At 44.2% G+C, this 144,179-nt stretch overlaps 3 protein-coding genes and 1 non-coding gene across 4 annotated transcripts; 2 read left to right on the top strand and 2 right to left on the bottom strand.

Annotated features, from left to right (window-relative positions):
• The first annotated feature begins 9,782 nt into the window (after positions 1 to 9,782).
• On the top strand, positions 9,783 to 13,997 carry Exosc3 (exosome component 3). Its single transcript, XM_051187717.1, has 4 exons — positions 9,783 to 10,135; positions 10,693 to 10,842; positions 12,849 to 13,000; positions 13,628 to 13,997. Exons 1-4 carry the CDS (start codon positions 9,815 to 9,817, stop codon positions 13,827 to 13,829), a joined length of 825 nt encoding a protein of 274 aa, XP_051043674.1. The 5' UTR covers positions 9,783 to 9,814; the 3' UTR covers positions 13,830 to 13,997.
• On the bottom strand, positions 13,845 to 30,647 carry Trmt10b (tRNA methyltransferase 10B). Its single transcript, XM_051187716.1, has 9 exons — positions 30,633 to 30,647; positions 26,369 to 26,584; positions 25,653 to 25,761; positions 22,888 to 23,012; positions 21,153 to 21,305; positions 19,534 to 19,612; positions 18,883 to 18,950; positions 16,523 to 16,646; positions 13,845 to 15,985 (listed from the first exon to the last, which is right to left on the bottom strand). Exons 2-9 carry the CDS (start codon positions 26,552 to 26,554, stop codon positions 15,879 to 15,881), a joined length of 951 nt encoding a protein of 316 aa, XP_051043673.1. The 5' UTR covers positions 26,555 to 26,584; positions 30,633 to 30,647; the 3' UTR covers positions 13,845 to 15,878.
• Positions 30,648 to 34,508: 3,861 nt separating this feature from the next.
• On the bottom strand, positions 34,509 to 125,701 carry Frmpd1 (FERM and PDZ domain containing 1). The gene is made up of 16 exons (XM_051187715.1): positions 125,561 to 125,701; positions 84,318 to 84,422; positions 71,758 to 71,915; positions 70,833 to 70,935; positions 67,891 to 67,936; positions 59,598 to 59,705; positions 55,357 to 55,452; positions 50,143 to 50,268; positions 48,690 to 48,809; positions 47,374 to 47,510; positions 45,905 to 46,031; positions 45,682 to 45,777; positions 43,748 to 43,930; positions 42,945 to 43,092; positions 39,793 to 40,605; positions 34,509 to 36,915 (listed from the first exon to the last, which is right to left on the bottom strand). The coding sequence occupies exons 2-16, from the start codon at positions 84,416 to 84,418 to the stop codon at positions 34,616 to 34,618; spliced, it is 4,662 nt and encodes a 1,553-aa protein (XP_051043672.1). The 5' UTR covers positions 84,419 to 84,422; positions 125,561 to 125,701; the 3' UTR covers positions 34,509 to 34,615.
• Positions 125,702 to 132,539: 6,838 nt separating this feature from the next.
• Positions 132,540 to 132,646, top strand: LOC127224649 (U6 spliceosomal RNA). The gene has a single exon (XR_007834733.1). It is a non-coding gene; the product is annotated as a U6 spliceosomal RNA (small nuclear RNA).
• The last annotated feature ends 11,533 nt before the right edge of the window (positions 132,647 to 144,179 follow it).

The raw sequence follows: 144,179 nt of genomic DNA, 5'->3' as shown, positions 1-144,179 counted from the left end.
GGGTCTCTCCCGAGAGAAGACACTCCTTGAGGGTCTTTCACAAACACAGATTTTTACCTCAGAGTGAAGGGTTGGGAAAATATTTTCTAATCAAATGGACCTAAGAAACAAGCTGGTGTAGTTATCCTAATTAGATATTAGATTTCAAACTAAAATTAGTCAAAAGAGATGAAAAGGCTGATTTCATATTCATCACAGGAAAAATCTGTCAAGATGAAGTCTCAATTCTGAACATCTATGCCCCAAATACAAGGGTACCCTCATTTCTAAAAGAAACATTACTAACACTCAAATCACACATAAAACCCCACAGACTAATAGTGGGAGACTTCAACACTCCATTCTCACCACTGGACAGGTCTTCCAGACAGAAACTTAACAGTGAAATAAAGGAACTAACAGATGTTGTGACTAATATGGGCCTAGAAGACATCTATAGAACATTCCACTGAAACACAAAACAAAATACCTTCTTCTCAGCACCCCATGGAACCTTCTCTAAAATTGACGACATACTTGGTAACAAAGCAAACCTCAACAGATACAAAAAATTTGAAATAACCCCCTGTATCTCATCAGATCACCATGGCCTAAAGTTAGAATTCAACAACACTAACTGCAGAAAGCCCATAAACTCAAGGAAATGGAACAATGCTCAACTGAGTCACCATTGGGTCAAGGAGAAATTAAAAAATTAAAGACTTCCTAAAATTCTACGAAAATAACAGCACAACATATCCAAACTTATAGGACAGGGACACAATGAAAAAGCAGTAATAAGGGGAAAGTTCATAGCACTAAATGCCTACATGAAGAAGCTAGAGAAATCCCACACTAGTGAATTAAGAGGACAACTGAAAGCTCTAGAACAACAACAAAAAAGCAAACTCACAGGAGTAGATGGCTAGAAATAATCAAATTGAGGGCTGAAATCAATAAAATAGAAACAAAGAAAACAATATAAAGAATTAATGAGACAAAGGGTTGGTTCTTTGAGAAAAATCAACAAGATAGACAAATCTTCATCCAAACTAACCAAAAGATACAGAGAGAACATCCAAATTAACAAAATAAGAAATGAAAATGGAGACTAACAGACAAGGAGGAAATCCAAAGAATCATCATCTCATACTTTAAATACCTATACTCCACAAAACTGAAACATTAAAAGGAAATGAAATATTTTCTGGATAAGTACCACATGCCAAAATTAAATCAACACCAGATAAACAAATTAAATAGGCTTCTAACCCCTATATAGAGAAAAATAATAATCAAGAGTCTCAAAACCAATGCAAGACCAGGGCCAGATGGTTTCAGCGCAGAATTCTACCAGAACTTCAAAGATGAGCTAATACCAATACTCATCAAATTGTTCCACACAATAGAAACAGAAGGAATATTGTGAAACTCTTTTTATGAGTTTATGAGAAATCTGACCAAAAGCAATCTACAGATTCAATGCAATCCCCAGCAAAATTCTTCACAGACCTCAAAAGGACAATATTAAACTTTATATGGAAAAACAAAAACCCAGGATAGCCAAAACAATCCTGTACAATAAAGTAACTTCTGGAGGTATCACTATCCCTGACTTCAAACTCTCCTATAGAGCTACAGTAATGACAACAGCTTGGTACTGGCATAAAAACAGACAGGTGGACCAATGGAATTAAATCAAAAGCCCTGATATCAACCCACACACCTATGAACATCTAATTTTTGACAAAAAGATAAAATTTAAAATGGAAAAAAGAAAACATATTCAACAAATGATGCTGTGTAACTGTCAACATGTAGAAGAATGCAAATAGATCCATATCTACCACCAAAAATCAAGTACAATGGATCAAAGACCTCACTATAAATCCATCCACACTGAACCTCATAGAAGGGAAAGTGGGAAATACATTTGAACACATAGGCACGGAGGGGGAGGTGAGTGGGGACAATGTATAGCTCAATTAAAAAAAAAAAAAAAGATTCTAAGCCCACAAAAATAGAGCTGAGCTGGGTGGTGGTGGCTCATGCTTCTTTAATCCCAACCCTTGGGAGCCAAAGACAGGCAGATCTCAGTGAGTTCAAGGCCAGCTTGGTCTACAAAGTGAGTTCCAGGGCAGTCAGGACACAAACAAACAAAAAATGGAGCCAAACAAGGCTTCTGATAACTGCCTTTTCTTGGCTAGGCTCAATCCTAACCACAGAGACAAGGCTCCTTGAAGAGGCAACTTCCTTGGTACAGCTCTTTTAAGAGGCCCCGCAAATCAACACTTAAATGGGGTTTTTTGAGCAGCTGGTGGCATGCTACTTGGTGGCAGAGTGAACCCCAAAACTCCCCAAAGTTGGGTTGGTAAAATGTGGCTCCTATTGGTACCTTTACCATAAAGCTAAGCTTTCAGGGAACCAAGGGTGTGGGGGGTGGGGGTGGGGGGTGAAGGAGGGCAGCTGCCAATGCCATGCACTAAGCTGAGCCATGCTGGGAACTAATATAGCAGTTTAAGTTTCATTTCATGTGATTAAAAACAACACAGATGCTCAGCAAAGATAGATCCAGATGGAAAAAACCAAAACAAAACAAACTTATAAATGAGTTACAGGGTGTTTAAAAATATACATATGTTTGTAATATGAAAGAGAAAGAATCGAGATAGTCATAGATTAAAAAATAGTTTAAAAATAATAGGGGAAAGTTCTTAAAAAAGGAATAGAGTAAAAAAATAATAAGCCATGCAAAGATGGGAAATACACTGAATTCTGTGTGCTTTTGTGTTGTCCTTCAATCTTCTATTTCTAATGAAGGGATGACATATTGAAATATGAAAACTGCTGAATTAAACTAACCTATGTGTTTTAAAAATGCCTTAAATTCAAAATGGAAGTCGAAAGATATGTTACTTTAGAGAAGAGGTTGTGCTTTTATTTCCACAGGAGATGAGAGACTGTGAATTTATTCCAGGTTAATATGGATCAGGTTTGATTGAGGAAGACTCCCTGAAAATCCTGACTACAAACATAGACATAAACATAAAAAAACCTACAAGTCATGTAATGTATACTTAACCTGCTTAAACATAAAACAACAAACCATCTTTAACTGACTTGTGCACACCATATATTCCATACTTGTAATGTACATTACCTTTAAAAGTTTATGTATAGTCAGAGCAAGGGAACCAGACATCAATGAAAACAAATGGTCCAGGTGTTCCAGCATCTCAGAATGCCTCTGTTGTAGTTTCCTTGGAGTTCTACATCCAAAACAGCTGCAAGGCTTCTGGCTGAAATGCTCCAGCCTCACAGAATTCTCCAGTCAAGACTTAACAATTATCCTGATTTTCTCAAGGTTCCCCAAGGATGCCAGCATCCCCAGACAACAGGAAACAGTCTAGAGAAAACAACACCCACATTCCCAAAAGATGGGTTATGGATGTTTGCCTTTCTTTAGGGGGGTTGGTTGCAAATTATTATTGGTCATGGTAATGAAAAAAAAAAAAACTAAGCAAAGGAGTTAAATTCAAAGTTCTCTTTCTGAAACAAAAAAGGATATAATATAGAAATGATGAGATAAAAGGGCAGATTATATGTTTAATAACTTAAGGGTTTTCATAACAGTGAGACATGTCTGCACCTGTCAGCACCAATTTATTTCAAAAGGAATTGATGCGGGGTGGGGGGGAAGAATGATGGGCATCAAAGAACTTTCACATGGAGTTTGCTTTCTTTATGGCAAAAATTAGCCATTTGGGGAAAGAAACTGCTGTTGCCACAAATGTTGACAGAACACTGTCCAAACTGGACCAACAGGATGCAAAAACAACTTTGCCAAGACAAGGTAGGACAGTTCTTCTAAATTCCCTGTTTATCAGAAATGCTTGTCAGATATAGTAGGCCTGTAGGCCAAAGTTGGATGCCCCAACATTACAGAAGAACTCTGGGTGACTGTCTAGGCCATCAGATGTCCCTGTCATTAGGTAACATTACACCCTTCTAGGGTCTTTGATGAACTAAATAATTAGACTTACAAGTTTTCCTTAGTTATGATAAAAGATAAATTAGGTATAAAAGTTTAGACTCACAAAGATTGATGAGAGTATTTTCTCTACTTTTGCCAAATATAAATGGATTGAATAGTGTAACTGTAATTCTTACTTGATAACTGTTTTTTGTTATATATAATTTTACCTTCCTTTTTAATTAGACAAAAAAGGGGAAATGCTGTGGAATAATCCTTTGGAATAATTCTTTACACTGTGAAGATGTGCTGCTCTCATTGTTAGTAGAAAGCTGATTGGCCAATAGCTAGGTAGGATTTTGGCAGCAAAGAGAATGTGGGGATGAAGAAGAGCAGAGTCAGAGTCGCCAGTCAGACAGAAAGGAAGCAGGACATGCAAGAGAGGCAAAAGCCATGAGCCAGCACATAGCTTAACAGAAATAGATTAATTAAGTTGTAAGAGGTAGTAATAATCCTGGGCTATTGGGAGAGCATTTATAATTAAAAGTAAGCCTCTGTGTGGTTACTTGGGAGCAACTGCCAAAACAGAGAAAAACTGCTTACATAGCAACTAATTCTGTTTGTGGTGTGATAACTGTGGGCAATTACAGATTAAATCCTATACTTGAAATAAAGATATCAATAATACCTTCATGTGCTTTTTTTTTTTTTTTTTTTTTTTTTTTTTTTTTGCTGTTGTTGTGAACTTCATTTGTAATTTTAGAAGCCAGCAAACTAAAGACATAAAAGATCAACTGTAAAAGTTACCTCTTGTAGAACACATATCTTGACCTGACTCCTACCTTCCTCCCTGTATTAGGAAAGGAGACACAGAGGATACCTGTATTATGGAATCAATGAATTCTTCAAAGACAGAGACCCGGGTTCAGCTTGCCTGCCTTACTCAGAACAAATCTTCATACAGTTGTTACATCTCAAACCCCTGGGGAAACAGCTGAAATGCCTATTTAACATATCAAAGCTGGACCTGGTTCTTCTAGCATCAGTCCCTATCTGTTACAGGGTATGGTTAGCATACCCTGCCCTCTACCCTGAACTCTCCAGCCCAAGGGCTGGGTTACACTTCCCCCAGAGGTTCTTTCCTATATAACCCAGACATTTTGGTTACCAGCCCCTTTGGAATTGGGCCTTCTGGCAGCTGCATGTTTTTCTCCTCCCCCTCCCTTCTTCCTCTCTCTACGTGGCCCAGCTCAGTCTGGCCATTCTGGACTCCCTCAGATGCCCTGCCTCTGACTATGCTCTCTCACATATCTACAATAAATTTTCTCCTCCACCACATCTAGGAGCAGACATGTCCTTTCCTTTCCTTTTAATTTCTTGTTTTCATTGACTAGTAGTGTCAGACCAGAGAGAGAAAAAAATGTGGGGGTGGGGAAGAGAAAGCCTGATCTCATTAATGCAGCATAGAGAGCTGGGAGATACAGGGTGTAAGACAGGAAAGCCTCCTATCCTCTTGCTATGTTCTTTCTCCAGGTGACACCAAAAAAAAAAAAAAAAAAAAAAAAAAAAAAAAAATCTTCAATATAACTGACCTGATCACCTTTAAAAAGAACTCTACCTTTTAAGAAATACCATAAATGAGATTGTTAACAACGGCTAATAAGGGGCTTGAGGATGGCTTGGTAGTAAAAAGTGCTTGCAGTCCTTGCAAAAAGACCTGAGGTTGATTCCCAGCTCCCACTCTTGTCAGCTCACAACCACCTGTAACTCCAGCTCCAAGGAATCCAGATGCCCCATTATGGTCTCCACAGGCACTTGCACCCACATACATGTACAGGCATAAGTATACACATTAAAAATGTAAAAAGCAATTACAAGATTGCAAATGCACTGTCGAGTCCAATCTTTTGGGACCTATGTCTAAGTAAAGCTAGTTTTGGTTGTTTTATCCCTAATAGTTCAGCCACAATTCTGCAGAATATATATTTAAAAAGCATCTTCTTCGAAGGCAGGAAAAAGAATATGCCAGCACACACTTTCCTAAGATCTAAACTTTAAAGACCCCCCAAATCGCTTATACTACTCCCATCTGCTCATATTCTCGCTTGACTCTTTTCAAGTGGATCCTGTATTTCTGCTTAATATATATAATAAACTTACTTTGTGTCGCCTGACTTGTCCTGAAATTCTTTTCTGTGGTGCTATAATCGATAAGGGTGAGGCCCCTTGAGGATCAGAGGTGGGGGGGGGGATGCTGCATGTAGTTCCTTTTACTCCAGACATTACAAGTAAGCAATGGAAAAGAAAGCAGCAGCCCCCTCCTTCCAACTTTGTCTTTGGCCGCCACACCTGATAACCTGAGTTCTACTCATGAACTAATGTGATAGGAGAGAAATGACACCTGCAAGTAGTCCTCCGACAATCATGAATGCGCACTCTCCACCCCTACACAAATAAATGTAAAAAGAGACAGAGATAAAAACTTCTAGGATAAAGTCTGGAAGACTTGGGTTGAGGTAACTCTTGGTTGGCTGAGCAGAGATGAAGGCCTGTGGTACCCGAACACCAAAATGGCCTCCACTACAAACTCTCAATACAGAATCAGCCTCGTGTACTCCGGCGATTCAGAGGGAAGGCACACGTGCCAGGTCGAGAGCCAGACACCCACGTGGCCTGCACTATTTTCTAGTGTCCTCTTTATTCCCCCTTTAAGGGACTATCGCCCCCCACTCGACTCCAGACTGTCCCGAGGAAGTTGTGAGCCAGTTGGCTTAGAGTCAGGCTTCCTGCTGCACGCGGGAGAACTAACACTCACCGGCTGACGCAGAACCCCGAGCAGTTGAAGCACAGACATGGTATGGCAAGTTTTCCAGCGCGAGGCCCACTGGGCATGTCCGGTGGGCGGTCCTTGAAAAGACCCGCCTCTTCCGGCCTCAGGCTTTGGGGCTCCAATGGCTCATTCTCCATTGTTTGGTTTGAGTTCATCCAGGAGCATGATGGACGCTACATTCCCCTTTCTTCCCCCCCCCCCAAAAGTGCACCCAGTATAGTTCTTGGGTTAGGTTTTGTACTCTTATTTCCTCGGGAGACTCCAATCTGCCTAGGGTAGGTGCTGAGGGCCAGTTAACATTATTCACTCTCCCTCTCTGCCTTTAAGAGGTATGAAAGCATCGAATGCCCTAAAAGACAGTGTTGAGCCATTTTGGGCTCGGTTACTTAGTCACAGAAAGCCTTTTGGACAGCTGAGTTGTAGAGGAAGAAAGAAGCACAATTTACCACTGCCCAAGAAGAAGTTAACCAAATGATACAGTTTACAGGTCCTGATTGGGTTAATTTTCTCTGACAGCTAAAGAATAAATAGACAAGAGAAGTCTGGAACTCAACAAGTGGTAGCAGAAATATCTCAACATGGAAGACAGAATCAACAGAGGCAGAAAGGTGTTTATTGGGAATGAGGAAACACACACATGCAAACAGACACACAAGAGAAAGACCCTCTTGCAAAGTAGAGCGGGAAGGGACGCAGAGAGCCTAAAAATCCAGTCTCTTTTGGAGGGTTGGGGTTTCATAGTCTCTAAGGGGTCTTCCTCCCCTGATTTAGGATTAGCCAGTTTGAAGAAAGCTTGGATTGTTGATTGGCCCAGAACTGACATGTCCTGGGCAGGCCTTGAAATGAACCAGGGATCTTCTGGTGGGAGACAAACTGTGGGGGTCCCTGCAAGTTCTGCTGCCAACAGAGAAAGAACCCTGTGAGGTAAGAAGGAAACTGAGTTCCAAATGACTTAGCCAGTGTTGGTTCAAACTTCTGTAATCTGACCCTGAGCAGTTTATTTTATTACATATTTAAGCCGTAAAACTTTTGAAAAAGGTTTCCTTCTGACAATTATCAGAATGAAGCTGAAGGTCTGACTACTTTGAAACTCCTTTGCAAAGCATCTGCAACCTCTTCCACAAGAATAGGTTCTGTTGACTGAGAAGCAATGTTTAGGATAAGGGGGAATTGGGTGAGAGCTGGCTATAAAGAATAGCAGAATCACCAGTTACTAAACAACATCCACTTCTGTCGGTGTCTTCTATTGAAGAAAAAAGTCTGCATGTTTAACAATTCTAGTGCTATCTGTGAGCACATGGCTCTCATGCCCTCTATGTAAAAGCCTACATAGCCCTTGTTTTAAGCTGCTGGGCTTATATCAAGTTAGGAGGTTGAAGAAGTCAACCATTTTGAAAATTCACTACTTGTTTCCTAGACATGGCCTGCTCCCTAACTGTCTAACAACCTGACTAGTTGTCCTTCAGTTGGCCCTTCTACACCCAGGGCTTGCCAGCATCTTTCCAAATTTGGAGGAAGTGTGGTCTGTTAACTGTCCTGTCCCCCAAATGTAAACATTGGAATTGGCAGCAAAGACATGAACTGACATAGGTCAAGGACCCCCATTCTGCTGGAGAATTGAATCAAATACTGAAGACACCAAGAGAAATGCTTGTTTCAGATAACTCCAAAGCCAGAAAACTGGAAGTTCTTAAGTTCCTGCATTGTGGGTTTGGGATTTAAGTTTCTTATCTAGCTATTAGTGAAGGGACTCTGGCCAGCTCAAGTATGGCAAGCATGGCTCTGGCAGGCTTTATTCTTTCCCCCTATTCTTTCTGCCTTGCTAAAAGCCATTAGATCACAACCCTAAAGCTAACCCCCAAAGTCTATTTCCTTATTTGGCTACTTCCTCCTTCTGAGGCTGACTACCAAAGTGCAGCTATCAAAATCCCCCTTTGGTTCACCTAGTTAACATGCCCAATCTAAATATACCCCCATTCTGACAGAGACCTCCTTTTTATCCCTTTCTTAAAAACTACACCTTCAAAGTCATTTGCTGTTTTTTCTGCCTGAGTCAGAGAGCAGCCCACTTTAATTTTTCTTCCCTGATTAAAGAAGCATCTCTCTGAGGAGTGTGATTTGTCCCTAATACAGTCTGGGAGGAAACCACTCCCCCACCATCTCCTTCAATTAGTGTGCTCCAAAAGAAGTAGGGGCAAGAATTGTTCTGAGTTAATGATTTTCCTAAGCCATGTAGGGATATCTCAAATAGGTGAAAAGGTGTGATATGTGTTGTGAGGGGGTGGGGGGGAGACCTAGGGAGTAATACACATAAAAGTGTTACATCTATTAGGTACAGTGAGCTACAAATGACCTGAACTACAGCTGAAAACTCAGCAGAGTCAAATGGACACGACTTCCGTTCTTTCTCTTTTTAAAATAATTTTTATTTTATATGCATTGCCATTTTGCCTGCATGTGTATCTGTGTGAGAGTGTTTGATCCCCTGAAATTGGAGTTATAGACAGTTGTGAGCTGCCATGTGGGTGTTGGGTTCTGTGGAATAACAGCCAGTGCTCTTAAACCATTGAGCCAACTCTCCAGCCCCTACTGTTGTTCTTTCTTCTATTCTTTATATTTTACAGAATAACTGGTAGCAACTACCAAACACGTTACATTTTGCAAAACCCTTTTTCCCAGTTAAAAGTTCAGCCACCTTTCTGTAGGCAGAATAGAAAGTTAAGCCTCCAAACCTAATTCCCAGCAGCCCTCAGTTCAGCATCTGTAGAGTCTAAGCCGAAAGACCATGCACGGGATGAGAGGGCTGCAAATGAACTCCAGTGGGTGGGCTGCTAGCACAGGCACGGCTGTTTAGGGGTGGGGAGGAATATCGAAGAGAGGAAGCGACTGGTTCGCTGGCTGAAAGTCTAATTCAGAAATTCACAAAAAAAAAAAAAAAAAAAAAAAAAAAACCGGAAAGGAATACCCCTAGTGGGCGGGCTCTTGGGTACGGAAGCGGAAACAGAATACCGGAAGCTGCGGTGACTCCTGCTATGGCCGAAGTACTGTCGGTTGCGACGCAATCGGTAGCCGGCTGCCGGGCGCGGCCAGCGCACATCGTGCTGAATCAGGTGGTTCTCCCTGGGGAGGAGCTGGTGCTGCCGGAGCACGAGGATGTAAACGGCCTTGGCGGCGCCGGGGAGCAGCCGTTACGTCTGAACTCGGGGGCGCGCCCGCGGCTGCGTGTGGTGTGTGGCCCGGGTTTGCGACGCTGCGGGGACCGCCTGCTGGTCACCAAGTGTGGCCGCCTGCGGCACAAGGAGCCCGGAGGAGGCGGCGGTGGCGTTTACTGGGTGGATTCGCAACAGAAGCGGGTGAGCGGACGTCGGAGAGGCGGTGCTGCAGGAAGAGGGATCCAAGTTCTGGGAAGACAGCAAGTGGGAGGGGAGGATAAGCCAGCCTAGAGCCGCGGTAGCCTCCAGGCCCTCTCTGCGTGTTCTTTAGAGGAACCACAATAGAAACACATCCTGAGAACGGGGAAAGGAGGAAAGGGTTACAGACTAGGAAGCAGCAGGCTTGCCATTTGGAGTCCCCGTTGCAATGAGTCTAAATAACAGGGAGTAAATTTCTCGTAGAGTAAGAAAGAGCTTTCACATACAAGTGTCTGATGGATGGGCTTCCTTAACTGTGAGGGTTCTTGTGCCACCAGATGTATAAAAGATGCTGAAGTATAAAACCTGACCAGGTCAACTCCGAATTAGAGACTACAAAATTGCACTGGTGCGGGCAGGTTTTGTAGTTCCAGATACCAGAGGAGTTCATGAGTTGGGAGGATTGTTTGAGATCTACCCTGAGCAACCTTGATAACACTTGCTGAATGTATTTCCTAGCAGTATTCGTGTTTTTTATGGTTGTTCATTGTGTTTTGTAGTACGTACCGGTGAAAGGAGACCATGTGATTGGTATAGTGATCGCTAAATCTGGAGATATATTCAAAGTTGACGTTGGAGGAAGTGAGCCAGCTTCTTTGTCTTACCTGGCATTTGAAGGAGCGACTAAAAGAAATAGACCCAATGTACAGGTAATGATGGGAGTATTTGGTTTCAACAATAAGAAAAAATAGCCACTCCCCAGAAATTTAACTGTCCAGAGGGCTTCCTGAATTGTCTCCAAAGCTTAAACTATCATTCTCCAAGATGGTTCCTTAAGTGCTGCTGCTCCAGAACCCGGGCTGTGTTCTTGGTTCTTTCCCAGGTTGAAGGGTTATGTTTGCTTTCCTTGTTACCTGTCAGGTCCATATCCATCTCACAAGGAAAGTGGCCTTAGCTGAAGGGACACTGGTACTCTCAGTCATCTGTTCATTTGGGCTCTAAATGCTTGGAGCCGACAGAGGAGTGATCTTGTTACTACAGGATTTCTGCTTGGGCTTTCTGCGTAGTCTAGCTGTATCCTTCCTGAGGATGCATCTGAGCCAGAAATTTGATGGTGTCTATGCTACTTTTTTTCCAACTGTCACAGGTCTTGTTCACTTGACCTTATTTGTTCCATCTCTTCTCTTTTGCATGCTGATCCCTTTGTCTCCACGAGTTCTAACATTTGCTCCCTTTGAACAAAACTGGACAGCAATCTCATTAACATTCCAGCTTCCATCTGTTGACAGCCTCTTGGTGATAGCCCTCTTTTAAAATTTATATGTATGGATTTCTTTTTAAAGATTTAAGTATATGAATGCTTTATCGACTTTATGCCAAAAGAGGGTATCAGATCTCATTGTAGATGGTTGTGAGCCACCAAGTGGTTGCTGGGAATTGAACCCAGGTCCTCTGGAAGAGCAGTCAGTGCTCTTAACCACTGAGGCATCTCTCCAGCTCCCATATTCCCTTTCTTAACAGGGGGGAAAAAAGTTGGAATCATACAGAATTCATTGGCCTTGTACCCCAAGGGTCTTCCCCTCATGCTAATGTACTTCACGTAACCATGGTTAAGCTTCACGACACCACTGAACTTTGTTTCCTTGGGTCTATTAATGGTGCTCCTGTCTGTCTGGGTTGCAATTTCTCTTCGGCCTATGAGAAAGACATCCATCCTTTGAGGTCCAGGCTATGTAAAGTCATTCATCATCATCACTTTTCCTATATCTTTACCATGGTACTGGATATATTCTTGAATTTGTTCATGAGTTTATTCATTCTCAATGCCCTGTGGAAGACCATGTGTTCCTGAAAGGCATAAAGTGTGTTATGGTTCATTCCATCTAGGTTTTGTAGTCACCCAAAATGGTGGGTACTTAAATATTTTTAATATATGCATATCGAGAGTATTTTGGCTCCATGTTTGTATTTACTTTCTGTATGACTGCTGCTTATGGAAGTCAAACAGGAAGGTCAGGCCTCCTGAAACTTGGGTGGTTGTGAGTTGCTAGGAAACAAACCTGGGTCCTCTTCAAGAGCATCAAGTACTCTTAACCCATGAGCCATCTCTCCAGCTCTCAACAGTGGAGATTTTAATGTTGAAGAGAACAAATTCATTCTGTTTCCTCAGCTTCATCATTTTAAAGTACAGTTTTATAACATTTTAAAGCAAATCTTCCATGTAGTAACATCCGAATTACCATTGTCCCCTTTTCATGTGAATATGGATATCCTGACTTTTTCCTTCCTCTGGTCAAGTATATCATTTCTTCTAAGTAAGTACTGATAGAACATTTTCCAATCATGTTTTTTTGTTGTTGTTAGATTTTGTTTTTGTATCTGCACTGACTGATAGAGCTACCATTAGTTACATGTGGCTGTTGAGCAGTTGAAAAGTAGCTAGTACAATGGGAAACTCAATTTTATATATTAACTAGATATAAGGTTAAGTATAAATTTAAATTAAACCATATATAAGTTGGACAGGGCAATTTTGAAGAGTGTTCTTAACTTTGAAGTGGTTCTTGTTGGAGGATTTCATGGTGTAAGGAGTACTCAGCTCCAAAGTAGTGTTGCCTGAGAACTGTGGGTTGCTGGCATTCCTGCCCACAGAACAGAACCAGAAGCTTTAGAATATCTGGGTGAAAGGAAGTGAACTTTTCTTTTAATCTTACAGGTTGGAGATCTCATCTATGGCCAGTGTGTGGTTGCTAATAAAGACATGGAACCGGAAATGGTCTGTATTGACAGCTGTGGACGGGCCAATGGAATGGGTGTGATTGGACAGGATGGTCTGCTCTTCAAAGTGACTTTGGGCCTAATTAGAAAGTAAGTTAACTTACATAACTGCTCTGCTTTAATGAAAATTTAAGCTGGGTGGTGGTGTAGGTCTTTAATCCTAGCACAGAGATTTCTATGAATTCCAGGACAGCGTGTTCTACACAACAAGTTCCAGGGCTAACAAAAGTCCTGTCTCACAAACCCAAATAATGATGATGATAACAATAATATTAATAATAATAATAAGCTATGATCCTCAAGTCTTAGAATTAAGGGAAGTCTTCAGGGGAAGGAGACTTTATAAATTTATGTTACACATAACTGGTGACATGATTGTAAACTCTGGCATGGTAGAAGGTTCTTGGAAGAAAGGGGGCATTGAGCTGGGCACAGTGGCACATTCCTGTAGTCCAGCTACTTGGAAAAGCAGGACAGTTTGCAGATCTGAGACTAGTTAAGTGACCTAGTTATGCTTCATCTCCAAATAAAAAAGGGCTGGGGGAGGAGCTGGTACAAGAAAAGGGGCAGCAGATAGCATCATGTGCCTTGTTTTGAGAACGATGCTGAGGGGACTTTGGATAGCCACGGAGAACTACTCAGAAAAGGAATCTCCTTAAGAGAGCCACACATATCCTACTGCTCTATTAAATTTTCTTTTCTTATTTTTCCTACCAGGCTATTAGCTCCAGATTGTGAAATCATACAAGAACTGGGAAAACTCTATCCATTGGAGATTGTATTTGGGATGAATGGAAGAATATGGGTCAAGGCAAAAACCATTCAGCAGACTTTAATTTTGGCAAATGTCTTAGAAGCTTGTGAACACATGACAACAGATCAAAGAAAACAAATCTTTGCCAGATTGGCAGAAAGTTGACATGAACATCTCTACTTTTTTTTTTTTGGACATGAACACTTTTAATGGCTCATTTTAGTCAAGACTGAGTTTCCTGGGGAGATCTTTTTTTCAGATGAACCTCTTCCTATCACATCTTCAGAAGATGCATATTGTCTTACTAGAATCCAATAAAATATTTTTATAAGAGTTACTGGTCTTCACTCACACATAGATAAGAAAATTGTAAATTTTTTATATAAATTTTGTATATAGTGTTATTTGAAGTTCTGCTATTGTACAGTTTCTATAATGGGCTGTAGCTCAATATTAAAATTGTTTTCTTGTTATAATAGTAAGACTTGTTTGCAGAGCCCATCTGTCATCCCATAAGCCAGTGGAAGAGTATGTCCAGCTCATACTCCTATGCTTACCATGTTGAAGAGTATTGTCCCAGGTGTTTTACACCATTAGCTCACACCCAGTAACTGCAAAGACACTACTCCTCATAAAGATACTACTGCAGAGTGTGACAGGCCTAAGGCTTAACCACCGCATATTTATGTCTTTCAAATTGAAGTTATAGGGTATTATAACTTAACATACTGTGTACTTCATGTCTTTAATCCCCCCCCCCAGGATATATTATAAAAAACTCTGTAATTATAGGTATTTCACTTGGTAATACAAGATATTTTTAAATTTTTTATGTCTTTAGTTTTTTTTTGTTTTGGTTTGGTTTTTTGGGACAGGGTTTCTCTGTACTGCTTTGGAGCCTTATCCTGGTACTCGCTCTGTAGACCAGGCTGGCCTCAAACTCAGAGATCCCCTTGCCTCTGCCTCCCGAGTGCTGGGATTAAAAACATGCACCACTACTGCCTGGCCTTCAGTTTTTTCCTAAGTAACAGGATGATGATTCCTGATTCTAGTCTGGCCAAATGTTATTTAGCTAACATCATTCCCATAATCTTAAAATAAGTTTTAGATAAAGAGAGGTTTGGACTTGAGTTGGAAAGAAAATTCTATGCTACTTATGTTAAAGCCTCCAGAGATAGAAACATAGACTGGCAAGTGATAAAAGTTCAGTGGTTCTGGGTTTATAGATCTCTGAGAATGAGTTATGTACCCCTGAAGCCTATGTATTTAATCCCATCCAGTATGAGAACCATCCAGTATGCTGAAAACCTTAAGTGGTTTTCTGAGATATAGCCTATTTTCAATAATAACATAGAATGTATCAAGTGATAGCTCCCATGGGATTCAATGGGAAAGGAGAAGGAAGTAGGCTGAGAGGTCCTTTCGGTTCTTCTGAGTTACAGAAAACGAACTTGAAAATAGCTTGACCTTCAAGTCAACCCAAAATGGGAGTAACAGACAGTTCTATCTGAATGTGAGGAGACTTCTGTCTTGTAACGTGTGCTTGTGTGTCAGAATGCAGCATCTTTATCCTGTATTTGTTAGTAACGACGTGGGCTTTTTAAATTAGGTCTGGGGGGGGGGGGGTGTACGTGTGCACAGCACTTGGTTTGTATAAGGCCCAGAAGGCTACACAAAGCTATTTGTACAGACAGAAGAGAGGAGCCCTCCATGACCATAATCAGAATGAGAAAGAGTGAGAGCACAGGAGAGAACAAAGTGCTCTAAAGGCTTTAGTAGGCCAGGCCAGGCTGGGCTAAGAGAGGACAGCAAAGCTTATGTGCAGCGTGTGCCCGAGCTGGTGAAGAATCAGCACACTTACAGGTGTTGAAAAGTACTTTCATGCAAGTTCAATGAAAAACTGACAAACATCTCTAAAACAGACCTTTCACAAATAGAGACTAATGTACAAAACATAAATTAACATCCAAAATGCTCTGTATTTGGACAATTCCTTAACACATAAACTTTTTAAAACCATAATATTGTTTTATCAGAACATTTCCAGTGAGCCAGGCATGTAGGTGACACAAAGCATAAAATATGGTCCTTGACAATAATTGCTTTCAAAGATCCATGATAAGTAAAGGCAAGTGTGTGTCACTGCCACCCTTTGCCTTGTCCATTGGTCAAGACACCTCTGGTGTTTCACTCACTACAGCTGAAGGCTGCCCATCATTCCATTGAATTCCGAAGAATGTAGCCTTTTCCTGGAGAAACTCCTTTCTTCAATGCTTCAGGCCAGTTGTGAGTCTCAAAGTAAGTGGACAGGATATCAAACACTGTTGGAGGGTAAACAAAAGTTGGTTACCATTGAGGAGAAAAGATCAGTGAAGGACTAATGAAGAAAAGGGTATTGTGGAATGTTTCATTGACCAAATGTGCTCTGAGTTACATGGTAGTAGATCATGGGAAGATCATGAGAAGAGAGAAGTAGGGACTCAGCTTACACAGGGAGGAGAGGCTTGTGAATAGATAACACTGCACCGGGTCTGCAGTGAGAGGCAAGGCAGCTAAGATGCTCCTGAACTGAAGCCTAGAGGAATACTGGCCAGTGGAAGTAGACGGCAGGGCATTCTAGGCAAAGGGACCCGTTCAGCCAGGAACAAAAAGAAAATGAGGAATACCCCTCAGTGGTCAGCAGCCTACCAGCAAGTACATGAAGGAAAGTCTAGGTATATGAGTCATAGGAGACAAGAGCATTGCTAAAAACTAAGCAGCCATCTGAGTAAACAGAAAACATTGTGGTCATTAAAGAAATATGACTAATAAATGTCCAGGAAGGAAAAACATGTCGGGTTGGGCCATGTGAGCAGTACCTTGATTGATGGCCAGTATTTTTGAATGGTAGTTTTTCTCATTCTGGCGCCTGACCATGTATTCCTGGATTGGCAAACGGGCTGTCTTCACAGAGTATTCTCGAGCTTTTTGAAATGTCACCTTCTATAAATCAGATTGTCTTGTTATAAAAATTACATGTGAAGATATTCATGGTGTAACAGACACTGCCAATTTTGAGAATTCCTACACATTACTACTTTTAGTTGGTAGAACAGCACACTCTATTCACCTCCACCTCCCCCCCCCCCCCCCCCCCCCCGAGGCCATCCACCTGTCTCAGGAGACTATGACAAGGGAGAAGTAAGTAGTGACCCTGCTTCTGCAATAAAGCTCTTTCCCATTCCCAGTTACTGATGTTAAAATATCTCAAATCTAAGAAAACTGAAAAAACCATTAATTCTTATTCCTTTCATCTATGTTCACCAGCTAACATTATCAAGTTTGTCTGAAAGTAAGCTACAGATATCTAACATTCCATCACTTAATATTTAACCTTTCACTGGAGAACAACAGCATTCTCCTCCATTGACAAAGTACTTTTTTTTTTCATTTCTGAAAATTCTGTAAGATTATTTAATGCCCAACCATTATCGAAGTCCCCCAAATGCCTCTTCAAAAGCATCCCCCAATCTGAAATCCAATCATCCATAGTACACTTGACAGGTTTTTGTTTATAAGAAGGGCTCACATACTTCTGCCTGAGCCTCCCAGGCAGATGGGGCCACAGATATGTCACTGTATTTAATATGCTTTAATTTGTTACATTCCTTTAAAACATCCCCCATTTGTTTGTTTGTTTCTATTACAGTGGCTTTTGTTTTGCAGAATGTCCTAAACTTCTTGTTTTCTCATAAATTTTTATTTTTCAAAATTTGAGCAAGAATACTTGACAGGAAAGAGTATCACCTCATCAAATTTGGGGATGATAACCAACAATGGCTTCACTGTAATGGTACATTTTGCCTTGGTACTCTGCCAGGGGACACTCTGAGAGCATGAACTTCAGATAGCTAGTAATGGCTTCACTTAGTCAGCCGCCTGAATCAGTTATTACTTTCTAATTACTTTCTAATTTCTATTAGCAGACTTCTTATTTAGGAGACCCCTTTGCCCATTTTTAGATTATTATTATGACAGCATGGAACACTTAGTTTTTTATTTTGTTTTCAGGACAGGGTTTCTCCATGTAGCCCTGACTGTCCTGGAACTCATTCTATAGACCAGCCTAGCCTCAACTCACAGAGACCTGCCTGCCTTTGCCTCCCTAATGCTGGGATTAAATGCCAAGTCTAGCAGGACACTTAGCTTTAAACAGTTAGTTGTACTTAGGTTTTTGTTGTTGTTTCTTCAAGAGAACACGTTTCTCTGTGTAATATCCCTGGCTGTCCGGGAACTAGTCCTGTAGACTAGTAGAGGCTGGCCTCTACCCTCCCTAGTGCTGGGATTAAAGGCATGTGTCATCACTGCCCAACTTATACTTAGTTTTAAAACTAAGTATCATCTGTGTTAAACGTGCTTCATATGTGTGTCTCACACAAAATACTTCTATATACATGATAAACACATGTAAAATACACCAACAAATATACCTAAGAAAAGTGAGCCATGGTGCCTTGAGGATTGAGGGGTCTAAAGTGGGAAATATACTTATTTCTCACTATGTTTCTTTTTGAAAATGTATACTATTATATCATTATTCAACTTAAAAACTATGCAATGTATGTTAATTATTAAATATAAGAAAAAAATTAATATTTGTATAACAAAAGTTAAAACTTCAGTAAAAGCTTAATTACTCCAATGAAACTCCAATTCAACAAGACGCCTGAGCAAGGGGCTGGAGAGATGGCTCAGCGGTTAACAGCATTTGTTGTTACAGAGAACTCGATTTGATTCCCAGTACCTACAGTTCCAGAGGATCTAATGCCCTCTTCTGAACAGGCATATGCACATAGTACACAGACATATGTGAGCAAAACATTCCTATATATATATAAAAAAAAATCTAAAGAAGAAGCCTGAACAATCCAACTGATTTGAGGTCCTATGGGAATAAGACTCACACCAGCAAAAGAGTTAGCCTAGAAGAAGCTGACTAATCCCTCACAGAGAACAAAGTGTGGGGGGAAAATGCTGAGCCGAGATCAGAGTTATCCTGACAGAAAGAAGGGAAGAGAGAGGAAGCAGAAAAAACGGCTGTGTCTAAGTCACCAGGCAGGAGAGGCGCTCCACAAACAACAAGCTCTTCTTCTTGTTCCCATGCAGCTGCTAGGCCTTCTGGGTAAGACCATAACTGGGAAAATGCCTCCACTATGAATGGGCTAAAATGTATACTTACCTTCTGAATGCTTTCATCTACAAGTCCACCAATGATGTAAACCGTGTTTTGATCAATGTCTTCAAGGGCTAATGAAAAAATGAAGGTCACTGAGATCAAATTGGTTTTATAATTTCTAAATCCAAAGAAAGCAAAAGGAAATAAATATCATCAATATTAATACAACTAATATAACACAATAAAAAGCTAATCCTCTGAAGACAAAGCAGGCAGGCAGATCTGAAAAATGAGTGGTATGTTCAAAGTGACAGACACTATGTTAGAAAATAAACAAAACCACAGAGAAATGTGAGATGAATATGACAGCACTATGACCAACCTAATAGAAGTGAGAAAATTATGTGAAACAGGATATTCTGTCTGTGTAATATAATATGTATACATGGATAGAATACAGTGATTTTATATATATATTTCACTGATATAAACACTGACCCAAGCTGGTCAGGAAACCGATTGCCAGGCAGCATACAGAGTCCAACTGAAGATGGAAATAATCTCTGCAGCATTGGATATCTGCCCACAAGAGACGTCAGTTCATCCCCCCACTCTTGGATGGAGTGACAAATGTGCCACAGGGAATAATGAGACAAAAGATGAGGAACAAAGTACCACATGAACACTCATTGAAAGGAAAGGAAAGGTACCTACCCTGTTCTGAGTCGGGAGTCAGGTATACAAGGGTTTCCAGAGGAAATAAACTAAAGCAGTCTTCTTCTGTTACATCAAGCTAGAAATACAGAGATTATCGCACAGGTGGACAAGGTTAAAATAGCACAGCGCACAACTCACACTAGTTCCTGGGCATCTAGTGTCTGTCAGGCACAGCTCTGCTGTCCTGAGGAGCTGTAGGTCTGAGGGCTTTTTGCAAAGTGCTTAGTTGAACCAAACAAAAGCACAGATGTTTAATCCACAGAAAGGAGACATAAAGTGACCAGGAGCTCCCAGAGGGACGGTGAGCATACACCAGTACTACATGTGAGGGAGTACCACACTAGGGATGGCAGGGACACAGGACACAGGAGAGACTGGTGAGCAGTAACGGGAGGCAGCTAGCTGTGCAGCGCCACACAGCACATCTCACATCTATGGCCTCCGTAACTTCCCCAGGGAAGGCTGCTACAAAGCAGCACAGAGGGGCATTTTTAGTGCCATTCCTTGAGAAAGATTTGGATTCTCACTTGCATATCTGCTGCTACCTTTACGAGATCCTCAGCAAAGAGCTGGACAGTCCTGTAAGTTCTTCCTAAAAGACACTGTAAAGCCACACTGCTTCTAAAAACGACATTTCTCTTCCTCTAACAACCATGTTCCCTACCTCTGCCTCTCCTTGACTGTTTCCCAAAAAAATTACTGGAGGATATGGGTTAGCCTGAACTAGACAGGTTATAAAACATATTCCTAGACACTGGGAATATCCGTTTGCCAATGCAGGGCAAGAATGAGAACAAAAAAAAAAAAAAAAAAAAAAAAAAAAAGTAATACAAGAACATTAATGCAAGATTCTGAGACTTTTAAGAGTGCAACAGTGAAAACATCATTTATATTCAGACACTATACTTGTCCTCAGACCAAGATGGTCCCACAGACACCAAAAGCTAAGCATGCTCAAGTCTCTTACATAAAATGCCAGTGCTTACATTTAAGTTACACACTCCTGAAGACTTTAAATCCTCTCTAGACTATTTTGATGCCCAGTAAACATAGACAGCTCTAATGCTGGAGTTTCAGTTTCCTCTTGTGTTTGCAGACAGGGTCTCACAATGGCCTAGGGCTCACTGTACAGTTCAAGCCAACCTCAAACTTGACCATCCTTCTTTCTGCCTCAGCCTCTGAAGTGCTGGGATTACAGGCATGAGCCACCACACCCAGCCATATTGTATTGCAGAGGGAATAAATGACAAGAACAAAAAGTATCGATTCAATCTTTTCCAAATATTTTTTTAAAACTATGGTTAAGCCAGGGGTAAGACATCTCAGTGGGTACAAAGACCCTAGCCACCAAGCCTGACTTGAGTCTTATCCCAGGATCCATATGGTGGGAAGAGAGAACCAACTCTCATTGTCCTCTGACCTCTATATTCATGCCATGATTGATTTATATATATATATATATATAAAATAAATGCAATACAGACACAGTTAAATGTATGGATGTGGAAGCCATAGGCAGAGAGCAAGCTCTATGCTAAAGAATGAAAGAGTAAAGCCTCTCTATTAGGACATGAGCACTTTTAGATAATTCAGGTAACGTGTCAGAGGATTCTTACCAAGTATGCAGAAAATCCATCATTCATCCTCAAACACTCTTCATAGAGAGGACTGTCAGTTGAGAATCCAGTGAGGCAGATCCAAAAGGGCCTGCTGGCTTTTTTGTTAGAACCATACATCCTTCGAATCTGTCCCGCCAACCTACTCAATTCCTGCAAAGCGATGAGGACGACACAGCAGAACAACCATAAGGACAGCTCCTGCCAGCCCTACCAGCTCTAGTCACACAGCAGTCATTCACCAACCACTGCTGCACAAGATTCTCATAACTAGCCCGCCCCCCTTTACTGCAGAGAAGTGCTAAATCCTAAGGCATCACACATACAGACCAAGGCTAGGACAATGATGCTATTCTGGAAATACTCATGAATGCAAAAACAGTGGCCGTCTCTGCCACTGTGTATTTAATGATATTTGGAGAGATTACTTCCGCTTTTAGCTAAAGCTTTGTGTTATGTGATGTTCAGTATTTAAATTGAAAAAGGTTAGAGTAGCAACACTTTCATGCTCCATTAGGTACATTTGGTACCATCACCCTAACATTAAGAGATGCCACAGCATTAGAAGTTTCAACTTTCCTCCCTAATCCTGGAAAGTTCTTTCATACCTTAGCTTGATTTGTAGCTCTACTGAATAAATAGCAGGGTTTGATTTAATCTGCTCTCCCAGTTAATATAAAGGGAGACTTGCCTTGTTCACTTTTCGTATGTTTGTGTATGGCTGCTGCTTCTGCCTCCACAGTGTTGGGATTAAAGTGCACCACCACATCCTGCCTCCTTGTTCACTTTTTAGAAGGCCAGAGTCAGAGAGTCTGTTGAGAACCTTAGAGATGCAGTATTCCCAGTTTCTCTGAGAAACATGGCACATTAGCACACATAACAGAGATGTCTGAAGTAAGATTCACTATGGTGTAAGGCCTCAAATTCAGGCCCAGTATTATGTGCTGGTCTGACTTCTGGCACAACTCAGATGACCTCAAAAGCCAAATTCAAGCTCCCCATGCAGCTCTGCCTTTCCAGATGAAACAAGTGCTCCTAGCCAAAAAGCCTTTTTACCAAGTGAATGAGGCACAGTTGCTGCTTACTCCTATTTGGCCCCAGCAGCCCATGAAGGCATCCAAATAAGCCAACCATTTTGTCCTGTGGGACCCCGGGGACATCTTATCCTTGATACTACAAAGCCAAACCATTGCTCTCTCTTTGCAAGTATAACCCCATGTGGCTCTAAGTAGCATGTCATAGCCTCCTCCCTAGCCTGTGAGTCCATAAGACTAATTGACATCTCATCTTTCCAGGATCATGTGACATGTGTTCGGCCATCTGCAGAACCCTTCAGGGCAAATCCCTCAATCACTAAAGGAAATAGTGGGAAGTAACTAAATTGTAAACACTGCAAGGAGACCTCCCACCAGGAACCCTCCCCACAGAATGCTGTCAAGCTAGTATTTCTGTTCCAAGCAGAAGGACAAAGATTTAGTGTCTAGAGAACTAAACCAGCAAGGATCCACCCAGACTGAAAACATCAAGGCCACAGTCGTAGACTCAAAAGAGAAGACAAACTGCAAATAAGCCAAAGAATACATGTTCCTTCCCAACAGCCACTGTGGAACTTGGTAGCCTAGAGTAGAAAACCAGACACGTCTAAATTACTAGAGTGCCACAGAAGCTGGAGATGGTCACCCACTTCACAAACGCTGCTCCCTTCCATGCCTCCCTTAGGATCTGAGTATGCTACCTTCTTGGACATGTGGTGGGTCATGCTTAAGTCAACACATAGTCTTGGTCCTGAGTGTTTGGCTTCCAAAAGTTTCTCTTTGGTTAAGGCTTTCAAAAAACGTTTGCTGTGCTGGGGGCAGGTGCCTGCGACAGAAATACCAGAGAGGATTAAGCGTGGACTAGCACAGACACTATGATCAACAATTAATAAATGGGACCTCATGAAACTGAGAAGCTTCTGCACGGCAAAGGACATCATCATTTGAACAAAGCAGCAACTGCAGAATGGGAAAAGATTATTATACACTTACACATCTGATAAAGAGCTAATATTCAAAGTAGATAAAGAATTTAAAAAAAAAAGAAAAGCTAGGTATCAAGAAACCAAATAACCTGATTTAAAAAATGGGATGCAGATCTAAACAGAGAATTCTTAAAAGAGGAAACTCAAATGACTGAGAAACAAAGAAATGTTCAACATCCTTAGCCATCAGGCAAATACAAATCAACAGAGATTTCATCTGCACCATCAGAATAGCTAACATAAATAAATAAAACAAGTGACAACTCATGTTGGCGAGGATGGGGAGTAAAGGGAACACCCACCCATTTCTGGTGGAGTGCAAACTTGTAGGGCCACTATGGAAATCAGTGTGGAGGTTCCTTAGGAATATGAAAATCAATATACCCCAAGATCTAGCTATACCACTCAAGCATATACCCAAAGAATGCTTTCATCCACAGAGACACTTGCTCAACCATTTTCACTGGTGCTCGTTATTACTCATAATAACTAGAAATTGGAAACAATCTAGGCCCTTAACAGAAGAATGAATAAAGAAAATGTGGCACATTTACACAGTGCAGTACTACTCAGCAGTTAAAAACAATGACATCATGAAATTTTCAGATAAATGGATGGAAGTAGAAAAAGTCATCCTGGGTGAAGTATCCTAGACCCAGAAAGATAAATATGTTATGTGTTTACCTATATATGGATATCAACTGTCAGGTCAATGATAACCAAGCTACAATACACAGAACCACAGAGATTGGGTATATAGAGTAAGGGACTAGAGGGAGACAGATCTTCCTAGGAAAGGGAAATGGAATAGACAGCTATGGAAGGATGGATGGGTAGAGGGGCTGTAACAGGAGGATCAAGTGGGGAGGGGAAGGAAAGGGGTATGAAAGGAGGAATACAGGGAGGTATAGCTAAAGTTAAGGGCCATTTGAGGGTTAGTATGGAAACCTAATACAGCAGAAGCTTCCTAAAATATCTCCGTGAAGATGATCTAAATAATGGGGAGACAGAGTTCCAATTGGCCATCTCTTGTTACCAAGTGGATCTTCCAGCACTGGGATTAGGTATCATCTAATTGAGCTGTTGGCCAAAAGGGCCCATAGGAATCCCCAAACAACCTAGGCTGTGGTGGAATATTTGTACACTGTGTGAAGATGTGTTGCTGTGATTGGTATAATAAAATGCTGAACAGCCAATAGCTAGGCAGGACTTCTGGGTAGAGAGAGGACTCGGAAGAAGAAAGGCAAAGTTGTCAACAAGACAGAAAGAAAATAGGAGGTGCAAAATGGAAGAGAGGTAATGCCACAGGACAGAACACAGATTAATATGTATGGGTTAATTTAAGTTATAAGAGCTAGTTTAGACAACCCTAAACTAAGGCCAAGCTTTTATAATTAATGAGTCTCCGGTTTGTTATTTGTGAGCTGGCGGTTTAAAGATAGTCTGACAGGAAAGCTTGCTACACCAGGCTGTTGCTAAAACTGTAAGTTGCTCTCCACAAACTGACAACAAGGCCCCATTGCTGAAGACAATACATATGCAACTCATTGAACGTGGAGAAGTTGAGCTGGTGCCTAAATAGAGTCTTCACCCCTACAGCCCAGTATCTTTGGTATAGGAAGGTACTCTGCATGCTACCAAAAGAGAAATGTAAATACCAAGATAGTCACAACCCTTTGATGTACAATGGCGTCCTGACTGCACCATGCTAGGGCAATGATGGCTCAGAGCTTGTGGGAGTAACTAACAAACATCTGACTTAAGGCCCATGAGATGGAACCCATACCAACACTGCTTGGATGGCCAAGAACCAGAGACTAGGTATCCCAGGGACCTGGGGTAAAACGAAGTTCTACTGGTCTAAAACAAAGAAAAAAAGCACAACAACACCCCCACCCCCGTCAAAAAACCAACCCTGAATATGCAGCAATAAAATAACTCCTAATGACATTCTGCTATACTCATAGATCAGTGCCTTGCTCAGCCATCAGCAGAGAAGCTTCTTCCTGCAGCAGATGGGAACAAATAGAGACTCACAGCCAGACATAATGCAGAGTAAGAGACCTTGGAACACTCAACTTAAGTGGGATATCTCTATCAAATCTCTCCCCGCAGGACTCAGGGATCCCTTGGGAAGAGGAGGCAAGGAGAACTAAGAGCCTAAGGAGATGGAGGACACCAAGAAAACAAGGTCCTCTAACTCAGCATGACCATAGCTCATACGAAATCACAGAGACAGAGTTAGCATGCACAGGGCCTGGACAGATCTGCACCGGAACCTCTGAACATATATCTTCCAGTTTAGTGTTTTTATGGGATTCCTGAGTGGGTCTTTGACTCCTGTGCCTTCTCTTGGGCTCCTTCTCTTTTGTTTGTTTTTTTCCAGCTCCAATGTGATACTTTTTGTTTTATCTTATTATATTTTATAGTATAATATTTATGGTATAATTTATAAATTATGAAATCACAGTTACCGGTACCTGGGTGTTCTGCATGCTTGGCTTTTCTTCTTTCTTTTTCCTGCTTCCTTTTGCTCTTCTTTGAGGAGACTATCCTTTCCCAGTGTCTCTGTTTTCTCTGCACATTTTTCTTCCATTATCCAGAAAACAAAATTGTTTGAGAACTCCATAAATTTCAGAAAGGAAAATGGACATCAGAGTCACTTTCCTTCATTTATATATGGGGGGGGGGGAAGGATTTTTGTCTTAAAAACAAACCTATTGGCTTGTGTTTATTTTTAACTTTATCCCCATGACTTCTTTGTTATTTTATTTTCATTGGTGAATATTCAATGTACACAGTGCTGAGTTATTACTATTGTATGCACTGCTTGGTATCTGACTCAAGGCCTGCAAGGTAACAGTTCTCACTGAATAATATCCCTACCCAGGTCATAATTAGAGAGAACATTACCCCCACCCCACCATAACAATAGTGACTTTTCCAGGTTATAGAAAATTCATTGGGACAAAGTGTAAAGGACAGAGTTTGGAGTCCCTGATCCTTTTAGATGCATATCAAAATTTCTTTTAAATTTTTATTTGAGTCCTACATTCTTAGGACTCAAATGAAACCTCAATGAATGGATTCAACACTTAGAACACACAAAATTAATCCTCAACTCTTTTCATCTCCCGATTGACCCTTAGAACAGGGGCCTCTGGGCCACTCATCACGGCGAGCTCACAGCACACACCGAGCCCCACGTCGCACTGTTTGCAGGGCAGGCTTCTTCCTCTTGGTGTTCATATTCCACATCCACCTGCAGAAGCTGGAGGATCTCAGAGAGTCCATCTTCACCTCCATCCTCCGGGAAACCTTCTTGTCCCTGCAGCACCAGTGACTCTGCTCTCCAGGCACTCTCTTCCAACTTACAGTCCATGCACTCTCGTCACTTACACAGGTAAACTCCCTACATCCAAAAGAAAACAGTGTTACTGTGTCAGTGAGGGGCAGGGCTACAGTACTGACTGAACAAAGAAAAGCATGCTGCAGAGTATTCCAGCAAAGAGTGGTCAGCAGTAAAGAAGCCAACACATTTCCTGGACAAGGACTGGATACTTCCAAGCGATCAACACATACCCACAGAGAGCCAAGTTTTTGTTGTGTTCTTTGGAATATACTGTGTCATTACCATTCAGTTTACTTTCAAATCAGTCCTTCAGCAAATACTTCTTAAGCATCTACCATGTACAAGGTCCTGAGCCAGTAAAAAAAGAACGGCAGACTCCTGGGATTTGGTGACAAGGTCAGAATTACTTGTGTCAAGTCTCGCGCCCACCCTATATCTGAGCAGCATTATAGCAGAAGGCCAGTCACCACTGAGAATGTGTAATGTCCCTTGTAGGGCTGAGGTTGAAAAAAACATAGAGAAGCACCATAACTGTGGTGTTCAACCTCCCAAAACAGAAGCCAGTGATGCTTGTACAAGCTGTCCTGGGACTCACAGATCCACCTGACCCTGCCTGAGTGCTGGCACTGGAAGTGTTCACTACCATGCCCTGCTAGTTCAGGGCCTCTTATACTTTGTCTTCTTGTAACCCCCTTTCACCCAAGAACACATTTACATTATCTTAATTATTATATTATTATTGCATTTGTTAATTATTTATTATTGTTCATAACATGTATACATTTGATAGTGGGGTATCCATGTACAGAGTGTATCTGAACATCAAAGGAAAATTGAGTGGAGTCGGCTCTCTCATCTCTGTACGTGGAATCAGGTTATCAGGCTTGTGCAGCAAGTGCCTTGGCCTCCTGGGACATCTTGCTGGCTCTCACCCAAGGAATTTTTATGCAAGTCTAGTATACAGTATATACAAGCATATAATATATACAAAATCAAACAACTGATAATAAATCACAAATTAATTTTAAAACAACTCTGGTGTACAAATATTTTTATCATTTACTAGAGATGAGAGCAAGTTTGCATCCCAATGAGATGGTTGTGTGATTTTATTTTCATATAAAACATTCAATCTTGGCTGAATATCTGATACTGTAGGATGGAATGCTTCAGTGTGTTTTAGAGTTGAATGATATTTTGATTCTGTAATTGTTAAAGCTGAGAATACTACTTCACATAAATATGTGGTACAAAGTGGCAGAAATATATATTTCAGGAATTGTTGGAAATTCTGTCCTAATCCCAACCCCAAATTCAATGAATAGTTCTAGCCACAGGAGTCTTATGACCTGATCTGATAAGAAGACCCAAGTTTAACCCCTTGGACCCATGTAAACGTGGAAGGAAAGAACTGACTGCACAAAGCTGTCCTCTGACCTCTACACATGTGCCACGGCACATGCACCAACACATAACACACACACACACACAAATAAAAATAAAAATATTCTTCCCAATAAAACATCTCAGGTCTAAGCCTAAAACATGGCACTTGCCTTCTACTCACAAACTCCTGAGTTTGAGCCCCAGAAACACCAAATAAATGAAGGAAACTAAAAGTATTTTTTAACAGCCAAATTTCATGGCATTTTGTGTTCTTATCTGTATATAACTATTTATTTGGACAATAAGCATGCAGGCCTTATTGGGAAATGAAGTTATAATGTCTCTTTCGAAGTCTCTCTGTTTTTTGTCCCTCATGCCTTCCTAAGTTCTATCATCCATGAACATGCTTTTTATGCCAGGGGTCAAATAAAGACAACACCAACCACTGCCTTGAGTCTATATTATATCTGCCTGCAGTCCTGGAGGCAGAGAGCACCTTTCTTGAGCTTTGCACCTTTGGTGGCCCACATGAATGCTGGCACACAATGGAAATTCAGTAAATGCTGAATAGAGGTTATCATCTAAGAGCCCTCAAAAGGCAAAGGTGCCGCAGAGCATCAAAACGCATAGACCTGGGAGCTGGAGAGGTGGCTCAGTGGTTCAGAGAATTTGCTGCCCTTAAAGGACTCCAGTTCTAGCACCAGTACTCCTATCAGGTGGTTCACAACTGCCTGTAGCTGCTCTCTAGCAGATCAGATACTCTCTTCTAGATTGTGATGGCAATTGCACCCACCACACTTGTGTGTGCATGTATGAGTGTACACACACACACACACACACACTGTTAAAGATAAGTCTTAAGAAACATACAGATCTGATTAACCTGCACAAAACATTATCTATGCCCAGATTTGGCATTTTACCTCTTAATTAAAAGATCTTTTCTCAAGGAGGAGATATAATCCCAGCAGCTATAATCCCAGCCTGTAATCCCAGCAGCTGGGAGGCTGAGGCAGGGAGTGTACGAGTTCTAGGCCCATCTAGTCTATACAGTGATTATACCCCATCTCTGACCAACAACAAAAAATATTTCTGAGCCTTAGTCATTCAACAGAGTTGCTAAGTACCTGACCCAACAATGGTATATCTTGGGGATTTGGAAGTGACACTCATTCCATATTTATGAGGTTCCAATTTTCAATTGCTTTGAGTTCAACTCAAACTGGTCCTCCTGTTTCCCTATTCTACAACAAATCCTTCTAGGGAGAAACATTTACCTCCGCACCCCAGAACTTGTACTGAACCTCACATGGTAAGAACATCCTAGGAGCTGGGCAGTGGTGGTGCACACCTCTAATTCCAGCACTCAGGAAGCAGAGGCAGGTGAATCTCTGTGAGTTTAAGGCCAGCCTGGTGTAGAAGTGAGATCCAGGACAGCCAGGGATATACAGAGAAACCCTGTCTCAAAAATAAATAAGTAAAATACCAGGATGGGGAAATAACACAGAAGAGTGCTTGTCTACCATGCACAAAGCCCTGTATTCAACCCTTGGTATTGCATAAACCAGTGTGACAGCTCAGGTTACACTAGTACTAGAAAGGTAGAAAACAGGAAGGTCAGAAATTTAAGGTCATCCTTGGCCAGTCTGGACTACCGGAGACCCTGTCTCAAACAGGTAAATAAAGTCATGAAATATATATTCATAAATAGCAATAGCTATATAAATAAGAGTATCTAAATGTTTGAAAATTATACCACCCTTCTGCATAGGATCAGCAACATTTTCCATTTCACTTACAGTAGTTCAGCCTTCCGTCAATTTTCCCTTTTCTAAAACATTCCATTTATTTGGTTTTTTATTTTTATTTGGTTGATTGATAGGGTCTCACTACGAAGCCCTGGTAGACTAGGCTGGCTTCCCTTCCAAATGCTGGGGTTAAAGGCCTAACATTTATTATTACTGTATGTATGTATGTATGTATGTATGTATGTATGTATGTGGCTATGTGCACGTGAGTACAGGTGCTCATGCAAGTCGGAGGCATCAGATCCCCTGGATCTTAAGTTATAGGCAGTCATGTGTCACCCAGACAGGGATGCTGAGACCCAAATTCCGATCCTCTGCAGGAGCAATCTTTCCTGCTAGCCCCGCCTCCACTGATTTTTCTTTAGCTCTCTGGTCTACCCATTCCCCAAACATACTAAATACCCCGATGTCTCTTCATAAACTCTTCTTTTTTTCCCCACGATGCTCTTTCCTTAATCTCATACATACTCAGGTCACGAATATTTTCACTATCCAACACTACCTATTTTTTGTCTGATTTTCTCACACCCTCACAAGTAAATTCTGTTTACTCTCTCAATAAATACTTTCTGCATTAACTCCACCATCCCCGCTTCAGAACTTTGATAGCCCAAGTCCCACCGGATGAGCACAAACGCCATCACTAAGTATCCAATCTTCTGCTCGCTCAGGTCTCCCATGTTCTCATTCTGGGCAGTGGGGCACCAAAGCACTAGACCTATCTAGACCCCAGGCCGCAGAGATCGCGGGTCCCGCTGGCCTGCGGGCTGAGAACGAGGGGAGGCAAGACTCAGAAGCTCAAGGCTGTGGGTGCCGCGGCCTCTGGGTGGGACCCAGTCAATCCAACCCACAAAACCAGCAACTTCTCCCCGCCTGCGCCCCTTCCCTTCGCCCCCGCCCCCCCATCCGCTTACCTGACAATCACACCTGGCTCGAAAGAGACCAAACCAGTGGCCCCGCCTCCGAACCACTTCCGGTTCCTGATCAGCTTCCCTGTGGCATTCTGGGAGTTATAGTTTTCAATGTGGCAACTCAATAGAGGACGCCAGTAGGCTAGAGGGAATTCTCTACTCTGGGTTACCCATAAGTTAGTTGAGGGTGGCAATTCCACCTCCTCGCAGACCTTACACAGCTCAAGCAGGTGACCAGTCGCTTTCTGGCTAGCTGGACACTGCAAAACTGGGGTAAGGAAAGCTTCAAACCATCTGCTTTGTCTTGTGTTAGTATGGGGCCCTTAAAGTTTCCTTGGTTTCCCCTCAACTAGAAGGGCGGTCAGCTAACACAGCCCTTTCCTGAGCACACAGTGCTCTGCTGCCAGGCTGTTCAAGTTCAAAACCCAGACAAGATTTAGCAGGCGTAAGTCTAGCGGCTGTCTATATCCTTCGTGTATCTCCCTTCACATAATAACCCAGAAATAGGCTCAGACACACGAAATGATCTTTCCTAGCCTTGTCTTTTTTTAAGATTGATTTTTTGTATCCGTGTATGGATGTTTTGCCTGCATATGTATATATGCTCACCTCTTGCGTGCCTGGTACTTTGGGAAGCCAGAAGAGGGTGTTGGATTCCCTGGGAACTGGAGTTACAGAGACTTATGAGCAGCCATGTGGGTGCTTGGAACCAAGTCCAGGTTGTCTGCAAGAGCAGCCAATGCTGTTAACTGCTGACCCCTAGCCTTGTGTTGATATAAACTATCTGCTACTTTGTGATTAACTCATGTGGCCCTAGAAGTTGCATTTTTAGAGAGATCCTACAAGTGTATCCGAATTTTCTCCCTCTCATGAACCCAAAACCTGGTTACATTCCTTCTGGTTTTTTCTTTACATAATTCCTCCCAATTCATGCTTCAATCTGATAAAAAACAAAAACAAAAACACAAACAAAAATCTTATTATGTAACCCAAATTGACCTCAAATTCGAGATCTTCCTGCCTCAGTCTTACAAATGCTAGAGTATAGTTGTGCTCAATATTTTGATTTATTTTTTTTAAAGTTTCTTTATTATGTATACAGTGGTCTGCCTGCATGTATCTTTGCAGGCCAGAAGAGGGCGCCACATCTACAGATGGTTGTGAACCAAGATTTTTAAATGCTAAGACAAACATCTCTTTCTCCGATGTGACCCTGCTCTACCAAGTCTTCTCTGTTCACTGCTGGCTCTGGCTTCCTACTGCCTGTGGGCCTGCTTTGGTGCAGCTTGAAAAGTGGGTCAAAGGAACAGATCTCACAACCAGCAGTCCCTTTGCTCATAGTCAGCCATACTGAAAGCCTCCCCATCCTCAGGCTCCCATGTCACTCCACTTCTCCCACGAATAAAAATGACCTCCTAGCCGGTCTTGCTGCTTTTCCTGCTGCCTTCACTTTCAAATTTGCCACCACCAAAGATGCCTCAGCAGTTTCCAGTGGTACCTGGGTGTAGTAAAATTCAACCCTATCCCTAATGCACCATGTGATCCTGGAGCTGATCAGTACTAACTGCTCTGGTTTCCCATGGCTTGGAACACACCAATGGCATCTGCACACTCTATTTCCTCTCCACTCTTTCCTATTAATTAGAAGTCCCTTGAGAGCTGAGTGTAGTGGCAAATGCCTTTAATCACAGCACTTGGGAGGCACAGGCAGGTACATCTCTATAAATTTGATGTCAACCTGGTCTACATATCTACATAGTGAGTTCTAAGAAAACCAGAGCTACATGGTGAAGCCAATAAAATATAATAATGATAATAGAAAAAAGGGGACCCATGCTCACTGTGCTAATGAGTGTTTTACCTACTATCCCTGCATAGTAGATTCTGGTTAACAGAATTTTTTTCTTTCTTGACATCTAAACCTTGCAAAACGGCCTGACATGTGGTGTCACTCCCATCCTAATTAGTGCTGCCTCTTATGGAGAGCCTTCCCTGATGACTCCTCATGGCCAATGATGCCTTTCTCCTTACATGTCTCATGCTTCTCTTTGGTGACCCAGAACTTTGTCATTCTCCATCTCTAGGAGTCATCCAACCTCCATCAGGAACTCTTGAAAATAGAACTCTCACCTCGCCTCATGTACGGAGTATATCAAACAAAGAAAGTACCAGACTGAATGCCTTCCCTGAGCTTCAGCTTCTCAGTGAGCACCAAGAGCTTCCTACCCTTTCCCGGCCTTACTCTTCCTCATGGGAACCACAGAGGGAAAGAGTAGCAAACCAAAAAGATGTGGAGAAACACGGTGCTGAATGTCTCAGCTGCAGGCCTCCATCTTCTTCCATAACTATTTCTCACAAAACGGTTAAATGTATAACAATGTAAAGTGTTAAAAAGTATTCACACTATGTACATAAGGCTTCTGGAATACTGTAGGTTCTAGTTAATTGGACACAAGTACGGTTTAGGTCAGTCAGGATCCAGCCCCTACTGAAGTCTCATGGGTGATCATGAAGAGCCTGTTCACAGAAAAAAGCTATTTTGATTTTTTTTTTTTTTTTTTTTTTTTTTTTAAGCAAAGGCTCCAAGTCCTGTTTCACACCATGCAAGTTGCTTTCCTGCCCTGTTACTTTTCAGTCACAAAATCACTTCAAAGTTGCCTTCAGGAGTTTAAAGTTTATTTGAAGCTTCATAAGAAACACTATTCTAAGGAAACCAATCCTTTCCGGACACACACACTAATTCTCACTAATGACAAGTGTCTGGTAGTGGGATGGAAGGGACATGTGTTCCTCTCATTGCCCAAGTATGGCTTCCCTTCTGCCTGGAGAGAGCTTGGTGTGACTGACTCATCCCTGATCCTGCTTTTTGCTGGACAAAGCCAGGAATTAGGAGTAGAACATTGGCCTCACGAGTGTCAGTAACAGGAAGAAAACAGGACCTCTTTGATGTTCTCTGACAGCCCAAGTGAGCCACCAAACTACACCAAACAAGAAAAGCCAGAACAAACGGTGTCCCAAAGAACTCTTGAAGTGGGTGTGTCTGGCTTGAGAAAGCAGTTTGTGTGTGAGACTTTCAGACTAGGAGAAACACAGAGCATTGTTACCAATACTTACAATTTACTATATTGTTCCTAGATTTCTGCTCTATCATGTGGACAACATGAGCCTCCTCATGTACAAAACCCAAAACAAGAAGAGTTTAGCAGCTTGTCCATGACCATGATGGCTAAGTAGGATTAACTTGATCAGCAGGGGCCAGTGAGGAAAGAATTGATTATATTTCTTCTGCCCTAATATTAGTCCAATAATGGCAATTTTGATTCCTGGATTTAATGCTTGCCTTATATAAAAAACAGAAACGGTGCAAGAGGCAGGGGTACAGTTTCAGATAAAGCAGGGAATACCCCTGCACATGGGTCACTCAAGCAGCTAGGGAATTTACTGCCACCTAGTGGCAATCTGTGCTTGCAGCAGAGAGGCATTTGCATTTACCAATAACATGCATATATGCATCTATTTGTGGAGGTTACTGCCAAATTAATGTAACAAGGGAATCAAGACTGTTCTTCAGCAATTCCTGAGTTCTTGGGATAAAATATGAGACTTTTTTTTTTTTTTTGCCTGTTACCTGCTGGTTGGATGGACATCTACTTATCTATACCCCAGCATGTTCTCAACAGAGAAGAAAATTCTTGTGTCATACAGTCTGTTATTTCTCAATTTCTTAGTACAGTCCTGACTCTCTGTTAAATGAAAATGAAATTTTGTTTTGTGTAGCCCGTGCTGCCCTGGAACTCACTCTATAGTCCAGGCTGGCCTGAAACTAGCTCGAGTAAACATTTTCAATTCAAATTTATCACCACTCAGAACAAGACAGGCCAAGATTAAGCAGCAGTTTATTCGAATACTCTACATAGTAAACATTTGAAGGGGGTTGTTGGAGAACTTCCAAGGCAGGGTAAAGGGGCCCTGGGAGGGTGACCTGTTCACAGAGCAGTGGATGCCCGGAACTTCTGGGTCAAACAGAATACAGCAGCTGTGAGGGCTGTGCATTGGCGAGCCAAGAGTTTCACACTGAGGTCATGGTAGCCTCTCTCACAGGTCAGTTTTGCAGCCTCCACAAATTGGTGATAGGTATATACCACGTCCCTCAGGTTCCCGGCCACCTCCTTGTGCCGGGTGGAGCAGCGGCTACAGTCTGTGAACTGGAAGCAGAGGCCAGCCAGCTGCACCAGGTGCTGGAAAGTGACACGCACAGCACCCTGCATTTCCTCGGGGGACTGGTCCATTCTGATCACATGTTGACAGCTGGATAGGAGCTTCTGGGAGCCCATGCATAGGCGGCTCCGGCTTTCTGAAAAATGCCAGCTGCACTTCTCAGTGGGGTGTTTATTTCCAATTCCCCAGGAAGCTTCTAGAATGTCCTGCAGCTCCAGCAGGCTCTCAGTGAGTTGGACAAAGCCCTCAGGGGCACTTGCAGGGGCAGTTTTCAGCTGTCTCAGAGCTCTGGAGCAGTACTCTGGCCAAATGTGGCTTTTCCTGGGTAGGGGTGCAGTGCAGCTGTAGGCACGGGCTGGCCTCCAGGGCAGAGTCACCTGACTTCCTGCAGAGGGTGGTGAGGTAAGGGGGGCAACAGGATGTGTCTGTGGGTCCTCGTCGTCTTCTTCTGTCTCGGGTTGCAGGCCTCGGAAGCACGTGGCATAGGAGAGCTGACATCTGCAATGCTCTATGCCAATCCCGGCAGGCACCGCTTCATTCACACTGGCAAAACCAAAGGTGGTGTCCTTGCTGAGTCTGGTGGAGCCTTCAGGATGGCTCTCTGGGGCAAAGCACAGGAAAGATCTCTCAGGTGGAAGGCAAATGATAGGACTGTCATCTTTGCTTTCTGCCGGTGAGCCATGGCCTGAATCTACTGAGCGGGGCTCCTCTTGACCCGGTGAAAGCTTTGGCAGGGAAGGTACTGTCTGGACACAGACTTGCTGAGGAGTATCCACAGGGGCTGTGTTTTCCCCTATCACATGATTAAGCTGCTCTGTCTTGGCCCTCTCGGGAGGGAAGGCTGATGGAATCGTCTGTTCCCCAAGTAAGAAATCAGGGCCCAAGTCCAATTCCGCCAAAAGTTCTTGTTCCTGGCAGGCTTGGCCTATGGCTTCTCTCTCTTTTCCCTGGGATTCTCTGAGGGAGTAGGACTGGGTCCGGTCTGTCCATGAACCAGGAGCCTCAGAGGGGAGGGAGCGGGTTATTTCACCCGCTGGAGCACTAACATCAAGAGCCTGTGGAATATTATCCGAATCCTTCCCGAGTTCTTCCGGAAATAAGTTGGCACCATTTCGGAGTGTAACTTCACTGTCATTTTCCAAAGACAGCTCTCCTGGTTGCCCCTCTTCCGAACTCACTCCACATTTACCAAGTGTAGTCCCATCTCCAGGCAACAAGGACCCTGTGAATCTGGGGGTAACTTCCTGTATATGATTTATTAAAAAAGATCCCGATTCCATTTCTGCTTGGACTCCTTCCAGCTCTGATGTGTCTTTTTGAAGGACATAATGTGGCCCTGGGCTGTCTGGATTAGGGTTAGCACTGGAGAGAGGGAAAGTGCTGTCCTCAGGCTCTGGGACAAGTTCTTTGGGGGCCGTATCATCTACATCTTGAAAGGGAGATAAGATTTGGAAAGGCCTGATCTGAGCAGCCTGTGGGCTACAAGAACGTGGGTTCGAAGACTGACTGTTGTGAGGGATGCTTGCTGAGGAGCTGTCAACGGTGACAGCTACAGGGGTAGCCTCAAGATTCTCTGTATTGCTGGGATCAATTCGGAGGCGAATGGCAGAGATGGAAGACACTCGGGAGTCAATGACTGACTTGGTTTCCATGGTCTCTGGCTCCATCTCCATGATTCTGGAGGCTGGATTTTTGCTCTTTGTCTCCCTCAGGGAAGCCAGCAACCCCAAGGCTTTGGTCTCTAGGAGGCCTGGCTCACCTTGCATGTCCTGTAGGGAGGACACAGTTGGGGAGGGGGCAGTGAGTGTCAGGTAGGGCTCTCGGTCATAGTAGCACACATCATCCATATTCTCTTGGGAGGCTGAAGGCTCCAGGGGGAAGGAGACCTGAGAGGTGTGGTCCGTCTGTAGGAAGGACCTTCTTTTTCTCATGGTCTTGGCATACTTCTTTGCCCCTCCCCGCCTGCATGGCCCTACTCCCTCTGGTCCCGGACGCAGGCTTTCCTCGGAGCTACAGGTTCTAGGCTGACTCTGCAATTTCTCGGCACTAAGACAGACAGCTCTGGGCCCTGCAAGGCAAAACAAGGAAAGTCACATTAAGCACAGAGAAGCAGAGAGGTTGTCCATACTTGGGCAAGCATGTAAAATTGCCTGGACTCAAGTTCTAAATCTTGGGCAAGTTAAAGTTTCAATCCCTCAGTCTCCTTATGTGGAAGTGGGAATAATGATTACAGTAAACAGTTTTTATGTTGCTCGTCCAAGACCCATTTACTACCTTAGTCATTGTACCTCGAGCTTCTTTTCAGGAGATGACATCTCCTCATTCACTCTGGGGGAGACTGATGGTGCTAGAGATCAAACCCAGACCTCATGCATGCTGGGCAAGTACTCTAACACTCAGGTGCTCAAACCATAGACTATTAATCTACAACACCAAAGTGATGCGATTCATAGCCCAGGAAGTCAGCTACAAATGCTCCACAATTTCAAACACACACACATACACACTTTACAAGGGTATTAGAGAACACACACACATATTTTAAAGGGCTGTTAGAGAGATGGTTCAGCAGCTAACAGTCTCAGAGGACCTGGGTTTAATTCCCAGAATTCCCATGACTTCTCACAACCATCTGTAACTCCAGTTCCAGGGGATTTGACACCCTTTTCTGGCCCCTGTGGGCACTGCACACACACAGTGAACAGACATATATGCAGGGAACACACACACACACACACACACACACACACACCTCATTTAAAAATTAAGAAAAAAGTAAAACAATACATGACAGTACACGTCTATAATCTCATCATTCAGGAGGCCCTACAAGTTTAAGCCCAGCCTGAGATATACATTTGAGTTTCTAACCAGTCTGGGCTACACATTAAGACTGTAACTCAATAACTGTTAATAATAATAGTAATGAGAAGTCATTTTTGAAGCCACAATAACCCGACAATACAGTTGAGAAATTCTTCTGCCTAGACTCCTGGCCTGGCTGCCAGCATGTCTGAACCCAGTTCTTCAGGCTTGCTGGAAATCTCAAGGGTCTTTGCTCTTCGAGCTTTTCTGCATGATGTGGACTCATTTCCGTAGCTGCTGCTGCTTGTGTTGCTACTTTTATTTTGCATGTGAAGGGGGTGAGGGTGCTTTCTCTGGACAAACAGGGACCCTGACCCTCAGTCAGTCATGAGGGGTTTGCACACATTGGGATAACCTTTCCCAGGAGAAGCAGTGTGTGAAAAGGTCTTGGAATTCGGGCAGAAGGAATCAGGATTGCACATTAGCAGGGACTCCGAGTCATGTTAGACACTCAGACCAAACATTCCTAACCTACTTTCATGGCACTGAAAATCTTACCGAATTCTAGGCCACCCCTCAGAACTCCAAAGTCAGAAGAGCTGAGATTAACTCGGAGGAGCTGGCAGACTTTAAACAAGGTTTCTCGGTCGATTCTGACTGGGAGGTGCTGCCCTGGCTAACAACACCCTACGATAGCGAGAATTTGTGGCACTAACAGTGAGACAGCAACTGCACTGAAACCAGGTATGAGGGTCTCTGTTCTAGGCTCTGTGCTTAGCACATCGAGCCCCTCCCTGTGAAAAGGTGCCTCACGTGAATAAGTTTGGACTGGGTCCCCATAAAAGAGTTCATCTGCCAGTCTCAGCCACACCCCTCATCCCGCTCCTAGTATACGGGCTAGCTTAGCAGGGCAGGATTGGGGTAGGGAGCGCCCAGGAGGATGTTAGTCAGGTTCTTGTGGGGTGTAGTGCAGCATACCCATTGCTCTTCCCTTCCCACGGTCTACACAGCCAGCTCCAGTACAGCCAAGGTTACATAGTGAGACAACAACACGGAAAACAAAACAAAAACCACCTCCCAACAAACAAACAAAAACAATTAAATCAAGTCAACATAGATGGTGGTGAGTTCGCTCATTCATTTAGTGATGGTACCCAGGTGCTGTGCGCATTCAAGGAGCCTTCACACAACCGTACATGCATAACACACATAACAGGCACAAGGCCGTCACTGCTAAAGAGCCAGTGACTGAGATGGCTCTGGTCTGCTAAACCTGGGACATGTTCCCTACAGAATGGAACCCTCGGCTGACACTAAACCATTGATGGGCACCAGCAGCAGATGCAAAGGCCTGGTGAGATGCAAGGAGAGGGTGGAGCAGGGGGAGGGGCAAGCAGGAAGAGGCTCTCACAGAGTCTCACAGGGTGCCCTCAGGAGCTGAGCTGGCTTTTCTGTCAAGAGCAATGGGAACCACAAGGGGGCAGTGTCAGAGAGGCACAGGAGAGGGTTGGGGCTGAGGCTGCCCTCAGAGCAGGGAGACGGGGTATAAGAGAGTATATGTGAGTGAGTGAATGTACATATGTATGTCTGGCAAGATTTTCTGGTTAGCTCCGCAAGTCTTTCTGTGTGGAAAGACTTTACATTGGAGTTTCATTTGTTTGAGATGGTATATCATGGATTAATAGGTTACATTTTTTACAATCTTTTTTTTTTTTTGGGGGGGGGAGATACATGAGGAACCCAGCCAACAGATCCCCAACCTTCTGATGTCAGAGACCCTTGGACTCCCAGAGGCCATCAAACACCATTGCTGGCTTGTCTTGTGACTCCCAGAATCCACATAGCTACTCTTTCTACTGGGCACTCCATTCCTGTTTTGCATGTCTACCCGACGAGGCCCAGTCCATTTGACATCTCTTCTGGGAAGCCTTCCTGTCATCATCCCCTGCACACAATTCTCCAAACCTTCCTTGCAGTCATAACTCAAGGTCATGAGGCTTGTAATTTGGTCCATGGAATCTAGCCCGGCCTCCTCAAGAGCAGACAAGGCGTTTGCATCTTGCTCTCAAACTGACCCTGGGATCTTGGAAGCTAGCTAAGGGTAGAGGTCTGCTGGGATGGAGGGTGGGTAGGGGCTCACCTGAGAGTGTGTCTGGGGGTGTGAGTTTGTCAGCTGCGTCATAATATTCCTCATCTGAGCTGCCATCCTCAAAGGCCAGTGGTGGCAGTGGGTGCAGGGCCAGGGTCTCCAGCATGGAGCCAGGCTGAGCCTCCATCCAGCCCTGCTGGCACCATGGTGGTGGTACAGCTCCCTGCCGGGAAGCTGTACTCTCTGAGCTGTCACTCAGGTGGCTGCCTGGGGAGATGCTGGAACACAGGCTATAATAGTCAGTCCGGCTGCCCTCATACAGCCTGGGGTCCAGCCTGCCCATGCTCAGTTCTGGTCCCCAGCTGCAGGCCTCCGAAGCTAGCCCTTGGGGACACTCTATCTTCTGGCACTGAGGGTTGGCATTCTGGGCCAGGTCCAGCAAACACAGGAAACCACTGGTCTCGATCCTGTTTTTTTCCTCTTGACTGTTGGTATCAAGACCCTTTGAGAAGCCTGGTGGGCCAAAGTGGAAGAAGCTGGATCCGCTGGAGGAGCAGGCATCTAAGTCATCCTCTTCCAGGGCATCCATGGACTCACTGGAGCCGCTGGTCCTGCAGCCTCGACTCTCAGTGTTGGCCGAATCAGATGCCTCGGATTCAGCGCTGTCCGTCATGCTGCTGACCCCGCAGGTGCTTGGGCCTCTCCTGGTCACCTCAGGTGTGGGGCTGTCTCCAGGGGGATGCTCCTCTCTAACATATGGTCTGCAGAGGCTCAGCTTCACCAGGCGTCGGTCGGACAGGGGCTCTAGGACACAATCCACTTCAGAGGACTCCTCCGAGTCACTGCAGGCCCTAGATTCGTAGCCTAGGATAAATGGGACACTGAAAGTTACAAACCGACATCCAGGTCTGACAGATACCTGTGTGTCCTGCTTCCTGTCATCCTGCTAGAGGGAAAATACAGAAAGTGACTCACCCAAATCACACTAGATTGACTGATACAAGAACTAAGGATACCACACCACCAGGTTACCTGTCCCTCATCTGCCTGAGCCACCTAAGGAGACTGGGTCTCTTCTAAGGAGATCTATCTGTCTGTTGAGAAGTGGTGAATATTCACTTGGGTCTCTCTTGTGTGCTTAGTTTTTTTCTCAAATATCTCCCTTGCTCTGTCTGAACATCAAAATCATATGGGGAATAAAATGTAAAGCATAAAATAGATCCTTGATTGGTTTAATAAAGAGCTAAACAGCCAATAGCTAGCAGGATCTTCGAGGCAGAGAGGATGCTGATGGAGAAGCCAAACAAACACGGAAAGAACTGGACACACAAAATAGGACAGAGGTAAAAGCCATGTGTTAGAATGTAGATTAATAAGAATATGGGTTAGTTTAAGTTTTAAGAGCTAATTAGGAACAAGCTTAAACTGTCAGCCAAACTTTCAGAATTAATAAGAAGTCTCCATGCATTTATTTGGGAGCTGGCTGGTGAGGCAGGCTTGTTGCTAGAAAGTACACAAAGCACATCAATTCCTAACTACAGTTGCCCTTCCAAATCTATAGGTTTCATACACATGGATTCATCTATTTATAGTCTCATAATATCTAGCGTAAAATGTATCTGTGTTGAACATGGATAAGCCTTCTTGTTATGGTTTCTTCAATAATACAGGATAATACTGGCACACTATAATATAAATTATAGGGGTATAGCTCAGTGGTAGAACACTTGACTGTAATATAAACTATATCAGGAAACTGTCATGTGCTGACTCAGGAAACACGAGATGGTCCCACTCAAACGTTTTTATTTCTAATTTCCCCCAAAACTACTTTCCTTGGGTCAGGCTGGCCCCACGCTCAGTCACAGGGAGAAAGGAGAACAGCAAAGTGCCAAGGAGAAAAAACTGTGATCTTGAGGACATCTAGAAGGCAGACTATTTCAAAACAAGACAATTATTGTTTATCCCACAGCATAAAAACAAGGGCAGTGGGAACAAGAAACCAGAAGCTCATCCATGAAGACGACACTGTCTGTCACACTCTTTATTGATCAGGGTCCATCTGACTTTGTTTATGTTTTTCAAGACAGGCTTTCTCTGTGTGACCACCCTGACTGTCCTCAAACTCACAGGGATCCGCCTGTCTCTGCATCAGCCTCTAGAGTGCTAGGATTGCAAGTGTGTGCCACCACACCCAGTCCCAGAAGGAACTGCATTTCCAGTCATTCCTGCTAGGTGATGTTAGCACCAAATCTGATGTCCTACTGTATATTGTTGCTTACTATTTTATTCTTTTACTTTTGCTTGCAATAGACTAATAAACTCGCTCATTCAAAATGGAAAGCATGGCTATCATGGTCCATTCCCTATATAAAGCACACACATGGCACTGACAGTAGGGTAGGTAGTTCAGAGTTTTATTGAAGTATATGCAGGTCATGTATGAATTATATACCGTTTCATAGAAAGGTCTGGACATGTGTGCATTTTAGTAAGCACCAAGTGTTGCAGAATCCATCCCTTGTGGTTACTGCAGATGACATGGGTGGCTGCATCTCACTTTCCAACCATCTGTCCTGCTGGGATGATCCTCGCCTGTACTGCCCGTGTGGAGGAAGCACTACACACTGACACTGAGCGCTTCTGTCTACCTCTGTCTAACATCGTGTTGGCAGTTTGAAATAGTTGTGATGGGAGGGATGCTAGGCAACTGTTGCAGGCCAGGGGTTTCCCCCTGCAGAGGCAGTTATTAAACATTTATCAGGACACCCCTGGAAAAGCCACATCAATAGAACAGCTGAAGGCGAAGCTGCCTGGGAACCTGTTTTTCTTCCCTGCTCTTTAATCCCTCCCTTTCATTCTTTGGTATAATTTCATGGTATAATTTCAAATCCCTTTTGTCCCCAGGTGCCCCTTCTAAACATGTAAGGCTGTGAATTTCTATCACAATCCAAGAGGACGAGAAAGAGCACAAAGGCACCGACGAAAGCAAGTCATCCATGTTCTGAAAAAGTGGCATCTCCTTTTGCTGAGAAATAAGATACAATGGAACTTATAGGCGATTCTGGGAAACTGAAGGGAATCAGAGAGCTTCTGGAATTCCTGTGCATTTAGAAGAATTCCAAAGGAAAAAAAATCTCTAATATTTAAGAAAAGCCAACTGTTTGGTTGGAAATAAACTGGAGAAAGACCCGACACCTCACCTTCCTCAGCAGACACTCGGTGCATCTGCTTTCTGTTTCCAGACCAGAGGAAAACAGAGCTGGCTGGGTCCACAAACAGCCGGTAGTACCCGGCAATCAAGCATGCCAGGTCTTTTGCACTGTTGGATTCCAGCAACAAAGTCAGAACCTGTAGAGGCAAAAGGAACTTTCTGTTTATAGAGGGTCAAGATACAACAAGGCCTATGGGGTCCAAAGAGAGATACTAAGTATACTCAACCATGGTGCACAGACTGGCCCCAAGTGACCCATATTTTCACTATATCACATCTAGGAGCTAAATCTAAATGACCAAGCATGTGTGTGCACATAAACACATATACACACCCTGACATACTGTGAGTCCCTCATCCCTAATATAAAAATTGTCTCCTTTCTATCCTCGATGCCACCATATCCTACCTGCCCACCCACCCTACTCATTCATACAACCCACCTCTTAAGGAGCCGACCTCACAGGAAAAGGAGGAAGAAGGAGTAGAAAATGAAGAATGGGTGCTAAAAACACAGGGCAACTGTTGAGCTCATTGGGTGAAATAAAAAGGGGTAGTGCATATAGAACCTCCCAGAAGGGCACAGGAGGTGCCCTGAACTATTTATCCATTTAAACATCCACCAACAAACAGAACAAACCCTTCTTGGGAGCTTCTCAGGATAACATAGCCAGTTTGCCAGTGCTCCATTTGAGGTAGCTCCTTTAACAGCGGACTTTGTTATCACTCAAAGCACATATAAACTAACCTAGAATAATTTCACGGCAAATTCTGAATCTCTTCCTGTGTTACCTTAATGTCCTGAAGATACACCTTGACCACGCTCACTTTCTCAGATTCTTCTGTCAGTTCTACGCGGCTGATGTTGGCAAACTCCGCCAGTGTGGACATGATGTTGAGTTTGCTATTGATGATCTGACTAATGCCATACTTGGCTCCAACTAGAAGGGCAATGTAGGATTCTCTATCCTGTAACTGCAGAAGAGTGGAAGGCAAATTAGTTTCCATTCACAAATACACCACATGATCTCTCTTCCTACAAATTCTTTTTGTTATTTTTGGATATGATTTTGCTGTGTAGCTACCGAATTCCTGACCCTTCCTTAAATGCTCCCACCAAAACCCACTGCCATCTGGCATTAGTAGCACTACCTGTAAACCCAACCCTCAGAAGACAGAGGCAGGAGGAAGGGTTCCAGGCCATCCTTAGGTATACAGCAAATCTGAGGCCAGCTTAGGCTACATGAGACCCTGTTTCAACAAAACAAAACAAAACAAAACAAAACAAACAATGTCATATATCTAAGGAAAGCCTCAGTCTCCTTAGCCTGAACAGCCCTTCTCATCTACATGGACCCCACGCCAATTCTGTATGTCTCTGGGTGCATCTTATTTATTTCAATTACTTATACTCAGATTTCATATTACAATTATTACAATTTGAGTTCTATGTCAGTAGAGTCTGTATTAGTCTATATTTGTATTCAAGCCCTGAGCCAGTCCTGTATAGTTGGTTGCACTTTCCTGGGACCAATTCTTTCCTGACACAGGAAAAGTAAAGGCAGGCTAGAACCTGTGAGAACACTAGAAGCTTTCCTAGTTGCTATAATTAAAAAAAAAAAAAAAAAAAAAACGCTACAAAGAGAAAAGTCACACCATACAACAAGGCTCACATGGGAGGTTTATTGGAAGGAGAAGGAGGAAGATTGGGGTGGGGGGGGCAAGAGGACAAGAGTGGCAGGAAGGAGGGAGGGGGGAAGGAGGGAGAGAAAAAGAGAGAGGAGGTGAGCAAGGACCACCTTTTACAAGGGAATGTAGCAAATGTGCCCAGAGGGTGCTCATAGTGAGTGACTGCAGCTGAGGACGTAACCTGTCAGAACTCCAAGGGCAGGCCAGCACAGGTACTGGGACACTAACACCAGTCCCTTCAAATCCCTGTGTCTGAGATCTAGTATCTTTCCCCCTTTGGGGCCTTGTTCTTATCCATAGATTCTGTCCATTTTTTTCCATTCTTCTAACTACCCACTTCTCTTCTGATGTGCTGTGAGGGCAGCAGTCTCATTGGATGGGCCCATCACTGAAAATAATAAAATACATAAAACCTCTAGATTCTCTCCTTACTATCCTTGAACAAACTGTACTGGTCAGTTGGCTCTGAGCTAGAAGGTTCTGGGGCTGGTAGCATGACAGAGTAGAGTCCCTTAACCCACACCGGGAGCACTGGCGGCTGCGAAGCTCATGTGCTGGGCTGGGGTTCCATGAAGGAAACAGGAGGGAGGGGCTCAGGGAGAGGGCTCTTATCCTCTTGTCTCAAGTTCACGCCTCAGTTCATTTTTCTGTATCAGGGCCCAGCCTGGCAGCCAGTCCAATATTCTCATCTATTGCTCCCCATTTCCCCTGCAGCCTTTATGTACCAAAGCTCACAAGCTGCTTACAGTAGACTTCAGCCCGGTGCTTTTCTCCCATTTTCCAGCCAGGCCTCATCCAACCATCTGAAAGCCTTCTTGGACCCAACGCAATGGCGGCATCTATCTTCCCATCCACACCAGTGCCCACAGCCAGTCTCATGGTCTTGTCTTGTAAAGTAGCTTACTTAATCCTTGATGGCAGAAATTATAATGAATCCAGTTCTGCCTTCTCTGGCATCTTCTGTGGGACTAACATCAACCCAGGGCCTGATAAGTATCTGCCAATCTGTAAATATTCAAGGTCCCTCTGGTACGTACCATCAGAGTAGCATTAAAGACTTTCCCGCCATATGTCTTGAGTTCCCCAAGGATCTGAAGATAATTTAAGCGTAGCTGAGCAGCAGAAATAAGTTGCTTTAATAGAAAAAAAAAAGTATTGAAGTTATTCACTTGCCTAAAATTCCAGGCAAAGTTGAGAATTTCCCCCCAAGTCTTCACGACAGACAACTGGGTGGGTTGACAGAGGCCATGGTTGCCTTACCTTCTGTCGGGGTTCTAGCAAATTCTGGTTCCTCTTCATGTGGAAACTAATGGCTTTCTTGATGTCTTTGCCTTTCATATTTCGGAGTAAAGTTGGAGATATGAAATTCTCTATTCCCCAGTCTTTCCTGCCGTGAGACATTGGAGACAAGGGGGCCCATGTTTACAGTGCACTTGGTTCTAACAAAGAGCAAATGACACATGATTCAGATCTAGAGTTCTGAACACACACCAGTTATGAGCAGCTTTCTCTAGTGGCAGGATACAGATAGGCAGAGACAGAGGTCAGAGGTATAGATACAGAAGGACAAAGAAAGAGAAAGGGCATCTGTCTATATCTATGCATATCTGCATATGTATATTTCTCTACAAAAGAGAGTGGGGTCCCCCCCATAGACACACATGATACACATCATACATATTCAAAATTTAGGACCTCCCGACTAACCTGGAAATAGACTGATCTTGCTGTTGTGTGTGATAGATAGTTCATGAATCAAAGCAGAAGTTTTCAATATTTTTAATTTGTGTGTGTGTGTGTGTGTGTGTGTGTGTGTGTGTATACTGAGTCAAACTTCCAGTGAGACTCTGAGATGTTTTATTTTAGCAAGTGTATTCATGTATAGTGATCAGAGGACAACTTGTGGGAATCAGATCTCTCCTTCCTCCACATGGGTCCTGGGGATCGAACTCAGGTTGTCAGGCTTGGCAGCAGGTGCCTCTGCCTGCTAAGCCATCCCACAGGCCTGTTCTCAATCCTTTTAATATCAAAGTATGTGACACAATCATCCACACATAAGAACAACTTTCCCACCTTCTGCTAGGGAATAAACCCAGGGTTTTGCATATGCTAGGCAAGCTCTCTACCACTAGCTGTGTTCACTGCCCAAACACTCCTGCAACAGAGAGCACCTGTCAACCCCCAAGGCCAAGCTTTACAATGTTATTAGCCTAGGAACCTCATAATACACCTAAAGTTGCTCCTTGACTCATTATACTAGGGGTAGAACCAGGAATCTGCTTTGTTCTTAAAATCTGATTTCTCCACATGATTTTGCTACCTAGACAAGCTAGCATTACAGGGTGTTAGCTCTCAGAGCTAAGAATAAAGAGGTACAAGGATCTCAGGTCTTGAAACCTCCTCCATTTGGGGGAGGGAGACACAATGCAATAGCAACTGATTCAAACCTGTTAGAAGAATTTATTTCCAAGACATCCCTGCCCTTAGAAGTTGTCAGCTGACTGCCTCGACTTTCCTTTTAGGGACTGGAAATTTGCAAAGGGACCCTGTGGAAGTGGCTTGTATGTGGAAGTGGCTTCTACCCAGATGGGGGAGCCAGGCTGGGTAAAGGGAAATGGATGGACAGACAAAGGCAGATGGGTGAGTATCAGCTTTCTGTGGAGTCTGGCCATCCTGGCTAGGAGCCAGCAGTCACAAATGTGACACAGCTGCTGCCCCCTGCCACTCACTCTATATACTTCAGTGAGATCTTCTGTGGCTGGGCACAAGCATAAATCCGCTCCTGGATGTGCAGGGCTGCAAGCCGGAGAGCAGAGTTGCACTTCATCTCCACAGCAAAGCGCTCCTGGAGTACATCACTGCAACTCTGCAAGAGATTACACAGAGCGGCTGGGCAACAAGGGAATGCACACTGTTTCCTCAGGTCAAAGACAGCAGGACCAGCAGTCAGCGCTGAGGTCTGGCTCTATGACCTTAGTTACACTATTAAGAATCTCTCAGCATGGTGCCTTCCACTGTTAAATTAATGCTAACTATCTGATCTACATTGTTTGATTTCTATGGCATTCAGAAAAGACAATATGGGCTGGAGAAATGGCTCTGTGCTCTTCCTGAGGACCCAGGTTTAACTGCCAGCACCCACAGAGCAGCTCACAACTGTCTGTAACTCCAGTTCCAGGAGATCCAACACCCTCACACCAATGCACATTGAACAGAGAAGACAATGGCAGGAATGCAAGCATAAAGCACTCAGTATTGTATAAATGCAAATATAACGCATTGGTGGTATTGCAGCTGCTGTTGCTATTATTTCCTGGTACCATTTCTGTAAGATCTGGGCCAGTCAACCCACCACATTGAACTGCCTCTTCTGTAAACTGGTGATACCTCCTGAATGGCTCTTTCCATCCAAATAAACATAAAATTAATCTCACCCCAGGCAATAGAGGGCAGGACCAGGCTGGGAGTCAGGGAACCAGGTTTCTAGCTGGGCATGGTGGTGTATGCCTTTAATCTCAGCACACAGGAGGCAGAGGCAAGTGGATCTATGAGTTTGAGGCCAGCCTGGTCTACAGAGCTAGTTCTAGAATAAGCTAGGGATACACAGAAGAAACACTGCCTCAAAAAACAAAGAAAGAAAGGAAAGAAGAAAGAAGCAAAGGAAGGAAGAAAAAAAGAAAGAAGGAACAAATAAACTACTATGTGGGGATCTCAGACACATGCCCTAAGATCCAGTTACATCATCTCTAACATGAGTTTCTGAAGCACTAAAACCCCATTCCGCAATGGGGTTTCCGCAAATGGAAACGATAACAATGCTTAATACTAATAGAGAAATGTATCATCCACATTGGGGACTAAACCTAAATTTGATTACTCTACTGCAAATCTCCCATTACAGCAACTCAGAGGGATAATGGGACCCAGAAAAAGTCCTCCAGAAAAAGACAATACCTCAGGAGAGTTGTTTAGAGGTCACCAACCCAGAATAACCCAGCGTGCATCTTTGAGGACACTGTCATGGCAAGTAGCCCAGCCCAGTCACCTGCAGGTAGAGATACTCAAAAGCCACTGGGTCTTCTTTCAGCAGGTCCAGGGGGTCCTTGGGAACGAAGCACACCCTGAAGAGACATCGCGAGTCCTGGGATTCTTCCCTTTCCACCACCTGCCCAGGGGAAAGAAGACACTGTGACCTCAGGGCTCTCCATAAAGAGGCCTCACAAGGGAAAAGAGAAAGGGAGGCCCCTGTTCTTTTTCTCTCTTTCCTCAGACAGCACAGCCTTCTCTCTAAGCATGGTTTCTTTCCCATAGTATAAAATGTATGATTCAAAAGGAAGATGTCTCTTCCGTCAGAGGAACCTCTGTCCATCTCAATACCCTCCCAGAGACAGTCTAGGACTCCTCGCTTTGTGGTCCGAATGTGAATCCCTCGCTCCCGCCCCAGCACGTTTAAACACTTGGTCTTTCAGTTGGCAGGGGTTGTTCTGGGAGCTTTTAGGGGGTGGGGCCTGGTTGGAGGAAGTGGGTCTCTGAGGCAGGGGTGCAAAACCCTGGGTTATATCTTGGGTCTGCTCTGTCTACAGTCAGTTTCCTATCTGTCACCACAATGTGACCAGCTGCCACATGCTCCCGCCCTGGACAAGCACTGCTCCTGCTGCCAAGCCTTCTCCTACGATGAAGTGTTGCAACTGCTAAACTCCGAGGTTCAAGACACCTCTCTTTCCTCCTAATTGCTTCTGCTGGGAATTTGTCACAGCCAGGAGGAAAGGAATGCGGGAGTGTCAATTTCCACAAGCAAAGATGCAGTTCATATCATTCTGCACCCTATTCTCCCCTCCCCCCACTTAAACTATTCTTGGGATTTAGTTTGATTTTCTTCCTCAGTACAAATGCAAATATATATATGAACACACATACACACTTTGCAGTAGTGGGTCATAACTCACTTGCAATGAGGAAGGCTGAGTGCCTTACAAGGTCAAGGCTTCCCCATTCCATTCCCCTGCTGAAGAAGCCCTTCCCTTTCCCAACCATAGAGTGTCTCCTGATCTTTTCACAGTATACACCCTACAGTGATTTGTTGGCCTGGCCTGTGTTTGACCTTAAAGAGTCTGTACAACAACTTTTTTTTTGCATGGCCAAAGGATTGGGTAGCACAGATGGACTGGCTGTGTGGCTTGTGGGGCAAGTGTCATGAAAACAGTCGTGGGCATAGCAAGGGACTTTCCCTAATGGTTCTGAGACAGCGGGTGCCAGGAAAGGTCGTCAGAGTCGGAAGCGAAAGACTTTATCAGAGGTGACTGAGGAAAGCCACCTATCCATGTAAGCCTCTATCTCCACATCTGTAAGCTGGGTGTCCTGGACTTTGCCCTGCCTACCTCATAGGAGCAGATGCAAACCATGCCTGAGTCTTGCCCTGCTATCCCCAGGCTGAGTGAGTGCAGCAGACCTGAACCTTGAGGAGCTTGGCCTTACTGGAGAAGGATGGCTCTTCCTACCTGCTGGATGAGCTCCTCCTCATGGAGTAGGTGTAGATGGGAGATGCTGTGCTGCTCCTCCAGGGCCAGTGCAAAGTACTCGATACTTCGGATGGACAGCTTCTCCTTGACTGTGAGGATGATATCCTGGGGACAGGGGAAGAGGAACAGGATCATCTGATGAGCAGGAAGACTTCCTGGGTCTTCTTATAGCTCCCCCAGAACACCCAGGAGAGAGAAGTCGGTGCTGCTGTGTCCCCTGCTAACACAGGCAGGGCCCCAGTTGCCACGTTGGACCTTTATGCCCTGCACCACACAGCACCAGTCTATCTTGCCTTTCTGCAGAGGATGCAGCCAGCAAGGGAAGGTCAACAGCTTTCTGGACAGAGTCCTACCAACTACCTCATGTGACTATGAGAAACTGGCTTCAGTTTCTTCTGAGATGGAGGAAATGATGCCTACAGACTGCCAGGGAGGCTGTCAAGATGTAATGGCAGATAATGCTGGCGTGAGAACAAAAATTGTCAAAACTCTGTTATCTCTCAAAAATCCTAATTTCCCCTCATACCTATTTTCATCCTTATCGTTACCTTTTCCAGTATGCATACCTATAAAAGTTAAACTTTCTGTACTGTCTGTCTAAGTCTTCCACACTGAACAACAAAATTTCCTAACAGCAATCATTGAAATCTCCTGAAAGACGATGGGGCCCCACTTCATCAATTCCACTTGATTCAACTTGATGTCTTTGAACCAGTAAACACCACTCAAGGACCAGTTTGGGATTAATACTGCTCTAGACAATTCCAGATTAACTAGCTGAGAAGGTGCACCTTCTTATAACACTCTGGGCAGAACTTCAGACAAGCATCACCTGCCACTCAGAGACTAGATACAAATGTTACAGCTAGTCTTCCTGAGACTTAACCATTGCTTTAGGTTTTAGTTCACATTTCACCTCTTCAGAGAGGGACTGTGTGGCTATTGTATTTAAATGACACTGTCTAGTATTAGTTCCAGGGCCATCTTTGTTTGCTTTCCACTCTGGGGATTGAACCTATGGCCTCATACATACTAGGCAAGAGCTAGGTCCCCAGCTCCTGGGGCATGTTTAGACGCCCCCATCATTATTTAATTTCCATTTCTTTAACAAATTATGTTCTTTTTTGCAAAAGACAATGTAACAGGTACCAGAAAGGGTTCCAGATTGAAACCGCTCTCCCTCACTTCACTGTGTGTCCACAGACACACCACTTGATCTCTTTGTGGCTTGGTGCTTTATATAAAGGCCCTGAGAAGTATTGGTAGACATCAACACCTATCAACCGGGCTGCTGCGTGCGTTCATTTCCCCATAGAAGGCACTTAGGACACTCCCTGGTGGGCCGTGTTCTATACATGCTCACTTCTAGCATTTGTTTTCTTGTTCGTTACCTTTTACCCCAATAGACAGCAACTCAATGACAGTGTAAATCTCACCTATGTTGCAGTCTCAGTCAGGGTTTCTATTATGATAAATACCATGACCAAAAGCAATCTGGGGAACAACGGGTTTATTTGCCTTACACTTCCATATCACAGTTCATCATCAAAGGAAGTCAAGACAGGAACTCAAACAGGGCAGGAATCTGGAGGCAGGACCTGATGCAGAGGCCATGAAGGAATACTGCCTACTGGCTTGCTCCTCATGGCTTTGTCAGATTGCTTTCTTATAGAACCCAGGACCACCAGCCCAGGGATGGTCCTATCCACAATGGGCTGGGCCCTTCCCCACCAATCACTAATTAAGAAAATGCCTTAGAGTTGGCTCTTATGGAGGCAGTCTCTCAATTGAGGTTCCCTCCTTTAGGACGACTCTAGCCTGTATCAAGCTGACATAAATAGCCAGCACAGTTGGGATCTGTTAAATGCCAATGCTTGGGGCCTAGGAGATGCTCAGCAAAGTACCACCTGATGAGTGACAACCATGGATGATGCACTATAGAAGAACTATACCAGAACCTCAGATTTATTAAGCCCCAAACCTTCTCCCCATGACTTCTGATTCCCAGTTCCCTCACTACCAGTTCCATTACCCTCCACAACCAAACCAGTGACTAAGTCTTGAAGAGGTATCTGCAATTCCACAGCATTCATTCATTACCTACTGTGTGCCAGGCATTGTGCTTACCACAACAGAAAGCCACATCATTCTTTCTTAACTTTATGGATATAACATACTTTTAGCACTGCAGACTGACTGCTCAATTTATGATTTTTTTTTTATTTTGTTACATTTTATTCACTCATTTTCTGTGCATGTCTGTGGTTGTGCACATGCCACAGTGTGCCTGTGGAGGTCAGAGGACAATTTACAGGTATCTGTTCTCTCCTTCCACCATTGTGGGTTCTGAGGTTCACACTCAGTTTGTCAGGTTTGGTGGCAAATGCTTGTATTGGCTGAGGCATTTCACTGGTCTGTCTGATTGCTTTTTGACTGGTTGGCAAGCCTGCCTCTTGACTCTGTTTGTCCCCTTTCCCATCTTTCCCTTGCCTCAAAAACCCACACACATTTTGGTAACGTGCTGTCCAATGGACCCTCCTGCCACCCCAGTCTTCCACCTTCCATCCAGAGAGAGATGTCAAACTATAGCCACGAACCAATCCAGCTCACTGCTAATTTTGTCATTAAAATTCATGAGAACAAAGCCATGCCAGTCACTATGATAGGAAAGTTGAGTAAGTGACCCAATGGCCTTCAAAGCCTAAAACATTTATTGCTTGACCTTTTATCTTGTAGATCTAGGTAGTGCTTCTCAGCCCTCCTAATGCTGCGACCCTTTCATATAGTTCCTCATGCTGTGGTGACTCTCAATCATAAAAACATTTCCATTGCCACTTCATAACTATACTTTTTCAACTGTTAAAAATCATATTATAGCTGGGCATTGGTGGCACACGGCTTTAATCCCAGCACTCAGGAGGCAGAGACAGGCGGATCTCTGTGAGTTCGAGGCCAGCCTGGTCTATTGAGTGAGTTCCAGGGCAGGCTCCAAAGCTACAGAGAAACCCTGTCTTGGGGGGAAATCATAATATAAGTATCTGATATGCAGGATATCTAATATTTGACTCTTGTGAAAGGATGGTTCAACCCCCACAAGGGTTGTGGCCCACAGGCTGGGAATAGCTGTTCTAACTGACATCGTTATGATTGACATCAAACTGGCTCTGTTGCTAAGCTCTGGGCTGGGATTCATGTCGGCTTAGGCAAAAACTCTACCAACTGAGCTGTTATCTCTGGCCCCACCAGAGATATTTTCTTCCCTTGGTGAGAGTGGGCAGAAGAGGTCCCCAATGAGCTCACCAGGTTTTCTTTTTTTCACTGATAGAATTTGACTATACCCACCACTAAAAGACTTGCTTTATCAAATTTGGCTACTGCAGATAAGATTAGCCAGTATTATACTGGCTAAGCCTTTGTTCACTGTCATAACTCTATCTTCTTAATTCCTCTGTGATAGGAGCCTTTATTGTGGATCCCCTTGAGGTATTTCTGGCTGCCACTGAAGGCTTACTTGCCCTCATCCACACTGCTTTGATCGAAGATGACAGAAGTAGAACCCTGCCTAATTCACTCACAAAACTTCCCTTCTGAAGCAGAATAATTGGGGACAGGCATGCCCAGCCCAGAGCTCAGCAACAGAGCCAGCTTGATGTCAATCATAAGCCAGTGGATCATGACAAGCTGGGGACCTATGGGGCCTGTTTCCCTACCAACAAAGTGGGGGTAGTGCTAGTCAGTAGCTTCCCACAGTCAGCCAGACGTTAAATTAGAGAGTACAGAGTAAGTGCAGAGTGGCTGGCATAAATGAAACACATCCATTTCTTCCTCTTGTTCCTCCAATGGCTTGGAGTTCCCTGGGTTCCAAATGGCTTCCTCTATCTAAGGTACACTAAGGTAGAAACAGGTGGGAATTTGGAGTATCTTGGAAAATTGCCAAATTACCAGAGTGAAGTATTAGGTATGTGTCTAGGTGCATGCCCACGCGTGCACACGTGTGTGCACGTGTGTATATGCCTGCACAAGTGTGTGTGTCTTGGTTGCTGTCTATAATCTACAACCATATCATCCCACCTTTACCTACTCTTCAGCCCCTAAAGAGCTAGGCTCCTTATTTAATCTCATGTGTGTGTGTGTGTGTGTGTGTGTGTGTGTGTGTGTATTTGTTTGTGTAAGATGTCTATGTAATCCTGGATGTCCTGGAACTCACCATATAGACCAAGTTGGTCTTGAACTCATAGAGATGCTTCTGCCTCTGTTTCCTGAGTATTGGAATTAAAGGCAGGCATCACCACATTCAGCTCTTGTGGGTTTTAATGTTTTAAAAACAATTCAAATAATTTGCTTCCTCTCTGCAGCCTCTGACACCTCTTCCTTTCGTGCCCAAGAACAACCGGAGCTATTTCTCCTATGTCTGAACAGTGCTGTCTGGCAGTGGAGGCCGCCATGGCTGCACCCCCTCCCTTGCCTAAGAGAACAGCCTGTGCTCCCACTGCGTGCTTCGCTTGATAGTGCGCACTGTCCTGGTGTGCACCCCGCCCGCCCTCCATCCGCCCTTGTGCGAGTCTGGGTTGCCCTTCATAGCTGCTCAGCCGCACTCCCTTTCCCCTGCCTGGGCTGACATGGTGCCGGCACGGGAAAGATGCATGCTATGTGGCACAAGCACGACTTCCTTATCCCATCTCTTGCAGCCTCACTGTTGCTCTGAATGACTGGCCTTTCTGGGACGCCCACCCTCTCTAAACTTGATTGAAGGCTCCTGCTGTCCTTTGCCAGGCTCAATCACCCCTCTCAGAGAATCTCAGGTGGAGAGTTTATTATGTATAAGAGCATGCAAGGGCCTGGGCTTGTTCTCACATCTGCACTTGGTGTTTGGCTAACTTGGTTTTTGGGTAGCATGTGGAGGCAGTTGGCCGGAAAGCCTGGTGGTTAAGGCTGAGGGCATAGGAGGTGTAATATGACCTTGGACAAGCTACTTTGCCTCTCAGAATCCCGAGAGGCTCCCCTGCAGGAAATGGCAAAAGCTCCATGTTACTGGGTGGCTCTGGAACCAAGTGAGATAGCACAGTACATATCTTGTCACGGGCACTCAGACTGCAGTGGGCACACCACCAAGGCAACAGAGGGCAAGCTGCCTGGCAGTCCATAGACTAGCAATTTCTCTAAGGAAGAAAGGTCCAGGTTTACTGCTAATACCTTCACAGTTGTGTTTGCCTCAAACTTGAAAGCTTTGGTCTGTCCATTCTCCAGGTACACCTTGAGCACATTGGGCATGCACAGCAGAGAGTTCCCCTGGAAAACACAAGAGTGGTGTTATGTCACTGACACACTCTTCTGGCTCATGGCTGCCCGGCATTTCCGGTTTTGGAGAGCAGATTGCTGCTTGTTAGCATTCGGGAATTTCTGCAGGGAGGATAGATTTGCTTTGTCCAGGAACATGCATGAGCTGCTCAATGCAATGGGTAATGGGGAAGCAAGGGTGAGGTTTGCCCTGTCAGAGCACTGCAGGAACCTGTCAGCGGCTCACAACCATTCATTGATGGGTATCTATTGGTTGTCAACTTTGGGGGGCACAATTTGAAAAATGATGACTGATATTCATCATCTTCGGTGCGCTTCACATAGGGTCTTTCTGAGATTCTCAGACCCTTATGTGTAGAATGAGGTGGCAGTTGAAGTGGAGTGCTTCCTTGGCACCTCCCTCCCAACTCTAAGGCTGGAGCTCTGCAGGGAAGCATCAGCAGCAGAGGGCAGAGAGAGAAACCCTGCACCGCCACTGGCCTCAACTATCACCTCCCCAAGGGACTCTGCCCCTCTTGCAAGGCTCTAGGAGTGGAGGTATAGGGCGTCTTTAGTAACGCCATGCCAGTCAGGATTCCTGGGAGCAGGGGCGCAGGGCAGCATTTGGGGGGTATCCAAATGACCTCTGAGTTGAGCTGAAACTGAGAACCAGTGAGAAATTCCCAAGTTCCTAGAATTTGAACCAAGACTATTAGGGCTATCTATGTATCTCTATAGATAATCTGGATAGAAATCCCAACTGGGCAAGGCAGTTCCTCACCCCCACCCCCAACCCTGCCACACCACCACAAAAACAAACAAACAACAAACAAACAACAAAAACAAAACCCCCACCAACAACCAAAAAACTAAACAAACAAACAAAAAATCAAAACACACATGACAGCATTCCCCCCTTGAGAATCTAGAGTCTTCTAGTATGAAATATCACAGCTCAGTTATTAGTATTTTTGGATATAGCGTTTTTATTTATGGAGATAAGGGATAGTGTCATATTCTGTCTTGGTTGGTTTTTTGTCAACTTGACACAAGCTAGAGTTATCTGGGAAGAGGAACCTCAACTGAGAAAATGCCTCCCTCAGAATGACAGTAGACAAGTCCTTAGTACATTTTCTGGACTAATGATGGATGCGGGAGGGCTCAGCCTGTTCCTCCTGTGGGCAGGTGATCCTGCAGTGTTTAAGAAAGCAGGCTCAGCAAACTGGGGGAAGGAACTTGACAGTAAGCAGCTGTCCCTCCTCACAGCCTCTGCTTCAGTTCCTGTCTCCACGTTCCTGCCCCGGCTTTCTGCCTTGACTTCCCTCAGTGACAGAGTTGTAGGCTGAAGTAAACCCTTGCCCCTCCAAGCTGCTTTTGGTCATGGTGTTTAATCACAGCAACAGAAACCCTAACTAAGACACGCCCCAATACCAAATCACACTTGGCCAAGGTGTGGGACTTCAAGCAGCACCCTCTGCTGCCATTTTGCATTTCTGGCTCTGGGTTTGGAAAGCTCATTTTGGATTTCCCTCCTGTGGGTCTTCTCCTTGGTATGTTACAATGTGTGATTTACAAGGCTGACAAAAAAATACAGCCCTGACATCATATCGCTCCCGCCATTTGTCCTTCTTTAATGCTTCTTTCAAATCTTATCTAAATTTATACATAGAGAACTGAAAAAAACCCGACTCTGCCCAATTCTACATTCTTTTGTTCTTATTCAACATTTTAGATATAATTTTTATGTAGGCCTTCTATTTATTATTGCAAAGGCTTTAAAATATTCTAAGGAACTGAAATATCGGAATTGAAATAACCATCTCTTCACTCTACACACACAGCATCTTTCTGGTTTTGGCTATTTAAAATACTGACACGACAGCTATCTTTTAGTATTTGCATTTCTTGCATTTGAATTTCCTTATATTCTAAATTTATGGAAGTGAGATGTCTTGGCCATATTTCACAGCAGACACTGAGTTGTGTCTTATTCCACCTCCCCCATACGTTTATAAACTATTTCACAAAGACCCCGTGGGTGTACCATTGTAGCTCTTTCCTCAGCATCTAGGCTGGCATTATTTTTCTGATTTGTGCTCATTTACTAATGAGCTGGCTGCTTACCACCCTTATCACTTTGTAACAGTTTCCTTTGTATCTCTTTAACTGTGTGCCAAGCCTGACCCAACTCCAAGGCTTGGTTTAACTACTCTAGAACAATCTAGAACATGCTTCTCAACCTGTGGGTTGAGACCCCGCCCTTTCACAGGAGTCAAATATCAGATATCTGCATGTCAGATATTTACATTATGATTCATAACAGTAAAAAATTAGTTGTGATATATCAATGAGATGATTTGTGGTTGGGAGTCACCACAACATGAGGAACTGTATTAAAGGGTCAGTGTTAGAAAGGTTGAGATCCACTGCTCTAGAATGATGTGCACCCTTACAGCTGCCTTCTCATTTTCCAAGGGAAGTTGAACCAGTGTCATCAGCTTCTACATGCTTGTGAGGAAAGACAGGCAGATCACAATGATGATCACAATAAACTCACTGGTTCACTGCCTTGTCCGTGGACAAATGGACAGATACCTATAAATGGCTCTTGGATCCCAGCCCACAAGCTTCCCAGAAACACTTTTGGGGGATCCCTGTTCCTCTAAACTGCCCACACCACCAAAACCCTTAACCAGTTCAGTCTCAAAACTTGGCCTTCTCTTGTGTTTTTAGGACAGACACCAGGGGATTAGGGATGATGGCCATTTTAAAGTGAGAGTTCAGATCACCTGGTCCGCGTCTGTGGTGCCCTCATTCTTTCTGTCCTGGGCTGTTTCTTACCCCACTGTTCATTAGATATACTACTCTGAAATGTGCAAGTACGTTGCTTTTTGGCCTTTTGGCTGAGATTAAGTGAATGTACATGTTGAATCTAAATTTAATCTTCAGAGAGGCTCAATCCATTTTCACAAGTGTCGACACACTGAGACGCAAATCATTGTCTGCAGGCAGCTACCCAGGGTTCCTGGTTGATGTTTTAGGCCTCCATTGGCTCCTTCCTGAACAAGTGTACCTTTTTCTCTCAGGTTTAACTGAAGATATCTGTCATATAGCAGGGCAGAGAGAAAACAAATAGATATACGTGGAGCAGGTCAACTGGATCCCTTGTTTAAATGGTCATGTACCCTGTTCCTTCCATTTCTCTGGATGACAAAAGTTTAGACTTGAAAGTGCTGAAAGTCATAATGGCAAGAGTTACCAGGCATTTTATAAATTATGAGTAAATGTGTCTTTAATCAATAAATCCATATAAAAAACATCAACCTCAGGCTGGGAAGTGGCTCTGTGGTCAAGAACATTTGTTGCTCTTTGCAGAGGACTTAAGCTCAGTTCTCAGTACCCCCAGGGTGCTCACCACTGTAACTCCAGCTTCAGAGGATCCAATGCCCTTTCCTGGCTTCTGTGAGCACATGTACACACACACACACACACACACACACACACACACACACACACACACTGTATACATACACATAAATAAAAATAAATCTTAAAACAATCAATCTGAAGGCCCAAATTTCCCTTAACACATGTCTTCTGAAGCCACATGGACCCAGCCTTTTTTTTTTTTTTTTTTTTTTTTTTTTACTGTGTGATTTAACAGTGAAGTCTGTTAATTTAAACCTGTTTCTTCTTTTGTTACAATTTCTCCTTTGCAGGGTATGGTGATGATTAGGAGTAGACACAGAAAGATTTAGTTTATAATAGATGTTCAGTAAGATGCTGGACTCTTATCAACAGATGTTGAGCTCTTAAAAATCAAAGCAGCAATCCTAGATACCACCATCATTATTAGCAATATATTACTATTTCCATTCAAGTATACGTTCATTGATAATGAGAACTGGAATTGGTAGGAATGTCACAGCAGGAGAGTGGATTTGGTGAATACCAGGGCTTGTTCCTCATCCCACACATAACCCAGGGTCCACCAGCTTCCCTTGTCCAGGGGCTGCTGCAGGCACCTCCTGGAGGAAGTACACTAAGCCTCCAGCAAATGCATTCTTTTGGAAGATTCTAGAGTTTCGGGGAGGAACATGATAGAAGACAGCTTGTCCACTTGAGCAAACATTCCTGTCCCTGACCAGTGACCTCACCTGGCTGTGCCCACTGACCAGCACTTCCTCAGCAAAGTGCACCTTCACAGGGTTGGTCTTCAGCCGGGCCCTCTTCTCTTCGGTCAAGAAGGATGACTTGGGAACTCCCTGGAAGATGTTAACATGACACATTTTGGAACAGCACATTCACAAAATCATTTTCATCTCCTCGTTTTTTGTTTTATATTTTTTAAAACCAGCTTCATGCTTCTACAGATTCATTTAAGCCCACACAAAAGGAGGGCACCCTGTTTAAAGATTTCTTTTCCTAGAATCTAAGGAATCCAACCTAGACAATGTTCTTGTGTGTTTGAACATATGGAAGTTCCAAATGGCAGAATACTAGTGGTGATACAGTGAAGACAAAGGGGAAGACCTGAAATCCCACCCATGTGCTACCTCAGGAGTTGTCAAAACATCAAACACAAATTCCTGAGTGGAAGTGTGTGTGTGTGTGTGTGTGTGTGTGTGTGTAGATGTGCTGTGATAAAAGTGTTTGTTGTAAAATCATGAAATCATTAGGACTGGAGTTTAGGTCCTAGTTCTTAGGTAACAAAGCCTGAACCCAAGCCCTTCTGGTCTCCATGTGTACACATGCACACACACGCACACACACACACACACACACACACACACACACACACACACACAAGATAGACAGACACATACATGTAAATAAACCTTAAAAATAAGCAGATGACTTTGCCTGCCTTGGACCTTCTCTGAATTTCAGTCTTCCCATTCATGCATACATATGGGAGGTAGAAAGAGCTCCCTGATGCTCTGGCCTCTGTGACATGTGACTGGCCCTCTCTTCCTCCAGAAGTAGAAAGACTCACATTAGTTGGTATGATTAAATGACAAACTCTTCTTATAGAGATCATATCAGGTCAAACTGTGACACTTGAGCAGTGTCTTATATGAATCAGACCAATGGGACATGCTCTTCATGCTCAATAGAGTATTTCCCATCTAGCATCCCACATCCCCTTCAACACTATAGATGGTCTTTAAGACCAACCTTTAGGGTGTCTGTGGTATATAAGAATCCCAAAGGCACTCTGGGCTATGTTCTGTGTAGCTGAGGTAAGAGATATGTAACAGCAATGGAGAATTTTCTGGAAGCAAAGTTCATGGCCTTAGATATCAACACACCAATGCATGAAGTACATGAAATGAACAACCGACTCTGAAACTTTAATGAGGTAATCTTGATGTTACTTGGTGTGACAGGACATACAACTGTGATTCAGCATCTCAGAGACATAGCTTGCTTTCAAACCACAACAGTAACAAAAACTCTAGCACAAGAAGGAAGAATAGCTCTGCTCTCAGGGGGAAAGAATAAATGAAACAGGAAAAGAAAAAGTTAAACTCCAAAGCTAGTGATGAGATGATTAGACTGCCTGATTAAGTTTAAGACTGGTATCCAGGTGAATCTAGGTGCTCATGGAACCAGAATATGCCACAGTTGGCACTGTCCAATGTCAGAGAAAGGAAGCGATCCTTAAAGACTACAGATGGCCATTATCAAGTTCTCTACAACAAACAACGAAGACTCAGAAAAGCACACACTGGAAAGCCTGTTGTCAATTCTTAGTAAAAATCTAAGAGAAATGCAGGGAGCTTTGGACACTGATCACTGATAACTAAAGAGTTACCAAGGACAAGTCAGAGCCAATTGAGTCCATTTCTCTTTAGAAGAGAGCATTCTAGATCGATGGCCAGGGTCCTGTGGATATGGCAGAATTTCTTCATCCTTGCAAAGCATTTAATAATCTCTCCCACAACCCTGCCGAAGAGAAGTCCAGATGCAGAGCCATTAGGTGGATTCAGCATTCTAATCTGCATTCTAAATAGTTTTGACTTCTTTTTTGCTTTCCGTTCCTTTTCTGTGTTGGGGAATCAAACCTTGTTCCTGTTAAACAAGGATCTAAAACTGAGCTATAAGTCCTGATCTCTATCTAAGCAACTGAGGCTCCCCTTGGTTTAACCCTTCTAGTTAATGCTTAGCAATGCCTTGGATGAAGGCAGAGACAGAATTTATGGATGTAGAACCGTAACAGGTCATCAACAAAAATTGAGTGAGATCCATGGAAATCAGGAGAAGCTATAAGTCAAAGGCCAGGAAAACCCAAGAGCAGGAGTAAGAGGGCATAGAGGGACAGGGCTGTCAATAGTGAGTGTTCAAAGCATCAGGGAAATGGCACCACTAAAGACTCAGAAGACAGAGCAACCAGGGAAGAGCAGAAGAGGGGCAGAGAGAGAGAGAGAGCAAGAGCAATCACTGTCCCTCACACTAGGGAAGGCAACCGCCTAAGAGTTAGGCGTAGAGCTGGAATACGTTAAAGAAAATTAGCTGGCTGAGAACTAGAAGTGGAGGAGACCTGAGAAGAGGAGGCTTTTTGAGAAGAAAGAACGATGATTATAGCTGGCAACTGTACAAATAAGCCTTTTAAGTCTCAGGACTACAAAAGCACAGCCAAAACACTGTCCAAGGCAACATGACCTGACAGGGATTAATAGGAAGAGTGACTCCGAGTGGGGGGAAATCAATTGGACAAGCACGGGATGGTGGACTTGGCTTAGAAGCTATTCATTTGAAAACCAGCTCAGTGTTTCACTGACCACAAACCTCTCCCTAGCCAACAGCGTGATTGGCCTTGCCAAGTGTTAATTCATTCCTGAGCTCCACTAGCATCCTTGGTGCATACCAGAAGTGACCCTTCATTCCCAGGGGCACTCTTATGCTGTTGGTGGAACCAGGGACCTTTCTGGATGACACCATTTGCAAATGTCTTAGTTAGGGTTTGCATTGCTGTGGAGAGACGCCATGACCACGGCAACTCTTATAAAAGAAGGACGTTTAATTGGGGTGGCTTATTTTTTCAGAGGTTTAATTCAGGATCATGGTGTGACATGGTGCTAGAGAAGGAGCTGAGAGTCCTACATCTTGATCTGCAGGCAACAGGAAGTGAACTGAATGTCACACTAAGTGAAGCTTGAGCAAAGGAGACCTCAAAGCTCACCCCTACTATGACCCACACCTACTCCAACAAAGCCATACCTCCTAACAGTACCACTCTCTGTGAGCTTATTGGGGCCAATTGCATTCAAACTAACACAGCAAGGGTCACCACAAAGTTGTAATCCATCCAGAAACCCATCTGCCTCGTGAAAAGTCACAAAAACACACCTATGAGAAGTAATGGTTGTATCCGAAGATACGAAAGCCATGCTGCCAAATCTCAGAAGAGTTATCTCAGACAAAATAGACTGTTTTGAACTAGCATCGTCAGTGGGAGTTACAAGGAAACCAGGCCTGCCATGCCTGGAACCATGAAACTGGCTGCACTGAGAAAGACTGCATCATCATCTGTCATGGAGAAGCTCAACACGGGCCATGTGGCGGCTCCTGTGTTCTCACATTTGCAAGTCACCACTGCAAACCAGGTACCCGGCATTAGTTATACCCTGCAAACCACCCGTGCAAGTGCACTGATATTTTAAAGGACCAATCTGAAGGATGTGAACTACCATTTTTCCTAGGACTTCTGAACTCTTCCTAGGTTCACTGATAAAATGTGTTTTTGTTGCAGAGTTAATGCTTAGAAGTGTTAGACTAGAAAAACATCATCAGCCATATGGGGCGGTGCACTCCCCCTGCTTTTTTTTTTTTTTTTTTGACAGGGTTTCTCTGTGTAGCACTGGCTGCCCTGGACTTGCAACTTGCTCTGTAGACCAGGCTGGCCGCTGGCCATGAACTTACAGAGATCTGCCTGCCTCTGCCTCTCCCCTGCATGGTGCACTCCTTTTTATCCCAGCACTCAGGAGGCAGAGACAGGAGGACTTCTGTGAGTTTCAGGACAGCCTGATCTACAGAGCAAGTTCCAGGACAGCCAAGGCTACACAGAGAAACCCTGTCTCAAACAAAACAAGACATGAAAGTGCTGGTCAAGAGAATGGACTCTCTGGGCTGGGTAGACTCGAGTTCCAGTTGGGTTGGATCAATCACTCTGGCCAAGGGACCACCTAGGGAAGGGATGCACACTCAAGCCATACTAGCCAGCTAGTATAAGCTCTTTAATGAGATACCCATTCTTTTTCCCCTCCCTGAATCCTGCCCCTAGTGCAGCAGCTCACTGGAGGCAAGCTTGTGAGGGGTGTAGATCTGTCCTTAGGAAGAACATTGCTTCCTTTTCCTTTTCTCTTTTCCAAGCATGCTTTCTTTAACACTTTGCAATGTTTAGGTTTCCTTACTCTTTCTCCAAAGCCTCCCTCCCTGCATTAGCTGCTTGCCTGCCCTGTGTCTAACCATGCTTCAATAGTATGGCTTTTCCCCTTCTCTCCTCCACACTTCTCCTCTAGGTGGCTCTGAGGTTTGCAGAGGACTTTTCTTTTAAACCCTAATAAAATTGTTATTGTGCTTCCATTAGAGTCCATTCTTAAATTCTTCCTTTAATGAGACTAAGAGCTCAGCTTTCCCTTTATGAAAAGAATCTTAAAAATGACTAGTTGAGAAGTCATGTCATACTCTTGAAGCACCCTTGCCAAGGGTGATAAAATGACACTCAGTATTATTTTATGAAAACAGCAGAGTGTATGAAGACCAAATAGCATCATCTTAGTAAGTACATGTGGGCTCTAGGTGTTACACAGTAATTTGTATGGCCACGCATTCGTATCTGCAAAGTGCTGGATAATGAGTGTAATCTGTTTTGTAGGATTTCCTTCTGGTGAAAATCATGTAACATGTTAACTGTTAGTATTAATACTAAAATAATTAATGTGATTGATATAAGAATTCAGACTTGGGCCTGAGGAGATGACTCAGTGTTTGAGCATCCAGGCCACCATTAGTCTCTGTGTTGCACACCCTTAATCCCAACACTTAGAAGACAGAGGTAGTCAGACAGAGAAGACAGAGGCAGTCTGGTCTACATAGAGAGTTCCTGGCCAGCCACATAGTGAGACCCTGTCTCAGAAACAACAAAAGAATTTGTGCTACTCTGCCAGAGAGCCTGAGTTCAACTCCTAGCACCCACATCAGGTGGCTCATAATTGCTCATAACTCCAGCTCTCAAGAACCCAATATACTCTTACAGCTTCCTTGGGCACACATTTATGTACAGACACACACACACACACACACACACACACCCATACACATAATTTAAGAAAATTAAAAATGATAATTTTTTAAAATGCAAATTTTAAGCCAGAATATATTTTCTCATAAATTCTGTGTCCTAGCTGTGAGAAGTAGAAATTAATGTTCTATTTGGATTTTATAATTCCTAACCCATTTAAATCATTTGAGGATCCCAAGAATCTACCATGACCACAGCAATGCCAGGCCTCCTTGTTGAAGCAAGTCATGTCTGCTTCTGTTGCAACGTCTGTGAAATGCTTTGGATCACTTCTGATAGAGGCCTGGGAGGTCAGCCTATGGTCAGGGCATTTCTCAGGGGGTCCTGGTGGCCAGAATTCAGATGCCCCTCAGTGTGCACTCACTCACATTTTACCTGGAAAGTCTGGTACTGGAACATAGGCTTCTTTTCCTTCTCTACTTTTAATTTTTAAGGAACACAGCTGTGTACCATTCTCTGCCTCATGGAACCTTCATTTTGTCCATTTCAAGGGATTGCTGTGGGAAACCCCCACATAATTAAGATTAAGACGCTTCCCATTGAGATGATAATAAGCTAGATAAAAAGAATGGCTTGCCACCTGCACTGTGATTTACACTGATTAGCCATCCCACTTTTGTATTGGGTTCACATTATTTCATAGACGGACTCTGGTCAGAATAGAAAAGTGTCTATTTAGTGTGCATGGAACATTCAGCTTGTCATATTTATAGCAAACATTTTCATCCTAATTGCGTGACTTCTCCCCCCTACCCACATTGTTCCCAAGAAATAAAAAGAAAACACTGGTTGAACAGGAAGAGGAGACTAGTTCTTTGTTTATGGAATGTTTGGACTACAAAAAAATGTTACATTTTCAATTTTCACACAACTAAAGGGCCATTTCTTCCACTGTATTTCTTCCTATCCCCATATGCACAGGAAATTCTTCAACAGCCAATGGCCTGACCATCAACCATCCATATTGTTTACCTATTTTTATTTAAAATTACATTTATTTTATTTACTGTCTGCACACACACACACACTCGCGTGCGTGCATGTGTGTGTGTGTTGATAATCATATGTCATGTCAGAAGACAATTTGGAGGAGTTAGCTTTTTTTTTTTTCTTCACTATCTAGAACCCAGGCATTGAACTCAGGTCATCAGGCATGACAGCAATATATATTCTATAACACCATATGGCATGTGATAAGGTTGCCTGTATCCCAACTATTTAAAAAACGTTAAGGGTAGTTATACACACTTATAATACCAGCACTCAGGAAGCTGAGGCAGGAGGATTCTGATTTTTATTATTTTCTTTAATCATTTAAGTTGGTTTATTGAGGCAGGATCTCACAAGACCAAGCCCTGCTTGGTCTTCATTTGAGTATGTAGCCAAGGTGGGCCTTGAACTTCAGACCTGTCTGCCTCTGCCTGACAATTTCGTGCACCACCACACTTAGTTTTATTTTTTTTTCTCCAACTTCTTTTCACCAAATACTTGATTGATGTTTTTTCCCCCTTTTTTAAATAGTAAAAATAGTTAAGGTTATGAATTTTACCCTGGTCACAGCTTCAACACATAGAAATTTTGTTATTGTTTTGAGACATGGCCTTTTCCGTGTAGCCTTGGTTGTCCTAGAGCTCATTATGGAGACCAGGCTGGCCTTGAACTCACAAATCCTCCTTCCTTTTCTTCTGAGGGCTGGGATTAAATGTGTGTGCCACCACACTCAGCTTAATTTTTATTTTAAATTATATTCAGGGAAAGGAACCTTTATAGACTTAAAATTTTTGTTCTGTGTATTTCTTAATAGGGTCTCATATATAACCTAAGATAGTCTGGAGTTTGCTCTGAAGCCCAGGTTGGCCTCAAACATTTGGTCCTCTTGTCTCGGTCTCCTGAGAGCTGGCATTTTAAGTGTAAGCCTCCACACCCGCACATAAATGCTTTTTTTCTTTTTAGTTGGGGATGGGTGTGGTTTTTTGTGTGTTTGTTTGTTTTTGGTTTCTTTACTCCTTTGGCTCTTTGGGAGCCCACCACCCAACTCCCAAATAAAGCACAGAGACTTATTCTTTTTTATGAATGTCTGGTCTTAGCTTGGCTTATTTCTAGCCAGCTTTTCTTAAATTATCCTGTCTATCATTTGGCTCTGGGCTTTTACCTTTCTATATTCTATATTCCTTTCTTTCCTTCTTACTCTGGCTGGCTGTGTAGCTGGGTGGCTGGACCCTGGCATCCTCTCTACGTCTTTTCTTGTTCTTCAATCTTCTCCTTCCACACTTCTCCTCCTATGTATCCTCTCTTCCTGCCAGACCCTCTTATTCTTTCCACTGCCTTGCTATTGGCTGTTCAGCATTTCATTAGACCAATCAGGTGTTTTAGACAGGCAGAGTAACACAGTTTCACATAGTTAAACAAATGTAACATAAAAGAGTGCAACACATCTTTGCATCACTAAACAAATGTTTCACAGCATAGGGAGGGGAGGGAGGGGGGGAGTTACTGCATTTTCTTGTTAATCTAATGTATGGTCAATTGGGTTAGGTTATTAAATACATTATTAAAATTGCCTTCTCCTTTTTTGATCTAAGTGTAGCCAAATTCTCAAAAGGTGAACTTTTTGTCAGTGTTTCCTCCCTGGTCAGTTTGCTCTTACAACCTCATCCCAGGCATTTCCCAGCACCTGTGTCAAGGGCCCCTTTGGTGATCAGGACTGCCATTTTCTGACTCATCACAATCACATCCTACCTTATGGGGGCCCCGGCTGATAACACTATCACACACGGCACATCATTTGGTGCTTTGGATGATGCATTAGACAGACAAGACAGTTACTGTCACCCACCATTTTACCCAGTGGAAACTGGAAGGAGGAACCTGTCCAAACAATCCCATCCAAGCCTGTCTTGGAGCTCTAGTTTGCTGTCCCCTCATCAGCCCTGAATTACAGGTCCCCAAGGTCTGTGCCACATCTGTTCCCTCCATAGCACCTGTGGCCAGGAGATCTTCAGGTCACATGGGTTGATTAGCCATCTACTGCCTGGCAGCTGCCACCCTCTGCCCTATTTTTATAAGGAAAATCTTCAAGAAGCAGCAGAGTCTTTGGGTCAGGGAGAGTGAAACTAACATATAGGACAAAAAAAGAGATTTACCGATGTGCAGCGAACAACTGTAATTGAAAGAGCATCTTCAGTTTCCCTGAAAAACAGAAAAGGACAAAAGAAAAACATTCAATCATTCGTGTGTGTGTGTGTGTGTGTGTGGTGCATGGAGTGTGCATGCGTGTGATATGTGTATGTGTGTGTTGTGTGTGGCATGTGGTATATGTGTGTGGTTTGTGTGTATGAACGTGTGTGGTATGTGTGTATGTGTGTGGTGTGTGTATGTATGTGTGGTGTGCTATGTGTGTGTGGAGTATATTTTTGTTTGTGCTGTGGTGTGTGTGTGGCACACTATGATAAAGCTGCCTCTTTAAAAAGACTTTTTTGGACTCAGCAAAGCTAAAGAGAACCCGAGAGCGCTCCTTCTGCCTGGACGCCCACCTCTGCCATGTGGACACTCCACAGCCACTACCTTAAGGCTCTTCGTTTAGTCTCATATGGTAGAGAACTCACGCGGTTGATACTGGCTAGTTTTATGTCCAAGGATAATTTTTTTTTTTTTTACAGCATGGTGACAACACAGGTGATTTAATTATTTCAAAACACACAGACAAAACATTCCTCTGTCGATAACATCTGGCTGCTAAAAGCCAACTTTTTTGTGGTGTTTAGACACATGCAGTCACTGTAGTGAGCCCAAAGCATATAATCAAGATACCGAATAGACATTGTTGTCTCAGATTTATCTTGGAGATTCAAAAGCAAACTGTCACACCTCCACTTTCTTTAACAAAGAACCAAGGAGGGGGCAGATCTTCACCTGCTTTGCCATGCCTATCCACAAAAAGAAGCAGTGTGCAAACTTTCATTTGACTTCTTTGCAATGCAAACATTTAGGCCACTGGAGGGGTGGGTAGGTACATCATTCCCTTCCTTGGTTAAGCTCAACCTGAGGGTTCCCACTGTCTGGGGTTGCCTCTGCTCCAGTTCAGGTGAGCTCAGGGCCTTTCCAGAGGCAAATCACAAAAATCCAAGGTCTTGGTGCCCAACAAACAATATTTGGGCCTCAAAGATCTTTGGAGAATTACAGAGATTTTGTTGGTATTATTGTCTGGTTACTTTAGTTTTGTTTGTTTACCCTTTATAATGAAAATGAGTGGAAAAAATATACACTGCTTTCAGACGCAGGACCCCAAGATACAACAGCAATCCATGCTGGGGCTCCCACAAAATTACAACACACCTCAGTCAGAAGGCCACAGTGGTGGCCCTTCTTGAGGAAAATGATATGGATCTTGCTGAGTTGGTACCCAGGAACCTCCATAATCTGGGCTTCTCCTTCCAGAACATTTCTTGAGGCAAGGGGTAATGTTCAGTACTCCTTGCCCCCATCCTGTTGTCCCAGCTTATTATTTCACCTAGGCCACCCAAGTTCTACCCAGGAAGTCCTGCAGTACAGGCTGGCACAGGGCTTGCATGCATAAAGCCCCGGAATCGATCCTCAGCTTCCCATAAACTGGATGTGGTAACACACACCTGTCTCCTAGCACTGGAGAGGTGGGGGCAGGAAGATGTAAAGTTCAAGGACACGTGAGTTTGAGGCCCGCCTGGGCTACATGAGACTTGGTCTCTAATAAATAGATAAGTAAAATGAAAAAAGTACAGCTGAAATATTTCTGGACTCTTCTCTGCTTTGTCAAATTGCAGCTTCCTCCTAAGTTGGGAGTCTCCTTTGCTTGTAGTCTTGATTCCCATACCCGCTCATCCTCCTCATCACAGAAGGATGTACACACAGGGACCCGCACAGGCTTATAAGTGGCTGGGGAGCAGATTGCCTCTGCCCCCCCCCATGGTCCTTTGCCCAGACTAGATGCTCAGTGAGCAGATAGGGGCCAGCTGTTACCTAAACACCCAGTTCTACACTGTGGCTTAAAGTTATAAATACATTGATTGGCCCTGTGGAATTTAAGACTCACAGAGCACTGGCGGCATGGAAAAGTCTGTGGGGAATGGTGCTCCTTGGGCAGAGAGCCCAGGAACTTGGAAAGCAAACTTCCAAGTTTCTATATTTACTTAAAATCATCGAACCCTTTCCCGCCTGCTTCGCAGACTCAGTTAAGCCCCTGGCATCCCTGAAGCAATGCTGTGAGGTTTGGCTTCTTAGATTCGCTGTGAGTCTTAACTTGAACTCTGTCTGTCTGACTGCACTTCCTGAGGGCGGACGTGGGGTTCGGCGTCTTCAGTTCCTTCTCTGGCTGTGGGTGTTACTATCACCTGGACATGCTCTCTGAAGAGCATGCCCCAGAGCCAGGCCAGCCAGCTCACACAGAACAATGCTACTCTCACTTTACTCTGCTTCTTATTCCTATTAATATGAAGATCACAAAGCAGGGTTGAGGAGCAAATTGAAAGGCCAAGGCCTGCATGTCCTGGCGTGATGTCTCTCAGCACTTCCCCATCACTGTCATCTGTCCACCTTTAAATCTGGTGACAGTCTCGCATCTTACTGAGTGTCTTCTGCACATCTCTCTTGCCCTTGGGAAGGTCCAGGCAGCAAAGGAAGCATTCGTGTAAATCACAGCGACGCAAGAGAGAGAGATGTGGGTGTCACATCAATGAAATCACACATACGCCAGCCAGGCTGTAACAGAAAGAACTCTCGAGAAGACAGTGGCAGAATTAAAGACAAGCAAGCATACGGGCATCTATTTAGTTCAGGCTTTGGCATATGCTACCTTAGAGGACAAGGCCAATGTACTATCCACCAGTACACGGCCCACAGTGCTTAGCCTGGAGTCCTGGCGTAGTAACAGTTTGATAAATATGCATTCTAAGCCTGTCAAAGGTCTGTGGGCAGGTGGAAGACAGCAGTCCATACTACAACCATAGCCTAAACACTATTGCTGGTGCTTGAAAGGGGACAGGGCCTGCCTCGGGACAGCTCTGCGCTTCCATCACTGTGCAGCTCTGGATGCTGGGAGACAGATGGGTACCTGAGAATGTCGACCGCCCGCTCACAGGACAGGGCTTCAGCAGACTCGTCGTTCATTTGGAGAATCTGATCGCCAGGGAACAGCTTGCCGTGAGCGGAGCCTCCTGTTGGACAGAAAATAGGTAACTGCTCAGGCTAGAGAGGCTGAGACCCCACAAGTCACAGTGTACTTCGGAGGAGCAGCCTAGGTCCCTTGGGCACTGGCTCCTGTGGAGTGTCCTTTTCCTCATTATAAGCCACAGGAAAGGCACCTATACTCCAGCAGTTTCAAGAGATGGTAGAGACTGCCCACAGAAAGAAAACGAACAGAAGCATCCAAACCATCACAGCCGGCCAAGGGACTGTTCTATTCTCCCAAGGAACTGAGTGTGTGTACATTCCTACATATATAAATGGAAATTAATATATTTCAACCAGCCTCAAATCTAACACCAACACAAAGCTCAAACATGAAAGCAAGCACCGGGCTGTCCAGCCCACTCTGCTCCTTCTGGCACTACATACATACTACAGCCATATTTCACACAGTCTATATTTCAGAGACCCAAGTGAAAACAAATCTCTCCCTCCCTCCCTCCATCCCTCCCTCTCCCCCCCCCCCCCGAGGCTATGCAGGATTCAAAGAGGAGGGCCAGCTTATCCAAATACCTTCCCTGCCCCTGACATTGGCCTGGAAGCCACAGGAGTACAGAAGCCAGGCCAAGGCCAGTGGGAGTCTAGGGCTCAAGAGCAGTGAATGCTCCCAGGGCCACTTCATTCTGGCACAAAAATCAGGTGAAAAGCCAGACAGAATGAGGTCAGAATTTTCCAGCTTCCCAGGTAGCTGTTTCTGCCTTTTTTTTTTTTTTTACCAGCCAGAGAGAGGGAGAAGCTACTACTTTCCCTAAGAGGCCAAGATCCTTTCATATTTCCCCATCAGCCCCTACCTGCTGTGACAGCCACCACTGTGAGAGGAAGTGTCTCAGAAACGTGAAATCCATAGTTCTGGAGGAGGGCATCTTTGTCTAGAGTTACTGTGTGCCTCACTGTCGTGAGAGCCTGGGCTGGGTTCGCGGGTGGTCCATCAGCTGCAGTGACTTTAGCCCTGGAAGAGAAGGAGTAGGTTAAAAAGGGGCGGGGGGGGGGGGGAGAAGAAAAGGCACAACTCCAAAAGGTGGCTCCCAACTGGGTCAGCCCCAGGGGTGTCAGAGAAAGATGCTGTGCCAAGAAGACACCAGGCCTCCTTTTTTTTCAGCCCTGAGGCTCAAGCCAGGGCCTTGCCCATGGTAGGCAAGGGCTTGGCCACCAAGCTAAATCTTCAGCACTAGGCATCGGGATATAAGGTATGGTTTACAGTCCAGACTGGCCTCAAAGTTGACACCTTTCTCCCTCTGCCTTCCAAGTGTTGAGAGAGATGAGACACAATGCTGGTGGCAATTCCAAACAGGACGTAGCAGCACACTCTGGAAGAGAGGTCATGAGATTCTGTGGAAGAGCAGTTTCTGTTTCACAGGGATGGGGACAGGAACCCAGCCTGGAAGAGGGAGGGTCTAGGCTGCGCCTAGAGAAACACAGCCCAGGTTCTAGACTACAGAGAATCAATGGCCAGGACAGATGGCTGGCAGGCATTGCAGTAGAGAGGGAAAAACACAGGGAATGCAGGAGCAAGAGTTACTCTGTTTAATGGCTTCATTTTGATTTTTTGATGTGTGTCTGTACATGTCCATGTGTGTTTGCACACATGTGTGGGACTCTTGGAGGCCAGAAGAGGGCACTGGATTCCCTGGAGCTGGAATTACAGGGGGTTGTGAGCTACACAACATGGGTATTGGGAGCTGAATTTTGGTCCTCTGCAAGAGTAGCCAGTGCTTTAACCTCAGAGCCGTCTCCTCAGCCTCAGAGGGGCTTTGCTTAGATGTTTGGTGATGGATTATTTTATAGATAGATGGTGGTCTGTCTATTTTGCTTTATAATGCATTTTTTTCTGCTAAACTTTGTAACTGTGAGGATTTCTATATGAAATACCAGATATCAAGGACTGCCTGAGTATTAATCTCTTAAAAAAATACATATTCTTTTTACATCTAAAAGCAGGGAAGTTGAAAGCTGTGTTTTCTACCCCTTAAAACTACAAAGCAAATCCCAAAACTATGTTTCATCTGACTGCAGCAAACGTTTTTTTTTTTTTTTTCCGCCCTAACATTCAGCGGTTCATTCTGAGGAAGGGCAAAGAGCGATGAGCGATGAGCAGAGGTGTTTATCATTGCTATAAACAAGAGGACTGTGGAGAAATAGCAGCTCCCTCAGGTCTCTGCAGACTGTAATTGATTCTCCTCTATTTACTAAACACCGTCAGAACGCTGCCTGATGCAACAGGACCTTACCTATCGGACTCTCATTTATAATGACTGCACAGTCCCACCAAGAATCAAGAAGGATTAAACACTCTCCCAGAGCCAGTTTTCTGGACCCCATGCATTTTCTGTTGAGGAGCCCACTGTTGGATGGGCACAGCAAGACTCTGGAGAGATGACCCAAGCCCCACTGCTCAGAGGCAGAGGCCTTCCTCCTTGAAGTGCATGTGTTACCATGAGGGAGGATTGACAGAGGGACCTAACACAAGGGAAACATAAGACAGGAAATCACAAGTGTGGGTGGCTTAAATCCATAGCTGATCTGGATTTAAAAACCCAAACTTTAAGCCAAGCATATTGAGTACACCTATAATCTCAGCTCTCAGGAGGCTGAGGCAGGAGGGGCTCAAGGTAACATACAGCTTGAGTTACATATGACCACTCAACTTCAAAACAAAAACAAAAAACGCCAGGCCCATACCTGCAATGCCAGCATCTGAGAGGCAGGGGCGGGAGGATCAGGAGTTTGAGATCACGATGGCCTACTAGCGACCCCGTCTCAGAAAAACAGCACAAAACAATATAAAAGTTGACAATTATGTGTCATGTGTGCATATCTGTGTGTACATACACACCTCCATGTACCTGTGGGGTCAGAAGAGGAAGCGGAAGCTCTTGGAGTTACATTTTCAGGTAGCTGTGAGCCACCCAAGTGTGGGCACTGGGAACCAAACTCCAGTCTCCTGCAAGAGCAGCAAGTGCTTTTAAACACTGAGCGGTCTCTCCAGGCATTAACACTATAAAGTGGCCACAGAACACATTCATCATTCTCTGCTGGAAGCCTGAGACAGGAAGATAGTGGAACCTAGGAGTTCAAGGCCAGTCTGAGCCACACACACACACACACACACACACACACACACACACACACACACCCAGACTATAAAATGTCTTTCTAAAATAAGTAATATCCTTTAAACTGAAAATAAACATTCACTAATGAGGGCTGGAGAGAAGAATGGGGACCTGAGTTCAGCTCCCCAGGATGCATATAAAGCCAGACAGCACAAACCCTGATAAACCCTTCAATTCAAGAACTGGAGAGGTGGGATGAACAGATCTCTGGGACTTGCTAGCCAGACAGTCTAGCCAAAGGTTCAGTGAGAGACACTGCATCAAAAATTAAGATTAATCATGAAGGCAATAACAGATGTCAACTTCTGGTTCCACACACACCATGCAAACACACACGTGCATGTGCATGAAAACACACACATACACATAAACACACAGACAGAGAAAGCTCTCAACATTTGGAGCAGAACAGATGGCTCAGCAGTTAAGAGCACTGGCTACTTTTGCAGAAAAGGACCCAGGTTCAGTTCCCAGCATCCATATGGCAGTTCACAGCTGTCTGTGACTTCAGTCATTTCCAGGGAATGTGATGCCCTCTGGCCTTTGCTGACCTTAGTTCCATACAGTGAACATATATACACACATGCAGGTAAAACATTCATACACATAAAATAACCTTAAAAAATCTGTGTTTTCTAAAAAGCAAAGGATAATTATGCCTATTTAATATATCAAAAGAAAGTTAGGAACATTTAATCTTAATGATGGTAAGAGAAGATGATAAGAGAAATAAGCATAGAAAATGGGCAAGTAGCACCTTTCTTCATTTTCATTTAAGAGTTGTGTGTGCGCGCGTGCGCGTGCGTGTGCGTGTGTGTGTGTGTGTGTGTGTGTGTGTGTGTATGTGTGTGTTCATTCACTGCATACATATGGAGGTAAGAAGACAGCTTTGTGAGTTGGTTCTCTTCAATCTTTACTCAGTTCTGAGGCTTGACCCAAGCAGGAAGGCATGCATGACACTTTTATACACTGGGCCATCTCTCTGGTCCCCAGCTTTTCCAGGGCTACAAAAGAAATCACTGGAGCTGCAGTATAAAAGAAAACAGCCGTAGAAAGACTCCAACAACTCATTAAAAACAGATTAGTTGAAGGTATATTCGGTGCCAGGCATTACTAATGAACTAATGCTAGGCAGTCAGAAAACAGCACCAGAGGATTCAACTAACAAAATTAGTGGTGTATACTCATTAACTTAGGGTCAGAGAGGGTTACTTAAGGCGGAAGAAGAAAATGTCATTGAAGCCATAAAGGGAGGCAAATCAGGTATGGGTCAGACTGGGTTCCTGGGGTGGGGAGATTAAATATAGAAAAATAAAAGTGCCAGGTTAAAACATAGATTTAATGTTATATGGATTAGGATTTCTCTCAGATTAAAAAGTAAATTTAGAAACTTAAATCCAGGCATGGTGGCACATGCCTGTAATTCCAGCACTTGGGAGGTAGAGGAAGATAGATCAAGAGTTCAAGGTCAGCCTTGGCTACATGGTGAATTTGGGGCTGGCTTGGGCTACCTGAGTTGTCTCAAAACTCCAAAAGAAGAAAACAAAATTTAATCATTCATGGGAACAATAATAGCAGTAATAGTAAAACAGGAGGATAGCTAGCAAACAAGGAGTGCTGAATTTATTTTTATATGTAACTTATTCACTTAGCCCTCATGATAAACACATGAGGCATTTCTGCTTTTATAAAGAGAACAATCTCTAAGCTATGACTGGGACTCCCTAAGGATGAGCTAGTGTATGTTTTGTAGGCATGTGCATGTGCGTGCACACACACACACACACACCACATCACATCTCACAACTACTCACAGAACAGAAGCAAACTCTGTTCTATGTCCCCCATCCCCAGCCTTCAAGTGCTGGCAGGATCTATTGGCCTATGTCCCTTCCCAGACCTTCACTCTAAACTGAGCATCCCACCTACACTAGCTTTACCCTTTAGCTTTCAACTCTTCCAGCTAAGCCCTGCACAAAGTCATCAGGACAAGCCAAGTCCAGTTGAAATGTCTTCTCCTCCTCAGAGTCCTGGCTTCGTGACTGCAGAGCACCTGAACCTTTGAAAGCCATTTAACCCAAATAATCATGAATTATAGTAGACTCTACTTCCATGGAAGCAGAAACCAACCTGTGTATTTCTCATATCACTGTGTGAAGAAACTAATTCACAGGAAGCATCATATGTCTTTAGTATGTAGCCAACAGGGTGTGTAAATGAGCAAAATACTATAGATATATAGCATGATACTGCTCATTAGTTAGTTGTGACATTCCTTAAGGTAATGGTCTGATAAAGCCAATGAATTAGCAAGAAGTGTAAATGTATATACAATCACCAGTAACTAGCAATATGAATATGATAACTCAATGCTGTTCATTTCCCTTTACGTTTGCTTGATTTGGGTGTCACTCAACTCTATGACTACTGTCCTAGCCAGAACTCATTTTTGCCATGTCCCAGAGCTCAGTAAATGGTACCCTGGGGTGACAGCAATTTCCTAGGCTGATTACCAGAAATCCTGTCTGATATTCTCCTGCTCTCACGCCTGACACCAATAGGATCTCAAAAGAGTCCATTTCTTCCCATCTCCACGGCGACCCTTCTATTTCAGTCCTGTGGCAGACTTCCACCACAGGCTCTTAACCAGTTGCTCCACTTTTCTTCCTTCTCTGTCTTGTTCCTGTGTCTCCCCTGATGGGCCTAATTCAGACTTGTAAATATGACTCAATACAGCCCCTCCCCATCACTCCAGCCTCCAAGACCAAGTCATCCACTCCCTGTTATTTTGGTTCTATCCAAACTGGTCTCCTTTGAGTTCTCCAAACATGCTAGCCTTTAGTCAAGCTCTTTCTTCTGCCTGGAAACATCACACACACACACACACACACACACACACACACACACACACACACACACACACACACAGTGCTCTCTTTATCAACATATCCAACCATGCACTGTACCTGTCCAACTCCTATTCAGTCTTATGATTTGGGTAGTAATATCCCCATCTGTTGAATGTGGCCAAAACCCAGAACTCTCCCCCACCCCTTATTTTTCATAGTGTGTATATGCAGGTCACAGGACAATTGGGTTCTATCTTCTTGTTTCTGTCACCCAGCTGGCTCTCAAGCTTCCAGCTTGTTCTGCTGCCTCTGCCTGCCATTTCACAATAGGCATTCTGGGATAACAGGTATGTGTCCTGCATTAGGCTTCTTCACACAGTTTCCAGGGATCGAGTTCAGTGTGGCAGGCACTTTTACCCACTGAGCCATCTCCCTGGTACCTCTGTGTTTTTTTCTGAGCATGCCTTATGAAATTTGAACCCAGATTAGATTCAAACTCCCTATGTGACTGAGGATGGTCTTGAACTCATGATCCTCTTGCTTTTTTCTACCCTCCAAGTGCTGGGATTACAGGCCTGCACCATCACACCCAGCTACTATCCCTATTTCAAACAGACCACATATGCATAATAGAAAGGACTATAGTTTGCATTGCTGGAGCTGAACCTTTCTTAATCCACATGAGGACCTAAGAGCCAGCTGGAGTCTCAGTAACAGTCTGCAAAATAAAAAAGAGCATACACTCCTACCATGGAGTTTCAACAGAATCCATTTCCAAATGAGTGGGCTTCAGTTATCTCACACTTTCCCTTTGGAAGGCGTACTCTTTAACAATGGTGGACAAACAAGGCCCCACTGTGTTCATTAATCCCTGGATAGCGTCAGCGACTTTGGCTCAAAGTCTGGAGTTGACATTTTCCTCAAAGGCCACGTCTAGCTTTTGCTTGGAAAGGGATTATCTAAGTACACGACCAAACTGGCCTCTCTTGCAGAGAACATTTAATATTTGACAGTGGCTGAAAGAAATGGCTTCCACAACGAAATGTCCTCTTCTGAGACATCTTTTAAATAGTAAACTAAATGGTAATCTGAAAATATCTGTCAACCACGGTGGTAATGCCTGGTACACTCCAACCATAAATCTAAGGTCATTTCTGTGAGCTTACACTCAAAGAGCCGAAGATGCATCGCTATATTAATGAAATTCCCATCAGATAACTGGATTTACCCCTAAGGTAGGAGCAGACAAAATACATTCAATTGATCACAAACAGTTTGTAGAGCGAATGCTAAATCTTATGGGTCATAAGTTCATGCTGAGCTGATCAATAACACTGAAAAGAAAAATGCCAGGTAGAGACAGATTATACTTCAGATACCCTCTGGCCTTCTCTCTGTTCTCTGAAACCTGGGGAAGCATATTTTACCTCTATGCGGACTCACTCTAGCGTTCCAGCGGCTCTTGGAGAAGCTGTTTAAATCTATGTTTAAACATTTTATTATGTTTAGCTTCAGTGATTTTAAAAGCTGAATCTGGTATAAACCAGATTTTGTAATTTGAAATGTATTCAGAAAAAGCTGGAATAGAGGCAAGTCTGGATCAGAAAGGGAGTTAGCATGCTGTCAAGTCAGGGGAATATTCCTATGCTATGACAGTATGGGGGGCAGTCAATATAGATATCATGAGAATAACACCCCTACTATTGAGGGGATAACTTCCATTATTAATATTTATTATTTTTGTGGTGATGAAATGGAACCCAGGGCCTTATACACTCTGGAAAAGTGATCTATTACTATATTACATCTGCTGGCCTGTTATTACTTTAAACACATGATCCAGAGGTAGACATGGTGGTACAAGCTTGCAATCCCAACACTTGGGAGGCTGGGGCAGAAGATCCCAAGTTTTCAGCCCATCTGGACAACACAATGAGTTCACAGACAGCCTGATATTGTGTCACAAAAAACTCAAGCAGACAGTTTTGGAAATAGTGTAGATAAAATGTAATTTGTAGATTTATCCAGGAGCCTTCCAGACTGATCTCAAACTTTTCAACTATTGCTCACAGGTCAAGAAGCAATTTAAAAAAAGGTATCTGGTACCTGAAAGCATATTTGTCACTAGGAATGTCATAAAGGACAAACAGGCTGCCTCTATTATATATATATCATATATAATGGGATGAACACATAAATCTAGAAAGTGTGTAAAAAGTGTAGAAAGGTCTTGTGGCTACTGAAATGCCACGTGTTTATGTGTGTGCACATAGGTTCTAGGAGTCAAGCTAGGTTGAAAGAAGTCTTTTTTAAGCTTAAAGATAAGGCTAATCTTGTTCTCCAAAAATTAGGAAATTCCGTCAATTTCATGCTTGTTTTAATAACCAAGTGAAATTATTCTGCATGGCAGAAATGGCAACTGAGCGTGAGAGCACTGAGAACGGAGCCCAAGCAACGCCTAGCAGGAAATGAGATGTGTGACACAATTAATCTAAGTAATTCTAACACAGCCATATGAAGCAAGCAGTAAGGTCAACATCCCAGGAATGGATCCCATCTCCCACTCCAGGATGTAGCAAGAGGTCAGTCATTTAAGTGGGGAAAGACACAGTGAGGGTGACTCACAACTGCTTACTGTCTTAGGAAAAAGGAATTAAGCTATTATCTTTATATCCTAGAGTATATTAACACAAGCTCCACATTGAAGAACTAAATATAGAATAATAGATTGTCTTAAACTATAATGAATTAAAAAGAAACTAAACTTTCATTAGGTCAAGATTTTTAAAAATTTTCTTTGCATGTGTGTCTGAGGATCATATTCTACCTTAGCTTTTTCATTTTGAAATAATGAAGTTTTGCATATATATGATACATAATTATACACATTTATGGCATATCAATACTCCTATATACATCATGTGATCAAATCAAGGTAATTTATCTTTCTTTCTTCTCCATGAGAATGTTCAGAATCCTTTGTTTCCTTTTTAGAGACAGTCTTTTTAATTTTTTTTTTAAATGGGATCTCTCACTGAACCTGGAGCTCACCGATTGGGTAAACTGGTGGCCATGAGCTCTGGGGACCCACGATTGATGGACTTATGAACACATCCAGGTGCACCCTGTTTTTACATGGGTGCTGGGGACCTGAACTGTGGTCCTTGCACTTGCACAGCAGGCACTTTATTGACTAAGCCAACCCTCTAGCCCCAGCTCAAGATTACTTTAAATTTAGAGGCAATAAAGAGACTCATCCAGGAAAAGAAGTGCATTTAACTATATAAAAATAGTAACATTTGTTGGAAAAAAAAGAAGTGTAATGACAGCTTCTAAGGCAGCAAAGCCTTACTTCTATAGTCCTACAAAGATATATATATATACATATATATATATGTATATATATATATACACATATATATACATATACATACATACATACATACATACATACATACATACATACATACATATAGTGGCCAGGCATGGTGGAACGTGACTTAATCCCAGCATAGGAGGAGAAGCATGTGGATCTCTGTGAGTTCAAAGCCAGCCTGATCTACATAATGAGCCCTAGGCCAGACTACATAGTGAGACCCTATCTTCAAACAAATAAGTTTTTTTGTTTTGTTTTGTTTTTTTCAAGACAAGGTTTCTCTGTATTGCTTTGGAGCCTGTCCTGGAACTAGCTCTATAGACTAGGCTGACCTAAAACTCATAGCGATTCGCCTGCCTCTGCCTCCTGAATGCTATAGCTAAAGGCATGCACCACCAACACCCAGCTTTAGCAGGGTTTCTATTGCTACAATAAACTACCATGATCAAAAGCAACTTGGCGAGGAAAGGGTTTATATTTCAGCTTACAGTTTCACATTATAGCCCAGGAAGTCAGCATGGGGACTAAAGGCAGGAACCTAGAGGCAACTGCTTTGTTCCTCATGGCTCAGTTTGCTTTCTTGTACCACCCAGGACTACCTGCTCAGCGATGGCACCATCCACAGCAGGGTAAACCTTTGCACATCAACCATCAATCAAGGAAATGCCCAACAGGCCTGCACTCAGGCCAGTCCAGTGTGTACCTTTTTACAACTGAGATTTCCTCTTTACAAATGACTCGAGCCCACATCAGGATGAAAAAAGTAACCAAGACAAAAATCATATCAAGGGACCATTTGAGGGGTTAGCTATATCTTAAAAAAAAAAGACTTGTGTTTATCATTTTTAAATTATATGTATATGTGTGGGTATGTGTACCCGAGTGCAGGTACCTGCAGAGCCAAGAATAGGGCCCTGGATCTCCTGGAGCTGGATTTACAGATGGATACAAATGAGCTGATGTGGGCGCCAGGAACTGTCCTCTGCAAGAGCCATACACACCCTTAACCTCTGAGCCATCGCTCCAGCCCTATGGGTTAGCTATCTCTAAAAGAACACTGATACTGAACATGTTATTGTCATAATGGAATGTGAACTCAAGTGGTCAGTGTATTTGCATACTCTCCCATCCCTGGAATTTCAAGCACCCTGGGCTTCCCTCAGTCTAAGTATGTGCATCCAAATCTAATACTACTGCTGATTTGAAGAATGATGGTAGCAATAACAGCTGGCAAGAATTCATTTCAAACTCAGAAACTCTGAGAGGCTTTGAGAGTTGACACTCCTATAGTAAAATACTGGTTGAAGGCGCATTACAGGAGCATAACATCACTATAGTGCTACAGCTATCCACTACTTCATAAGATTTAGTTACTTTGAGCTGATTTACAACTAGGTTATATATTAAGCAGAAAACAGCAATTGTAAATAAAAGTGAATACAAGACTGGAATTAATTGGTCTTTGAAAATCTGAAAAAAAAAACAACAACAAGAAACAAACAGAATAAGCACTCTAAATGGTGTGAATGCAGGTAACTACTTCTGGGTTGCATAAATACTTCAGGGAATTTCTCTCACTTCTGGCCATGGCTTTTAACCAATAAGCCATGGCCACCAGGAAACCCAGAGCCAATGTGAGTGTTCACATGCTAAGTCCTGGTCTTGTATTTGTAATATATTTTTTAATATCCTTATTCTTAATTTCAGTTTTTCTAATGTTTTAAAACTGTAAGCTGTCAAGATGTCCTCTTGGAAGAAGGAGGGATGAAGATGGCTTATTGGTTAAAAGCACTGTTCTTCTACAGAACTCAAGCTCAGTTCCCAGCCATCACATGGCAGCTCACAGCCATCTGCAACCCCAGTTCTGAGGGCTCCAACACCCTCTTCTGGTCTCTGCAGGCACCAGACAGGCTCATGTTGTACAACATGGATGCAGGCAAAACACTCATACATGTAAAATAAAAAATTAAACAATAAAATATTTGGGCTGGAAAGATGGCTCAGCAGCAGTCAAGAACACTGATCTTCTGGAGGATCTGGGTTCAATTCCCAGCACTCATATGACAGCTCATAACTGTCTGTAACTCTCTGAGTTCCAGCAAGTTCCAGGACAGCTAGGGCGGTTACACAGAAAAACCCTGTCTCAAAAAACCCAAAAACAAAAACAAAAACAGGAAGAAAGAAGGGAGAGGAGGGAGGGAAGGAGGGAGAGAGGGAAGAACGAAGGAAGAAAGAAAACAAACAGCTAATGCTAGATAGATATGAATGTGCATACCTTTAATCCTAGTACTTGGGAGGCAAAGGCAGGAAGATTCTATCTCAGAAAGGAAATAAGGAAAGGAAGTTAACTGAAATGGCTTAGTAGCTAAAGCCACTAAACCTGAGGACCCAAGTGTGATGCTCAGGATTCACACATACACACAATAGTAGTAGTAGTAGTAGTAGTAATAATAATAATAATAAACAGAAGGGAGCAGGCCAAAGCCCCTTGGCCTGAGCACTGCCATTTTGACTCTAGACTTCATTTTAACTGCAGGGTGAAATAAAGATCAGGTTCCCAAGCCCTAGGGGAGCTGAGAACTTTCCAATGTCTGACCAACCTCCTCCCTAAACCATAGAAATAGCTGTTATGCATCTTGAGTTCTCTAGCGACACTATGGCTGTTCCTAACCACAGAAGGAACAACTGAATCTGATTGGCTGGACTGACAGGTCTGCGTAGTCTATTGGTTGACAGTGATGGAACATTCAGGAAAGCCCCTAATTTCTAAATCCTCATTAGTGAAAATTGTAACTGTAACTTGGCAACAAATGCTTATGATTTTTGTACTTATACACCCTGATTCTGCCCCTCCTTGGGGCAGACAGGAGAAACAAGGCGCCTGCGTCCTTGTTCTGCAGTCCTGGTTAACCAGCGACCTGGTTATGTGGTGAATTAATAAAATCTTTGGGACCTGTACGTGTTATCTCTTTCCTTCCTCGTGGCACGGAACAGGTTAGGTGTAACAGTAATAATAGTATATATATATATAGTAAAAAAAGGGAAATTTGACAGGCACATCAAGTCTGTTTTGCAAAATAACAGCAGGCCAATGACCTTCTCAGCCAGAGGCTTTTGACCAGATTCACGGTACTAGCATGAATTCTGTCCAATGAGGAAGGCATCAAGCAAGACACCCATACATTTATGAAATGGTGGTCACCAAGGTCTTGGAGCAGGGTTGAGAATGGTCTTTTATACGGCATTCTCAAGTCCGTCTCTGCACCTGAGCTGTTTTGTCTGTAGAAGGGAGCTAATTCTACAGGTCTTGCCACACTCCAGAAGAAGGGTCAGAGAGCCCGGGCTCAGGCAACCTGTAGCAAGTTAGTCAGCAGCAGAGCAGCTGTCCTAGCTCCTTCAGAGGGATGCGTGTCCCGTGACACCTGGCATTGTCACTTCAACTCTTTGGCAGGGTCAGATGGGAAAGCCCAGATGAAAATGAAGGCTTTGAAAGTTTAAAGTTCTCTCGTAGCAGCCATTTCAGATCTGTATTTGATATCATCTTACTTTGTTTAGAAAGAAATAGGGAGTATGGGAAAGGAACAGCTGTTGGAAATGAGGACATGGAAAGAATATAAACTCTGGTATCAAATGTGCAGAAAGTGTGTGATGTCTGTGTGAACGTGTGTGTGTGTGTGTGTGTGTGTGTGTGTGTGTGTGTGTGTGTGTGTGTGAGAGAGAGAGAGAGAGAGAGAGAGAGAGAGAGAGAGAGAGGGAGAGAGGGAGGAGAAGGAGAGAGAGGGAGAGAGTTTCGGGTATGACCATATACATGGGTGCATGCTGGAGCGGGGGTATCAGGAAAGACAATCCATTCAAACTGCTGGCCTAGTTACCTGTCCTATCTCTCTGCACATGGCAGACAATCAAAGCCAAGCCAGAAACAGCAAGCCCCAGGTCCTTTTAAAACAGGCAGTGCCTCCCATAGGGGCACCAAAGCTCTAGAGACAAGTCCTCTGCCAGCCCAGGAGCCTTACCGGGCTGAGCTGTCCCGGGAGCGCCGAAGCCATCTTGACACCATTTGTTCTATTCTGTGCGCTTTCCGAGTCTGGGATAAACTGCCCTCCAGCTCTTCCATTTACCTAAATGGTATGAATGAAAGAAGAGCATTAGAACACGAACCCAAACCTAGCACGAGGACTCTGCCACATCCATGTGTGCTCTCTACGCCCGCCCATCTGAAGACCCAGTGAGGAGTAACTAGTTCCCCTTCAAGCTCAGATCTTCCCAGTACACAGAGCGAACACTTCAGCAACCCCTGTCTGGAGTCCAGGCTTGTGGTAAACAGACTGCCTTTGTGTCTCGCACATACAGATGATGGAATTAAAAAAAAAAAAAAAAAATAAAGGTGAGGTTTTATTGTCAGTTGCCGCCAGGCCAGCATGTGACCACATTCTTTCCAGATTTTTTTTGCTTGCTTTTGTTACTTTGAGATAAGTAAGGTCTTGCTATGTGCCCAGGCTGGTCTTGAACTAATGAACGTCTTACCTTGGCCTTCAAGTGTTGAATTTACAGGTATGTACCATCACACCTGATGTGAAACAATTCCTTCCTTCCTTTCTCATTCTTTCTTTCTTTCTTTTTTTTTTTTAAAAAGATTTATTTTATTTGTTTCATCTCATCTGTAGGAGTGTTTTGCCTGTTGCCTACATACAATATGTATGCATGCCTTTGTGCCCATAGAGGCCAGGAGACAGGGCTGAATCCACTTGAACTGGAGTTATGGATGGTTGTGAGCTGCCATGTGGGTGCTGGGAATCAAATCCAAGTCCTCTGGAAGGGCAGCCAGTGCTCTTTACTGAGACTACTCCATAGCCCCTGGTAACACTCTTAAGTCACATGGCTGGCATAGTCTTCTGAGTGCTGTTTTTGCTCAATGTTTTATACTTAATTTTTAAATCGCTAACTCACCTTCGTAATTCCATGTCAGCTTATAAAAAAAAGATATGTAGGCTTTGTATTGTGAGCTAAAAATTGTGTGACAAGATGGGGAGAGCTGTAGCTTAGTTTGTAGTGTGCTTGCTTAACATTCAAAGAACCTGGGTTTAATTCCCAGCACCTCATACACTGGGCATGATGGTGCAATCCAGGACTCAGGATGTGGAGACAGGGAGATCAGGAGTAGAGCTTTACTTCAACTATATGTCAAGTTTCAGGCCAACCTAGGCTACATGAGACCCTGTCTTAGAAAAAGGCTGTTAAGAAGGTAACCCTTAAGTCTTCTTACCACAGTAAAAACGAATACCCACATAGTAAGTGGCCCCTTCCACCCAGGCTTCTCTTCTCTTTTTTGAATATTTACCCTGGATATCTCAGTACATAGAATCATTCTTCATTCTTTTTGCCAACTGATTATTCCACTGTATGGACTGTAGTGAAATCTAAAAAGTAGTCTTCTATTGATAGGCATTTGGGTTATTGCCAATCTTCTGCTATTATAAACAACACCCAATGAGTTATATAGTACATACATCATTTCTGCATGTATACAATTTAATATCTGGATAGATTCCCTAGTGATAGGTCAAAAGTCAGATGCACTTGTGCTTTGATAGATGTTGTCGGTAACCAAGAAAAGAGAGATGCCTCAAGATTAATGTTTCATAAATCAATGCATATTGATATTTCTATTGTCTAACCAATTTCACTTTCTAAAAACACTGGTCTCAATACACCAAAGTAATTTCATCATAACCCAATAAATTACCACACAAAATAAAAATACAACAGCAGAAAACAAAATTGTACACAAAGCAAATAAAAACAAATTAAATAAGCAATTATCCTGTTTAATGCCATACAATTGCTCAAGAAAACCTTGGAGACAAGGATAATTTTTTTCAAGGCAGAGTTTCTTCGTGTAGCCCTGGCTGTCCTGGAACTCACTTTATAGTCCAGGCTGTCCTCGAACTCACAGAGATTCACCTGCATCTGCCTCCTGAGTTCTGGGATTAAAGGTGTATGCCACCACTGCCTGGTGACAAGAATTATTAAGAAAAATACAAGCCATCTAAGATGACCCTAGAAGGAGCAGGAAATCTAAAACTCCAGTTACCACATAGATTTATCCCTCCCTCTCCAGACAGACAGCAAGGACAGGTTCAGAGGTGAGTTTTTATAAATCTGTAAGATGAGGTTCATCCAGGTGAATGGCTTCAGTTTTGTTCTCTGTACTTGTTTTATTTTTGAGAGCTGGGGATGTAGCTCAATCGGTAGACCACTTGCCTAGCATGCACAAGGCCTTGAGCTCAGTCCCACACAAGCAGGTGTGGTGGATGGCATATACCTAGAATCAGAACGTGAAGTGCAAAATTATCCTTGGCTACACAGTAAGTTTAAGACCAAACAGGGCTACATGATAACCCTGTCTCAAAATGCATGTACACACATCCCAAACAGAAACTTTTATTTAGGAGTAATTTGGGATGTATAAAAATGCAATGATAACACAGAGTTGCCATCTGCCCTGTACTCAGCTTTCTGGAAAATAATATCTTACATAATCTTTAAATAGTTTTTGCAAAATTAAGACATTAACATCAGCACAATACTATTAACCAAACTGCAGGCATTATTAAAATCTCACCAATTTCCCCAATGTCCCTTTTCTATTCCAGGATCCAATACAGAATATTATTTGCATGTAGCCATCTTACCTTTCCCCAGTGCTATTTTGCATAGGAAAAGTTTCCAGTTGGTAGGACCAGCATGATACACACAACAGTTCTAACAAAAATGGCACAGTGAGATGAAAATGCAGACTCCCCTATGACTAAGGAAAGTGAGTAGTCTAAAAAAGAATGATGAAGGGCCAAATGAGCATAGGACACCCCAAAACCAAAAGCCTTGAAAACCTGGAGGCATATGCTTCTCAATAAATGGAAGTGAACAACAAACTAACGAACAAAAGTTGAGCATGGACACAGGCTACAACAAAAGGCTCTGTGATCTTCCACATTCCAGAGATTCTTGTGACCTGACAGCTCAGACACGATTTGGCTGTATTGGACACCCTGTCACCACAGCTGCCTTCAACTCTAGCAAAGTGCATATTGTTGCCCCTTCATTGACCTCAGCTACATGGCCTACATGTTCCAGTATGACTCTGTCCATGGCAAGTTCCATAGCACAGTCAAAGCTGAGAAGAGAAACCTTGTTATCAATGGGAAGGCCACCACCTTCCAGGATCAAGATCTCCACATCAAATGGGGTGAGGGTGGTGCCAAGTATTTTGTGGAGACTTCACTGGTGTCTTCAATACCACAGAGAAGGCTGTGGCCCACCTGGAGGGCAGAGACCAAAAAGGTCAGCATTTCTGCCTCTTCTGCCAAGGCTCCCATGTTTGTGATGGGTGTCAAGCACCTGAAGTATGAGAACTCACTCAAGACCATCAGCAAGGCCTCTCCTGCATCACCAAGGCAACTTCCCATTGTCAGGGGCTCATGACCATTCATCCTGTGGGTGGCCGTATGGGAAACTGCCATATGCCTGTTGGGATGCATAGATCATTGTCGCCCCTACCTCCCACTGGCCCTGCCAAAGATGTGGACAAGGTAATCCTAGAGCTGAACAGAGAGCTCACTGTGGATCTGACAGAGAAAGCTGTCAAATAAAATGGTATCAAGAAGCTGGTGAACACAGGCATCAGAAGGCCTCTTAAAGAGCATCTCGGGCTATTCTGAGAACCAGGCTGTCTCCCGCAGCTTTAACAGCAGCACCCACTCTTCCACCTCCAATGCTGGGGCTGACATTGCCCTCAGCAACCACTGGCATACCAGCAAATATGGCTCCAGCGAGCAGACGGTCCTCATGGCCTCCCAGAGTGAGGAGCCCTGGGCTATCAACCCAACAAGAACATGAGAGCGCGAGAGTCACTGCCCATACTCAGCCCCAACAACACTGAGCATCTCCCTCAAAACTTCTACCCAGACCCGGAGAGGAAGGGGGTGGGCTTAAGGGGTCCTAGCAGAACTTTATTTCAGCAAAACTGCTGAAATAAATTCAACGAAAAATTTAACAAACTCAGTCTGTGAAACATCATAGAGTAGCCAAGGGCACGGAGTGGGAAGATGGCTCATGGGTAAAGTGCTCGCCATACAAGCACAGAAGTTCAGCTCTCCAAACCCCACATAAACGTGTGGTGGGTGTGGTGGCCTACTTGTAAATCCAGCCTCAGAAGGCAGAGACGGGATCCTTGCTGAGCTGACTAGTTAGACTAGCCATATTGCTGAGCTCTGGCTTCAACTGAGAGTCTATGTCTCAATGAAATGGTGAGAAGTGATGAAGGCTAGCATTGGCGCACACCTACACATACATGTGCCCTCAAACTTGAAATCTCACACACACACACACACACACACACACACACACACACACAGAGAGAGAGAGAGAGAGAGATAATTACAAAAAAAAAAAACAATAAGAGAAAGTAGCCAAATACCAAAAGCTGAGAAACATAAATAAATGGGCAGTGTCAACAAAGTAGGTTGTCTAATGGCCACAGAAAGTTGGCTCTAGAGGTTAGAAGAAGCAGAGTTGAAGACACTGCCTGTCATAGTCAAAGGGTTAGGCATCAGGGAATAACACTACTTAAGAAGAATTAGGAGGTGTGGCCTTGTTGGAGTAGTTGTGGTCTTACTGGAGGAAGTGAGTCACTGGAGGCGGGCTTTGAGGTTTCAAAAGCCCAAGCCAGGTCTAGTCTCACTTTCTTCCTGCTGCCTTTGGATCCGGATGTAAAACTCTCAGCTACTTCTCCAGAATCATGTCTGCCTGTGTGCCACCATGATGATAATGGACTGAACCTCTAAAACTGTAAGACAGCCCCAATTAGAGTTGCTGTGGTCACGGTGTCTCTTCAAATCAAAAGAACAATGACTAAGACACCTACCAAAGAATTCAATAAGGTTCTTCACAAAGAACCAAAATTTCCAGATTGAGGATATCTACCAAAGCAAGGGCAGCTGACCACACCTGTGTGATCTAATGGAGAGGCAGAGCAAGAGGGACATGAGGTTGAGGCCAGCCTCATCTATTCAGTGAGACTCTCCTCACCCCACCTCCAAAGCCATCCTGTATAATGAATGAAAAAACATCAGGGAACAACACTATACATTTTTTATTTCATCTTTTTAGACAGGGTCTCACTATGTAGCCCTGGTTGGCCTGGAACTCACAAGAGATCCATCTGCCTGTCTTCAAGTGCTAAGAATAAAGGTACAGGTTAGTATACCAGGCAAAATTTTAAAAAGTAGAAACAGAGAAGACCTGCTAAACATTTGGTAGGAAAAATAGGTCAAATATAAAAACTGCAAATAAAAAACGGCTTGGGCTTAAAGCTCTCGTTTCACAGGCTTGTTGCAGAGGACCTGAGTTCAGACTCTAGCATGCGCGTAGGGAGACACACAACCACTTGTAACTCTAGCTCCAAGGGCAACTGCACGTGTGTGTGTGTGTACACATATGCACACATACATACAGATAGAAATAATTTTTTTTAACAAAGGACAGAAAAGTATGGCTCACTATCTGGCTCGGTGCTGAATACTATTTATGTCTTTATAATAAACACTGAGACAATTTCTCAAAATAATAATACGACAACACAGGAAAATACAGTGAAGGGAAATCATGTAGTGTGTAAGAGTTAATCCTCATTCACCATGATGGTTACTATCATTATTAAGAAATTCTGCAATAGCAATACGAGAATATTCCCATGAGAATGTGGCTCAGTTGGTACAGCAGTGGCCTAGCGTGCAAAGCCCTGGGTTTGGTTTCCAGCACCACATAAACTGAGCATGGTGGTCCCACCGGCAGTCCTAACTCTCATGTTAGGGAGGTCATCACCAGCTACACAGGGGGTTCAAGGCCAGCCTTGGCTAACCTCTGTCACTGAAAAGACAAAAATGTTTTCGGAGATATGCAGTAAAATACCAGAGTAAACAACTACAGAGTTTAAAGATGCTGTTTCTAGGGGGTGAAGGTTACCCATTTAGCCTAGAAGTTTTTACATTATTATTTTTAATTTTTGCATTATTTCTACTTAAGATTTTAGGCTGAAATATTATAGGCTTAGGATAAAGCATTAGAAAGTACACTGAAAGTAAAATCATCTATAATCCCATTCTCCAAAGTTAGCTTTATCAATTCTTTAATTTTTACATATGTACTTTTTTGTTTGTTTTGTTGAGACAGGGTTTCTATGTGTATCCTTGGCTGTCCTAGAACTCACTCTGTAGATCAGGCTGGCCTTGAACTCACAGAGATCTGCCTGCCTCTGCCTCCCAAGTGCTGGGATTAAAGGCATGAGCTACCGCTGTCTGGTTCACTTTTAAATTAAAATGAGGTTTTATGATTTTTCCCTCTTATACTTTCATGAACACCATTCTATATCATATGTAAGTATGCTGTCATTTCAAATGGCTTTGTAGTACAGTCTTTTCTCATCTATCATCATATATTTTTGTTGTTTTCAATTGTCACTTTTACAAAACTGTGGAGATGAGTCTCTTGGTAAAGTGCTTGTCACAAAACCATGCTCTTCTGAGTGCCCGTGTACAGGGCCGGTGTGGAGGCAGGCAGGGAGAGTGGGGCTGAGTGTGAACGCAGGTAAAGAGCAGGGCTGAGTGTAAGAGCAGGCAGGCAGATGAGAGAGTGCCGGGTGTGAAGGCAGGCAGAGAAAGAGAACCCCTGGGACTCACCGGCTGGCCAGCCTAGTGTAATGGTGACCTCCAGGTTCAGTGAGAGACCTTGTCTCAAAACTAATGTGGAAAAACCAGAGGATAACACTCAAAGTTGACCTCAGCTATCCATATGCACATACTTGTACATACATGTACACACATCACAGAACTTTGCAATGATAATTCATGGCAAATGGCCACTTATCAGATATTTTCTTAAGACAAATATCTAGCAGTGAAATTCTTTAAGCATATATTTTTTGTGTTTGTTTGTTTGTTGTTGTTTGAGAAAGGGTCTTTCTATGTAGTCCTGGCTGTCCTAGAGCTATGTACACAGGACTGGCCTAGAACTCACAGAGATCCTCTTGCCTCTCCCTCCCAAGTGTTGGGATTAAAGGCGTGTGCCACTATGCCCTGCTGACATATCTTCAATAAAAAAATATTAAGTCTTTTTTGCTTCCAAGAAAGCACCAATCCACGTTTCTGCCAAAAAAGGATTTATACATATTATTTTTTAACTATCAACATGATGAAAACAAGTGCTGAATTCTTGATCTAAACATTTATACTCTGGGGGCTTGGTTGTTAAGAGCACTGGCTGCTCTACCAGATGAGCCAGGTTTGGTTCCTCACACACACATGACAACTTACACCTATCTAGAATTCTAGTTCCAGGGAATCTTACACCCTCTTCTGGCTTCTGGGGGCAATATACACTACACAGATCTATAGACAGGCAAAACACATCCATACCCGTAAAAGAAAAATAACTGAAACATTTTAAATATTTATATTTTGAGTAATGCAGAAGGCGAAAAGTAAATATGTATACTCTCATAAACACTAAACTTATCCCTTAAGAATGTGTTCTAAGGCCAGGTGGTAGTGGCGCACACCTTTAAAACCAGAAACAGTCAAATCTCTGTAAGTTCAAGGTCAGCCTGGGCTACAGATCGAATTCCAGGACAGCCAAGGCTGTTTGTTACACAGAGAAACCCTGCATCAAATAAATAAATAAATAAATAAATAAATAAATAAATAAATAAAAAGAAAGAAAGAATATATTCTAATAGGATGGAGAAAGTTATGTCTAACTATTGGTTCAAACATACTTGGAAAAAAAATATCACCCAATCACATTAAAATAACCCAAAATACCATTCCACTTCAAGCATCACCCCAGAGGTCACATGACCAACATCTGTTAACACTATGCAAACTCCCACCTAAGTTTACAGAACTCCTTTAAATATTAAAGTATGTTTTCCACAAAAATAGGACAGAATCTCACTATGCAGTCCTATCTGGCCTCAAACTCACAGAGATCTACCCTGCATTTTTAAGTTATAAACACATCATGTTCCTCTTACGTCACAAGGGTCTGTTATAGTGTGATTTAAGTTACTTCGTGGCTGGTTCATCTGAACGTTTCTCATCGGTCCTGCTTGTTCACATTTACTTTTTATGACATTGTTTCTGCCGGTTTTCCCAGGTTTTCTAATGGAATGCCTGTCCTCCTTATTTCTAGGCACTCTTATAATAAAGGCTCATTCACACTGGAGTTCTGTGATACTTATGACAGAAGATAAAGAATGTAGGCCTTAGATTTCTAACAATACAGAGACAGGAAAGTAAATATGCAGTGAAGTCCCTGGGATATTGATTCCAAAAGTAATTGCCCCCACTCGTTTATCTAGTGGATCAAGTTGGCCGGCAAGTCACAGGATAGGAGTGTTAACTGTCCTTTTTTTTTTTTTTTACTTTCAAGGAACTAAGATGGAAGGAGGCTTGGAATCAAGCCATGTGACAACTCCTTGAGAATCAGAGAAGGGTGGGCTGGGCAAGACCCTGAACTCTATTCCCAGCCTGAAAAGAGGGGGAGGAAAGCAACGTGAAAATTCTTATTTGACAAAAGCTGGAGGTAGCCTGCATACCAGGGTTCACAAATAGCCAAAGGCTGCTATGGACAGGACATGTCTAGGATGGAGGGAGGTTTCTTAAGAATTAAGATTCTGGTCCATGAGGGGCTTAAGCAGAAGCTGAATAATTACATGAGTGTAAAAGGAATATGAGAGAGACACTTCCAAGGAGTCAGGGCCAGGCAGCTTCTACAGTTCCTTCAGCCGTGTGATTGGAAGCCCCCATTAGATGGATGTAGGAGCCAGGCAAGCTGACCCTTGTTGTCCTATTTCAGGTTTAAAATCCTACATCGAGTATTTGAGAGTTCTGAAGTAACCACAGCACCACAGATGTAAAATTTCCCACGTGGTTCCGGTCTCTGAAGGACTGCAGAGATCTCACATATACCCACAAGAACTGAAAACCAGCTTTCCTTCCCACTGAAAGTCATCCAACTGTAGCACTTACTTACAGAGATTGTGAAACTGCTGCCAAATAGAGTTTAGCTAACTGAATTCTATAAACGTATATGACTCTAATTAAAATAATTAATTTGCATTATATATCTGGACTGTGGGCAAGCCCGTGCCTTCATCTAGGGATCTCCAAAGGCCAGACAGATGGCTACATCAACGAAGCCATTAAAAGTGCTCCCTGACTCAGCAAGGTCCAAACAGGACCATTTAAAGTCGAGAGAATGACCTGCTAATGGCTTTAATATTTGCCTGTGCTGCTGGGCTAATGGAACAAAGCAAGATGCAGATAATCCCCAACCATTTAGGATTTCTGCTGCAATCCAACTGCCAAGAATCATCTGGCCTCTGATGGTTCTGTCCTTCACTGCTGGCACCATCTCCTTGCTCAAAAGTGTCTTTGCCCACAGCTGAACCCCACCTCTCCCTTGGTCTCCTGCAGTACTCTGCCCTTTGGCACATCGTCTCTATACACACCCACCCACTCCCTCTTTGGCTTCTGGATTCAAACACAGACATCTTGTTGCTTTCAGGTCTTCTCTGACTCACGCCAAGCATCCTCAGTTCCTCTAACAGTTCTTCGAAGTCCAGGGTTGCTTTAGATCAGTCTTCTCTGGCTACATGCCATTTTTGCACAAACCCCTTAAATGCCCAAATTCTCCAGCAGAACCCATTCCTGGTTGTATGGATTGAATAGAGTATGAAAAGGTGTGCCCTTTCAAAATAGTTTGCAAATGGACAGGTGAGTATGAAAAGATGACAGTCATCTTAAATAAACACCCAAAGGGGGTCTGAGAGGTGGCACTCTGTAGCATGCACTACAGAGAAATTAACAACAGAGGGCCAACAAAAAAGGAGAGAAAGTGAAGGGCAAAGATCACCTATGCGATACACTTTAAAGCACTTCAAGCGGACTATTAGACAAGAACTAAGTGGAGGAGGTTCAATTTATAAACAATAGGGATTAGAAGATGGAAACACAGCAAAGAAATGCAAAAATCATAGTAAAATTTCATCAGCTGAAAAGAATGTTTCAAATATAAAGGACACAAAAGGTAATTCTCATACACTACTACACTACTTTCTTGATTTGTAAAAAAAAAAAAAAAAAAGAAAAAGAAAAGAAAAAAGAAAAGAAAAAAGGAGGAGAAATTACCCTTAAAATCTATTAAAAAATAAAACAAAACAAAAACAGATCATCCCTGAAAGAGATTAGGCTGTGCGCGTGTGTGTGTGTGTGTGTGTGTGTGTGTGTGTGTGTGTGTGTGTGTGTGTGCATGTGTGTGTTTGTGTGCGCTCACATGTGTGCACAATGATGTGGGGGAGGGGAGACACGCATGCCACGGTGCTCCTATGAGGTCAAGGGACAACTTTGGAGGGAGTCGGTTCTCTTGTTCCACCTTTACATGGGTACAGGGATCAAATTCAGGTGGCCAGGCTCACGCAGCAAGCACCTTTACCTGCTGAGCCATCTTGCCAGTCCCTAGGCTTGTATGTTTTACAACATATAGAAACTCATTCTCTTAGGGAAGGCAAAACTTTTACAAATCTTATTTAAGACTTTAAATTTTAAAGACACACCTGTGTTACTCTGCGATTTTTCTTTCTTAATATGTTATTTTTGTGTATGCATATATGAGAGTTTTGCCTGCATGTATGTCTGTGCACCACAGATGTGCCCGGCACACAGGCCAGAACAGGGCATTGAATTCTGGCACTTGAGTCAACAAACAGTTTTGAGCTGCCATGTGGGTGTTGGGAATTGAACCTGAGTCCTCTGGAAGAGCAGCCAGTGGTCTTAGCCATTGAGAGGCTTCTCTCCAGCCCCCTGTGTGGTTTTTCAACCTATTAGTAAAGATCATATATTAGCTTAGTTTTTCCCCACCATTTTTTTTTATATCTTCCTATCAAACTATCAGCAATTTGAGCATAAGAACATCTCCATTTGTTTTCTCTCAGGACATGTCACCATAATAAATGTTGGTTGAATGAGTGAACGAGTTATTACCTAAGTAAACAAAATTAAAATAATAGCAGAAAAAGATAGAAAATTAAAATAAAATACCACTTGGGATCAAGTTAATATGGTTTTGTGTAAGATCAACAAAAACCACAAACCTGTATTATAAGCTATTCTTAACAAAATGAGTAATGAATAGTATACTTAGTTACGTTGCAGTAGGTGGCTTCCTGTTCACAATGTTTCATTCTAGTTAGCCTAGTAAGGCCTCAATCCGGGCAAGCAGATTCCTGGGTAACAATGTCAGCTTTATGAGATGGCATCTTCAGAGACCCTGCTATCAACCACTGGCATGAATAACCACAGAAGACACATTCCATGCAGGGTCTCCAGGGAGAAACAAGAAAGAGGAGGGCATGTGGGGACTGAGAGGTTGTATCTGGTCTTCCCTGGATGTACTCAACATGATGCTTATAGCATAAAAGACCCACTTCAGTAAGAACACGGTGGAGGAGGGGGGCACACAGGACAGATGAACACCCTGGAATGGAGAGAGGGCTCAGCAGTTATGAGCAGTTTCTGCTCTTGCAGAGGACCTGGTTTTGTTGCCAGAACCCACAGCAGGTGCTCACAACCACCTGTAACTCCAATTCCAGGAGATTCGATTCTGGTACCCTCTGGACATGGTCTGTGCATACACACATACATGGAAATAAAAAAAAAAAAGTTTAACATCCATTCTGTGCAGGTCACCAAGAATGAGAGGGGAAAGTAAAATTAGAGCTCCTATATCAGGAGAGGTCAGCTCTCAAACGGATTTCTGCCCAGTGGCAAAGGGGGCCTGGCAAGGTGGTAAGCATCTTGGTTCATTTATTCTGTGGTTTCCATAAATGTCTTTAATCTTCAGCTCCGTGAAGACCCATCAACTTCAGCCCGATCTACTGAAACTGAAGGAGTGCAATGCCCTTCCTTGTTCCCCCATGTAAAGAACTAGAAATAACAATAAAATGAAAACTGTCAGGAACTCAAATCCTGTCTTCAGAATTAATAGAAAATACTCAACAAAGAAAATGAGAGCATATAACCAGGCTACCTTAATGATGCAAAGATAACCTTTCTTTTAAAGTCAGATCAAGATTATTCTAAAGAAAGGATATAGAGGTCAATTTTATCCATGAATTACTCACACAGTTCTGAAATAAGGTCCAAGTAAGAAAATGTTAATTTCTCAAGCTGAGAAATAGATATATAAAGTTCACTTTATTACTCTCTCTGCTTTTGTGTACATTTTAAATTATCCTTTTTTAACTAATACACATTCTTAATTTTTTGTTTGTTTGTTTTTTTGAGACAGAGATTTCCCTGTATTGTTTTGGAACCTGTCCTGGAACACACTCTATAGACCAGGCTGGTCTCGAACTCACAGAGATCTGCCTGCCTCTGAATCCCAAGTGCTGGGACTAAAGGTGTGTGCCACCAATGCCTGGCTACGTCATTCTTAATTTTGTATTACAAGTAACTACCTAAAGCCATTTTCATGCACATTTATCCAGTACTTTGCACCAGTTTCTCTTCTCTATAAAATTATTCTTAATGAATGTTTTAAAATTTAAAAATTGCCAACAAACTCCAACAGCAGCACATTATAAAGATAATGTGTTGGATTTATCCTAAGAAATAAAACTTCAACTTAAGGAAAACTATTATAAATTTCATCTTATAAATAGAAATGAGAAAGTATAAATGCTTACATTGTAAGCTGTAGGTCATTTGTTACACTTAACCCAATTTCCTTGTCTTAAACCTCAACATAGAAACATGTGATTCTATGTCATTTTGAAAAGAAAAGGAGAAATATTTTGCTTAAAAGAGAAAATAACAACATTCACTGCAATGGTGGAGTTGCTAGGGAGTAACTGCAACATGTACAAGAAATGAGAAGGCGGCTGGAGAGATGGCTCAGTGGTTAACAGCACTTCCTGCTCCTCCAGAGAAACCGGATCAGTTCCCAGCATCCATGGCGGCCCACAACCATCTCTAACTCCAGCCCCTCCACAGGCACCAGGCACACACATGGTACACAGACATGCAGGCAGGCAAAACACCCATACACATTTAAATAAATTATAAAAAAAGAAGTCTTGGCTGACTCCATTGCTATGGGCTTGGGATAGGCTGAACATCACAGTAGAAGACAAGGCAATTGTTCACCTCATTGAGAACACAGCAAATTTTTTCTAGAGCACTCCTCTAGCAACTACTTAGCCCAAATAGGTTCTACCTCCCAATAATGCCAATACATGACTCCATCAAGGGATTAATTCATTGATTAGGAACGGAGCCCTTGGGACCCAATCACTTGACAAAACCCTACCGCTGGCAATGAAAGCTTCAATACACACAGTACTCAAAGCCTAATGAGGAGAAACTAACGTTTTTTACCTACAGATTCATGCGCTAATTTGAAGACACCGAGGCCTGGAGGGCATAAAGAACATCAAGTGGCTGAGGGTTTCCACTTCTGTCACAGAGTCCCCTATCCCCATGCTTCTTTGTCCCTCTGTGACCCTTCACTGTCCCTCTGCTGTGACCTCCCATTTCTCCTGAACTAATCTAATTAGATTTGACCTTCGGCACGTAGCTGGAACCTCGCCACATTCAGGACAGTTTCACAGGGTCCCTGTCACCACTCTCAAGTGTCTGGCCCTTCCATCCAGCTGAGACCAGCTCATCTACAATCCTGCCTGTGCTTTCTAACTTCATGAGGGTTCCGGTCTTGTTTTCTGCCCCCCTCAACTCTAAGTTCCCTGAAGGGAGATGGAGAATATAACCCATGCATAGCCTAGCAGAGTTTTTTGAGTAGCGTGCCATGTTTGTTGGATGAATGATGGCAAGGACATGGGAGCCTAAAATGCAGTGGTAAGATCAGAATAAAATTATTTATTTAAACTTCTAAAACCCAAATAAAAAGTTCATAGTAAACATTTTAGGGAAGCCCATATTAACTTTTCCTTGCTTTTTAAGAAGTTCTCAAGTGTATGTATGTGTCAGAAAACAGTCTTCAAGGGTCAGTCCTCTCCTACCATCTGGGTTCTAGAGATCAAATCTGGGTGGCCAGGTGTGCACCACCACACCCAGTTTTGTTTATTCATCTCTAGGACAAAGGAGTTGAATGTTGAATGCTTCTCTGGTTCATTAATGATCATGGCTTGATGAAGGATAATGAGCTGGTGTCTCATATTCACCTGAATTTCTTAGAAGAAATTCAGATTGATATGTCACTTACCAGGGAAACATCATTCTGAGAAAGGAAGGGGCATTAGTCCCAGACCACATGACACTTCTCTAGTACAGCTGCCACCAGGACCCCATGAAGGCACTTTATACCTCTTCTCTTGATGGATCCCAGTCGATACAGGTGTGATACAGAATCTGTTAACAAGTCGTTTCACCTGGGCCATAAAAACAGTCCAGGAAAAGCTAAATGACATTAATTCATTTTCCATGCAACCGTGCCTCCTCCATCTTCCTCTCCTTGACTTGCATTTTTGAGAGTTAGCTCACCTAACACCATTTGTTTTATAGAAAAGGACTTCAGGAGCTGGGCAGTGGCATATGGCTTTAATCCCAGTACTCAGGAGGCAGAAGCAGGTGGATCTCTGTGAGTTCAAGGACAGCCTGCTCTACAAAACTGCACAGAGAAATCCTGTCTCAGAAAAAAAAGAAAAGAAAAGAAATAGCCGGGCAGTGGTGGTGCACACCTTTAATCCCAGCACTCAGGAGGCAGAGGCAGACGGATCTCAAGACCAGCCTGGTCTACAGAGCTAGTTCCAGGACAGGCTCCAAAACAATACACAGAAACCCTGTCTCAAAAAACAAACAAGAAAAGAAGGGAGGAAGGAGAGGGAGAGAGAGAAAAAGAGAGAGAGAGAGAACCAAACCAAAACAAGAAACCCTAGCACGTGTGTTAGGTACAGCCCTCACTCCCTCACTCACATCCTTTCTGGAGCTCATTTTCCATCGGATGCTGATGGTAAGCTGTGTGATTAGTTTCCCATCTTACACTTGGAGTATCCTGGGTCCTAGTCACCAGCACCCGCAGCCATCTCACACTGAAATTGTGTAAACGAGACACAAGAGATAGCTCTTGAGAAAGCATCCAGGGCCACCACAATCCATAGCAGCTTTCCCAAATGACAGATAATCTCAAACTGCCTTTGTGGATTTTTCCATGTCAGCAAACTACCAGCTACCATCCTGATAGCACAAGATATACATGGAAATGACTGTGGTGTGGTGCCCCCCATTCATTAATGGCACCCTAAACAGTAATAGTCACTGAACCACAGGTCTGACCTGGCCTTTTCCCCACTCACATAAAAACACACTCACAATTTAAACAGGACATATTCATTTACATCATCACCCCAAGTCATCCTCAGTGCTACACAGTGCAAATACAAGTGTTCTTGGAAATGATGGTTCAGGGTATCCTGGGATCACATGTCCTCAGATTTCACACTGCCTGACAAGATTGGGCATCTTGGAGAGAGCTGAGCTTCTTATCTGGCACACTGCAGATGGACTCTGCATGGCCCTCTGGGAGCTCAGGAAGGCAGCAGCCAGCACTGATGGGAACTCAGGCAGTGCCTTTTTTTTTTTTTTTTCTCAGTGATTTGGGGGAATGGGGCCCAGGCCACTCCAAGAGAATGATGGGAAGTTGGTCACACAATTCATCTTCCTTATCAGATGGACAATGAGCCCTGGAAAGGATGTGGGAAAGGGCTGAATCCAATACCAGTGCAGCCTGCACCTCACCTCAGCTGTCCTGGGTCCCTGAGGCAGCACTCAGAGATAAAGGCAAATGTCACTGTTGAATTACATGCAGCTGCCAAACCCATTGTCTTCACTGGGTGAGGAACAGCGCACTCTCCATAGGGAAACACAAGATCTGTACTGTAATCAGGGCCCCTGCTGTTACCAGCTGGACACAGGACCGAAGTCACACCCCTTTACAGCCAAATCCTAGTTTCCCAATCTGTAAAGTGAAGGGTTTGTGTGAATGAACTCTGAAATCGTGATTGTATTACAGGAGTGTGAGTCTTCATCCCCCAATTCTGCGGCTAGAGGCACACTCGGCTACGTAGGGTTTTTTATGTGAGGGTTGTGGATTTGAACTCAGGTCTCCATGCTTGCACCACAAGCACTCTTACCAAGCCATCCCTTACAGTTTTCATATGGAAATCCAGAATATAGAATCTTCTTTGCACTAGATGTTGTCCTGGGGCTTGGGACACATTGGGAATAAAACCATGCCCCTCATACACTCTGGTGGGGGCTCCAATTACACTAAGCACAATAAAGGAATCTAGAATGGAAAGAAAGCATAAGTGCCAGGGGGGTAGAGGCGGAATCACATTGGATTTCAGGTACTCTGACATCTCATGGGGGGTTCTCCTGTATCTATCTCCAGAGAGCCCTGCGCTTCTGCTCATTTCCCCAATTCTTTGAGTCAAGTCTGTACTCAGGTGCTAAGTAAGCCACGACAAGCCTAAGCCAATACCAGGGTTTCACGTTCTTCCTCCCCGAGCAGCTCTATTTCTACATGTTCCTTTAAGAAACACTGATCAGCAGCAGGATGCCAGATAGACTGGGAAGGGGGTGCAGGGGAAGTGGGGGAGCAGGGATACTGAGACCGTGTAATCACAATCCTCACAGTGCCTGGAATAGTCAGAGAAACATGTCATCTAATTCAGAGTGGACCAGGAGGACCACTTGCTGGAGACCTCTACAGTTTTCAAGCAGTTTTACAGGCATGGAAGCTCTCATTTGGTGTCTTATCATGATGCTCCTCCTTCCATTTGGGCTCAGAGGTCCACCCCAGTGACCCTCACTTCAAGAGCAGAGACTTTGACATGCCGTGGTTTGGACCCCAACTCTCACTAACCATGCCACTGGGAAGTTACCTTAAATGTCCAGAGCCTGTCACCAGTGAAGTGGGACGTCTCTCCGACCCCACAGTGAATTAGATTATACACACAACGGCGAGCATGTGCCGCTAAAGGAACCCTGGGGATTGCAATGCACAGCTAGCACTGGGCACCATGAGGGTGGAATGAACAGAGGAGGGAAGTGTGGGCAGGACTGTCATTTCAGGTGCTGAAGAACCAGGGATGCTATGAAAGAAAAGATAGCCAGGGAGGCCTGCGAGCAACCCGAGTAGTCCAAGGAGAAGAAAGGTTCCAAGAGAGCATGTCAACAGTTTAGAGCGTTCTAGTAAGTTAAACTTAGAATAATGCTGACACAGTGAGTCCTCTTCTTGGTGTACACCCCAAAACACTGAAAACAAATGTCAGAATGAAAACCTGTACACTAATGTTCATGGAGCAATATTTATAAAAGCCAAATGGCAGAAATAACCCAAAAGTGCATCAATGAATAAATGACATTTCCATACAATGCTCCAGCTACTTAAAAGAGTAAAATACTATGGTGTGGATACATCTTGAAAACACGTGGATTGAAAGAAGCCAGACACAAAAGATAAAATACTGTATGTTCCCATTTATATTTAATGTCTAGAGTTAGCAAGTCTATATAGAAACAGAAAGACTGGTGGCTGCCAAGGCCTGGTGGGAAGAAGGAACTGAAAAATGCAGCTTAATGGGTACAGGATTCACTTGGGGGAATGATAAAAACTTTAAACTAGATGAGTACTGATTACATAACACTGTGAATATATCTAAATGCCACCAAACTAGACACATTAAAACATTAGGTCTGGAGATCGCTCAGGAGGGAAAGGCAGTTGCCACCAAACCTGCAAACCTGAGTTTCACCCTTGGGACTCACTTGATGTGAGGAAAGGGGGAACTGACTCTCCAAATTTGTTCCCTGTCCTCCACATGCATTCGTGCACACATATGAGCACACATGGACACATACATGTACACACACAAAGAATGACATGGACACATGCATGTACACCAGGCTGGCCTTTGCCTCCCAAATGCTGGGATTAAAGGTGTGTGCCACCACCACCCAACCTAAAGGTAAATTCTCTGTTATACATTTTACTATTTCAAAAAGTATGTAACTGACCAGGTCAAATATGTACAAGGAAGCCAACAAAACCGTCCTATAAGGAACCACAGATTTGGCAATCAGGACCTTCCCTGGAGGGGCTCGATACTACACAGGTATGCAAAGTGTCCAGGATCAGGGATGGAAGTCTGCTGCAGGTACCTTCCCAGCACAAAGGTCTTTCCAGCTTGTGGTGTCTGGTGTCCCCCAGGCACTGAGTAGACTTCTCCAGACATTCTCATTAGTGGCAGAAGCATTGACAACCATTTGGGGATAATTCAACCAAATTGTACAGTGAGGACTAAATCTAGATCAGTGTTTTTACTGTGAAATGATTCATCAGATGTCACTAGGCACCAGCAAATTTCCAAACATCTCTGGGCATAACTGATACCACGAGCACCAAAACCAAAAATTACAACTACACTGCTTGGGAAATTCAGACTGAGGGTTTCCAGAGCCATAGCTTGCCACTCTAGCAGACTGAGCTGTGACGCCATGTGTTTGTCTAGGAAGTAAAGTGAGGTGGGTTTCCAATTCCATCCGATCACAACACAGTTTATCAACAATAGCTTCCAGAGCTAGGCCCAAGGTATGCTCCTCAGGGCTGTGCTCCGTGGCTGCCGACTCCAAGGATTTGTTCTACTTGTGGTCCCTTGCCTAAAGTCCATACCCTTTCCACAGATGAGGTACTGGCAATGTCTTACTCTGCACGTTTCAAGTCTATGTCCTGAGGTTTAGACTCTAGTTTGAAGAGTTTTCAGCCATCTGAAGTTTTAGAAGGGACCGCAGTGTGACTCATTCCACTCATGTCAAGTCCCTCTTTCACTGGGACCTGTGCTGGGCATGGTAGCGGGGACCCAGGTTACCCAGTCATGGTCCCGGCTCTAGAGAAGATAAAACACACAGATGACCCTTAGCCAGTAAGTCAAGTGGGATCCTCAAGAAAATGGATGCCTATCACATCCTGTACAGTCTAAGAAATAACTCTTCAGGGCAGCATGGGTCTGGCTCATCTCTGCATGAGGCCTGATTGTTGACACACAGCCAAGAGTGCCAGGTGCCATCTGCCAATCAGGACCCCACACAAGGTTCAGGCCAAAGGGTTACTCTGGCTGTCTTAATTAAGCCCTAATTAAGTATTCTGCCCGGAAACCTTCTCCCTCTTGTAGAACTGCACAGTTTACAGCCAACGATTCAGGGAATCGGGTCAGCTGTTGGGCAAAGACAACTGTTAGGAGCGGCGCCGACGGCGGTGAATGGATGCCAATGGGAATCACAGATCTCCCACACCACAGGGCCCGGAACTGTAGAACACCAGCCCTTGTGAAGCATTCTGCTGTCTCTAGCCTCAGCCGTGCCCAGTTTTGCCCATGGGGAGAAGAAAAGGGTCATGTAACTAAATGCCTGCTGAGGCACGGAATAAGGAAAGAGTGACTGACAGCGGCAGAACAGCCATGGCACGGCACACCCTCTTTCTTGACTTCTTAAATACTACTAACCAGAAACCATAGAGCACTCCAGAAACTGCTGTCAAATCAAACACTTTGATTTAATGTGGGCTGCAAACCATAGGCTATATGCCTACATGACCACAATCCATGAAGCCATTTTCTTTTCTTCTGGAGGAACCAAACTCTAGGTTGCACTGGGCACTGGGCACTGGGCAGAGACAAGTGGGAAACACAAATCTGATCTAACATGTCGGTTTCTGGTTTTGGCAGTAAATCTTAGGAGACCTAGGAATCAGAGAGGTCTCTGGGAAGGGACGGAGCAAAGGTTCCCTGGAGAGTACGAATGTGCCAAGCGAAGGCACACTGGTCTGAGAAACAGCAGGTACACACCTCAGGTTACCCCAATTCTGCTCCCACTCCCTGCAAGAGCTCCAGAAAACCTCTCCTCCCTGTACCCTTACCTCCACCCTTAAGTCTTAGACACGTCCTAAAGCCCTGCTACCTCCATTAAGATTCTGATGGGCAGAGAAGTCAGAAGCTGAATCTATTCTGTCATATGCAGATGCTAGCAAGCTCACACAGGGACAGGACCCGGGTACCTGCACCAATGGCAACAAAAATCCCTCCCCACGCCCAGAACCCAGGCTTTGGGGCACCTACCAGATTTGGGGGTTATGGATGTAGAGTGGTGGTTAGTTCCGGCTTAGCAGGCATGAGGCCCTAGATCTGAGCTCTGCCAGCCTTACCAAGACAAACAGCGAAAACCAGAGTAACAGCGAAATCCAGCCACTCGTCGGCTCCTGTGAACATGGCTTCCTGGAGATTCCACTTCCTGCCTCCACCACCACTGCACAGGGAGGAAGGAGCTGGCATGCAGGACCTCAGAGGTGACTGCTGCAGCAACTGGTCCCCTAGCCTTGGTATTTCTATCTCTCATCTATGCCACATTTCATGGAATAATCTTCTAAGCCGTACATCTGACTGCCACTCTCCTGCATAAAATTCTCTGTCACCCATAACTTTGAGGTAATTTATCAGGTTCTCACTGTGAGCTCTGCAGTCAGGCCTGGTCTTCTGTCTCAGCTCTGCTACTTCATAGATGGATGACTCTAGGCAGATTAACTCCCCACTGATAAAGTGCTGATAATAACAGCACCTGCCTCACAAGGCTGTGGTGCACTTGAAGGAAAGAATGCCGGTAACTGCTCAGAACATGCCGTGCCTGGCATAGAAGCACCGCACAAACGAAAGCTGCTATAATTGTTTCTAAGCCGTCAAGGCCCTAACTGTTCAGGCCCCATGTGTCTCTCCCCAGCCTACTGTTTTCTTCTCTCTCAATACCCTCACATTCCAAAGAATTCCAGCCCTGCTTAGGCTCCTCGTGTTCTGCTCCCAGAATGGGACCTTTCAATGTTGGCTATAATCTTCCCACTGCTGGCTTCCCTGTAGATTTCATCATCATTGTTGCTATTGTTGTGTTCTTTCTGTTTGTTTTGGTAAGGCTGGGGCTCAAACCCAGAGCCTCACACACACTAGGCAGGTACCCTACCACTGAGCTACAGCCACAGTTCTTGAATGATTACCTTTTCAAGACAGCTGTTTTGATCTGTGATTATACAAGTCACTGCTTTCAGCATAACCATGGGGTTGAGTATCTGCCATCACAATTACCTTCGGGGCATTTCATGGCTCCTCCTCAAGCCTCAGACTCATAACTAAGCATTACAGTGGTTCTATGTCCCCAACTCTTGGCAATTACTAATCCACCCCAAATGATTTTTAGGTTCCTCTTTATAACTCTGACTTAAGATAGGTGCTCCTGTGGTACCCAGCACCTTCCTCTCTCAGAACTGACCATTTACTTGTTAGACAATAAGCCTTGTACCATAGTTCTCTGGTTCACATGTCTCTTCAGTGCTAGATAGATGCTCAGTAAATACTGGTTGAGTGACTAAAGCCAATGGCACAAACTGACCAATGCCCAACAGTAAGTCTCCCCCGAATACATCACCAGTAATGATGCACATAACATTCTCTCCTGAACCGCTCCTATTATAGCCACCATCAACATGTGTCAGAGCCTTTAAGACAAGCTTTATCCAGGCACTCCAATAGTCAGTCTTGAGTGAGAGGGAAGACAAGAGTTGGAAAAAGTGAACAAAACCCATGTTTTCAGTCTGCAGTATGGGTAGGTTTTATGGGGTCTGGCACCCCCAGATCATTACTGGGTGAAACAAACACAGAAATGTTAAAAAGGAAGAAGAGAAGGAAGGAAGCAGTTTACTCTAGAAGTTTCCTACAAAGCCATTCTGTTAAGCAGTTTCTATTTTCCTGCATACACCCAATTATAAAATTAGAGCTGCCTCCCCCCAGACAATAATCTATGCCCTTTCAAAAGCCAATGGCCAAGTAAGAAAAGCAATTATCTCCTAATTAAACATTAAGACAATTTCTAATCCATTAACACACTGAGGCACAAGTTACAAAGCAAGATTAACAAGAGACTCCCCTCACACTCCTCCTGCCCCACACTGCCCACTGAAAACACAGTTCTGCTCAGGCCTCTTTTGTGAGGAACCATTCAATGGCTCCCTACTGCCTCCAGGATGGAGAATGACTCCTAGGTGGGTTCAAGAAGAGCCTCCTGCTTTGGGTACTGGCCTACTTACCCAGCCTCATTTTTTTTCCTAATCCCCTTCAAATAACCTCTATCCAAAACTACCCACAGCCTCGCTGCCATGCCTTTACCCACGGCATGGCCTGTTCTCCCTCTGTCTAGAATGTACTGACTTAGCCCCAGATCTTCCACATCAAAACTACTGTCTACACAGGCATGGTGTTGTGTGCCTTAAAACCCAGCACCTGGGAGGCAGAGGCAGGGGCATCTCTGTGAGTTTGAGGCTAACCTGGTCAATAGAGTAAGTTCTAGAACAGCCAGGAAGACATGGAGGCCCCATCTCAGAAAACAAACACAAACACCCAAAAAGCTCAAAAAGCTCTGGTTAACTGTTATCCCACAGCATGAGCATCATGAGATCTGCAAAGTGTTCACTCCCCCTATCCTCCCTCTCTTTAACTCCTGAGCCTCCTACTTCCAGATCCCAAGTACTTGGACCACAGGCATGTGACCCTGAAGGGAGTCACATTTCAAGGACCCACAGAGCAGACTGTCAGGTCAACCAGGGACTCAAGGTCAAGGGAACCAGCTATGGTAAGGCAGGGTCATCTTTCTGAGACCATAAATGTCACTGTAATTATATCAAGCAGTAGGGGAAAGTTCAATAAAACCGAACTTTCCCCCATCTTATGTGTAGTTCAGGGGTTAAGGTCCCCAATGTCTAAAGAGGTATACACAATAAAGTGGGGACTCTGAACGTGAAAGGGGTTCAGTAAAAACTGTCCCCATCCTGCCACTAGGTCACCGTGTAACCCAAGCCTTACTTATTACCCAATTAGGACACCAGTGTGCTATATGAAATCTGGAGCTGGGGGCTGGCTAGAGCTTCGTGGGAAAGGTGCTTGCTGTCTCACAACCTGAGTTTGACTCCTGCAACCCACATCTTGTTAAGAGAAAACCAACTCCCTGAAAGTGGCCCTCAGACCTCCACAATTGTCCCATGGCACCCATGTCCCACCCCCACAATACACACATGCCTTTCTAGGTATTTACATTCTGCAATCCTATAGTTTTGAAAACCTATGAGCAATGTAGTGCCAGAAGTATTTAATAATTATGCTATCTATATACAAATGATTAAAAACACGAGTGCTTGCTAGCACACATGTAAGAGATATTTACCAGTTATATTTGAGAGTAAACTTTGATAATTATATTGTCTATTAAGACTAAAAAGGGACCTTAACTCAAGCAGATTTTTAAGGAATGCTCGAGAACAAACAAGCTATTGAAAGGGATATTTATTTAACCATACATATATTTAAATCTGTTTCCCTGCTATGCTTATTGCTGTATATACACATGTACAGAACAGATATTACAACTGAAAGGCAAAGTGCAGTCTAGGGGAAACAGGACTTATTTCAGAGTGAGAAATGACCACTCACCAGTCAGCCTGAGCTGAAGGGGCTACGCCAAGGCATGGATCCTTCACCTCTTCTCCACAAGGAGACCTCCCCTTCATCCCAGGACATTGCTCCCAGGCTGTGCTTAAAGATAAAAAGCCAACATTGCTTGGACTGCATCCAGAGGATGGGAGTTCCTAAGCTCATCAATGAGGTAGAGTGGAAAGGAGGGTGAGGCCATGCGGGCACAGTGGGGCCGTCTGTGGCCCAGGCTCCACTGCTCCCAGGACTGGGCCCTCCTTGCTGCTCCTGCTGGGCTGCAGCAGGGCTCTCAGTACAAGGCTGCCTTCTCTCAGTGCACCAAGCCCAGAAGTCCTCCGGATGCCATTGTCATCCCCAAGACCTCAGCCACTTGAGCCAGCCAGAGGAGGAAACCTTAGAGGCTCTTGTCTGGCACACTGGCTTCCTCTGTGCCAAGGGCAACACAGCCGATAACACCCAAGGTCTTAGGATGCACCAGTTCTATGGGGACCCAACACCTGGTCCCCAACTGGTTCTGCCCAGGCACCCTTGGCTGACGTTAATAGCAAGAGCATTAGTTCACTAAGCCTCACAGGAGCCCCGAGTGAGAGGTCACTCCCCACCCCCAATTACATTATCCTCCCTTAACAGATGGGGAAATGACGACACAGGAAGATTAACTAACCTGCCCAGCCTCATGCAGCCCGCCCCAGGTGGAGCATGAAATGATCAGAGCCCTTGTGCCAGTGCTCGGGAACAGAGAAGGCTCCTGGTAAAGTTCTTTATAATTCTAGGATCCTGTGCATCATGGATGCCAAGCACGAGAGTTGGGAAAATAGAAAATTAAGGTAGTAAGGTAACATTAAAGCTGCTCTCATTGTCTCTGTTTACCTGCGCTAAAACACCATGAGAAGAAAGGCATCTACACAGTGAAGAACAATGACATGGGCATGTGTGTGGCAGGCAGGGAGGCAGCAAGGGCTTTAGTGGATGGGATCAAAGAAGGGGTCAGGACAACTGGGCTTCTATCGGTGACCTCTGTCCTTCATGCCCTTTGGGTCTTGGCATAGGCCACTGACCTCTAGTTTATAACTGTGACCATTTCACTCTTACTCAGTAAGTGCTTGCATATGGAATGTATGCAGGGTGCTAAGAGAGACATAAAGATAATTAACCTGGCTCTGCAGTAACAAACCAGCTGGAGAATGTCATCAAGGAGCAAGCATGAGCCACTAATACACAAAATGAAAGGCAGCAAGGCCCAGAGCTGGTAGGAATCCCAGGAGTCTGGGAGAGAGCTCACAGTAGAGTGAGCTAGCAGGGAGATCCCATGCAGGAGGGGTCCCATCTCTGCAGCACAGGAGAGGGGTCCTGCAAGGGCAGAAAGGCACTAGCAAAGAGAAAGTACGTAGGGTATGGCACTGGGCTAGCCTCAAGACCCAACGCTCACAGTGGTAAGGAACATAGGGCACCTGGGCATGATGGCACAGGTCTCTAATCCCAGCATTTGGGAAGTAGAGGCAGGAAATTTCTGTGAGTTTGAGGCCGGCCTGGTCTACAGAGTGAGTTCCAGGACAGCCAGGGATACACAGAGAAACCCTATGTCACCAACAAACACCTTCAGGGTGGAATAAGAAGGTTAAACTTTACTCTCAGAATCACCCCAGCAGTCTGCCTTGCTCAGTAAGTGTTAGTGGGAGAAAGAGCAGGGAGGCCATTCTACTCATGAGGACTGACATACCAAACCAAACCAAACATACTTCTACTTTCTTTCATCAAGTGTCGTCTAGTCCTGACCACTGCCAAGTTTAACAATTTGAAATACTTGTTTTGGGGGATAGGGGACATACTCGGGAGGCTGAGGCAGGAGGATTGTGAGTGCTAGGACATCCAAGGCTTCCCCCAGAAGAGTGCTCACCTGGCACTCCTCAATCCCAGCTCAGCCTGAAGTGAGCTGGCTGGGCATGCCTGAAATCCCAGCGCTTTGGGGGTGGAGACAAGTGGACCAGAGGTTCAAAGTCATTGTCTTGAATACACAGCGAGTTCAAGGCATACCCAGGTTGGCAGGGAACCCTCTTTCAAAATAAACTGGGCCACTGAGATGGCTTGGCAGGTAAAAGTGCTTGCCAGGTATGTATGCTGACCAGAGTTTGATCCTTAGCTCCCAAGATGGGAGGAGAGAACCAACTGCTGAAAGTTGCCCTCTGACCTCCGCATGCATATACACACACTAATATAATGCAAAAAAAAAAATTAGAACTACACATAAAAAGTCTGGAAGGGTAATTAGCACCTTGTATATAAATAAAGTAACTCAATAAAATATGTGCTATGCTTTGCCCCCACAGATGATCATAACCCTCACCATCAACTTCTCACCCGAGAACACTTCGCACAAGAATGATGAGGTAATGTCTATGAAACACCCAGAGCTCTCTGAAGATGCGTGGCAAAAGGCATCACTGTAATTAATATTTAACGAGATACTCCTGGGCTCTGGTCTCTTTTTCTGCAGACTAATGTTACGTCTACAGGATAAGGTGATGCCAGATTGGCCCCCACATCAACTTGCCCAGCACCCAGTGCCCAGCCCTGCTACACATCCCCTGGGTCCCTTCCCTTTATGGCTGATGGAGCCCATTATCCCAACCAGTCAGGATCAGTCTCCAGCATGAGAGCCTAAGGCTGCTAGATGATGAAAGTCTAAACCCATCAAGAAGAAGGGCAAAATAAATGTCTTCCCTGGGATCCCATTTCCAAGCATGAGGGGACCCCATGAAGACTTCAAGGGGAATTATTTTAGCAAACCCACATCCTAAGCCAGTTAATATTTTTAGGCCTAACGTAGTGCTCAAGAAAGGAAGAAATAAGAATAGCTATGTGGGTTCAGTTACAAATGGAGTGGAGAAAATAATTTCAAAAGTTCAAGGGGAAAAAAAATCAATCTATTTCCTCCCTGCCTGAAGCTCTCACTTCTAAAAATACTCACACAAATGGACCCAAGACCACGATGCCTTAGAAAATGCTACCTGTCTGGGAATCTGCAAGACGGATGATGCGCTGGGCTGGCTTTCAGTACACCCGAGCTCAAACAATGCTCCCCCAAGTGTCTCTGTTCTTCTTAAATAACATCATCTTCCCTCTTGGATTCCAAGAGCAGCACATGTGCCTGGCAGGGATTTTTCATCTTTTAGAAATAAGAAAATATTCTCTAAGATCTCCAAGGTACTAATTATCCTTCCTTTTTGTATGAAAACACATTTTTCAACATATCTTGAGAACTTATCTTTTAGGTGAGTTATATATAACCTGGTTTCCCCTGTGCCTTTACTATTCTGCTGCAGTTTAAAATATCTTATAGGTTGAAGCATCCTGTAGGAAGCAATGCCCTATTGCTGGACACTGGTTCTTTTTCAGTGTCTTACAGACAATGCTGACAGACATCTCTGCCTAACACTGGTTATTCTTAGGACTGGTCTAGTAGGTGAAGGGCTTTTTTGTTTGGTCTTGTTTTGGGGAGACATTTTGTAGCCCAGGCTGGCTTTGAGCTTGCTGTGTAGCCAAGGATGGTATTAGATCCTGACCCTCATAGACACATGCACATGTCCTCTGAGTGTGCACCAAACCCAGCTGAGTTTTAAAAGCTGATAGAGCCAAAATGCCCAGCAGAGAGGTTATCTTAAACTTACTCCCTCCATCTGTGGGAGAGCCCCCAAATGCTCACTGTCCTTAATTTGATAGATGTATACAGGTAACACTGCAGCTGGGGAGGGAGCCCAGTTGATAGAGCGCTTGTCCAACATGATCAAGGTGGGTGGTTTGATCCCGGCACTGAATATAACAGGCATGTCGGCACACACTTGCAATCCCAACACTGGAGAAGTGAAGGCACAAGGGCGAGGAAGTCAAGGCTATCCTTAGCTACATTTGAGGCCAGCCTGGGCTATATGAGACATTCTCTCAAAAACAAGAAAACAAAGGAGTGTCACTGCTTTTCATTTGCAGCTCTTTGATTGTTGGAGACATCCCCAAAACTTTGAGTGCCAACAGTACTCTTCAGAGTGTTTGTACAGTGTGCTTCCGATCATGAGAAAGCTGGCAGTCTGCCCCTCCAAAGGGGCCTCTCCCGCCTCTGAGGACACCTCAGTGGTCTCCCTGCTCCGCACAAGGCAGGCACATCATTCTCTCCTCCGTGCCTCTCAGCTTCAGCAGGTGAGCCAGACATGTAACGGTCACTTTATTTAGCCTTTCTTTATCTCACCGCTATCTCTTGGGAGGGAGTGGGGTGGGGATGTGGTGTCAGTGATGCCACCACCGGCTCCATGCTAAGAGAAAAGAATATCCAGGGTGTTATGAGAAGCCAGGGCAGGGTCGATAATGAGCTTGGAAAGAAAAACAGGGCTAAGCAAAAAGGGGTGGGGTGGGGGGGTCACAGAGCAAAGTCCAGCTTGCTAGAGCACCAGCCACAGAGGGGCTATTTTCGTCCCCAAGGCATGGGAAGAGAGGCTGAAGACAAGATGGGATGTTAGCTCTGGCCAAACACATCGAGCTACCTACCTCACCTGTGTTCTGTTCCACACTTTTCCCCAGCATCTTAGTTCAGACTGTGATCCCTGCCTGGTCCATCTCTGCTGCAGATCCATCTAAGAGCCTTCCCACAGAACCCTCCTCAGCACCCATCCTTGCCTGGGACAAGAATTCTGGCTGGCATACCAATGTACTCAGCAATCCCCAGGGGACAGAGGACTGTTCCATGACTCTTGGGCACAAGTCTTGCAAGCCTGGCTAGAAAGAAAACTGCTAGCTGCCCTCACACCCTGAAGCTCTCAACATCTGACTGAGCTTACATAATCGGTAGCTATACACGTGTATGGAATCTAACCAACTTAAGCTGAGCAGAATAAATACAGGAGAGGTGATGCCTGGACACTGACAATATGGATCTGTTGCCCAGACAGCTGGGAAAATTGAAACTGTCTTTGAAAATTAGTTTCTGAACATAACCGTATTAAAAGACGGGGTAATTTTCTTCAGGTGTGCTTCTGCATCTACACAGCGGGCTCTCAGGCACACAGCTGCACTTGTTCTGCTGAGCTACATATCCCAAGAGTCCCTGGGCACAAAGGTCAATCAACTCTAGAAGTTTGGATTTTCTCCCCCTTTGCAGTTAGTGGAAGAAGAAAGGCCCCTAACACACACCATCTCCGCTGGGATTTTCCACACTGACAATTCCAGTTCAGAGCAAAAATTCAATCCTTTACCATTCATGTTTTCACGAAGGCAGCAAACAGGTCTAGATATTTCTTCCCCAAGAGCCAAAAAGCTGAACATTCCCCAAGTTCATCAGATTCCCTAGGCTAGGGATGCATCCCTAGTATAGAGAGCTTTGGGCTAAGGTGCTGGGTTTATTTTTTCCCCCAGTGACCTCTACAAAACCCGAACTGCCCCACCCCCACAGTTCCTCAGGCCCAGAAGAACTAACTCTCCAGGCAGTGGATGGGCAACCTGTGTTGAGGCATGAAGTGCAGGGTCAGTGCTACAAGGACCAGAACACTGGGAAGCACTCTCCAAATTCACAGACATTGGTAACAACCAAAGGGTGAAAAAACAAAACCCAGGTACCTGGGAGGTGGAGGCAGGAGGCTCTATGAATTCCAGACCAGCCTGGTCTACAGAGAGTTCCAGGGCAGCGAGGGCCACATAGAAAACTACAGGACACTCTCGGGATCGCTTGGTCACAGGGGATTTCTATATCGCCTGTCCCGTTTTCCTGAGACCTTCTCCCAGGTAGGCACCAGCCCTCCTTCTAGCTTATTCTGGGAGAAACTAAGCATTCCAGAGCACAGGCTTAGCGAACTATGTTGACTGAAGAAATGAATGAACAATGATGATGAAATGAATGTCTAAGAAAAACAAAACAAAATAAACAAACATAAACAATAAATCCCAAAAATATCACCAATGTTTTGGGCTTGAAAAGTCAGGAGCTCAAGCCGGGCAGTAGTGGCGCTCATCTTTAATCCCAGCACTCAGGAGGCAGAGGCAGGCAGATCTCTGTGAGTTTGAGGCCAGCCTGGTCTACAGAGCTAGTTCCAGGACAGCTAGGACTTTTACACAGAGAAACCCTGTCTCAGGAAAAACAAAAAAAGAAAAGTCTGGAGTCTGGGCATAGCCACCATGCCCTGCCCACCACCAAATGGTCTTGTCTCTCTCCTCCATGACAGTTCTTCATTCAGGAATACAAAAGGAAGGCAAGCATTGACTGACTCTTCTTTTCTATAGTTTTAACATGTCCTGATAATCAGATGAATGATCAACTACATAGTGGGCCCCGGTTCATGAAGCCAGAGAAACCTGGCCCGATGGAGTCCTCAGTCCATGTACTTTTTCCTGTACCACACACATCTCCAGACTCCAAAAGGAAGGCTAAAGGGCACTAAGAAGAGCCAGTTAGACCGCATGGCAGGTCCAGGACAACAAGGCATAGCTCAGAAGGCTGGAAGCCAGGGCTGTGGCTTCTCCATCCTATGAGAGTCTAGGGCAATTAAGTACCACCCACGTTCTTGCCAGCACTTGCTTGACAAGGCAACCTGACTCCAGGAGCAGATATACCTCACGAAACTCCAGAGGCACACATCTGCTCTTATGCAACATACCTGGTGACCATAAAAAGAGCAATGGAATGGCAGGAAGCCAGGCAGATGATACTAAGCCAGAAGCCATAACTACCATCATTCATTCATTTCTTCAATCAATACAGTTCGCTGAGTCTGTGCCCCAGAGTGCTGAGCTTATAACCTCCAGAATGACCCGGAAGGAGGGCTCAGTGCCTACCTGGGAGGAAGCCCCTCCCAAAATGGGACAGGCTATGTGGAAATCTCCCAGAAGCAAGCAATTCTAGGAGTATCATCTTGAACAGGGAAGAGCCAGAAGAGAAGGTTCCCTTCGCCCTGTAAAGGCATCCCATCCCAGACAGAGGTAAAATGAAGATGACTCAAAGCAGCTACAGCAAACAAGACTTGTCAAAATGAAAAGGCATCCAGAACAGATCTCTGCCCAGTTTCTACCCAGCCCTTCAGGCTTCAAGCAACTCTCTGTGAATATCTTTCTTACCACATGAACCTAAGGTCTCCTTCAAACCTGAGATCTTATGACTCAGATATGGTCCATCATCCTGACCCCAGGCCATCACACATGGGCCCTGGACATCCCCTGGGTCCCTGGTAAGGTTGCAGCCCAATTCCTTTGAATACATAAGTCTGCTTTGCTTCTCCCTCTAAATGTCTTACTCACCCATGGCGGCTTGGCCTTGGTTCAAATGCCAGTACCTTCTGGAAGCCTTTCTAGATCTTTCCCCAAGGCATGCCCAAGGGTCTGTAAGGGTTAGCACCTTGCCCAGAGCAAATGACTGTCAGTTGCAGGTGAGGCGGGGACTTGAGTGATTCATTTGTCTCCTCCCTCCCTGCTCCCAGCTTCCTGCCCTGTGCAGGCAGGCCTTCTTTAGCAAAGCATGGGTGAACTGGGAATAGAGTAGCAGCCATGGAGGGTGCTTTGGGCAGATGTGAGGCTGGAACCTTGGGAGCAAAGGGGAGAGCACTAAGCAGAAACTGGACCTGCTCAGATTATCGAGCCCCCCCCCCCCAGCTCTGTTAACTGCATATAAAACCCACCACTCCGGCTTGCCCCCAAGCCTTTGGGGTGCTCTAGACTGCCACATGAGCCCAGACGCCAGCAGCAGATTGTGACTTGCATTTAAAAGACCATAGGGCTTTGCATGGCGTTTGTGAAGGGGAAGGGAGCTCACACAACGACATTCTTTTCGGGGCTGCCAACGAAGGCTTCCTGGTTTTGTTTTTTGTCTATAGACATAAATGTGTATTTGGGCCCTGAGAAAACAAATGATTTTCTTTAAGTTCAGTAAGGACTAAATTGTGGGAGAGTACAAGGGCATAAGATCCCCCTCCCACCCATCTCTTCCATCCACAGCACTCACTGGGGGATGTCTGTAAGTCTAAGAACTGCCGATGAATATTTTAACAGCAGCAGCTCCTTCCCATTGATAAAACACCGACAAGCTGGAGCATGCTGGTGAAATGAGGGCATGGACCAGAAAGACCTGCACTTCTCTGGGCAGCCTAATCCTCAGAGGTCCCACCCCCACTACACACACACACACACACACACACACACACACACACACACACACACACGGAGAGGGATGATCAGAACAGCACAGGCACCCAGTAGAACAGCAGCCAGGAAGCTGAAGGAACTGAGAGAATGAAAACGAGGCCAGGGGTGGCATGCTGGAGCATCCCTATAATCTCAGCACCAGGAGGCTGAGTCAGGAGAGGAGGATCAAAACTTGGAGGCTAGCCTGGTCTACATAGTGACCCCCCCCACACTATATATATATATATATATATATGTATGTATGTATGTATGTATGTATAGTGTGTATCCATACATATATATATATGTATATGTATATGTATATGTATATGTATATGTATATGTATATGTATATGTATATGTATATGTATAGTGTGTATCCATATATCTCCTCTAGGGGCTAGAGAGATTGACTCTGTGATTGTGATTAAGAGCATTGGTAGCTAGCTCTTCCAGAGGACCTGAGTTCAATTCCCGGCACCACATGGTGGCTCACAGAGGGCACCAGGTATGACATGCATGCAGTACAGACTCATGCAACTAAAACACCCATGCACACACACACACACACACACACACACACACAATGTAATCAAAAAAATTTTCCGCCAGGCAGTGGTAACACACACCTTTAATCCCAGCACTAGGGAGGCAGAGGCAGGTGATCTCTGTGAGTTAGAAGCTAGCCTGGTATATAAAGTGAGTTGCAGGACATCCAGGTCTGTTAACACAGAGAAACCCCATCTCGAAAAAGAAAAAAGAAAAAAAAAATCCAAAACAAACAAAAAAATGTAGGTAAAATAGCCAAGGGCTAAGTGAAATCTGCATCCCCCTAGAAGAAATTTGTGCAAATCTCAAATCAAGGAATCTGTAAATATGCTCTTATTTGGAAACAAAATATCGTTTTCAACATAGATTTCTGTTACTGGGCTTTAGGTGAGCAGTCCATTGATGGTCCAGGATATCATGAATGTCCTTTTAAGAGCAAGGCGGATAGAGAATTGACACAGAAAGCAGAAGAGAAGTCAAGGAGGCAGAGACTGGAGCCATGAATCCTGGAGTCAAGAAATAACAACAGCTGGGCACTGGTGGCCTTTGATCCCAGCACCCCAGAGGCAGAGGCAGGCCTATCTCCAAGGCCAGCCTGGTCTACAGAGTGAGTTCCAGGACAGCCAAGGTTACACAGAGAAACCCTGCCTTAAAAACAAAACAAAACAAAACAAAAAAAATACAACAGCAATTATAAGTTGAAAAAAGCAAAGGAAGCTACTTCCCCCTGCTCTGCCCCCACTTCTGGCCCAGCCTCCACACGCAGAAGGCAGCAAAGCCAACACCTTGGTTTTGCAGTTGGGACCTTCTGTGGATCCCCACAGCTTTAAAAGCCACAGAGTGATGGTGTTACAGCATCCATAGGTAACTAATACGAAATCTCAGAAGTGGTCAGGGAAGGCTCTGAGTTCCAGTGTCGGCTGCCCAGGCCACCCAGAGTCAGCCACTGGTTATAAGTACTTAGAAGTTGATTTTCTACTCAGCATGAACTCCTCCCTTGAGCCCACAAGATAACTAAAAGCAGGATAAAGGCCTTCATTTGTGCTTATCTCCTTCACTGTGGGTCATTTGCTTAGATGGGGAGTGTTATCCACTCAAAGAATGTCCCCTTTCGGGGTTGAGAGGTTGGAGACAAGTCATTGACCTTTTTTCCTTTAGAGTCATCTTGGGTTATGAGGACAAGAGAACTTCAAGGGACAGTCTACCTCCCAGCTGAGGACATGATCCATGAGGGTCGGGCCACACCCTGGAGCACCCAACTTGTCCTCTCAATATGAAGTTCTTAGGACACCCTTGCAAGACCAAAGCTATGGCCACTGAAACCACCCCTAACCCAGGATTATTTAACCATGGGTATCTCTTGCCCCATGCTCCAATTCTTCCTCTACTTAAACCTAAATGATGGACTTGGCAGGGGGCAGGGGTCACTGGACCAGTTTATATATAATGAACCTCGATGTTTTCACAGTCTCTTGTGTCTGTAATTGGAGTCTTAGGACTTGCTTGCTGGGGCTGCTGGAGGCCAGGATCTGACTCTAACTCCAGTTATAATAACACAAATACAGACCCTGAAGTAAGGTGACAGCAACCTCGGTCCTGGGATTGAGCAGACCCCTGCACAGCTGTGTCCTACATTAGTCCTTTCAGGGCACTGGATAATCAAAAGATACTTTGCCTGAAGAAATGAAGACTTGGAGGCCTGAACCCAGACTCGGAATGTCTAAATAGCCTACACGGCTATTGTATGACAGAAGAAATGGATTTGGGGGTGGGGGTTGGAGGTGGACTCAAAGAGTAGAATCAAGGCATAACAAAAAACAAAACAAACAAACAAAAAAAACTTTCTAATAATCAGAGTCAACTAAGGGGGAAATCACAGTGCCTGGAGGTAGTTCAGATCCAAGCAGATCACTAGGTGTGCTAGGGGAAATCCTGGGCCAGACAAAGGGTGTGCTTGACCAGCTGGCGGTCCTTGTGGGTCTGTGACTGACAGCTAAAATATCCTTGAAGTGTGTGTGAATGTAGGTTTTTGGCATAAGACAAGGCATGCTCTCGCTTTTATTATTACATGGCTTTTGTGAAAAGCTAAGCACAGAAACTCCCCAGAAATGAGCCTCAGAAAGAAACAATCAATTCTTCCTGCCCCATATACAAAAAAAAAAAAAAAAAAAAAAAAAAAAAAAAAATGTTCCCTGACCCCAGAGAGGAAGGAGGCGGAAAGGCATAGCTCCAGACAGACATCACTTTCCAAGCTGACCAGCTGCCAATAAAGAAACAGCCCTGGAGCAGGGGCCTGGGAGCCTTGCACAGCCTGACCTTGGCGTTCTTTCCCCAGGAAAGCCAGGGGGAGCACAGACTCCAGGTAACGGCTGGAGCGCCTTAAGAGGCAATCAAAAGCATCCCTCTTCATTCTGATTGCCTGTTCCTTTCCATCCTTCTGAATTCTCCCATCCAAGTACTAACCAGGCCTGACCCTCCTTAGTCTAAGATGAGTTCATGCACAGTCAGGGTGGTACAGCTGTGGACCGTGCTTCTGAACTCTGCATCTGCAACTAAGAACACCGTAAGGAAGTAACTCATCAACTGAACATGTAGATGTCTAACCGTTGGGTGGGTGTTTTGGTGGGGGATGGGTTGTTAGGTAAGGATAAGAGGCTGTGGCCTACACCCAGTCCATATTCTGGATACTGTGGACAGGAAATATAGCATTTCTCATCTGCTTGCACATCTGTCTTCTCTTAAGTCAAGAGCTCAGGGAAAGGAGTGCTGTTACATCCGGATGAATTCCTCTGAAGCTCTTTCCATTCAGGGTTTTGAAAATTTGCCATGTTACCCTTTTACAGAGTCTGCTGGGTTCTTAGATCATCCCTCGAGAGAGGTTAAGAGAATACACTTTCGTATTCACTGCCACCTCTTTTCTAGCGTGTGTGTGTGTGTGTGTGTGTGTGTGTGTGTGTGTGTGTGAAAGAAAGAGAGAGAGAGAACGAAAAGAAGCAACACTAAGGCACACATCACTCAGCAGCTGGCTTACTAAATGATGGGCAGCCTGGACCATTTCTAACCACCACAAATATCAGATGAGTCCCTGAAAACATTGTGGCACATCAGTGAAGTAATAGCTACTGCTTCTCATCAATTGGCAAAGCGCCACACCAGGCTTCTCACTATCCCTCAGGCAGAGAGTTAATCTAGAAACAAAGCAAAACAAACCGTCCTGTTTGCAGAGCTGCAAAAAGGGATCTATACTCACCCAAACAAACGTCAGCTGCTGTTTCTGCCTCAGAGCATCTATTCACTGTATGCATTAGACTATAGTAAAAATACAACAGCTGAGGGGTGGGGGGGGTGGCTCAGAGGTTAAGAGCACTGGCTGCTCTTCCAAAGGACCTGGGTTCAATTCCCAGCACCCACATGGTAGCTCACTATTGTCTGTAACTCCAGTTCCTGGAGACTGAACACCCTCACACAGACATACATGCAGGCAAAACACCAATCCATATAAAATAGAAATAATAATTATTTTAAAAACCCAACAGTGTGCATATATCAAAACTTTACTTTAGATGACACTGATCATGGGGCATGTATGATGCTTGAATGATTACTGGAACGGATCTTTTGGTACAGTAAAAAAATGCTTTCTATGGGCTGGCAAGATGGCTCAGTGGGTAAATGTGCTAGCTGGGAAAGCTGCACAAGTTGAGTTACTCCCCTCCCTCCTACAATAATGAATACTTTTTTAAAAGAATACTTTTCATAATATTATTGTTCAAAGCTTGAAGGTTCAAATATGCACATCTGTTTATTTAGCATAGGTCACGTTGAAAGCTAAATTCAAAATTCCTTAGTTGTAAGGCTACTTCAACTCTTCACCCAATAAGGCCCCAATTTACAGACAGGAGAACTGCACAAGTGAGTTCAGCCGAGGACCATATGCAGTCCCTCTGCAGAGTGCTTCTGGCTTCACTCACATCACTTCTGATCTCAGGAAAACCACAGGTTTTTGTCAATCTTGAACAGCAAGCATGTGATGGAACAAGCACCAAAGCTAGGCACTGTGACAGGAGGGTGGGGTGGGGAGAGGTGGGGACACTGCACCTGCCATTCTGGGGGCTTCTTGCGGGTTCTATCTACATGCACAGATGACTGCACACACAATCTTCCAAGCAACTGCTCTCCATGAGCTGGTACCACCAAGGGCAGTGAGTGGGATTGATTAACTTCCGAGACAGGGAATTAGAAAGATGGCTCCCTGGGGAGGTAGGACCTCCAAGATCACTAAGGCTAGGCACATGCTAGGCAGACACCTGATAAGAGTGGGAAGGCCTAGAGACATGGGGTGAGGGACTAAGAGTGGACAACGGGGCAAAGGAGGAAGATGTATGTCATGTCTACAAGCCTGAGAGTCTGAACTTCCAACACAGGACCCAGTGAAGTTTCTATAAGAAAAGACATTAGGAAGTGTAGTGAGATATCTACCCCACCCAAACCTGTATCCAGAGAGAGAGAGAGACAGAGAGACTGGAAAGATGGGACGTTTGAGAGACTTTGGGAGTTAAACATCAGGACCAGTGACCACAATAAAGAGGAAGTCATCCATGATTATCCTCAAAGTGATAGATGACTATCCTCCCCTGCTGCGGGATCCCCAGCCTGGGAGGCAGAGGGGGTAATGACCATCCCATGGCCAGGAGGTGGGGTCGGTGATTCGGTACGAGGGCTGGTATCAGCAGGCACTCAACCACACTCAAGCTTTCTCTTCGTTCATCAGAGCAAGTAAAGGACACGACTCTGAGGGGCTTGTGGTGAGAAAGGGGAAGGGAAATAGAGATGAAAGAGGAAGGTGAAAGATAGGGAGGGCATTAATAGAAAAGGAAGAAGGCCACGAGTGAGGAAGGACAACTGATGGAGAGAGGACAAGAGGCCCCAAAGAATGTCAACCATTCCCAAAGCACAGCAGTAGCAGCAGCTCTGAGCAAGTGCTGGGCATGGTGACCCCTCTCCTCAACTCCTGGAATGGTTCTCCACTGCAGGTCCAGAAGCTTAGCCCAGAACATGCCCAGTAACTGTGGGGACATCTGTGCAGACAGCCTGTCTCACCCCTGGCCACACCCAGACGGCCGAGACTGCCAGCTTTGGGGCCTGTTGGTCCCTCTGCCTGGGATGGTCCTTATTCCCTTTTATTTGGTGTTTATCACACACATGCCACTCTTCTGGGTACTTTTTTAAGTTAGGGGTTAGACAGATAGCTCAGCAGTTAAGAGCACTTGATAATCTTGTAGAGGATCTGAGTTCAATTCCCAGAATCCACATGGTAGCTCACAACCTCATATGGCTCACACTCCTAATGCCCTCTTCTGACCTTTGAGGGCACCAAACAGACACATGGCACACAGATATACATACAAGAAAGCAGAACACTCATATACATAAAATACATCATATATTGTACACAAAATAAATCATATGCATAACACATAAATGACTTATTTTACTTGTGTGTAACTGCACACACATGCCAGTCAGACACAAATCTTGGGAACTGGTTCTCTCTCTCCACCATGTGGGCCCTGGGAACTTTACTCGGGTCATCAGGCTTGGCAGCATGTGCCTTATCTGGTGAGCCACCTTTCCAGTACCCCCTCTTCTAAGTACCTTACATGCAACAACCCATTTAATTCTCCCAACAGCCTTATACTAGCTACAACACTCTCCCTAGTATGCAAATAAAGAAATAAACTCCCAAAAAAATCAAATAACCTGGAGCTGGTGAGATAGCTCCTGATTCCATGCCTAAAGATCCAAGTTCAATTCCCACACGTTGTGAAAGGAGAAACCAACTTCCACAAGTTTCTTGTCCTCTGACTGCCATACCTGCACTGTGGCATGCAATTGCGCACACACACATAAATCCAGGCCGTGTAGCCCAAATCTGTATTCTCTCCCAGGAAGCAGCAGCTTATTCCCTTCCTGGCTCCTTTGCTATAGCATTTAGAGACCTAGACAAGCCATATCCCCCCCCCCCCATATCCTCAAGCTTTGTGCCTGTAACTTTCTCTCATACTGCCCTGAGCGTCTCCTTCAGGGCACAATCTGCAATTGCCTTAATTGTGTATTTAGTTGTTTATTGTTTCTCTAACCAGAACATAAACTTCAGCAAGACAGAGAGACCTTGCCTTCTGTTATCCTAGAATAATCCCCTGGTTCGCAGTAGCCATTCTGTGAATAACTACTGAGTGAGCAAGGGAGGGGGTGTAGTGGATGCTATGTTGTGCTACCCAGGGTAGTAAAGTATTGAGTGCTGTTCTTCGCCCTCTCTCTCATCTTGTTCTTCTTCGATCACTGTAAATGTTCGGCATCCTACATAGAAGCAGAAGGGAGCCAGGGCCCAGTTCCCATCATATAGGGACAAAGCTGACATATTTATAACTGACTGTCAAATCCTCCTGCCTGGGTCCTTGAGCACACAGCGATAAGCTTGTGGGAGGGCAGGGATTGAGGCTTCTGATTAACCCATCTGTAGCCTTCACCACCTTCAGTATTTACAGGACACTGGAAGCTGTTGGTGTCCATATCAGATCTGAGCCCCCTCCAGATAACAAGTGCCTGTCTCTGGGATCAGGAGGTTCCCTGAGAAGGAACACCCTGTCACAGAAGCTCTACCCTGGGAGAAAGGTTCTACATCAATGCACAAGCTCAAACAAAGACACCATTTTCACATTCCTCTAGTGCACAGCAACATACTGAACCTGCTGTCCGTGAACATGCTAAAAAAGGCACCCATCTGACCAAACTCCTATTCCATACAAACACCATGCTTGTTGCTTTTACATATGATCTGTCTTGTACATTGGCAATTATCTTTATTCTCCTTTGACAAATGAGAAAAATCGAGACTTGGAGACCACGAATCGCACAGCCTGTGGAAACTGACACACTTCCCACTGTTTTCTGCTTTCAGGGGACCCTGCCTGCTTTGTGCTTCTTCCAGAAGCCCTGCTTTTCCACGACCTGAACTTTGATAGCCTGTGATCATCCCATTCCTTGACCTAAAAATGACCTCCCTTTCCTACCTGTTGCCATCCTCGCCTTCCCTCCACCTCCCCGCACACCAGCTCCTCCAACTCTCCGGCAGGAATTCATAGTCCATTTTCACAAGCCCCAGCTGATGGAGCCCAGAAGTCCATGATATAATTCTGCACTCCTCATAAGAACCTCGGCTGGTGCAGTGAGGGAACCTGTCAGTAATTTTCCTCATTTCTCCCCACTGAGCGGTGAGAAAGTGCCTGAGAGCCAAGCACTAGAGGATGAAAAAGATGAAGACAAGCTCATTTTTGAATGCCTCTGGGGGAATAAAAAGGCTCTAGGCCAATTAGTCTCAAACTCAAGAGTATCACCCGGGAAAGGCAAACTTAGGTATCACAACCCCACCCAGGCACAAAACGCATCCCCCAGCCTTCGGACTTCATAAAGCATGAAACCTAAAACCAGGATGTCTAGGGAGGAAATCAAGTAAAATTGCTTCCGTGAGATGTCTCTCACTGGGGAGACACTAATTGCAGCACAAGAGAGCCAGCAAAAAGACAAAGCTTGCCTTCCTGCACACATGGCCAGCTATCTCATTTTCAACTTTGCTCCTGCACCAGAACTTACCAGTCCTGGAAGTCAGGACCTGTCCTTTCTGAACTGTGGACCTCTCCAGCCCCTGGATCACACCACACCCACCAGGGGGCTCCTGGTTTAGAGTGAGTCTCCAAGTCCTGAATAGAAAAGCATCTCAACCTCACCTTAGTCTGGAAATAAACCTCCACAAGCAACCTTCAGGGCCCTACAACAGTACATTACCTTCCTCCCTCAATTTTGTGAGGTTTTTGCAAAAAATAACCGCCTCACAAACAGAAACATTTCCTGATCTATAAGCCACTTTGAAAACAAATCATTATGCCGTTTAATATTTTATGATGGGCCGATGCACCGGAGGAGGCAAGGCGCTCTTTCACCAACCCTTGCCGTATCTATTTTGAGACTCCTGGAGCAAACTCCAAATGCTTCCTTTATTTTCCAAACACCAATTTGTAAGTGCTGGATAGATTCTTGATGAATTAATGGCTCCACCCAAACTGACCCTCCACGGTAGAGCTCAAAGAATCCCCTTCTGTAGAGCTTTAGCTAATCGATCTCAATGTAAAACTCAAGAACACTACTTCACCCTACGTTAGGAAGGCGCCAAAACCAACCAAAACCCGTGGACTTGCCCAAGGTCACACAGCCTGGATGGCCCCGGGACACCTAGCCCCTTTGGAGTGCCTCCATATCCAGCAGCAGTCACCATACCCGTCCTAAAGCTCAGCCAAGGATGCTGCATGGCTCTCTCGCCCCAATACTGACTTCTGGGTGTCTCCAACCTTCCTCTCATGAGTCCTGGAACTGAAACCCTCTCCGAGTGCCCCTCCACTCAAAACAGAGCAATACAGACATGACGCTTCAGCTGATCGTCCTGGCGAACAGCTCAGCCCACTCTGGTCCAGGTGTGGCCATCAAGACCGGACAAGGAGGGCTCATCTGAGGTCACTCAGAAAGTTGGCGTTGGCTGCGGCCGCACCTGAACCCAGGTCTGCCTCCCGGCTGGCCGCTCCTCCCACTAACAACACTGTGCAGATCTCGTAAACTTAAGGCACACGGATCCCATGTACAGAGTTAACCGTTGCAGGTCCCAAGCAAGCCGGCGGTCAAGCCTCTGGCACCGGGAGTGAGGACACCAGGAGCAGCGCGGGTCACCGGCGAGCGCAGCGTGGAGGGCGGCGCGGAAGAAGCCGAGGGGCAGCTCCCGAAAGCGCAGGCCTGGGATGTGGGGACTCGGGTCCTCCCCAAAACTTTCCGGCGGCGCGGGGGCCTCGCCCTTACCTGCAGAGGAGGCGCCGCCCGCGTGCACGCGGAGCCGGCGGGAGCAGTGGCAGGGGCGCCCCGCCCAGCGGCGGCCACGGTAGCGGGCCGGGCTCGGGCAGCGGCTCGGCTCGGGCTCCGCCTCCCGCGCCGCGGCTGCAGACGAAGGGGGGAGACGCCGGGCCCGGCTGCGCCCGCGCCGTCTGGCGGCGGCAGGTGCTGAGGCTGCAGCTGCGGGGCCGCCAGCTGCCGGCGCCGCGACCCCCGCCCCGGGGGAGGAGCCCCGCGCGCCGCCCATGCGGGCTCCGGAGGTCCTGGCCCGCCGCAGTGGGCGGTCCTGCTCCCACCCGGCCCTGCCTCCTCTGGCTTCCCTCCGCTCACCGGCCTGGGGACACGCAGCGTGCCCACGGGGACACTGAGGCCAGGAGGGGAAAGGGACACCCCAAGGTCACCCAGACACCCGGCTCGAGCTGGAACCCAGAATGATCCCTTTCTAACCTCTGTCTTCCCAGCCTTCCTACCTCGAGGTAGGAGACCCTGGGGAACACGGAGGACCTTTATTGTTCCTTATGTCTCCCCATCCTTGGTCCCTAGTATCTCCTGCAGAGGGAAGTGGAAGGGAGTGGGTTCTGCACGCATGCCTCTTCTGATCCTCCGTACCCAAGTCACCCAGTTCCTGTGTCACAATCCTGTAACCTCTCTCTCCCCATCAAAGTATCTAGGATGCAAGAGCTACCCCTCCAGGCTTATGCTGTGCTAGACATTGGAGGAGCAACCTCCAGAAAAACATGCTCCTTCTTTCCTAGACGGTACAGCCTAGCCAACTTAATAAAGTGCTGATCTGGTATCCACCCATAGCGCCATCCGGCCTGCTGAAGGCCTGTTAGGGGGCATGCCCTCTGAAAAACAAACTGGACTGCCAACTGGAGTTGGCCAATAGAGTGTGGAAAGGCAGGGGACCGAGTGAAGACCCCAGGATCGTCACAGGTTTCAGAAACAAGGGCAGGAGTGGAGTTGCGTTAGAGGAGAGTTAGAGGAGGCTGTTCCTGATTAATAGGTATCGTATTTTGTTATTAGTGGTGCTGGTTTGTGGGAGGAGTTTTGACGATGGAAGGGGTGCCACCAGATTGTCAAGTTTGAGCATTCTGGGAATAAAATGAAGCACAGACAGACGAGATCCTCACTCAATTCAAGGTCCGGTTGGGGAAGCAACAGGTCAGCCCTTGACCCTTGGAAACCAACCCGGTTCCTCGCCTCCAGTCCCAAACCCAGCTACTCTGTCATTAGTAGCTCCGTTTTTGGAAGAACCATTTTCATGGGTGGATGCCTCTCTTCCCTGTTTCTGTTCTAGATAGATGTCAAAGTCATGACCCAAGGTAAGCACTACTGGGGGATGTGGATAGAAATGGGAGGTTCAGAAGCCGTGGTGGGTATAAAGTCAGCTTTAGGAAAATTAAATATATTTCACAATAGCCTACGAACCTACAATCTATAATAAAGTCTAATTGAATGACTATGCCTCAGATGAAGATCAATAACTAAATTATGCCCATAGTCAGATTAAACACCAAACAGGGCTGCTGTCAGACAGGAAACAAGAGCTCAACCCTGTTGTGCAGCAAGAACAAACTTTTCTCATCAGGTCTGATCCTACTCGTCACAGATTTCCTAGCTGCCTAGGTTGGAAGTGTCCTTCAAACAGGGCTACCTTTGGCTTCAGAGTCCCCACTGTGTGGCCGCCATCCTGGCTGCTGTTCCCCAACAGCCTCCTGCGTTGTTTCTCCCCAGTCTGCCAACCTGGTAGATCCCACAGTTCCTATTTGCTGCTTGACTTTTTTTCTTTTTCATGCTTGTGGCACAATTGTTTTTCTTGATTTGATTAGAACATATCTGCTGTAGAAAGTGACAGGCTTCATATGGCATTTTCAGTCAAATACCTCCTGTCCTCACTTCTAGTCAGTTCTCTATATCTCCCCAGATAGTCTTCCATTTTCAAGTCTGTATGTACTGGGATCTAAATTACATAAGAGAACACATTGTCTTAATGCATCTGGCTTCTATGGACTGGTGACCCAAGTCCAGGCACTCTTTTGTGCTCCAACCCCAGACACATAAATGACTGCCTGAACACCTCTGGCAAGCCCCCCCCCCCCCCCCGCCCCAGGGCCCCATGCTCAACAGAAACAAGAACAAACTCATACCTTTCTCCTGAACTATGCTTATCTGTCTCTTCTTATGGTGGTGTCATCCTTCACAGGCACCAAAGCCAAAGGGACGTCTACGTCTACTCTTCCTGTACCTCATCCCTAGTGATCACTAGGCCCCGCCCACCCTGTCTCCTTGACATCTCTCACACACTACTCCTACTCTTCATCCTATTGCCTTTGCGTCAGTTTATAACCTGTGTGTGTGTGTGTGTGTGTTTAAGGATTGTGTATTGTGGGATAGGTGGTTTTGGTTTGCTTTGGTTTGTTTGTTTGTGACAAGGGTTCTCTGTGTAACAGCTCTGACTGTCCTGGACTCACTTTGTACCAGACTGACCTCAAACACACTGAGATCTGCCTGCCTCTACCTCCCAAGTGCTGGGATTATAGGCGTGTACCATACAGTTTGCATACTGTGTGAAAATGTATTGCTGTGGTTGGTGTAATAAAAAAATTGAATGGTCAATAGCTAGGCAGGGAGTATAGGCAGGACTTCTGGACACAGAGAGAGGAAGTAGGAGGAGATAATCAAGTACAGAGAGACACCAACAAGACATGGAGGGAATTGGACATAAAGAATGAATGTTAAAAAGCCACAAGGCAAAATGTAGATTAATATAAGTGCATTATTTTAAGTTATAAGAGCTAGTGGGACAAGCCTAAGCTAAGGCTGAGCTTTCGTAATCAATAGGAAGTTTCCTCGTCCTTCTTTGGGGGATGGCAGTACAGAGAAAGACTCATTACAATGGGTACCCAATGCACACACATAGCCAGCTGCTCTTAGCACTCAGAAACATGGCTCATTCACGAGGCCTTGCTGTGCAGCAGAGCATTGGAGCAGCTAGCACACTGGGTAAAAGTGCCTGCCGCTCAGACTCAACAAATTCCCAGAGCTCAGGCAGAAAGCCCACCCCCACCCCGAGTACCCACTGACATGAAGCCAGGCCCTCAGAGAACCTGGGAGAGGGGGCGTGGCCAGCAGCTAGAGCCACAGAGTGGCTCCTTAGCAGTTTAAGATTGGTCTTGAGGTCAGAAAATGCTGCAGCCTCACAGAGTCAGGTCTAAACTGAGAAAACCTCTAAATGGATACAGTGTGCTGAAAAATGTGCTTAGGTGCTAAAGAAAAGAAAATGGGTATAGATAGTCATAAAATAGTTTAAAGATAATAAAGTGAAATCTTTAAAAAAAGAGAGTGAAGTAATAATTTAAAATGTCACATAAAGATGGCAAATACACAGGCATCTTGATCCTATATGCTGCTTTGTTGGCACTGGATTTTTTAAAATGATAATGAACAAAAAAAGAAAAAAGAAAAGAAAAAAGAACAGAGAAGAAAGAAAGAAAAGGAAAAAAACTGCTGCTGAGAGACATTGGATTATGAAAGAGACTCCTAAGAGACTCCTGAATTAAACCAGCCTATATACTTTAGGGATGCTTCTGCCTCAGAATGTAAGCTGGGAAATGTATTGCATTGGGGGAGAAGTTGTACTTTTGTTTCCACAGGAAAATGAAAAGCTGTGGATTTCTTAAAAATTAATAAAGACCAGATTTGATTGGGGGAGACCTTCTGGAAATCATTGCTACAGACATAAAGAAATAAACCAAGAAAAACTACAAGACAGGTTGTAGTGAGATATCCACCCTGCCTGCACCTGTTGCACTGGTTTGGACATGGCCACAGGTGTAGACTTGATGGGGTAGGTTGGTCTGGGGTCCTGGACTCCAGCTCAATCTCTTGGTTGGTGTGGATCATTGGAGAGGGAACTTGCAGGTCATTGGTTTCTCATGGAAGTGACTTCTCCCAGAATACAATATGTAACCCATATTTTATCCTCCTCCCGTGTATCTTAATCTGTGCATCGTTAACAGGTGATGTATAAGAAGATCCCTTGACCGGGAATAGCTCTGAGAATGGATGAGACATGATAAATCTTGTTGACTACAAAATCCTCATGACTTACTATTACATGTCATGCTTTCATATGGCAAAGACAGAGGTTTGGTTATACAGTCCAAACAGATTTATGAAGTTGACAGATGCCTTTTCCTGCTCAAACATTTTTTTTAAATTATCTTTAGCTGACTTGTACACACCAACATTCCATACTAGTGTTAATACAGATGTATACGTTACATTTAACATATATGTGTTTGTGTGTTTTCAGAAAGAAAGAACAAAAAAAAAAAAAAAAAAAAAAAAAAGACCAGGCACCAATAAAGGCAAGTAGCCTACATGATCCAGCTTTTCAGAATGCCTCTGTTGTAGTTTCCTCAAAATACTGCATCCAAAACAATTTCAAAGCTGCTAGCTGAGATGGTCCAGACTTACAGACTATCCAGTCAAAGCTTCAGATAAGCTCTACACTTTCCTATCACAGAGACTGAACAACAAATAATATAGCTAGTTTTCTCAGGACTTGGCCATTATCCCAATTTTCTTAGGGTTCCCTAAAGATGCCATTGGCCCCCAGGCAGCAGGAACATGATGCCCATGTTCCAAAGAGGTGGGGTGGGTAATTTTTGGCCATTTGGTGAGATATGGATATTTGTAATCATTTAGGGGGTTGGCTACAAATTGCTACTGGTCATAGTAAGGGAGGAAACTAAGCATTGGGGATTGGGTTCAATTATCTCTTTCTCAAGGGAAAAAGGAGCACATAGTGATGGGATAAAAGGGCAGATGGTTGAATCTACTTTTAAATAACCAATAGTCTCAAATATTTTATATTGGTATGGGTTTTTGTATATTGATACAAATTAAAGTTATTTTGTTATACTGTATATATGTTTCTACTCTTGTTTAAGATATTGTGCCTATGCTGCTCATTTAAAAATGCATAATTATGAAATGCAGGTTAGTAGTCATCTACAATAATCAAATGTAGTCATATTAGGTATGTTTTCACAGTCAAACATATATTTTAGATAGACAAATGACTTCAACACTTCAGAGAGCTACAGAATATGACAGTTAAGATGTTTAATAACCTAAGGCTTTTCATGACAGTGAGACACATCTACTCCTGGCAGCACCAATCTACTTCAAAACAGTATGATGGGCATTGAAGAATCTCCATATGAAGTTTGCTTTTCTCATGACAAAATTAGCCACTGGGCAAAAAACTGCCCTTGCTTCAACTACTGACAGTATGCTGTCCAAACTGGACCAGCAGGACAAAAAAAGAAAGTGACTGCCAGATTTTGCCAAGACAAGGTAGGACAGTCCTTCAAAATTCCTGCTTCAGCCAGGACTGTGGTGGTGCACACCTTTTATCCCAGCACTCATGAAGGCAGAGGAAGCTTGGTCTATGAAACAAGTTCCAGGACAGCCTGAACTGTTACACAGAGAAACCTGTCTCAAGAAAAAAAAATCTGCTTCACAGAAAAATTTGTCAGATATTCTAGGTCTATAGGCCGAAGAAGGATACCTCAGTGTTTCAAAGGAACCTTGGGTGACTGTCTAGGCAGCCAGTTGTCTCTCTTGTTTCTATAGTTTTGGAAGTTTTTGCTCCCTGTTTACTCAGGTAATATATCCTTCTTGGGTCTCTGATGGAGCTAAAGATAAGTTAGTTATAATTACAGTTTTCCTTGCTGCCAAATTCAGAAAAGAAACTTACATAACAGATGTAAAATATATAGGACTGAGACATAAAAGTTTATCTAAGAAAATATTTTAAGTCTAAAAAGATAGTTTTGGGTTGGTAATACAAGTTAAGATAAAAGGTAAATAAACTAGGTACATAACTTGGGACTCACCAAGATAGGATAGATAATGGAACATTTTCTCTGAATTTTCCAGATACAGATAGATTGGATATTGTAAATGTAAGTCTTACCTGATAATTGTTCTTACTATATATAGTTTTACTATGTTAGAATTAAAAACTTTCCTTTTTATTTAAACAAAAAGCAGGAAATTTTGGGGGATATTTGTACACTGTGTACAAATGTATTGCTGTGCTTGGTGTAATAAAAAGCTGAATGGGCAATAGCTGGGCAGGAGAGATAGGCAGGACTTCCAAGCACAAAGAAAGGAAGTAGAAGGAGAAAACCGAGGTACTGTGAGGCATCAAGGAGACATGGAGGGAACTGGACATACAGAATGGAAGAAAGGAAAAAAGTCACAAAGCAAAATCTAGGTTAATAGAAATGGGTTCATTTGAGTTATAAGAGCTAGTGGGACAAGGCTAAGCCAAGGCTGAGCTTTCATAATTGCATGTCATTATTTGGGGGCTGGTAGTACAAAGAAAGACTCATTATAGTGGTGTGTGTGTGTGTGTGTGTGTGTGTGTGTGTTGTGGGTCACCTGACATGGCTACTGGGAACTCAGGTCATCCGCAAGAGCAGTACACACTCATACACTCATAACCACTGAGCCTATCCGGCTCGGTCTCACTGCTTCTTACCAGGGTTGTGGTAACACCTCCTGTTCCACCAGGTTCTCCTTCATCCTTCTGATGCAGTCTCTAAACACAATCTAACATGTCCCCTCTCCTGAAGATTCCTCTGCTGTTCCTTATCGACGTAGTGACTTTTTTTTTTTTTTTTTTTAAAGACATGGTCTCTCTACATAGCCCTGATTGGCCTGGAGCTCAATACACAGGACAGGTTGACCTGGAACTCGCACAGATCTGCCTGCCTCTGCCTCCCAAGTACTGGGGTTAAAGGTGTGCACTACCACACCTGGCAGTTAAGACTTAGTGCCTTACTACAGCTGCAGGCCTCATCTCCACACACTCCCCACCTGCCCACCAAGTACTTAGGTTCCCAGGCTACATCATGACATAAAAGCTTGTGCTCACTTCGGCTTTACATATACTAAAAGAATGGAATAATACAGAGAAGACCAGCATGGGCCCTGCACGAGGATGACACAAAACTAAATGAAGTGTTCCATTAAAAAAAAAAAAAAAAAAAGACACGAGCTTTGTGGTCAAAACATAGACAGAGCCAAGGCATCTGGGTACAAATCCCAACCCTGTGCAATTCTGGGGAAAGCTGTAGAATCTCAGCTCTGGGTTTCTGCCTCAGGAAAGGCAGCGCAACAGGAACACCTGCAACCTGGCAGTGACCCACTTTCAGCGTTGGGGCAGGGGGATGGCCTGAGAGCCAGCACTGTTACTGAAGCAAACAGCCACAGCTCTTAACAGCCTGTAACAGTGTGGCTCGCTCCGTTTACTCCACAGAGAAGGGAGCTGAGAAGCCAAGCACAAGCACCCTACCTACAATTAAAGCAGATGCCTTGAGATCCACATGGGATTCAGGGTGTCTCGCAGCTAGAGACTTGGCACCTCCCACTGGAAGGCTTCCTCAGCTCCCCACCTCTGCCTACCTGATACACAAACTCATCCTCTATTTCTGCTTCCACAAGCCTCCCTAGGCTCCGTCTGTACAGCTGCTGAAGGTGCACATCTGTCAGATGAAGCCCCCTACATGCACACACTCATTGCAGTGGTTTGCTAGCATGTCTATCTTCTTGGGACACCCTTGAAAAATATAATGCCTTATTGGTTTTGTCTTCCTAGTATGCCATAAATACTTCTGAGTGAGTGAGTAATTCAGCAATATTATATATATATATATATATATATATATATATATATATATATATATCAGAAGAGTTTTGCCCTAACAGCTGTCATTTCGGTATAAATCACTCCCTTCTCTGTCACACAGAAGAGTCATTTTTGATGACAGGACAGCATCAGATGTTGCTGTATTAAATCAGAGCCAGACACAGCAAGATTGTTATGTGGTTGTGCCTTCTCCCTCTCACATGTCTCTCCCCTTTTTAGTGACACCATATAATAACCCATAATGAGACTCTGTGTTGCATCCTAATGAGACTTCCTGACTAAAACATCTGAGGTTTTCATTTATTTCCCATAAGTACCATTTCAGCTCAAAGTTTGTTCTCTCGGTGGCAGTGAGGGTGCCATTTGTCATCTGTTAAGTGCCCATACCTTCCCTTTATCGATATTAATCTTCTTTGCATTCAAATACTACTTAATAGTGAGCTTTTCTATACAATTTCCTCCTTAGAGTGCCCAGCTCCTCCTGACTGCACGTCTATTGCTCCCAAAATAGAATAGTGGTTTAGGACATAGAGCATTCTTTAGAATGGTCAAATCCCATAGGGTTAAAAAACAAACAAACAAAAATCTGACCCCACCATTTCATATGGAGTAGTATTTTAAAATTAGACATTACAAATGTTTAATTTGCCAGAATGCAAGCATGTTGACAGTTTTAATCACTTTATATGAAAATGCTGAGAAGCAGGATGGGCAAAAGAAATCGCAGTGGCTTGAAGTAGGAAAGAAAGAGAGGTGGCACAGTGTTCTTTTACCTACATAAATCCCCTCAGGATGGGGACTCAGAGGAAAGGAGAGGCAGGGTTCAGACCTAAATAGCATGATTCCTCAGTGGGCTTCCAAACATCCTTCAGTCTTGGTGAGTGCCCGTCATGGACCTATAAGCCCCTTGAAGTGGGATGAGTTTGGATAACTAGATCCTGGATAACTGGATAAGAAATAGAATAGTTTGGCTAATATTTCAATTCTTCTTAATGAAGAACTATAATAAAGGCAGTTGCATTGGGACTCTTGTTGTAGATTATTAGTCAAAGGTGTCACATTTGTTTATACCGTGAAACATTTGTTTAATGATGCAAAGATGTGTTGCTTTCTTTTATGTTGCATCTGTTTAACTCTGTGATGCTGTGTTACTTTGCCTGTCTAAAACACTTGATTGATCTAATAAAGAGCTGAACAGCCAATAGCAAGGCAGGAGAAAGGATCGGTGGGGCTGGCAGGCAGAGAGGATAAATAGGAGGAGAAACCTGGCAAGAGGGGACCAAGGAATGAGAAAAGAGGAGGCCAGCCACCCGGCCACGTAGCCAGACATGGAAAAAGAAAGGAAGGAAGAAAAGAGATACAGAAATAGAGAAAGGCCAAAGCCCAGAGGCAAAAGGTAATTTAAGAAAAGAGCTAAGGCTGGGCATTTAAGTACTAGTAAGTTTATATGTGATTTATTTAGGAGCTGGGTGGCAGGCCCCTCCAAAAGAGTTAAAAAAAAAAAAAAAGACTCGGGTGAACTAAGACCCACAAACTGTTAAGTGTTGCAGGTGACCACTAGGAATAAGCCCTGTCCTAGGCAGCATCCAGGAGCACACCTCTATCTTGCACTCATAAGGAGCCTAATGTCACAACAATCAAAGAAACACCCCTACATGGCATCTATGTCAGAGTTCTTGACTCTGGCTTTCCCTTCCCTGCCACATGGCAAGCCACTGCTCTGGGCTACAGCTTCCCCTCTATTTAAAAACAAAACAAAACAAAACAAAAAAACAGGAATGTTGTCTAATGACTCTCCAGTCATCAGACTGGGAGCTCTTTGTTGACTGATCTTTGCGATTAAGGAATCTAGAGTTAACATTATCTAGTCACAATGAGAGGTACTGCTGTGCTCCACAGTCGGAACCAACCAGGCAGCTGCCATGAAGAATGTGCAATGGCCTGGGGATAAGGAATTATTGCCAAACAGGGGAAAATGTTGGCATTAAATACAACAGTTGTTACTCCCCAGATTCGAGAATGAAGATGCAAACATCCCTGCTCACTTCTAAAGAATGATTCATCTAATCATAAAGTCCTAAGAACAGAGCTGGTCTAGAGGGTCTGTTATGGTTTAAATGGGAAATGTCTCCCTACATGCTCATCTTTTAAATGCTGATTACCCAGCGTTTCGTTTGAGAGCAACTCAGGAAGCTTTAGAAAGCAGGTCTCTCTCTCGGTATGGCCTTTGGATGCTGTAGGCTAGCCCATGGTTCCAACATACTCCCTGCTTTCTGGTCCACTGAGACATGAACAGCTGTCCTCCACCATGCACTGTGGCAACCATGGGCAGAGAGCCTTATGAAACCATGAGTTAAAACCAGCATTTCCTTCCTCACATTGATCCTGTTGGACATTTTGGTCACAGCAATATGAAAATAATCAGTCCAATATCTCTTGTGGGTTTTTGGTTTGTTTCGTTTTGTTTTTTTGTTTTCAAGGCAGGTTTTCTCTGTGTAGTCCTGGCTGTCCTGGAACTAGCTCCGTGTCCCCACTGCTGAAACGAAAGGGGCGTGCCACCATGCCTGGTCATTATGTCCTTCTTAGTGGATGGCTCAGTCTTCTCTATCATCTTAATCACTTACTGCAGTCACACACTCAGGATGACCTCCTTCCATTTCCTTTTTGTTGTCTGGAGCACACATCTCCTTTCTGTATTGCTTCCTTGGCTCTTACATAAACCTGTATATGTATATTTCTTTCCTCGATGCTCCTTGATAACACTGGAATTCTAATCTTTTGCTAATGCAATGGACTTCATGACTTAGAAATAGAGGGAGAAATCAGGACGTCTGCATAGAGTTAAGAATGAGTCTCACAAGTTAAAAACATATTCAAGGTCTTTATGGCCTTTACCAGGCGTGCTTTGATCTCATTCCTCTGGTGATTGGTTTGGAGGGACAGAGGAATGGATTCAGCATCCCCTCTGCTGTCTTTTTTTCTCTTGGTAAGATTCCCTTTACTCTCCTAGTTTGGTGTTTGGGAGATCAGCTCCTGGGAATGCATGCCCTAGAGGTTGTGGCTGTTCTCTGTGTTTTTAATGTGATTTCCCCCCAATACTCAAGTCCTTTTTCTCCAGGAAGTTCTGCCCTGGATATACTGGGTGGTGGCAAATTCATTTCACCAGCCTTCTCCCTACAACCTCAGCGACAAATGCTGCCATCTCCCAGCACTTCTTTCATAACTCCTGTACTTCCAAGGAGTTTTTTAGTTGTCAACACCAAGTCAGAGCTGTCCTCTCATCAAAGTCTTACCAGCTCCTTGAGTAACTTAGGACAAAGACATTTTCCCCTGTCTTACAGACGAAGAAAGTGAGTTAATTTCAGAGAGGTCAAATGTGTGCATGAAGTTGCAGAGCTTGATGATGGGATTCAGATCCAAGTTTATAGGAGTGGCAGGGTTCTGTCTGGTGCAGGAAAAAGATGTCTCTTGACCAGGAGCCCTTGTAGAACAGACAGTACAGTGCTACACCCTCCCCATTCATTTAGGGACTGTCTGGAGACTCTAGAAGTCTCTCCTACTTCATCTCAGCCTGGAGGCTCCAAAGAACACCTTGTTCCCCACTAAACCAGTGCAGAAGTAATATCTTTCTTCCTCTCTTGATTCTGAGGCCACATCAGGCTGGCCTGCACAGGTGCTGATGGGAGGAGGCAAGGCAGAGCAGACATCACTGAGGGGAGTCAAGTCCTTGAAGGGATAATGTCAAGCAGGCAACTAGAGGAGAGGCGATAACTAGAACCCCATGGAGATAGGTGTTCTATCTCATAAGAAGAAAAAAGAACACTTCGGTTTGGTTTCGTTCTTGGAAGGGTCCCATTCCACCCAGGCTAACCTGGAATTTGCTCTTTAGCCAAGGCTGATATGGAATTTGTGTTGTTTTCTTCCTACTTCTGTCTCCCAAGTGCTGGGCTTATAGGCATGCACTACTATGCCTGGCAAATTAAAAACAAAACAAAACAAACAAAAAACTAAGAATTTTAAAGAGGCTCAAGTAGAGATGGAAAAGACATGACCAGAGTGAGGGTACAGGGAATGAACTCGAGTTCTCTGCAAAACCAGCAAGTGTTTTTAACTGCTGAGCTATCTTTCCAGCCCCCTGCCCCAAGTGATTCTTAAATATAAATATTTAGGCAACTTATGGTGACACACAGCAATAATTCAGATACCCAGGAACTAAAGTAGTAGGATCTCGAGTGGGACTTCAACTTGAGTCACCAAAATAAAAAATAAAAAAAAAATTCACCACTTCAAATGTAGAAGTGAAAATCAGAGTGAACACCACCGACGACTAATTTAGAGAGCTGGAAGGTGGAAAGGAGAAGCAACCCACGGTGCAAGCAAGGTGCAAAGACAGCAAACTGTAAGTACGAATACTGACAATACACTGCAGCTAGACACCCACAGGGACAGGTCTCAAATGGGGCAAAACTAACAAGGACACAGAATGGCCACAAAGAGGAAAATGAGAACATTTTAAGAAATTTAGTTACCAAATAAAAATTCATTGTTTTGCTGTGTTATGTTCATTGAAAAACCAACCCTAGGACGTCTAGTCTCAGATAAAATGAGACACCCTTTTCCTTCTAGAGTCAGCTAAAACCCCTAAGCATAATATGTAAAGAGCACATAGAGACCTTGAACACTGTAGAGAAAAGGCAAAAGAGCAAAGAACATCAGGACTCAGGGTGATGAATTCTTTCCTACAAATCCCAGACAAAGCACTAAGGAAACCAACAAGCAGGAAATATGGAGGTGGTGGGGTGAGACAGAGATACACAGAGACAGAGAGACAGGTCCTGCTCTCTGTAGCCAAAGAGCTAGGAAAGGAAGCCAAAGAAGACAGAAAGGTTGGTGACAATATCCCCATTCCAGCCAAACACCGTGGGAAATGTGGCTAGAACCCTCCCCTGCTTCTCCTCTGCACTAGTCAGCGGGAACTTCACTTGCCTTGCTATGATTAGTTCCACTTTTCCCATGGCACCAGGGTGCTCTGGTGGGGCATCTACTTCCCCTCCCACCCGGTGACAATGTGTGATATTCTGTCCCTAACAGTCAATTATCACCTGCTACAATAGAGGTACAATTCATATCTCAGGATAAAACTTATTTCCAAGACCAAACTTAAAAAAAAAAAAAAAAAAAAAAAAAAAAAAAAAAAAAAACCACCCCACCACCAACTCCACATCTGGTGGAGGGCTGATCTCTGAAATATACAAAGAACTCAAGAAACTACCAATAATCCAGTTAAAATGCAGTACATATCTAAAAAGAGAATTCTCAACAGAACAACCTCAAATGTCAGAAAGACACTTAAGGAAATGCTCAACATCCTTAGTCATTAATGAAATGCAAATCAAAACAACTCTGAGATTCCATCTTACACAGATCAGAATGGCTAGAATGAAAAATACTGACAGCCTATGCTGGAGAGGATGTGGAGAAAGGGGAACACTCCTCCATTGCTGGTGGGAGTGTAAACTTGTACAGCTTCTGTGGAAATCAGTATGGCCATTTCTCAGAAAATTAGGAATCAATCTACCTCAAGACCCTACAATACCACTGTTGGGCATGTACCCGAAGGAGGCACACTCACACCACAAGGACATTTGCTCAACCGTATTCATAGTAGCATTATTCATAATAGCCTGGAAACCTGGAAACAACCTAGATGTCCCTCAACAGAAGAATGGATAAGGAAAATGTGGTAATTTACACAATGGAGTACTACTCAGCAGTAAGAAACAATGACATCTTTAAATTTGCAGGCAAATGGACAGAACTAGAAAAAAAAAAAAAAAAAAAAACCATCCTGAGTGAAGTAACCCAGACCCAAAATGGCAAATATAATAAATATATGCTGACTCATAATTAGACACCAGACATAAGCAAAGCATAACCAACCTACAATTGGCAACCACAGAGAAACTGGAACCCTCTTCCAGAAACAGATGGAAGCAAATGCAGAAATCCACAACTAACCAATGGGTGGAGCTCCCTGAGTGCAATAGAAGTGAGGGAGGAGCAATAATATGAACAAATTAGTCAAACCATGATGGGGAAGCCCACAGAATCAGCTGACCCAAGCTAGTGAGAGATCACTGAGTCTTCATTGACAGCTAGGGAACTGGCATAAGACCAAACTAGGCCCCCTGAGTATAGGTGACAGTGGCGCGAGGGTGCTGTGGTCCCGCCTCAGCAAGGGTCCCGCCTCAGATAGATAGATAGATCGATAGATAGATAGATAGATAGATAGATAGATAGATAGAACCAGAATTAAGCTAACAGTCACAAGATCATAGATAGATAGATAGATAGATAGATAGATAGATAGATAGATAGTAGAACGAACCAGAATTAAGCCAACAGTCACAAGATCAGATTCCCAAAAAGAGTAGAAGGAAGAATAGTGCTGGAAATACATTCTAAGAAATACCTGTTGATAGGCTATGTGTGGTGGTGCATAGCTGTAATCCCGGCACTCAGGAGGCTGAGGCAAAAGATCACAAGTTTGAGGGCTACACAGTGTGTTCAGGACCAGCTTGAGCTACATAGCAAGGCTATCTTTAAAAACAAATGGCTGAAATTCCCACAAATTTGGCAAAAAAAAAAAAAAAAAAAAAAAGCCTACAATCAAGAAGTGGACATCAAACCCAAAATGATAAAACCAAAGGAACCTATTTCAGAATATCACAGTTACACTGAAAATGGAAACAGAGAACAGAGAAACAGTTTCAACACTCTGAGGTCTGACATAGGGATGCTAGCCAAATGACAGTGGGATTCTCAGATGAATTATGGTAGCCAGAAGAAGATGGTACAATATTTTGCCACTGTAGAAGGGAAGTCACATCAACTTGGATTTTTATACCCAGCAAAAGTAGTCTTCAGGAATGAAGGCAAAGAGTAGGATGAAGAAGCCTGAGACTCTGTGGCCCATAGACTTTCTGTAGATGATGATTACAGGAAATCCTTGGGATTAAAATGTGGTTCTCACACAACACCCTGATAGATCAACAGGCTAGAATGGCCTTGGGGTATATTCCCACAGTATTGTCATCGTCATATTAGCTGCCTTATAATGACCCAGAAAGTAAGACCTCAAAGAAAGGGTTGGGGAAACTGCTCAGTGGTTAAGAGTACACTCTTCACCAGGTGTGGTGGCACACACCCTTGGTGGATCTCTGTGAGTTCAAGGCCAGCCTGGTCTACAGAGCAAGTTCCACCACAGCCAGGGCTGTTACACAGAGAAGCCCTGTCTCAAAAACAAGCAAACAAGCAAACCAAAGTGCACATACTACTTTTTCAGAAGACCAGAGGTTTGTCCCCAGCACCCATGCCAGAGATTTACAGTCACCTGTAAATCTAGATCCAAGGGCTCTGACACCCCCTTCTGACTTCCACTGTCACTAGCATGCAGGTGCACATTGCCACACACAGACACACACGGAACCCATAAATGAAAATAAAAACATGTCTATAAAAAAGCAAGTCAGGAAGAGAGGAAGGGAGGAAGGGTGGAAAGAAGGGAGAGAGAGAGAGGGAGAGGGGGAGAGAGAGGGAGGGAGAGAACCCTTAAAGAGAAAAGACCCTACCCTGTTCTCTGGGTGGACTAGCCCAGCCTACCCAAGTCTGAGAGTCCCTACTATCAAAGAGAGCTGGGCCCTGCCCCTCGTGTGAAAGACAGGTACAAACTGGGCAAGCCTGAATGGGGGTGTGGACTGATATTTCTCCCTAAGTTCTGAGACCTGAACCCAGGGAGGCTGGCACAGGGTGTCATTTTCTCAGGGGTCTCTCTTATCTTCTGTGTAGGACAGGAGAAAGGAGGGCGGCCTGGATTTTCTTAAAAACACGGCTTTGTTCATGTTTTGCCACGGTGTGCCATCACACTGTGTTTCAGCCTGTTCTTTGAATCAGAGGAATGTTCAGGAAAGGATCTGGGCTGCTGGGTCAGATGTGGCTTGAATCTTAATTCAAGCCCTTTCCAGCGTGTGTCCTTGGATGGATGTGGGCTCAGTTTATTCATCATAACATAGAGATAATGCTGACCTCGAGGGTGCTGTGAGGATTCAGGAGGGTGAAGCTCGCACCCTCGTGAGATCTGGGATGCCTTGGGCTTTCCTAAATGACATCTAATATTTTGCCTTTTCAAGCTCCTGGGTCCTTAAGGCACTTATCTGCCTTGCACAGTCCTTAAAGCTTGGGTCTTCCCTTCCTTCTTCTTCCCTTCTATTTTATGTATCCTCACCAGTATTAAAAGAGATGGAGCCTTCTTGCTCCTAACGGTCCCATAAGAGAACTGTTGGTTTATGAAAGAGCACACACTTGTCAATGACAGTGAAAACGTACTTTTAAAATGTCAGTATTGCCCAATGAATATTACACATGCTGATTCACTTGAAAACAAATAGCAAATGTTTACAAAGTTGTCAGAATAACATTTGCTTTGAAATGTCCAATTCTACTAAAACAGTATTTTTTTTCTCCAAAGAGTAAGAGGTTTTTTAATGAGCCTTGTGTTGATAGACAAAGATGATTTTCTTTCACAGACTTTGAGCCTTAAGAACCTGTAACTAGACAGGTCATAGGTGCTAGAAACAAGCCTACTACTATTATTCTGTTAAATGGACATAGCATTAAACTAATTTATAATAAGTTATATACCCACAGTTTAGTGCATCTCAACCCTCATCAGGGAAGCTTTTCTTTCAGTGGATGGCAATTAATGCAGAGACCTCCAACAGGTCTACATTACAGATAGTAAGAGACTGCAGTGTGCACAGCCCTAACTGGGACAAGCTCCCCCCAGCGCTTGGGAATTACCACGGAAGGACAGACAGAAAGATGGTAAAATCCAGAGGCAGTGGATGACTCCAACGAACCTGTGTTTTCCAGCCATCAGTAGGGTAGTTGACATACATACTCACCCATGCTATGCCAGCATGCACAAGACCTGCCCAAGCTCACGCTGTACAAAATCCCAGCATGGCATAAAGTCCAATCACCAGGAACTTCTGGAAATTGGTAGCTTTGGTGAGAGGGTGAGTCAGTTTCTGTAGGGGTGACCACACTCCTGGGGATGGCCCCATACCCAAGAGTATTTGGGCAGCACAAATTGGGCCTTACTGGACTTTTACAAACAAAAAAGGATGTGAGTCAGGTTAATAGGGATGGCTCTTGGAGGAGTTGGGGAGAGAGGATGAATGTGGTCAAAATATATTATATGGAAGTGAAAAGAAATAATACAATATTTAATTTAGAAATTAGTAATACTTCATGCATCCTCCAGATGTTGGAGTTACCAGTTGACTTTCCAGAGTCTAGGGGATATCAGGACATGCTTTCCCAGAGTCTAACATAGAGGCAGATTTCCTATAATGGACTAGGAATTCGTGCCATTTCTCATGGAGCTTAATGGGAGAACATTTCAGAGCATATGCTACTGTGTCAACTGATACTAATTTCTCCATTAGTGCAGCTCACAGGGAATTTCAGCCTAAGCTTAAAGCATGGCCACTTGAGAATCAGAAATAGCTACTTATAGCCTCACCCCTCCCCACAAGTCTGTTCTGTTTAGTCTTCCCCTCCTCGGTCAATCCAATCAGGAAGAGAAGAGTTGGGTGTGTCAGGAATTGTTGGTGCACAACTGAACTACAATCCTTTAAGACACACTACTTGAATGTCCTTCAAAGTCCTTGGGCAGGCAACCTTTCCTTCAGCTTTTACAATACTCCCCGTACTGCTATCACACTTCATAGATGAGGGAACGTTGACATGCTCATCCGATTATAGAAGCAAGGGAAGAGCTGCGTACACCTCACAATGGATGAATAGAGGCGTCCACTTGGCCTGACTGGAGCTTATGCATTGTTCTACTTTGTTGGCAGGAACCGGGGTGTGGACCAAAGTAAGCACAAGCAAGGTCATTTATTTAACTTGCTTATTTATTTGATTAGGTGCTTATGAGCAAGGCTCTGTGCTCGTTCACTAAGGTGGAAAAGTGTCCTGGGAAGAGAATAGGGTTTGGATTCTTGTGGTCTGCATGAATGTTCTGCCTCTGGTAAAGGTCACTAAATACTAGCTACTGTCACCAAGCGGTGCTATGGAGGAGACAGAGACCAATTAGGCATAGTGCTGGCCTTTCAAAGGCTGTGATGAGAAATACAATGTGTGTTTTCAGGTAGCTGTCACAGAAGCAGAATACAGCCATTGTCGTCTGTGGAACTGCAGAACTGTGGCCAAACCACAGTTGTGGCTCCCAGAACAGGGGAGTTAATTCACCCTGTTACTATGGGGAATTTTCAGTTTTCAAAGGCAATACGTCAATACTCAAAATCTACTGGACCTATGTGCACTTGACTCTAGGGACTTGACCATTTCAACACTGGGTCATGCCTGTCTTTCCTGTGCCATTGTGTCTCTGTGAAAGCTGGGTTCTCGTTGATTGCCATGACAGAATGGAACAGGAAATAAAAGCAAGAGCCAATCAAACTCTGGGGTTTAGGAAGGCATGTTGCTTGACAGACACACAATCCCATTAGTAAATGACAGGGGTGATTTTAAAATGAGATAAACCAGGCTGGAGAGATGTTTCAGCAGATAAGAGCAGGTTGCAGAGGTCCCTGGCTCCATCCCAACAACCTGTTTGTTACTCCAGCCCCCTCCAAAGACATTTGCACTCACGTGCACATGCTGCCCATCACACACATATGCATATGTTTTTAAATTAAAAAATTAGATGAACAATAATGTTTTCAATGGATTGTACTGTTTTCTCTAACAGTTATTAGGACTTAAATAAGTAAGTAACTATGAAATTGTTGG

This window comes from Phodopus roborovskii, unplaced genomic scaffold, assembly GCF_943737965.1.
Source record: "Phodopus roborovskii unplaced genomic scaffold, PHOROB, whole genome shotgun sequence".
Lineage (NCBI taxonomy): Eukaryota > Metazoa > Chordata > Mammalia > Rodentia > Cricetidae > Phodopus > Phodopus roborovskii.
The sequence above is the reverse complement of the archived record's forward strand: the minus strand, read 5'-3'. Positions and strand labels throughout refer to the sequence as shown.

What these genes read in the sequence shown, in the direction of transcription:
- Exosc3 (XM_051187717.1), top strand. Translation starts at nt 9,815, where the DNA reads ATGGCCGAAGTACTGTCGGTTGCGACGCAATCGGTAGCCGGCTGCCGG. An exon ending in TGGATTCGCAACAGAAGCGG is followed by an intron (nt 10,136 to 10,692) that starts GTGAGCGGACGT and finishes TGTGTTTTGTAG; the next exon opens with TACGTACCGGTGAAAGGAGA. An exon ending in ACTTTGGGCCTAATTAGAAA is followed by an intron (nt 13,001 to 13,627) that starts GTAAGTTAACTT and finishes TTTTCCTACCAG; the next exon opens with GCTATTAGCTCCAGATTGTG.
- Trmt10b (XM_051187716.1), bottom strand. Translation starts at nt 26,554, where the DNA reads ATGGACTGTAAGTTGGAAGAGAGTGCCTGGAGAGCAGAGTCACTGGTG. An exon ending in ACAGTGCGACGTGGGGCTCG is followed by an intron (nt 25,762 to 26,368) that starts GTGTGTGCTGTG and finishes GGATAATGGAAG; the next exon opens with AAAAATGTGCAGAGAAAACA. An exon ending in TAGATGAAAGCATTCAGAAG is followed by an intron (nt 16,647 to 18,882) that starts GTAAGTATACAT and finishes TCTGATTTATAG; the next exon opens with AAGGTGACATTTCAAAAAGC.
- Frmpd1 (XM_051187715.1), bottom strand. Translation starts at nt 84,418, where the DNA reads ATGGAAGAGCTGGAGGGCAGTTTATCCCAGACTCGGAAAGCGCACAGA. An exon ending in TCCCGGGACAGCTCAGCCCG is followed by an intron (nt 71,916 to 84,317) that starts GTAAGGCTCCTG and finishes CTTCTCTTCCAG; the next exon opens with GGCTAAAGTCACTGCAGCTG. An exon ending in CAGTTGTTCGCTGCACATCG is followed by an intron (nt 59,706 to 67,890) that starts GTAAATCTCTTT and finishes AACATCTTCCAG; the next exon opens with GGAGTTCCCAAGTCATCCTT.